We start from the raw sequence: 144179 nt of genomic DNA, 5'->3' as shown, positions 1-144179 counted from the left end.
TCTCCAAAATCGACCTCGTCCGTGGTTACCATCAGGTGCCGGTGCACCCTCAGGATGTCGAAAAGACAGCGGTAATTACCCCCTTTGGACTCTTTGAATTCCTGCGAATGCCCTTTGGGCTTAAGAACGCGGCACAGGCGTTTCAGCGCCTCATGGATTCAGTCCTGTGGGACCTTGACTTTCTGTTTGTTTATTTGGACGATATTCTGGTTGCCAGCACCTCCAAGGAGGAACACCTCGAGCACCTTCGGGTCCTTTTCAGACAGCTTCAGCAGCACGGCCTCATCGTTAACTCGGACAAATGCCGTTTCGGCCTATCGCAACTGGATTTCCTGGGCCACCGCATAACCCCCACGGGGGCAACGCCACTTCGGGTCAAGGTTAAAGCAATTGCGGCGTTCCCGAAACCGAAATCCGTGAAAGCTTTACAGGAGTTCCTGGGGATGGTTAACTTCTATCATCGTTTCATCCCCAGGGCTGCACAGCTCATGCGTCCTCTATATGAGGCCCTCAGAGACTCGACGGGAAAGGGCCCTGTGGTATGGTCACAGGACATGGATCGTGCTTTCGAGGAGACGAAAGCCGCACTCGCCAATGCGACCATGTTAGCACACCCCCTGCCGGGAGCCACCATCGCTCTCACGACGGACGCGTCAGACTACGCGGTGGGGGCCATCCAGGAGCAGTGGGTTGATGGCGCGTGGCAACCCCTGGCCTTTTCTAGCCGCCAGCTACAACAGCATGAACGCCGGTACAGTACTTTCGATCGGGAGCTGTTGGCTTTGTTTTTGGCCATCTGCCATTTCCGTTTCCTCCTCGAAGGACGACGCTTCATCGCGTTTGTCGACCACAAGCCATTGCTGTTTGCAATGGCCAAGTCTGCGGAACCATGGTCGGCTCGGCAGCAACGGCAGCTGACGTACATATCGGAGTTCACCACCGACATCCGACATGTGGCCAGTAAGGACAACGTCGTCGCCGATTGCCTATCCCGCGCCGCCGTCCAGGCCGTCCAATTGGGCATTGACTACGCACAGATGGCGGTTGACCAAGCGGACGACCCGGAGACCCAGGGTTTTCGTTCGGTTCCAAACAGCCTCCAGCCGAGGGATGTGCCTTTCCATTCCGCAGGTACCACTCTGCTCTGCGACGTTTCACTGGGTGCACCCCTTCCGATCGTCCCGTCTAAATGGCGTCGTACGATTTTCGATGCCTTACACGGCCTATCGCACCCTGGAGTGCGGGCATCGCAAAAACTGCTGGTCTCCAAATTCGTATGGAGGGGAATACGCAAAGAGGTCAGGGACTGGGCAAACACTTGTGTTGTTTGTCAACGGTCCAAGGTGCAGCGCCATGTCAGAGACCCGCTCGCCACCTTCGAGGTCCCGGAACGGCGATTTGATCATATTCACATTGACTTAGTGGGACCACTCCCACCTTCCCGGGGCTTTACGTACCTTTTGACGATGGTGGATCGCACCACGAGGTGGCCGGAGGCAGTTCCCCTGACGTCCACCACATCTGCGGACGTTGCTCGAGCTTTCGTTTCATCCTGGGTAGCCCGTTTTGGTGTCCCTGCAGATATTTCGTCGGATCGGGGGCCACAATTTTCGTCCGAACTGTGGAACGAGGTGATTTCTGTGTTGGGCGTTAAACTCCACCGCACTACGGGCTATCACCCACAAGCGAACGGCTTGTGCGAGCGGTTCCACCGCTCCTTGAAGGCGTCGCTCAGGGCCAGCCTGCTGGATGCATCCTGGGTCGACAAACTACCGTGGGTGATGTTAGGACTCCGCACGGCGCCGAAGGAAGATCTCCAGTCGTCGGCGGCGGAGATGGTTTACGGGCAACCACTTCGAGTCCCAGGTGAATTCCTGCCGTTACCTACGTGACCATGGTCCGCGGCCACACAAAAAGAGACCCTCCAGGATGCGGCCCGCTGTTTCCGCCCAGTTCTGACCTCACGGCACGGTTTGCTTTCGTCCAACGTCCCGGGGGAGTTGTCGAAAGCCAAGTTCGTGTTTGTGCGCCAGGACGGCCATCGTACCCCGCTCGCACCGCTGTATGCCGGACCCTTCAAGGTTTTGCAGGCAGGGGACAAGAGTTTCATGATTGACGTCGGGGGCAAACCGGATCACATCTCTGTCGATCGCCTCAAGCCTGCGCACCTGGACCTCGAACGACCGATCGAGCTGGCGCAGCCTCCGCGCCGCGGCCGGCCGCCGGCCGCTACCACACCTGACAACGCCGTGCTGCCTACCAGTTCGCTGCCTGCTCAGCGTTTTCCCCTCCGGGAATTTCGGAGTCGGTCCAACAGACTTGTCCGACCTCCTCAGCGATTGACTCTTTTCGTTAAAGACAATTCTGGGGGGGCGTATGTGGCAAAACCACTAAGAGACTCTTACAGTGACTTACATAATTGTCTGTAACCAATGTTATTACCTCTAGCATTAATTGTCTGTAACCAATGTTATTACCTTTCAAGTTGGCTCTGGTTAAACAGAGCTAGATCGACAACATCGCGATCTGACGCGATGACGTCATCACGTGGGTCATGTGACGTCCCCTTCGGCGGGAAACGTGATGACGTCATGACGTCAGAGGTAGGGGGCGGGGCCAGCCAGTCCTCGTGTGGATTGAAAGAGAAAAGACCTGTTTTGAGCTTCTCCTGTAGTTTCTTGTTTTGTAAAGTTCTTAGACAATAAATTCAGTTTGTTAACTTCCAGTAAGTTATAGATTCTTTGTTCGGAGTGCAGAGACTCCTACAATATAATGATTGTGCATTATTGTAAAAAGCAATAAAATTGTTGAAATTTTTAATGAGAGGACCACATTCCGCTTAAAAAAAGACTCAAACAATGATTATGATTTAAAAATGCAATTTTCAATAGCCAACCCAGGAGGAAATTGCATGGCTTCATTTTTTTAAGAGTTTCCGAGATTAGGCATTTTTATTGAGAAAAAAATCCTTCGCCAAATGCGCCAACTATTTGCATAATACAGCGCCGATGGACAGGTATTGATGGCGGAGTATATTTTCTTTCTCTACGCCCTTCCGATCGTTAATTGGCAGCGCGTAAAATATAGTGGCATTGACAGAATTTTAATCTGAATAAAAAAAACAAATTGGCCTAGTCTCTTTCGTTTTTTTAAGAGTTTCCCAGAATCGGTATTTTTATTGAGAAAAAATGTCTTCACCAAATGCGCCAACTATTTGCATAATACAACGCTGATGGACAGGTATTGATGGCGGAGTATATTTTCTTTCTCTACACCCTTCCCATCATTACTTGGCAGCGCGTAAAATATAGTGGCTTTGACGGAATTTTAATCTAAATAAAAATACCAAATTCGGTATAATCTGTATACATTTTTTTTTTGATTTTGCAAGCGTGTATCATTGCATAATTGAGGTGGATTAATGTTGCGCATTAACATGATAACAGCATTTTCTTTAAGTTTCAGTTTGTGTGTTGGAAGGCAGGGGTGCTATATTTTGTTCGGGTTTTACAGTTACCTGTTTTCCTTCCCTAATGATGGCATTATTGGAGAGCCCGTTGATATACAACATTTTCTGTTTTTCCTGAGGGTGTTAAAAGAAACAGATTCCTTGATGCACCAACTCTTGAACATGCGACGTACAACTGGCCATGTGAAAAACAGGGCGTGAGTAAGTTGATGCCAGCAACCTTCAAAGTCTGCCCCTGTGCCTTGTTGATTGACATTGCAAAAGAAATTGTTACAGGAAACTGTCGCCTTTTAAATTGAAATGGCAAGTCATTTGGTATCATTGGAATTCGAGGAATGAGAACATCCTCACCTCTGGTGCAGCCTGATATGATGGTAGCCTCAATGAGATTTGGCATGAGCTTTTTGACTGCCAGTCTGGTTCCATTGCACAACTTTAGTGGGTCAATGTTTCTTAAGAGCATGATGGGGGTGCCCTCCTTCAGTACGAGTTTGTGAGGAGGTGTTCCTGAAGGCTGCAATGAGTTGAGGAACTCAGTGGGGTAGTGTACCCCATCAGCACTGTCACAAACAGTATCAACACTTTTATAAATTCGCTCTTGCCAGGGAGTTTTTGAAAAAGCAGCATGTTGATGTTGTTGACAATATCATTCTTGGGTGCAAGTATTGACCGTTCACACAGCCACTTGGGATCTTTGAAGTGATTGAGGAGGTCTGGATACACCTTTGAGATCAACTCATCAACTGTTCTGACTTGACTGCCACAGCCTGGAGGAATTGTGATTTGACCACTGCTGTCAATTGGCAACTTTCCATCTCCCAAATTTAGCAACAGTCGGGTAAAGGATCCTGCCATTTCGTCACCATGCATATAAACACGCATGTTTGTGGTAAAATGGACTGTTTGCACAGCTGGCCACAGATGCGATGCCTTGAGACATGCATTGAGTTCATCTGCTGGTGTTCCTCTGGGGACAACTGGCAGGATTTGGCGGAAATCACCTGCCAGCAACAGGGTGATGCCACCCATCAGCCTATTGTTGCCTCTCAGATCTTGAAGAGTTCTGTTGAGTGCTTCAAGTGCCCTCTTGTGGGCCATTGTACACTCATCCCACACAATGAGTCTACACTTTTGAAGCAACTCAGCAGCACCAGTTCCTTTGCTAATGTTACACACTGGGTGTTCTTGTCTTGTCAGATCCAGAGGGAGAGCAAAGGTTGAGTGGGCAGTGCGACCTCCTTGGAGAAGAGTTGCAGCGATTCCTGATGAGGCAACAGCCAGTGCAATGCATCCCTTAGAGCGAACCATGGCCAGTAAAAGATTGATCAGGAATGTCTTTCCTGTTCCACCAGGTGCATCGAGGAAGATAATGCCACCAGCATTGTTTTCCACCATATCCACAACCAACCTGTATGTCTGTTTATGGTCTGGAACCAATTTAGGTTCAGTGACGGTGACAAAGGAGGTTAGTTCCTCAACATTGTAGGTGGTTTCCCTGAGTACCTTTCTGCTGAGACCTGGAGAAGTATTCCTACAGGGAGATGGAAGGTTCAACTCAGTCAGAGACTTGCCAGCCAATGCCAAAGTCTTCTCCTCCAAAAGGATCAATACCTGATTGTACATTGCATCAGTGAAGTTCAACTCCACTGCGGGGTTGGCTCTCCTGAGTTGGTGTAAGATGTCTTCTGTCAGGCTGTCTTTGTGATCTTCCCACAACTGCATTGGGTTGGAAGGGCTGCAGAGGGCAATTATAATGGCAAAGAGATTTCGTAGCCTATTGGGGGAGTAAGACAGAGCAGCTTCTGTCATCGTTGCATGCCAATGAATGTAATCCTCAATGAGTCCTCTCCTGTGGCAAGCTTCTTGAAAGGAGGCACAGAGATGGCCATTGAAATTCTTGAGATCATTAAATGATGTTGGGCCAGCAACCTCATGGAGGAGTAGACGAAGGTGAAAGCACTCTGTGTTGTTTGGATGGACCGTGCAGACTCTGCCAAGTGCATCTGATGAGTACACCCCTGTATGACCAGGAACTTCCTTCTGACCTGGTCCAGGGCACCGAGCCCGCCATGTCTTGTTTGGCTGCCAGGTGTAGTACTTGGGCACCTGATGATACAAAAGTGTCTTGGCAAAGTCAATTGTTTGGCACAACTCAAAGAATGCTGTCAGTTTTGTCTTTGGAGGTTCCTCGGCACGTTGCCTGGCATTTACTGGTCAGAAGAAAACCCTTTGTCCATTTTGCAAGTGCACATCCAATTTAGTGACAGTGGGGTAATGCTTGTTGATGTCAAAACCAAAAATTCGCCAGGCTGCCTCATTGCTGCAGATGTAACGGCCCATCAGATGTGTGGTGATCTCATCATTTTGATTTTGCTGTCCAACCCGTTGAAGATCAAAGACAGCTTGGTCACTGCCCATACGGATGTACTTGCACACATATTTGATAGACTTAACTGAGTGGCAGTACTCCACATTGATGTGACATTTGAAGAGCCTGGATAGGAGTGGACAATAAGGAACAATCCAACGGTTATCAACTTCCAATGGCTGTCCTTGCTGTCTTGTCTGATTTGACTGACCAGGTTGACCTGACTCACCAGAATGCTGATTTTGCATTCTTATTTCAGTGCTGAAACCTCCACTCTCTTTGCCCCTTCTCCTGTACAAAGGATAGCCATCATCCCCATGCTGAGTTTGTTCGCGGAGTGGCTTTGGGTACCCTTTTGTACATTCATTGTTTTTCATGCAGGGAGAAGAAGGGTTGTGTCGCCCACAAGGACCTTGAATCATATTTTTTACAACAACATCAAAGAGGATTGGATCCTTGTCCTTATCGGGTAGCTCTGCAGAGATGAAGGGATCAACTTGATTGGGGTGAATCTTTGCCTGAAGCCAGAGTAAAAGATGAACATGAGGAAGTCCTCTCTTCTGCCACTCAATGCTGTACATGTAGCAATGGGGTGCACCAAAAATTTTGTCTACAGTCAGGAATTTTACCAGTTTTTTAACTTTGAGGTTGAAGACCCGTGCTATGAGGTCATGCCTTTCAGTACCAGCTTTGGGTGGGAACTCCTGCCATTGGGGATTGCAAGTCATGGTGATAAAGAGGTCAGGTCTGTCATAGTTTCTGACATAGGTCATGGCATCCTGTGTGTGCTCATGCATGTACCTAGGACCTCCAACAAAGTTGGATGGTAGGATGACCATTTGACTAATGTCCTCAGTGTTGCCATCATTGGCCACAGCATCTCGCAAGTGTATATAGTCTGTGACTCTCAACTGATTTTGGTTATTCCGGAACCAATTAAGCCGCTCTCCTTCCATTTTTGCATACATGTCAGTGAGGAATTGGTGGAGAAGTCCTGCAACTGAAGCAGGTGGTTTGAAGCAGTTTGCCGTTCCATCAGCCTATATGCATAGAATTCCATGGCAGAAACCATCTTTTGTCTTTGGGCTGTAGGTGGCACACCAGTTTTGGGGTCAACATGTGGGATCTTGTTATAGGCATTGTATCCATCTTCCCCATGGCAAAACAAAAGCGGGTATTGCATAGGATCATATGACCTGTGAAGCTCAGAAATTCTTTTGAGTGGACCACCTCTCATATGCAAGACAATGTCCCGTTATTCAAATTCTTGGCCCACAATGACAATGGCTACTTCATTGGTGGTAGGAGCATTGAAGCGTCACTCATGTTCACCTGCAGGTGTCTTGTCAGCTTTGATGACAACTTTGAGGTCATCATTTGTTGTTTGTTCGATGGCTGTTTTGAAACTCTTTATATATGGGTTTTGCTGATGAAGCATCTCCTGTAACCCAAGCAAAGTTTGAAGCTTGATTTGGTGTTGTTGTGCGGGGTGAACAGCAGCTTCCCTGCGGCGATTGGCTTGCTCCTCGTCTTCACCCAAGAAGTAGATTTGGAGAAACTAAGGTCTTTCGTTTGGTAGAGGAAGTAGGGAGCCAGCTGTATGGTACACCTGTCCATGAACTTTAAAAGTTGGGCAAAATCCTGATTCATGCACTCTGTTTGCACCAAAAGAGGTCATTGCGAAACAGTTGTACTTCCTGATATGAGTGAGTAATTGTCTTGAAGCTGGAGTTCTGCCCAACAGAAGTGAGTGTAGGGGTTCAGGTGGAGCTGGTAGTGGTGGAAGTTTCACCTTTCCTCCATTGCAGCATATCCCATCAATTTCCCTTTCCCACTTCAGTGTAATTATAAAGTATGTGTCTATACTTAATGCAATAATGACGAGACAGCTTGGAAGATTCAACGTAGGTCTTTACTTAATACCAACAGGCGGGAAACTGAGGGGAGATCAGTCCCCACAGTACTATTTATACCCCTATAGCCAGGAGTGGTACTACGGTATCACTACGCCCTACAAAGTAGTGCTGCCCTGGCCATAGGTTTAAAGTAACATACCTATTACATACACAACATTCCTCCCCTTTTATTTAAAATGTACCCGTGCAATTAAGTCAATAGATGCCCCATAACTAGGGCTAATAACATTTGGTAACACAATATACATAACATATTTACATCAAGAGTTGTCTACTTATATATATATAAACAGAAACATGTTATAGATTCAGTCTCTGAGGAGGCCTCCTGTCTCGACTAGGATAACGTCGGTCTCGGTGTAGGCGGCGGTACTTCCGTCACCCCTTCATCGCTGGACTCGTCGGTGTCTGATGGCACATCCTGTGCCGTGGAGATCACTGGAGTGCTGAACTCCTCGCAATCCTGAGACCTCTGTAGCGACGAGCTGGGCCGTGATTCCGCTGTAACAATGTGCTGAGACGTTTGAGGTAGTGAATCAGTTGGGTTTCTGGACTCCACAAGTTGATCAGCATGTCGTCTGACTATGTCTTCCCCTGTCTCAACTGTGTACATCAAGGGTCCCTGGCGGGCCTTTATCGTACCAGGCCGCCACTTTTCATTCCTATAATCACGGGCCAACACTTGCTGCCCCACCTCGAAGCTGCGTGTCTGTCTGTCAGGAGCCCTACGAAATACTCGGTTTTCCACCTCTCTCCGAATGGTTGGTCTGAGCAATTCAAGGCGAGACCTTAACCTTCTATTAAAGAACATGACGGCGGGGGCCTGGTTGGTCACCATATGTGCAGCATTACGGTATGCGAATAGGGAGTTGTCCGCCTTGTGTTGTAGTGGCAACCTTTCCTCCCCCATCGCCTTGATGGCCTTTTTAAAAGTCTGCACAAATCGCTCTGCCAGCCCATTTGTAGCCGGATGATATGGTGCGGACGTATAATGTCGCACTCCATTCCTTTTTAGGAATGCTTGAAATTCTTCTGCCACAAATTGTGGCCCATTGTCCGAACAGACTTGCTCGGGCACCCCGTTTCGGGCAAAAATGGTCCTTAAGACTGCGACCGTCTTTTCGGCTGTCGTTGATGACATCTTTATGACCTCCAGCCATTTTGAATGGGCGTCCACTACAATAAGGAACATCGCATCCAGGAAGGGGCCAGCGAAGTCCACGTGGATCCTTTGCCACGGCGTTGAGGGCCACTCCCACGGATGTAGTGGGGCTTGTGGTGGTACGTTCTGTACCATCTGGCACCCTTGGCACGCTTTTGCTACTTCCTCAATGTCCCTGTCAATGCCGGGCCACCAGACGTAGGCTCTGGTGAGGCTTTTCATTTTGACACCCCCCAGATGACCTTCGTGTAAGTCCTGCAACACTTTATGTTGTAATTTTTGAGGGACCACCACCCTGGCTCCGCACATCAATGTGCCCCGGCAGACGGACAACTGGTCCTTCCTTGCTGAAAACGCTGGCAATGATGCGTCACCCTGCGCCGGCCAGCCTTTCACGGTTAATTCGTAAACCCTTGCCAATGTCGGGTCGATCCGTGTTTCCCGCTCGATACATTGGCTGGTGATGGGCAAGTGTTCCATAACAGCCGTATGATATATTTCCACGGGGTCCTGTACTATCTCTTCGATCTCGGCAGGCAAGGGTAGCCGCGACAGGCCATCCGCATTGCCATGCTGTTTGGTACCCTTATATTCGATAAGGTACTGGTGTGCTCCTAAGAACAGTGACCATCTCTGTAGCCTTTGGGCCGTCATCAGGGGCACCCCTTTTGTTGGATTAAATATCGACACCAACGGTTGATGATCCGTCAGTAGTGTGAAACGTTGCCCATGCAGGTAGTGGTGGAATTTTTTTACACCCCACACCAGACTGAGGGCCTCCCTGTCGATTTGCGCATAGTTTCTTTCGGCTGTAGTTAACGACCTTGAGGCAAATGCTATTGGCCTCTCCATCCCGTTGGGAAATTTGTGTGACAACACTGCCCCTATACCGTACGGGGAGGCGTCACATGCCAACCTCATTGGCATTTTTGGGTCAAAGTGTGCGAGCACTTCCTTTGATGTAATGAGTTGTTTACCCTTTTTAAAAGCAGCCTCACATGCTTTGTCCCAATTCCAGGAGACTCCCTTTTGCAGCAATGAATTTAGTGGATGTAAAATGGACGATAAGTTGGGGAGGAACTTATGGTAATAGTTTATAAGGCCTAAGAATGATCGTAACTGAGATACATTCTCAGGGGGCGGGGCCTTCACTACTGCCTCGATCTTTTCCGGGGACTTATGCAGGCCTTCCTTATCTATAATGTGACCACAGTATGAGATACGTTCCTGGAAAAACTCACATTTCTGCTTGTTCGCCCTGAGTCCGTATTGTTGTAACCGCAGAAGTACTCGCTCCAGGTTAGCGAGGTGGTCGTTATCCATTTGTCCTGTCACCAGGATGTCATCCAGGTAGCATTGCATTCCTGGAATGCCCTGTAGGACCTGTTCCATGGTCCTCTGCCATATTGCCGGGGCGGACGCCACACCAAATACCAGGCAATTGTACTGATACAATCCCTTGTGTGTGTTAATCGTTAGGAGCTTTTTCGAGTCCTGCTCCACCTCCATCTGTAAATAAGCTTGACAAAGGTCAATCTTCGTAAAGTGTCTACCCCCAGCTAACGATGCGAATATGTCCTCTATCCGCGGCAGCGGATACTGTACCGTGTGCAGGACTGGGTTAATAGTTATCTTAAAATCCCCGCAAATGCGAACCTTCTTTGGTTCCCCCGGTGTGTTATTTGCAGATTTCTTTATAACTGGGACGATGGGCGTGGCCCACTCGCTCCACTCAATCTTTGTAAGGACACCTGCACTCTCTAAGGCATCCAGTTCTGCTTCCACCGCTGGCCGAATGGCATAAGGCACCGGTCTGGCCTTACAAAACTTGGGGTTTGCGTCTTGAGCAATAGTTATTTTTGCTCTAATGTCCTTTAAGGTCCCCAGCCCTTGTTGGAACACCTCTGGCGTTTTTGCCAATAGTTTCGACAGCCTGCTTGTAATGGTTGTATCATCCGTGGTGGTCTCTACTTTTAACTCGTGTATCGACTTCCAGTCGAAATGGATTTTTCTTATCCATTCCCTACCCAAAAGTGGTGGTCCGCCGTTTGGTAGGACGTATAAATAAAGTCCTGGCACTTTTCTGCTGTTGTATTTAACTGTTACTTGCATTTTTCCCTTCGGGTAAACTTTTTGTCCCGTATATGTTTTTAATTTATTTTCCGTATCCTTTAAGGGAATGCATTTGAACAGCCTGTTATAATCTTGTTCATTAATTACTGATAGGGCTGAACCTGTGTCCAGCTCCATATTAACTTCGACGCCTGCTACCTTCATTTTAACCCACATTGTGCTGTGGTCCTCCGTTTTGTCTACACCATATAACTTGAGACATCCCAGATCTTTAGGCTCTGCTTTTGTGCCTTCCTGTGACTCGTCTGAGCTACTGTCAGACATCTTATGTATTTTTGTCCTTGCCTTGGTACTGCTCGGATTGCCCCCACGATTGGGTTTCGTACCAGACGGACAAACTTTCGCTATATGCCCCTTTTTCCCACACTGCCGGCATATTTTATCATGAAACCAACAATTACTTTGGTCGTGGGTGGTTTTGCCACAACGGTAGCATTTACCTTTGTGAAATGTCACATCATGGGTGTCATAGCCGGTTGTGTTTTGTCGTATTTGAGCAGCACCCTATGCTGCTGCTTCGTGGTCCGATGCTATTTCAATCGCCTGATCTAGGCTGAGCTGTTTCTTGGCTAGCAACCGTTTACGTGTATTCTCATTTAACATGCCACAGACAGATCTGTCTCTGATCGCGTCCGCCAATATGGCTCCAAACTGGCAATGTTTGGACAACCTTCTGAGCTCAGCTAAATAGGCTGCCTGCGACTCATCATTCCTTTGGTCGCGTCTGTAGAAGCGGTACCTTTCCGCTATAAATGGTGGCTTAGGGTTTAAATGTTCCCTTAACGTATCAACAATTTGGGTGTACGTTTTGTCTGCTGACTTTTCTGGAGTAAGAAGATTCCTCAGCAGACCATATGTTTTTGCCCCCATAAAATTTAATAAGGTTGCTACCTTTTGGTCATCTTCCACCTTGTTTACTATGCAATAAAGTTCATGCCTTTCGATATAGGCATCCCACTCTTCTGTGTCCTCAACAAATGCTGACAACCAACCTTCTTTAGCCATTTTAAACTTTTGAAGAGAAAAAAAAACTTTTCCCGCTTTCTCCACTAGATGGCGTTTTTCCCGCCTTTTCTCCCTCTGCTGTCAACGACCTCTCTCCAGCGTCGTTATTTTTGGCCCTTGCAGCTCCCGTTATTGCCACCGCCGCTATTAACAACGACCTTCCCCTCTCGTGGCCCGCTAGTCCTTGTGGCTCCGTTTGTTCCCCAGATCGCCTGCCCGTTCTGGCCCTTGCAGCTCCCGTTCCCCGGGAAGAATTTCAGTTTACCTGGCCCTGGGTGGACTTTTGCCCCGTGGCTGGAGCGCCCATTCAGCCTCTTCTCTCAGCTGCCGCAGCCTCCGCTGGAAACCTCTCTCTCTCGCTCCGTTGCTGCCGCTCCTCCCGAACCCGGAGTGCTGGGCGGCCTCCTTCGGTCGACGCTGGACTCTGCAGGCTGGCTGGTAAGAAGCCTCTCTCCTTCTCTCTCCGTACTGCTACCGTTCCTTTGTTGCACCGTGTACTGGTGAGTTCGAACCTTACTCGTCGCCAGTATAAAGTATGTGTCTATACTTAATGCAATAATGACGAGACAGCTTGGAAGATTCAACGTAGGTCTTTACTTAATACCAACAGGCAGGAAACTGAGGGGAGATCAGTACCCACAGTACTATTTATACCCCTATGGCCAGGAGTGGTACTACGGTATCACTACGCCCTACAAAGTAGTGCTGCCCTGGCCATAGGTTTAAAGTAACATACCTATTACATACACAACAGTAATTAGTTATTATTTAGTTGTTAAATGAATGTTATGTACTGTTTATCTAAAAGGGGAGGAATTGTTGTGTATGTACCTTTAAGGGAATAACTGGTCTCAGACTGCAGTACTGGCAGTGACCCCCCCTGTATAAAAGGCCCTAGCAGGCTTCTGTAGTTTCAGTTTCCAGGTTGTCTCCATTCAGTAAAGACTTATTATAATCAACTCCTGCAGTCCGTGTCTCAATTATACACGGACATAATAGCCGGTGTACTGGAGTGCCTGTCCGGGGACACCTAACCGGGCATTCCTGAACGGGGATCAGCTGGCCCACTGGCTCCGTTGCCTGGTGGCAAACAGCTTGCCACAGGTCTGGGCCAAGGCGGGAGTCTGGTTCAACCCCAAGAATCCCCTGACCACCGAACTTACGGTGATCAGACAGTTGACCCTAGCCTATAAGAATGGTAGGGAAACCGATGCACACCCACCTAAGGGGAAGGTGCATGAGGTAAAACCCGGACAGGGTAGGAAGGAGTGGCATCAGGAAGGGAATAACCCTTCTAGCAATAAGCTCAATTGCTACAGGTGTGGGAAGGATGGCCACTGGAGGAAGGAGTGCAAAAACCCTTGGAAAGATAGCAAGGGAAAGAAATCCACAGCCCCAGCACAAAAGTCAGAGACAGGAATCACTCCCGCCGTGGTCGAGTCATTTTTGGACACCATGAGGTCCCTATTGACTGGCCAGGGGAGAGTAGCCGCCACTACCGGTGCTCTGACCCCGTCATCCCCATCCAACCCACAGCCATGACTAGAGCCAGTGCAGCCTGTTTACCTGTGTTCCCTGCGATACGATGTATGGAAGAGACCCCTTGTGGAGATGGAGGTAGAAAAGATGAAGGGAACCTATCTGTTGGATACGGGGGCATCATGCACCGTGGTCCATTCAGCTAACCCACCACCTCGCCTCTATCTAGCAGGGTCCCATACAGTCTGGCAGGATTCACAGGCAGAGAACAGGCCGGCTCGTTTTCCATCCCGCTCGCCATTCGTTCAGGTACGCTCCGATCTAAGTGGACCTGTATCCTAATGAAGTGGGAACAGGAGGGTGGGAAAGGGATCCTGGGAGCCGACTTTATTGTAGGCCATGGGATCCTGCTGGATTTAAGAAATCATTGCCTATGGGGGGCAAGTACAGGAAAGGATGGCGAGGTAGTAGTCATCCCAGGGAAGAAGGGAAGGGGACCCTGTGCACCACGAAGCCCAAAGAGGGTTATAACCTCGAACTCATGGTCAGTAACACCCCAAAAGTGTTCCAGGCATTTGTGCGCGCCCACCTAGCCACATTTGCCACATACAAACACGACTGCAGGAGGGTCAACGGGTTTGAGGTCAGCATAGACGGGGACCGCATGGCCCGACCACAGAAACAGTACAACTTCCCCAGGGAAGCAGAGCCAGACATGAAAGCAGCCATGTCTTCCTTAGTGCAGCAGGGAGTCCTGAGACCGATAGCCACCCACGTAAACTCTCCACTGTGGCCGGTTAGAAAGCCGGACAATTCCTGGAGGGCCACGGTGGACTATCGAGTGCTCAACAGCAACACCCCAGCCTGTGCACCCACGATAACAACAGTTGCCGACCTGATAGGAAGTATCCCAGCATCCGCGACCACTTTCACGGTGCTGGATATTTCCAACGGGTTTTGGTCCATCCCTTTAAGGAGGGAGGATCAGTACAAGTTTGCCTTTACTTTTAAAGGGCAACAGTACACCTGGAACTGTTTGCCTCAGGACTTCCACAATAGCCCCAGCATTTTCCACCAGTGCATGGTATTACGTCCGTGAATGATTGAGACACGGACAGCAGGAGTGGAACAAAATAAATCTTTACTGATAGAAGTCAATAGTGAAACTGAAACAACAGAGGCTCACTAGCGCCTTTTATACAGGGGTGGTCACTGCCGGTACTGCAGTCTGAGACCAGTTATTCTCTTAAAGGTACATACACAACAATTGGCAAACAGTTTAAAGGGCTTCAGCCAGCCCAGACAGTTGGTACAGTATGTGGATGACCTGCTCCTGTTCACGGATTCAAGAGAGGAGCATGGCCCACTACTGGCCGAACTGCTGGAGCGGCTCAGGCAGGAGGGTTTTAAAGTAAACCCGAAGAAAGCGCAGATCGGCCAGCAGGAGGTGAAATTCCTGGGCCTGACCGTACGCGCTGGGGAAAGGGCCATAGATAAGGCTAGGAGGGAAGCGGTATAGGAGTTACCAGTCCCCAACACAGTCACGGGTGTGAGGTTGTTTCTAGGGCTAACCGGGTACTGCAGAGACTTTATTGAGGACTATGCAGCCACAGCAGCCCCTCTGCTCCGACTCCTACACAAGGGAGTGGAGTGGGCTTGGGATGAGGGTTGCCAGGCAGCATTTGTCAGGCTCAAGGAGGATCTGCAGACCGCACCAGCGCTAGGGGCCATAGATGGGGGGAAAGAGTTCTTCCTGGAGGTAGCAGCCAGCGGGGCTAGCCTGAGTGCTGTGCTGCTCCAAGAGCGGCATGGCCGGCTGAGGCCGGTGGTCTACTCCTCCAGTATACTCACGGAGGTGGAGAGGAGCTACTCCAACTGTGAGAGGCACCTCTTGGCCACACATTGGGCTGTGAAAAGATCACTGATCTTCACAGGCACCTCTCCCTTCACCCTCCTCACCCATCACACACCCACCCAACTGCTCCTGGATGGGAGGATCAAGGATGGGACCGTAAGCAGTGCCTGCATTGCTCGCTGGACCCTGCTCCTCTCACAGCTGGACCTAAAGGTGAAGGGTCTCTGCGAGCCAAAGCTCGCAGCCAACCTGATATATCCTGGAACAGCCCACCGGTGTTCCATTGAAGGGGTTTGGGAAGTGGACATAGGTTTACTGGCCGGGATACATCCCACGGGCCGCGAGATCTATGTGGACGGCTCCAGCACGGTATCTGCCGGCGAGCGACTCACGGGGTGTGCAGTTTATGACCCAGCAGCAAACATTGCCCTGGCAATTAAGATCCCCAGCACCATGAGCGCCCAGCAGGCTGAACTGTCCCCGGTAGTGTACGTCGTTACATACCCCGAAATCTTCCCCACCCCATACACGATTTGCTCGCACAGCATGTTTACGTGCAATTCATGTATGGAGTACCTGGCCATCTGGTCCTGCCGCGGATAAACCTCCGCCGACGGGAGACCCCTCACAGTGAAACCCCTGCTGGAGAAGATCTTAGCAGCAGTGGGGGAGGAAGGGGAGATTTTCATCCATAAGGCGAAAGCCCATTCCTCCACAGAACCCCGTAGTCAGGGCAACCAGCAGGCTGACATGCTAGCTAAGGAGGGTGCCCGCACCGGCACTTTCTGGGACCCATATGGATCCAGACCCATAGCAGTGGTCAGGGGTACGGATGGGATACAAGGGAGTGCAGGGGTAGCGTTAGCCCCGGACCTCAAGACGGTCCAAACCCAAGACCCTGTCCTCAAGGCAGTCCTCAGTGCAGTGACCGAGGGCTGCCCTCTCCGTGAAAGAAGGCATGCTGTTTAGGGGAGAACAATGGGTTGTACCGCAGCAGCACCAGAGGGAATTCCTTCAACTGGCCCATGAGGGTCCAGGAGCAGGGCATCCCGGGCCTGAGACCACCTGGCAGCGGGTGGAACAGGCGGGATGGTGGCCAGGACTCAGGGAAGATGCCCGTGAGTTCTGCGCCGGCTGTCTGGTGTGCGCTGCTAATAACCCTGACCCCCATAAAAGGAAGGTACCTATGGGACACATCAGGAGGGTAGAGGGACCATGGCAGTCGATACAGGTCGACTACATCGGGCCCCTACCCACCGCCCAGGGAGGCTATAAGTACTGCCTAGCCCTGGTAGATGTGTTCACGAAATGGGTAGAAGCCTTCCCCTGCAGAACAGCCACAGCTCTGGGTACAGCCAGGATCCTGGTCCGGGAAGTGTTCTCGCGATGGGGGCTACCACAGTATGTGGAGTCCGACCAATGGAGTCACTTCACCGGACAGGTGATGCAGAATACCCTTGTGCTGCTCGGCATTGAGGGGAAGTGGCATGTTGCCCACAACCCACAGTCATCAGAGATTGTGGGGAGGATGAACAGGACCTTAAAGCAAAGGTCATATTTATGCTAATATATATGTACAAATGTATGTTGAAATGTTTAAGTGTCCTAATCCAAATTGTACACTCTCGGGAGCCGCAAGCCTACATTTCGTTGTACTGCACTTGTGCACTAACAATGACAATAAAAGTTGATTTGATTTGATTTGATTTGATTTGGCTGAGGAAAGAGACGGTGGACTCGCCTCGAAAATGGGCAGAGGTCCTACCGTTGGTCCTGATGGGGATCCAGGCCAGCCAGTCGAAAAGCACGGGGTACTCCCCGCATGAGCTGATGACTGGCAGGGTTATGCAGACCCCCACCCATGTACTAGCCCCAGTGTTCACGGAGGGTCAGCTCAGGGAGGTAAACCGCGACAGGTTCGCCCAAAACCTCTTCGAGCACCTTAAGCAGGTCCACGGGCAGTCGGCTGGGAACATGGGAAAGCAGCATCGGAGTAACCTATTGCTGTTAGAACCCCGAAAACACCACGAGTGGGAGGTAGGGGATCAGGTTATGGTGAGGAATTATGCTCGGGTCGGAAGTCTAGAACCGCTATACATGGGGCCCTACAGCATTGTAGACAAGGCCAGCCCCATGGTATACGCCATTAAGAAGCCTCGGCACACCAAATGGTTCCATATTAATCAGTGTAAACTGTTTAAGCCCGAGAAGAGAGAACAGTCAGTTGGGGTAAGGTCTGAGGATAGAGATCCTCAGCCTGCAGCGGGAACAAGTTCACAGACTGCACAGGCAGGCGCTGTGGCTTGTTTAAGGGGAGGGGCCATCCTGCCCACCAATTGGGACACTCCCCCACTCTTCTGGATCCAGAAGAGGAGGGACCTGAGGGCGAAGACCCCGCCCCTGACCCAGGTTTAGAGGAGCAGGGACCTGGGGGCGGAGACACCCAGCCTGCAGCACCAGGCTGCGAAGAGTTACCTGCCCCTCGACCAGGTTCAGGAGAGGTAAAGCCTGAGGAGGAAGATCCCCAGCCAGTGGTAGTGGTAAGTATTATGTCCGTGTGTAATTGAGACACGGACTGCAGGAGTAGGTTACAACAGGTGTTTACTGAGTGGAGACAAAACTGGAACTACTATGCAAAGTTAATGCACAGGCTTATATACAGGGGTGGTCACTACTGGTACTGCAGTATACAGGGGCTGCAGAATATAGTTCCTTCTGCAAAGTACATACACTACAATTCCTCCCCTTTTAGCTAAACAGTACATAACATTCGATTAATAATTAAATAACATATTTACAATTACAGTTGCTAGATACATTAGCTGAAGTTAAGCAATTATAAGTTCAGTCTTTGAGGAGGCTTCCTGATTCTGTCTGGATAACGCCTCTTTGGGGTATCAGGTTCTTCTGTCAAAGTTGATTCGGGATCAACGTCGTTGTTTGGTTCGTCTGCTTCCAATATCATCGATTCTGGGGTAGATGCAATTGGTACTTCGGTTTCATCACCAGGTGTATCGGATCGTGGTGTGGAATTGATGTTTTCCAGTGACTCTAGAATCTGGTCAGCATGGCGTCTTACAATGCTCTCCCCAACGTCCACGGTATACATTAGAGGTCCTTGCCGTGTGCAGATCGTTCCTGGCTGCCATTTCTCTGTGCGGTAGTCCCGGGCCAAAACTGGTTGACCTATCTTAAAACTCCTGGTCGGCCTTTCATTCATATTCTGAAACTGCCTGTTCTCCACATCTCTTCTGATGTTTGGCTTAACCAAATCCAAGCGGCATCGTAGTCTTCGATTGAAGAACATCATGGCTGGAGTTTGGTTGGTAACCGCATGTGTCGCATTCCGGTAGGCAAACAAGAAGTTATCCACCTTGTGTTGTAGGGGTATGTCTTCATTACACATTGCCTTGATAGCCTTCTTGAATGTTTGAACGAACCTCTCAGCCAATCCATTGGTGGCTGGATGATATGGGGCGGATGTGTAATGCTTAACACCATTGTTCTTTAAGAACCTCCGGAACTCTTCAGACACAAACTGTGGTCCATTGTCGGAGCAAATCTGTTCAGGCAGCCCATTTCTGGCGAATATGGTTCGTAAGACTGTGATAGTTTTTTCTGTGGTGGTTGAGGACATTTTTATTACCTCTGGCCACTTTGAATGTGCATCCACCGCAATTAGAAACATCGAGTCCATAAATGGACCAGCAAAATCAATGTGTACCCTTTGCCATGGAGATGAGGGCCACTCCCATGGATGTAGAGGGGCTTGTGGTGGGGCGTTTTGGACCTTCTGGCATCCTGTACAGCTCTTGGTCATCTCTTCGATTTCTCTATCGATTCCCGGCCACCACACAAACGCTCTGGCTAAGTTCTTCATTTTTACTCCTCCCAGATGACCCTCATGAAGCTCATTGAGCACTCTATCCTTCAATTTGGGTGGAATTACTACTCTGGATCCACACATCAAGGTTCCTCTGCACACTGACAGCTGTTCTCTTCTTGGCGAGAATGCTGGCAACAGTGGTTCGCCATGTGCTGGCCATCCCTTCACCATTAAATCATAGACCCTGGAGAGTGTCGGGTCATTCCGTGTTTCCTTTTCTATGTTTGCATTCGTCACAGGTAGACATTCGACTATGGTCGAGCGGAATATCTCCACAGGATCCACTGCAGGTGTTTCTTCCACCGTCGGCAACGGTAGGCACGACAATCCATCAGCATTCCCATGCTGTTTAGTTCCTTTGTACTCGATGTCTTATTGGTGTGCCCCTAGGAAAAGGGACCACCTCTGTAGCCGTTGTGCTGTCATTATCGGGACGCCCTTCTGAGGGTTGAAAATGGAGACAAGAGGTTGATGATCAGTTAGTAGAGTAAATTTCTGACCGTGCAGGTAGTGATTGAACTTCTTCACCCCCCACACCAGGCTGAGGGCCTCTCTGTCAATCTGGGTGTAGTTACGCTCGGCTGAAGTTAACGAGCGTGACGCAAAAGCTATCGGCCTCTCTGAACCATCAAGGAATTTATGTGACAGTACCGCTCCAATGCCGTAGGGAGACGCATCACACGCCAGTCTTATCGGTAGTGATGGGTTGTAGTGAGTCAATACTTCTCTTGAAGTGATTAGGTCTTTACTCTTCTGAAAGGCCCGCTTACATTCATCGCTCCATTTCCATGCTATTCCAATTTGTAGTAGGGCATTCAGTGGGTGCAGAATTGTGGACAAATTCGGCAAAAACTTATGGTAGTAATTCACCAATCCGAGGAATGACCTCAGTTGTGACACATTTTCAGGCGCTGGAGCCTTAACTACCGCTTCAATTTTGTCAGGGGACTTATGTAACCCCTCTTCATCAATCACGTGGCCACAATACGATATCTGTTTCTTAAAAAACTCGCACTTGGGGCGATTGGCTCGTAGCCCATGTTCTCTCAGCCTAGTGAGCACCTGCTCTAGGTTGGCAAGGTGTTCACTGTCATCTTCACCTGTCACTAGGATGTCATCCAAGTAACACTGAGTCCCTGGAATCCCTTGCAGGACTTGTTGCATCGCTCTTTGCCATATCGCCGGAGCTGATGCTACTCCGAATACCAGTCGATTATACTGGTAAAGACCTTTGTGAGTGTTTATCGTGAGATACTTCCTAGAGGATTCTTCAACCTCCATCTGCAAATATGCTTGTGCTAGGTCAATTTTTGTAAAACGCTTCCCTCCAGATAGTGAGGTGAAAATATCTTCTATCCTCGGGAGAGGATACTGCACTGTGTGAAGGACTGGGTTCACCGTCACCTTGAAGTCCCCACAGATGCGGACCTTCCTTGGCTCCTCAGGCTTATTATTTAACGTTTTCTTCATGACAGGAATGATGGGTGTCGCCCACTCGCTCCAGTCTACCTTAGATAACGCGCCTGCATTCTCCAGATTCTCCAGCTCTGCCTCGACGGCTGGGTGAATTGCATATGGTACCGGCCTTGCTTTGAAAAACTTGGGAATTGCATTCTCCTCTATTTTTATCGAGGCGGTTACGCCTTTAAGAGTGCCCAGTTCTTGTTGAAATACCTCTTTGGCGTTAGCTAAGATTTTTGCCAATCGTCCAGGTGTGATGTCGTCATCCTTTTTACCAGCCACAGTCAGTGCCTGAATGGAGTGCCAGTCTAAACTTATCTTTCTGATCCACTCACGTCCCAATAACGGTGCTCCACCATCTTGCAGTATGTACAGATACAATTTCTGTATTTCCTTGCCATTGTATTCAACTGGCACCCTTATTTTTCCTCTGGGGTATACTTTCTGCCCCATATACGTCTTCAAGACAATGGATGTCTCTTTCAAGGGTATGTGTGAGAATAGCCGCTCATAGTCTCGTCGATTCATGACGGTCAGAGCTGATCCTGTATCCAATTCCATTTTGACTTGGGACCCTGCTATCGTGAGGGTGACCCAAATGGTTCGGTGATCCTCTTTTGCAATTACGTTGTGAAATTTGAGACAGCTTAGTCTCTTGTTCCCGGATTCACTATCGCTCTTCTGGTCTTCGGAACTACTGTCCGTCATCTTTTGTACTGTCCTGTACTGTTCCTTAGTAGCCTTTTTGTTGTCGTTAGTCTTCTTTCCAGACCTGCAAACTCGTGCAATGTGTCCCATCTTTCCACATTGCCTACATATTTTGTCCTTGGACCAGCAGTCCTTCTAGTAATGGGTTGTTCTGCTGTAGCGATAACATTTTTCAAAGCCCCGTGTCATTTCATGGGTGCCGTATTCTTGTGGCTTTTGCTGTATTTCCGCAGCTCCCCTTGCTGCTGCTTCGTATGATACTGCCACGCTGAAAGCCTTATCTAGCGTCAGCTCTTTCTCTGAGAGTAACCTCTTCTGGGTTCCTTCACTCAGGAGTCCACAGACAAATTTGTCCCGTAGGGTATCTGCCAGTCCTGCTCCAAACTGGCAGTGCTTTGATAGCTTGCGTAGTTCCGTAAGGTAATCAGCATTGCTCTCCTCTTTATGCTGATTTCTCTTGTGGAATTTAAATCTTTCTGCTATCAGCAGCGGTGTAGGATTTAGGTGTTCCTGTAGGATATCAACAATTTCATTAAAACTCTTCGCCATCGGTTTGGCTGGAGTGATCAGGTTCCGCAATAGGCCGTACGTTCTTGCGCCCATTAAGTTTAGTAGTACCGATGCCTTTTTCTCATCGGCTACTTCGTTTGCCTTGCAATATACTTCGACTCTTTCCACATACGTGGTCCAGTCTTCTATTGCATCATCGAAGGCAGTGATATTGCCAGTCTTCGGCATCTTGGAAATCTAAGATGGCGCCTCCCGCGCTTTGCCTTCTTCCCCGATTGAACAAAATGGCGCCTCCTGCGCTTTGCCTTCTTCCCCGCTGGATTAAGATGGCGCCTCCCACGCTTTCTGTCTTCTCCGCTGCTGCTAGCGCTGTTACTGGCGTTTTTATGCCTTGATGGCGACGCCCTATGGTCTTCGCGCACTTCCCCCCCCGCGCTGCTGCTAACTCCGCTCTCCGCAGTCCCCGTGGCAAACTGCAGCTCCTTGCGGCTTTCTGCGCTTCTAATTTCTTTTATTTTCCCGTCGTCAGAGCAAACCCTGCGGGACACTTTCCTCCCTCTTCTCGGGTCTGTACGCTGCCCGGCTTCGTAGCACCAGCCGCGCCCTGTGTGCTCCACCCTCTCTCTCTGTCTCCTCTTCCCAACAACGCTGCTCGGCCCCGTTGAAAAGCCACCCGATCGAGCTCTAGCCCGCCGCAGCCCAGGCAGGATCAGTGTACTACCTGCCACCAGCCCGATTAGCTGGAACACCATAGACAGGATAACCAAGCCCCGCTCTCGACAGCCTCTCCTGCAAATCTTCAACTCCGATGAATCAGAGGCGGTTGTCCACGGTCGACGCCCGTTTCTTCTGTTTGTTTTTTTTTTCTTTCTTCTTTCTGGCCTCGACCTCCAACAACTTCGCTTCAGGAATGGATCCCTATGAGGTGGTGCAGAACTGTAGGTAAGTTCGGATCTGCTCGTCGCCAATATTATGTCCATGTGTAATTGAGACATGGACTGCAGGAGTAGGTTACAACAGGTGTTTACTGAGTGGAGACAAAACTGGAACTACTATGCAAAGTTACTACACAGGCTTATATACAGGGGTGGTCACTACTGGTACTGCAGTATACGGGGCTGCAGAACATAGTTCCTTCTGCAAAGTACATACACTACAGTAAGTGCACAGACCGCACAGGAAGGGGCAGTGGCTCGGGTTAAAGAACCATCAGCCAGGAAAACCCCACCCGCCAAAGTCCCCAGAGGGTCCCCACGGACGCCCCAGCCAAGGAAACCGTGGTCACTGGCTCCCCATTTAAAAAGGGCAGCCTCTTGAGTCAGGGATCGGTCTAAGGACGGAGGTCCCCAGCCAGCAGCCACAGGCTGTGAGGAAGCAAAATTACAGTACAGTGCGGCCACACCGAAGGGAGCGGTGTGCCGCAGCCCGAACAGGAATTAGGCTGGCTGCCCGGAGACGAGCGGCGGATGTACATAGTTTATGTAATTTAAGTGTGATATTGTTATGTTTGGGTGTTTAGTTTAAGATTAAACGAGGTGATGGGTAGTTTTAAATAAGTAGTATTGTTAAGAGTGTCTATATTGAGTCGAGGTCGCAAAACTCGACTATGCTTCACCCAAGCCAGAGAATCTCCTCGGGACCTGGCTATATGTTCTTGTATCTCTTTGCAGGAAAGGATTTCAAGATGAAGGGGGGTGTACTCCTACTCGCCCTGATAGGAATGAGCATTGGAAAGTGAGGTGACGTGGAGGACTCCCACATCTATGGGTGCTCAGGAGAGAGAGCACTGATAGTTACCGATGGAAGTGGTGAACGGGATGTGGAGGAGCTCGCCGTTTACTTCCATGAGGGAAGGTGGCCAAGGTGGCTGGGGTCCAATTCGACTCAGTACTCCAGCCAGACCGGGTTCACGTACGGGGAGGCCTCCCTCCTGTGCCCCAGGGTACAGGTCATCGCTACAAGGGTCAGCGTCACCGTAGGAAAACGTGTATGTTTAACATGCAAGGGACAGATTCCTTTGGATAGGTGGTGGTGGCTCAGAAAACTGAGCAAGGATATGGGAAACCCCGCAGCCAGGTGGTAACGATTGGGGAACAATACCCATCGGACGATTACAGGGACTCACGGGGGATTGTGTGTGCTAGGACAAGTGGTGGAAACCGGATCAGGGGATTTATGTCCGTATGTGCACTTTGGCAGAAAAAATCAAAGAGCAAGTTATTATCTAAATGGAGAGAAACTGCAAATTGCTACAGTACAAAGGGATCTGGGGGTCCTGGTGCATGAAACACAAAAAGTTAGTATGCAGGTGCAGCAGGTGATCAGGAAGGCCAATGGAATCTTGGCTTTTATTGCAAGGGGGATGGAGTATAAAAACAGGGAAGTCTTGCTGCAGTTATACAGGGTATTGGTGAGGCCACACCTGGAATACTGCGTGCAGTTTTGGTTTCCATATTTAAGAAAAGATATACTTGCTCTCGAGGCGGTTCAGAGAAGGTTCACTCGGTTGATTCCGGAGATGAGGGGGTTGACGTATGAGGAAAGGTTGAGTAGGTTGGGCCTCTACTCATTGGAGTTCAGAAGAATGAGAGGCGATCTTATCGAAACATATAAGATTGTGAGGGGGCTTGATCGGGTGCATGCAGGGAGGATGTTTCCACTGATGGGTGAGACTAGAACTAGGGGGCATAATCTAAGAATAAGGGGCTGCCCTTTCAAAACTGAGATGAGGAGAAACTTCTTCACTCAGAGGGTAGTAAATCTATGGAATTTGCTACCCCAGAGAGCTGTGGAAGCTGCAACATTAAATAAATTTAAAATGGAGATAGACAGTTTCCTAGCAGATAAGGGAATTAGGGGTTACAGGGAGAGGGCAGGGAAGTGGACGTGAGTCTAGATTCAGATCAGCCATGATCCTATTGAATGGCGGAGCAGGCCCGAGGGGCCGTATGGCCTACTCCTGCTCCTACTTCTTATGTGGGGGTCAGAGAAGGTCTGCCCCACAGGCATATCCATCATTTTCCACTGGCAATGGCAAGATGCCGGGGAGGGGGTGAAGTGGGATTGCAGCCTGAAGGCGTGCGTGGTCCCATACTCCCCGATCCCAGTGAATGCCACTGAACTTGTGACCCGCCCCCGAAAGCCCCTGCCCACGAATCAGGCAGCAAGGACACACAGGGAGGGCTGCCCCACCACCACCAAGGGACCAGGGAATGGGCTGGTACTAGTGCCGACGGATCAGGTGCTATACCAGGGGTACACTACGCGGTAGCCTCCGTAATTTTGAACCTCACCAAGGTACACTTACCGGAGTGGTGCCCCAAAGAGACAGAACAGCTATACCAGGCCCTGTTAAAAGAGATGTTTAGGAAATTTTACGAGTTCGATTTTGCCAATGTCGACAAAATAGAACTGTACACCACATACCATGAGTTTTTTGGTAACACGGGGAGGCAAAGAAGGGGAGCATGGAATGATGTTTTTACTGCGTTTAACACAGGGTCCTCTGTCATCAACAGTTTGGATGACATAGAATTGCAGACACAGATAAACAGTCTAAAAACACAATTGAGGAAAATCTTGATGTATGAAAATAAGGTAGTAGGCTCAGAGTTATACGAGGGCCAGGCTATGATGGTCCATTTAAAAGAGATCATTGCTGAGCTGGAGAAGCAAGCAAAGACCGTAAATGCCCTTATAAGAGAGGACAGAAATGCTGCAGATCAGGCTGCACAGAACGAGGTGTGTGTACTGTATGGGGCATGGTTGCTGGGCGAGGGCCGCAGTAATCTGGAGGATTTAAAACAGGGTTTAGTCCCCTCCTGGATCAGCAACAGGCACCTCGCAGCCCTCCATCCATTTGAGAATGCATTAAGCCCGTGTCAACTCCGGCTAGCTTCTGAAGCCTACCCAGTCCCAGTAGATTGTGAACGTTCAAACCATACGATTATGGGTATAGTAGTAAGGATGCCGCTCATGGGTGGGACAGCCCGACCCGCACCGGTATACAGGGTAGAGAACATTGGAGTAATTCAAGGGAGTGCACACATCCGTTTCATAGCGGTCCCACCTTATGTCATAAAGTGGGAGCACGCTATGACAGGTACTGACCTCTCAGGGTGCCGGAGCCGGGGAGCACACATAATCCTGTGTCCCCAGCACTTGAACGCCTATTCAAAACCACAGTGTGGGTTTAAAGCTGCTGGCGCAAAACCTATAAACTATACCATGGAGGTAATGGGACAAGACCATGTTCCCCCACAGGTAGCATATATAGGAGGTGGGACATATTGTGTCACCACAGGTGTGCCCCACTACCAGCATGGACAGCATAGCTGGTGTCCGGTAAGTGACAGCAGTTTCTGCTTTAAACCCGAGCAGAAGTTCAAGTGGCCCAGGAACGAATTGTTCCCATTCCTGAACCCTCCACTGTTCACCTCACTGTAAAAGAGAATTTGACCAACCTACAAAAGTATGTAGCACATTTTGGATACGAAATCCCCCCTCTCCCAGAACATCTTACCAAAATACTCAAAGCAGTAATAGTCTCACAGAAAAATTTCTACACTCTGGAGCAGAAGACAGTAGAGGTAGGGGCCAAAATATTGGACATTGTAGTTCCACCCTGGTGGGACATTTTTGAAAATATAGAGGTCCCTTCATGGATTAGACTGGCTTCCCACATTCTTGTGGTTTGCCAGCTGGGGATAGTATTGTACCTAGTGTGCACGCAGTGCAAGGGAAAAGGTCAAATACTCGAATTCCAAAACCAAAAGGCCTGGAAGGAACATTATGTTAAGGTGGAGGGAGATACACCTGTTTGAATTTTTGGCATGTTTCTGAATAAAGATTGTTTTTTTGTGTTCTTTTTGTTATTTTAATAAAGATTTTCGACGTGTTGTTTTAATAAAGATGTATGTGTACCAAATGGTGCAGGGGTGTTGGACCCCTCCATGCTTGGATGTGTGTAAACGCCTGTATTTCTGTCTATGTATGCTTATGTACACTACATTTTTACAGAATGGGAAATGCATGTGTCGTGGGATCGTAGATAGGTAATTACAGGGAAGGTTGACTATGGAGGGTCGGAAATTTTGCTCACCTTGTCAGGATGATACTTAAAGCGAGTTTAGTATCAACAAGGGGGAGTGTAGGGTTCTCAAAATTCCCACATTCCCCAAAGTTATGGATAAAGGGACCCTGTATGGACAAGTTATTAAAAAGGGTACACAAAATGGCTTCTGAAACCTCGTGACCAAAACCGACTGGATTTTAAAAGCAAGGCCCTGCAAAAGGCAGGACCTGAAATGAAACTTAACATGCATGAATCTGTGAAAGACTTTGTGAAGCCAGACAGCTAGGCAAACACAGAATATGCATTCTTCACCTTGGAACAGATCAAGTCAGAATGGGCCTAATCTTGAGGCCATCAACTTTTGCATACATAATCGGTAACAGATCAACGTGGCCACCGAGCCAGGGGGGGCACACATCCGTTTCACAGCGGTCCCACCTTATGTCATAAAGTGGGAGCATGCTATAACAGGTACTGACCTCTCGGGGTGCTGGAGCCAGGGAGCACACATAATACTGTGTCCCCAGCACTTGAACGCCTATTCAAAACCACAGTGCGGATTTAAAGCTGCTGGCGCAAAACCTATAAATTGTACCATGGAGGTAATGGCACAAGACCATGTTCCCCCACAGGCAGCATATATAGGAGGTGGGACATATTGTGTCACCACAGGTGCGCCCCACTACCAGCATGGACAGCATAGCTGGTGTCCGGTAAGTGACAGCAGTTTCTGCTTTAAACCCGAGGCAGAAGTTCAAGTGGCCCAGGAACAAATTGTCCCCATTCCTGAACCCTCCACTGTTCACCTCACTGTAAAAGAGAATTTGACCAACCTACAAAAGTATGTAGTGCATTTCGGCTATGAAATACCCCCTCTCCTGGAACATCTTACCAAAATACTCAAAGCAGTAATAGTCTCACAGAAACATTTCTACACTCTGGAGCAGAAAACAGTAGAGATAGGGGCCAAGATATTGGATATTGTGGTTCCACCCTGGTGGGACATTTTTGAAAACATAGAGGTCCCTTCATGGATTAGACTGGCTTCCCACATTCTCGTGGTTTGCCAGCTGGGAATAGTATTGTACCTAGTGTGCACTCAGTGCAAGGGAAAAGGTCAGATACTAGAATTCCGAAACCAAAAGACCTGGAAGGAACATTATGTTAAGGTGGAGGGAGATACACCTGTTTGAATTTTGTTTGTATTCCTGTTTTTTCTGTTCTTTTTGTTATTTTTAATAAAGATTTTCGACGTGTGGTTTTAATAAAGATGTGTACCAAGCGGTGCAGGGGTGTTGGACCCCTCCATGCTTGGATGTGTGTAAACGCCTGTAATTATTCTATATTTGCTTATGTACACTACATTTTTACAGAATGGGAAATGCATGTGTCGTGGGATCGTAGATAGGTAATTACAGGGAAGGTTGACTATGGAGGGTCGGAAATTTTGCTCACCTTGTCAGGATGATACTTAAAGTGAGTTTAGTATCAACAGAGGGGAGTGTAGGGTTCTCAAAATTCCCACATTCCCCAAAGTTATGGATAAAGGGACCCTGTATGGACAAGTTATTAAAAAGGGTACCCAAAATGGCTTCTGAAACCTTGTGACCAAAACGTGCAGGATTTTAAAAGCAAGGCCCTGCAAAAGGCAGGCACTTTCAAAACCTGAAACAAAACCTAACATGCATGAATCTGTGAAAGACTTTGTGAAGCCAGACAGCTAGGCAAACACAGAATATTCATTCTTCACCTTGGAACAGATCAAGTCAGGATGGGCCTAATCTTGAGGCCATTAAGTTTCTGCATACTTAATCGGTAACAGATCAACGTGGCCACCGAGCCAGGAAAACCCGATTAAACTTCATAAATAACAAACAGCCAGGATATCGAAACCATTAAACCAGGAGACAACCGCCCCAGAAGTCGTTAAAGTAAATGACTGTAATCATTTTAAACGAGCCCGCCAAAAGTTTGACAAAGAACTGACTTGAATTGGCGCGCAGATAAAGGGTGAAGAACCGAGTATAATTGTAGGCCCACCGGCAGCCAAGGTCTCTCTTCTCTCTTGCCTCTTGCTCGGCCCCTTGCTCGCTCCCTTGCCTCTTGCCGAGGACGGCCATTACAACACCGGGGGCCAAACGGGGAAAAGGAACGAAACCGAATCGAGCACGCGCAGGACACACAGGGCCACAAACGGGTAGACAAGATGAGATGAGACGAGACGAGATGAGAAAAACGGTAAAACCGGTAAAGGCAGAGAAGGGCAGCGGAAAGACGCATTGGGGGACAAACGGCCTAGTTATAAGCTGCCGTTTGATGAATAGGTTGGCGTTTGAAGCATGGATAATCAAGCCAATTAAGAATAAGCTGGCGTTTGAAGCTTGGGTAGAAAAATCAGAGTAACGGTAAAAACCGTCAACCAGGCCCCAACCGCAGTAAAACTGTCGGCGACAAAACTGCCACCAGAAGAAGAAGACCCATCGCTGCAAAGTACCCAACGAAGACGTTAACGGAGGAAAAGGAGGGTGCTTCGCACAAACAAGTCCATTGCCGTGCCCTGTGACCACGTGGCAACGGCGCACCCCAAAGGACAGCAAGAGTGAACCCCAAAACTCACAACCAGTTAAGATCAACAGGTTTCGAAATTGGTGAGCATGAATTCCTGGCCCCTCGTAGCTTAATCTAGTTAGGTATTGGGGGTGGGATAAGGATAAGGGGATTTTTAATGTATTTGTTTCCCTCGATGTGCCGTGTGTTCCCCATTCCCATATAAGTGTAATTGTATGCCTGTAATTATTTCAGTGATTCTCAGTAAGATTGTGATTTTATTTTGCCTTTAATAAAAATTACAGTTTTCTTGCACCAAACCAATTGTCTACTTGATTTTCTGTATCGCCGTCTGTACCTAAGTCCAGTGTCTAGAACCCAGGGGTGTGGGAACGATTCGAACTGCTCAGGGACAGTCAGGGGCAGAGCTGACTGGGCACACGCCAACCCCCTACAAATGGAATCCTCCTTTCTAATTGGAGGACCGGGCCCACGTGATCCTACCGACGCTTCCGAACCGCCTGCGTCGCTGGGATCAGTGGGCCTTTACGCAGGCGTTGTCTGGAGGCCCAAAACCCGAACTCGCCGTAGCTTTGCAGCCCGGAGTTAATTTCGTAGATGTTTCGTGGGTCGGAGGTGTACTCCGGAGGTTCACCCCCGACTGCAAATCCAGGGCCAATATTTACCCAAATGTTTTCCTTTTGCAGAACTAACTGTTATCGTTGCACCCATTACCAGTGATTACAATCTCCCTGAAACTTAGGAGCCAGTATGCAATGGTATGTTTCCAATTAAATTCTCTCATTAAGCAGGTGGTTACTACATATTAAAACCAGGTGGTGTTGTAGGGTCAGTCTCAGTTCAATAGTTCAGCGGTCGCTACTTTAGAATTGAATCATACTTCCCTAAATAACAAACAAAGGCTAAAAGCTAACATTAATACAATATAAAGAAAAATCAATAGCAGCAATTACATTCGCACACTTCAAGTCAGTCTGATTAACCCTTTACTTACGTCTTCCTATTGGTGAGTCACACCTTCAGCACACAGAAAAGAAGACTTACAGAGAGGGAAAAGAAAGAGTGGGAACAAAAGATTTGGACACGAATAAAAACATGTCGCAACAACAATAAGAGAAAATGTGCAAGAGGCAGAGAGAGAAGAGAGAGCGAAATAGGCCAGGAAAAAGAGTTGAAGACGAGCAGAAAGACAGAGTATCAGGAAGTGCAAGACAAGTAAAACACAATTAAAGGAAGAATCGGAAATTACAGGTCTCAAAGTACAGGTACATTCAGTCCATATGCATGTGCTGATGCTATCTACACTGCTGGAGCTATCTACTCTAATATATGACAAAACCACTGACTACAGCCGAGATCTGTTTTTTCTACTCATGACTGATGTTATGTTACGACTTTTGAAATGCGACTAAATGTCTTGTGCACCCTCTCAAATTTGGAGGAGGTGATGATTTGTCTTACAGCTCCGAACTTCCAATTGCTCGTTTTCTTAATACACCCTGGGACTTAAAATTAAATTCTCAGCAAAGGACAAATATTGACATGGGCACAAACTGTAAAGGCAACAGGGTCTGCACATCCCAGCTCCTCAATAATCAATGGCGGGGATGCGTTGCAAAATTACAGCGCACTATTTGCATTCCATTGAGGCTCATATTCACTATTTCACACTAGCATACTTAGGGAAATCTTTCCACCAAACTTCCCATTGAGTATGGTCTGTGATTTGTTCTATAAGTGGCCAGTGGTTTCTATTCTATTGCTCCCACTGGTATTGCACACTGACATCAAACTGCACAAACTGTAAAAAACATTTTCCTCACATATGGCAACTCTTTATCCATCACAATTTATTATAAGCCATATAATAAAAATGATTCATTTTGTAGCAATGGAAAAGCATAGCTTTCTGTTTTTTGTGTTAGAACCCACTCTCAGCCTTCAAATCAATAGTTTACAGCCGCTGACCTCAACTGCTGTCAATATTCGTATAATGTGTATCGTATTTCCTATTTATGTTTTTGGGCAGTCAATCTGCTTTACATCATGAGCTAGAGTTGAGATACCGAGCAGTTATTGAGATATAATAAAGCATTGGTACTTACATTGGAAGATGCAACTTACAGAATGCGGGATAAAAGTTCTGTTATGATTGAGAAACCTAGGTGCATGGCTATGCCCCACATTGCAGGACAGACTGACATAGTAAGAGAGAAGACAAGGTGAATGAAGAAGTGATTTCAGTGGATTTTAAAATGCTCAAGATTGGAGAAGCAAGAAAAGTTTATGCAGAAGTAAATATTATTGGAGTAATGAATTATCTTCCATTGAGCTGACCAATTTATGTCTACAAGCAGGGCAGATGGTTTCTTTCAGATAAATAGATAGTGTATTTATATTGCAATAAAGCTTCTGCATGCTGTTTTTACTGACAGCACGAAATAGAAGTAAAAATAAAAAATGAACATGCGATTTACTTTTACAGTTTATAAATCCCCCATGTATTATGATTATAAATGTAACCATAGATTTATCCAAATGATTATGTATGCTATACCACGCACTGAAAATAATATACATCATGGTGTTTACCATTTAGTTAATGCACTTTTCAAATTTCTCTTTTAATAATGATCTTGCATTGTTAGGGTAAACTTCAATGCTTTATTATTTACTGGTTGGGTGTAATAGTGATAGTGCTTAATATTTGACTGTACTACTTTCTTGTAGATACATTTTTCATCTCATACACAATGTTGCCTTTAATTTTTTGGGGGGAGCACAGTGCCTTTAAGGGGCTGCACAGCCCATTCAAAATACTGCGTACGTGCGGCTTTTCCCATTGAAAAGCCGGTGAGCCGGCTGCGCGGGAGGCCCAGAGTGATGTGTGGCTGCACAGCTTAAAGGGAATATATATATATAGAGAGAGAGAGAGAAAAGAGAACCACAGATTTAGTCAGGTTAAATATTAATGTATATTATCTGTATATATTTTTTAAATTTTAGATAAGGAAAGTGTCATGAATCTTACCATTCATATAGAAATGACTCATGAGATAACACTGGGCAGCCAGCTGGTGGTGCCGTCCAAGGAAAGTATAAATACTCGAGCGTGGGCCCAGCTTGCTCAGAACGTTTTTGTAATCAGGAACTAGTGATGTAACTAGAAACTCATGGTTGTGAAACAGTTGATTAAGGCCTTGTTTTATACTCAAACCAACTGCTTAGTAGTTTTCTTACGTCAATTTAATCAACTGTGTATCGCTCTGAGTGATTTCGGGAACAGCCAGCTACGACTTCAACTGTAGAAGGGAACTCCGACGTAGTAATCAATCCATCATGGACAAACTACTCAGACCCGCCCATCTTGACCTGGACCCGAATTCACCTACAACTGCTAATGTATGGAAACACTGGTATCGTACCTTCAGCAACTTCCTCAGGGTGTGTGGTGAAAATGTTCCTGATAAATTAGAGATACTTGCCAATTATGTATCTCCTCATGTGTTTGACTATATCGAAGACTGTGTAGACTATGACTCCACTATCCTAATATTACAGCGACTATATGTTAAGGCCCCAAATGAAATTTTTGCTTGGCATCTACTGGCCACAACTCGACAACAACCCAGGGAATCACTTGACGAATTCCTTCAAAAGCTTTGCAGGCTCAGCAAGGATTGTAATTGTAAAGCTGTCACAGCTGAGCAGTACCAGGAGGAGTTAATTCGTGATTCTTTTATCAACGGAATTGTGTCTCCCTTCATACGCCAGTGTCTGTTGGAGAATAAAACCCTCGAGTTACAGGCTGCCTATGACCAGGCATGTTCTCTAGACTTAGCAAAGAGGAATGCAGGTACCTATCTTTTACCACGTGCATGGGCTGCTGCTATCACTTTTAGTGACTCCTTCGATAGGCCTCGGGCGGAAGCCCTCACTGATGATGACTCTAACCTAGCTGATGACAACCCTACCCTAGAAGCCTTCACTGATGACGACCCTGCCCTAGCGGCATCTTGGCAATCTGGAAGGAAGTGTTTCTTCTGTGGAGGTGCATTCCACTATAGAAAATGTTGTCCTGCTCGTAACGCAACCTGCAATCATTGCAGTAAGAAAGTCCACTTTTCTAAGGTATGCCAGTCAAGAGCCTCTGTTAGTAAGAAAGGCCACTTTTCTAAGGTATACCGGTTGAGAGCCCCTGTTAGTTTTGCAGCTACTATCTATAAAACTGCTCCTCCCCCAAGAGCCACTACTAAGGTTACAGCTGCAATCTATAAAACTGCTCCTCCCCCAAGAAACACTACTAAGGTTACAGCTGTCAAGGGTAAAACTGCCCCTCCTCCCATCACAGCTGTTTTTCCCATAGTCTGTCCCATGCAGCCACGAAGGTGTCGATAAATGGACACATTTTGAGTGCACTAATCGACTCATGCAACTCTGACAGCTTCATGAGTGAGCGGGCTGTCAGTAAGTTAAAACTGCGTATTTACCCCTCAGACAGGGAAATTGCAATGGCTCTGATGACACTGACCACCAACTCTTCCGGCTTTTGTCTTGTCGACCTTATTCTCAATGGCCGCACTTATTTCTCCACCCGGCTCGGGGTGCTCAAAAACCTATGCAGTGATGTGCTCCTGGGGCAGGATTTCCAGAAACAACACAAAAGACTCACTTTCGAGTTTGGAGGGTCAAAGCCGGAGCTTACTATTTCCAAAGTACCGTTTTGTGCGCTTTCGGCGGCTTCACTCGACGAGCCCTCCTTGTTTACCAATCTTTCCCCCCGATGCAAGCCCATAGTCACTAAATCACGACATGATGATTTATCGTTTATCGAGGCAGAGATCTCTCGCCTTCTAGCTGACGGTATCATTGAGCCATGTTCATCTCCCTGGCGGGCTCAAGTCGTCGTAGTTAAAAATCCTCTGAAGCAACACAAGAAACGTCTTTGCATCGATTACTTGCAAACTATTAACCAATATACCGACCTGGATGCCTACCCACTACCATGCATCGATGACATGGTCAATAACCTTGCCAACTACAAGGTATTTTCAACTTTTGACTTAAAGAGCGCGTACCATCAAGTACCGTTAAAAGACTCTGACAAAAAGTATATGGCCTTTGAGGCCAATGGTCGGCTTTACCAGTTTTGTTGCCTTCCATTTGGGGTCACCAATGGGGTGGCCGTCTTTCAACGGGCAATGGATAGCCTAGTCAAACAAGAGAACTTAATGGACACTTTTCCATATCTGGATAATATCACCATTGCTGGTCATGACCAGAAGGAGCATGATGCCAACCTCCAGAAATTTTTTGACGTTCTCCGTCATCGCAACTTAACCTTAAATGAGTCCAAATCTGTGAAATCAGTACCATCAGTCAACATCCTTGGCTACTGGGTGGGCAATGGTGTCATCAAACCGGATCCGGAGCGACTTCGTCCACTTTAGGAGCTCCCTCCCCCTACGAATCTCAGCTCTCTTTGTCGGGCACTCGGCATGTTCGCCTATTATGCGAAGTGGATACCCCACTTCTCCGACAAGGTCCAGCCCCTGCTTCACACAAAGTCATTTCCGTTGGTGGCAATTTCAGCTTTCAACCTCCTCAAGCGACAACTGGAAAAAGCCACACTTCGTTCCATCGATGAAAATCTCCCTTTCGTGGTCGAGTGCGATGCATCGGAGGTGGCGATCTCGGCTACCTTGAATCAAGGTGGTCGACCCGTTGCATTTCTGTCCAGAACTTTGCAGGGTAGCGAGCTCCATTATCCTCCTGTCGAGAAGGAGGCTACAGCTATCATCGAAGCAGTATGTAAATGGAGTCATTTTCTCGCTCGTCGCCATTTCATGCTTATAACCGGTTAGCGCTCCGTGGCCTTTATGCTGGATAACCGGAAACGCACTAAGATCAAGAATAACAAAATACAGCTCTGGAGGATGGAATTGGCCACCTTTGGCTACACCATACATTATTGACCCGGCAAAGAGAATGTGGCCCCGGATACCCTCACGCGTGCATTCTACTCTTCTATGTCAATTTTGATTCTTGCGGATCTTCATACTGACTTATGCCATCCTGGCGTTACCCATATGTTGCACTTTGTGCGATCTAAAAATCTCCCATTTTCTACGGAAGACGGGAAAAGAACATGTTCCACTTGTAGAATTTGCGCGGAATTAAAACCGCAATTCTTCCGTCCGTCGGATGGCTCGCTCATACACGCGATACAGCCTATGCAGCGACTCAGCATTGACTTTAAAGGGCCACTGCCTTCCTCAATGTGAAACACCTACTTGCTTACTATGGTGGACGAATATTCACGCTTTCCCTTTGCTTTCCCCTGTCCCAATATGCTTACTTCCACAGTGCCTCGATCAAGTCTTTTCCCTTTGCGGTACGGCCAATTTCATCCACTCTGACCGGGGTCCCTCCTTCATGTCAAGCGAACTCAAAAGTTATCTTTCCCAACGGGGAATCGCCACAAGCAAAATGACACCGTATCATCCCATCGGTAACGGACAGGTTGAGAGATACAATGCTATCATTTGGAACACTGTTCATCTTGCACTGGGGTCATGCAACCTACCAGACCAGCAGTGGGAAACTGTGCTCCCTGATGTGTTGCAATTCCATCAGGTCTCTTCTTTCTACATCCACCAACGTTACTCCTCACGAACGATTCTTCGGGTTCCAGCATCACTCCACTCATGGGACGTCCCTACCATCATGGTTGGCAGCTCCTGGCCCCATGCTGCTCCGAAGATTCATTCGATCTTCCAAGAATGATCTCATCAACGAGGTGGAACTAACAGACGTTAATCCCACATACACGCACGTGCAGTACCCTGATGGTCGGGAGTCCACCGTTTCACTCCGAGATCTGGCTCCCTGTCCAACCGGTCCCACGGACCCCACCGATAGAGGGATCCATAGTAATGATGCCGACACTCTGCGCTCCTTTGAGGGTGATGCCCTACCCGGGACATCAACAGATCTGCTGGCTACTCCGCCGAATCAACTCGGGGAGCAGAGCACTCCCCACCGGATGGCCACCCAAAGCCAGAACGCCAGACAATCACCAGCTACCAAGCAAGATGAAGCCAGCTCTGCGCCTGTGGGGACCCGCACCCGGAGTCACGATCTCCCCAGTCCCCCTCAGATCGATCAAGGTGACACAGGCCCTGTCAACCTACCTGTATGAACCAAGCGGCCAAGACACGGTCCGAGGAGACGTGCCTTCCGGCCACAAACAGAAATCGAAACGACTGCGGCTCTTCGTGGTCCGTTATATCCGCTAGAAGGAAGTCGTCGGACTTCCAAATCTATCAGGCGGGAAGAATGTCATGAATCTTACCATTCATGTAGAAATAACTCATGAGATTACACTGGGCGGCCAGCTGGTGGCACCGTCCAAGGAAAGTATAAATACTTGGGCGTGGGCCCAGCTTGCTCAGGATGTTTTTGTAACCAGGAACTAGTGATGTAACTAGAAACCCATGGTTGTGAAACAGTTGATTAAAGCCTTGTTTTATACTCAAACCAAGTGCTTAGTAGTTTTCTTACGTCAGAAAGTCCAATATTTCATTACTTTGAGGTGTATCATTCTTTTCTTGCCATATGTGGATGTTAACGTTAAACCTACACAACATATTTCTTCATTTCAACAAATCATTCTATGAGAATTAATACAATCTTTTCAGGATGCCAGTGGTGCTCCTGTTCTAAAAAAAGACTAACTTCTTAACTTTTTCAATTTATTGTTGCAGTGTACAAAGCAAAAGGCAAAGGTAAATAAATATTCATGCTGCAACAACGAACCTCGAGCTAATTAAACTATGAATGCTATTGACTGTCACTTTATATTTTGAGCTATTTTAGGTTCCCTCATTCCAACATAAAGCCACAGATACTACACTCCAATCTTTTAAAATGGTTGGACTGTCAATTCTATGAGCAGATGCATGATAGGTCTTTTTTTCCAGGGATTAGAACTCATTTTGCCAGTCAGACCTAAAGAGATTATTGCAATCCATCTGGTCCACACCAAACAGTGAGAAACACTATACACTACTGTTATTTTAGTTAGCAATAATATTTCACAGAACTCCTGACATACTTTGGAGAAGGATACGACACAGAGGCCTAGAAATTGAGTGCCCTTAGCGCCGATTTTGCGGCGCTAGAGGGCCTAGCGCTGCATTTGGCGCCGGCGCCGAAATTGCCTGGGGCCCTTACGCCGCGGTAGACCGGTAGCGCTGCGCCGGCACCGATGACGTCATCGGTGTGCGCAGCGTCCCGGTTGCCATGCCGACGGGCCCCAGTGCCGAAATTCAGTTGCGGCCGCCTCGCCCGTGACAGCCACAACTAAGACTCTGGCAACAGAGTCTTACGAGTCTTTGCGCCGGCGCATTAAAGGCCCCGCGGCGGCCGGCCGCTTTCCCGCCGGCCGCCTGGCCGCAGCTCCCTCCCCGGACTTCCCCCCCCCCCCCCCCGGAACAGAAGCAAGCCCGGCACTTGTCCGAGGTGCCGGGCTCATTTTTTAAAAGATTTTCGCGGGCCGCGATCGGGTGCAGGCAGCTCCTCCTTAAGGGAAGGAGGAGGCCTGCACTTCCCGAGCCTGCCGCACCGCATCGGGTGCCGCAGCGCCGGAATTGCGGCGCGAAACGGCAGTTAGCGCCGATTTACCGCCGCAAAGACCCTTCAGTAGCGCCGGCAGCCGTTTGGGCGCGGCCCTGCTGAATTTTTGGCACGCGCAGGGGGACTTAGCGCCGGCACTAACTTCCGGCGCTAAAGCCCTGGCTAAGCCAAAACTCAATTTCTAGGCCATATAGTTTATTGTTCCTTTACTGATCGACAATCCATTTGAAACATCTCATTTACACCACTTCTCCCTCTATAATTATGTAAAGGATTATTAAACAAAGACTAACCAAAACTCTACCTCCTAAAATGATTTTTTTAATGCTCCACTGTTCTGTAAATTCAATCTGATGAAACTGTCTTACTGGAAATGCATACGTATATTTGAAATGTGTAGAGATCATGAAAGAAGCCATATGCTCAATCTGATATGTTCTGATCACACTTTCAACAACCAGTGGGTTAAACCTAGCTGGAAATAGCCTTTGTCATGGTAACAGAGACAGGTCTCAGATTCACACCTGAAATTCCCTACACACTGATTTCTTGATCACAATCAGAGCTACTTCATGAGGTGCCAAATGGAGAGGAGAAAAATGAAACACTGTGTTAACTTGTAACACTTGTGCACTGGTTACAGTGCAGAAGCAAAGGGGACTGGGAGTAGACATTGTTGCCCACTTGAAAATAAGTGACATTTTATTCTAAAGCATAATGTTTAACAGCATTCACGAGAAGGAGTAGCCTACCTTAGAATTGTTGAAACTCCCCACACACTTGGGTGGTAAATTTGAAACTTCACATCACAGCTCTTTTTTTCCAAATGCACATTGACTTTTTTTAAATGTACAATTGCATCAAAACCTGAAGCATTCAAATGGGGGGAAAATGCAGGCATTTGTCAAGTTAATTGGCCCAGCTAGGCTCACAATTTAATTCACTGCTCAACTCTACTGGTTACAAGTTTCAGGTAAACATTTTGGGACTGATAATGCAGTAGATCAGATCATTTACATATTTTCTAGGCATTCCATCACATAGTGCATGACACACTGGCAGTGCCACAGAGGTTGGGGTAGAATGACTGGCACCAATAGCAACAGAGGGTCTGCTCGCTGCCCAAAACCTGCAAAAGGACATAGACAGGCTAAGTGAGTGGGCAGAAATTTGGCAGATGGAATATAATGTTGGAAAGTGTGAGGTTATGCACTTTGGCAGAAAAAATCAAAGAGCAAATTATTATCTAAATGGAGAGAAACTGCAAAGTGCTACAGTACAAAGGGATCTTGGGGCCCTGGTGCATGAAACACAGAAGGTTAGTATGCAGGTACAGCAGGTGATCAGGAAGGCCAATGGAATCTTGGCTTTTATTGCAAGGGGGATGGAGTATAAAAGCAGGGAAGTCTTGCTTCAGTTATACAGGGTACTGGTGAGGCCACACCTGGAATACTGTGTACAGTTTTGGTTTCCATATTTAAGAAAAGATATACTTGCTCTTGAGGCAGTTCAGAGAAGGTTCACTCAGTTGATTCTGGAGATGAGGGGGTTGACTTATGAGGAAAGTTTGAGTAGGTTGGGCCTCTACTCATTGGAATTCAGAAGAATGAGAGGCGATCTTATCGAAACATAAGATTGTGAGGGGGCTTGATCGGGTGGATGCGGTGAGGATGTTTCTACTGATGGGTGAGACTAGAACTAGGGGGCATAATCTAAGAATAAGGGGCTGCCCTTTCAAAACTGAGATGAGGAGAAACTTCTTCACTCAGAGGGTAGTAAATCTATGGAATTTACTACCTCAGAGAGCTGTGGAAGCTGCGACATTAAATAAATTTAAAACGGCGATAGACAGTTTCCTAGCTGATAAGGGAATTAGGGGTTACGGGGAGCGGGCAGGGAAGTGGACGTGAGTCTAGGTTCGGATCAGCCATGATCGAATGAATGGCGAAGCAGGCCCGAGGGGCCGTATGGCCTACTCCTGCACCTACTTCTTATGTTCTTATGTTCTTGCTGCCTCTTTTTTTATGCCTGCAGCCACTGGGGATTTAAGTCTCTTTACAAACATTGGCCAATGAAGGCCAAAAATCATACAGGAGCAATCATCATACAGGAGCAATCAGCTGGATCAACATTTTTCTTCTGCCCCAGCAGTGTGGCCCACCTGATGGATGCTCAGTGACTGCTGCATTATTCAAGCACTCAAGTGCAGTATAGGAGGCTCCATAATTTAAATATTCTCTAAGCCCATAATGAGCCTTGCTGGTCAGCACCTCAGGTATGTTGCAGGCCTTAGGCTTTTGGGCCTGATAATAATAAGGAGCTGAAGCACATTAGCATTATGAGCAATTGAGTTCCTTTTAAATTCTTGCACAGCATATGTCGTGACATTCAATAAAGAGAAGACATTTATATTATCCTATGCTGGGTTAAGCAACACAAATAGATTTTTATTGTATGATCTCTCTCACACATATAAGCTTAGCCTTCAATGCGGGAAGTCTATTGAAAACAAATTTAGGTGCTAATTCGGTCTGCCTAAACAGAAAAAAAACCTTTCATGACCTCAGGATGTCCTAAAATGCTTCACAGCCAATGAAGTACCTCTGAAGTGTAGTCACTGTCGTAATATAGAAAATGCGGCAGCTAATTTTGCAAACAGCAAACTCCCACAAACAGCAATGTGATAATGACCAGATAATCTGCTTTTTGCGGTGCTGGTTGTGGGATAAATATTGGCCAAGACAACAGGAGAACTCTCCTGCTCTTCTTTGAAATAGTGCCAAGGAATCTTTTACATCCACCTGAGAGGGCAGGTGAGGCCTCGGTTTAACATCTCATCCGAAAGACAACATTTCCGACAGTGCAGCACTCCCTCGGTACTGCACTGGAGTGCCAGCCTAGATTTTGTTTTCAAGTCTCTGGAGTGGGGCTTGAACCCACAATCTTCTGACTCAGTGGCGAGAGTGCTACCAACTGATTGTCAGTATTGTGAGTAAGTAACTGGGGTTCAAGTACATTATACAGGCAATGTATCATCATTAAACTTATTGCCACTGGCGTATCTTTAAATTAGTTCAGAAAATTCAGCATATCCTTCTAAACAATTAATGTGCAATGCAGCATATTTACATATTTGTTTTTAAAAAATCCTACTTTTTGGTTGGAAGAGGAGAAGGTATGTGCTTATACTATATTGCCAGTTATATGTGCATCTGTTACACTCTGCTGCTCATGCATAACACTAAACACAGAAAATATATGTCTGCAGCAGTCAGTCACAAGACCAGCACTGACAGATCTGGCTTTACAACTAAATGATGTGAACTGAATGGATGCAAAGCTCATATTCCACCAAGATGTGGTCAGCTCTTTACTATTGTATTTATTAAAAACTGCACCAGAATTTTGGCACTATATTAAAAACAATAGCACATTCAGACGAGCACACTTTCAGTACTAGCAGTGAGAAGAGACGAATCTTCTGTTCCAGCCAGGTTGCCCACCTTCAGAAATTACAAATAATTCAGAGGTCCGCACTCACCCACACAAAGTCACACATGCCCATTAACAGTGAATTGCCAAGCTCTACAATCTTCGTGTGCCCCTGAGGAATGAGTTCAAAATCATCATCCCTTTCTTCAAATTCCTCCAAGACCTTGCCCACCGTACCTCAGTCTCCTCCACTCATGCATTCCTGCAGGCAGCCTCCATTCTTCCAAAGACAGGGTTATCCTTGTTCCTCACTCCCTCTGTTCCACCATCAATGGCTCCTGTTTCAGCCCATTTGCCCCATTGACCCTGGACTTTGGAACTCTCTCCCTAGAACCACTTCCTTCCTGTTTTCAAAAACCTCCTAAAAGCCCTCCTCTTGGATTGCGCCTTCAGTTTTCCAAGCTTTTTCCATTTCCCCTTATGTTTGTTTTTCTCTCTCTGAAAAATACTTTGAGATACTGTCACAAATGTGACCCGGCCTTGTTTGTTTTTTGCCACGCTTCCGGGCTCCCCCACATCCTCCCTGCCTCCTCATTAATATTGAGGCCTTCATTCCTCTCCTGTGTCTGAACATTTTTATTTCCAGGTTTCTGAACAATTCATTCTACTTCTCAGTGTGCCTTGTTATCGTTGTGATTCTGAACTCCCTCTTACTCTCCTTTCCTCTTTCTCTCCCCGTGTGCGTCTGAATTTCTCAGTCATGTAGTTACGAGGAGAGATAAAAAGAAGTCATGAAGGGTTTTGATAGGGTGAAAAGGAAGGAAAGACCATTTCCTCTGATCAGGGGATTCAGTGATGAGGGTTCAGAGGGTACAATTTTTCAGTTTAAAATTCTAACTAAGATAGTGAGGGACAAGGTTAGGAGAAGTTTCTTTTCACAGAGTTGTTGGAGCAGGAAATGTTTTGCCATGGGGAGTTGAGGCAGAGACCACTGCATTTTTTAAGGAAAAATGGATACACATTTGAAGCAGAGGACTATGGGGACCTAGCAGGACAGTGGGATTAGTTTTGGATTGTTCTGGCAAAAAGTGGGCACAGTCACAATGGGCTGAGCGGCCTCCTTCTGTGCTGTACATTTCCACGGTTTTATGTGTCAGCACTGCAATTTCTCTCCCTGTGTGCAGAACTTTTCTATCTCTCCCAATTTCCTGACATCTGTCACTCCATGCATTTGTCTCTCTTATGTGTCTGAACTTCTCTCTCCGTCTGAAATTCTCTCTTGCTCCTCACATGCTCGCACACTTCTCCCCATCTCCACTCATTGTTCCCCCATACCTTCTATACCCTCCCACTATTTCCCTCTCCTCAACCTTCCCCGCACTGTTGCCTTGCCTCGCTCACCACTTCCCCTTTCTATCCCTCTCCCCTCATTGTTTACCTTGTAGGAATTGACAAATTCCTAACTAATAACTGAGGCCGACTCAGGAGATCAATCAAACAGGTCTTTAATGTAAGACTAAACGAGTTCAAACAGTTTGATGAGATCGATACAGGAGAGCCACAAAAACAGGTCTTAACAAGATGGAGATTCCACGAGGACAGCCTGGGCAGTCACGTGGTTTGCGACGTGACGTCATCGCGTTTGCCCGCGTTTTCCTGAGTTCTTAAAGGGGCCACGCCCCATGCATACAAACACTATATACAAAACAAAGTAATGTCTAACACAATGGTACCGGCTTAGGCTGGTGTTAGAACCTCGTTAAAGGGAATTATGTACAGTTGCCAAGAGTCATTCAGTGGCTCCGCCACATGCGCCCCCTCAGAATTCGCTTTAACGGACAAAGTCAAACGGTGAGGGGGTCTGATGAGCCTGTCGGAACAACTCCTGTACTCCTGAGGCGGAGGCTGTTGGGTGGCTGGCGGTCTGGCGGGCGGTTGCGCTTGGTCTGCCGTAATGGCGATGGGTGGCCGACCTCGTCTCGGCGGTTGTGCTGTCTCGATGGGGAGGTCGAGGTCCAGATGTGCCGGCTTTAATCGATCGACTGAAATGTGGTCCGGTTTACCACCGACATCTACCTTGAAGGTTTTGTCCCCTGCCTCCAACACGCGGAAGGGACCAGTATATGGGGCCTTGAGTGGATCCCTATGAGCATCGTGGCGAATAAAGACGTATTCTGCCTTGTGAAGCTCCGTTGGAATGTGCAAACTCTGCAGCCCGTGGTGCGAAGTGGGCACCGGCGCGAAACATCTGGCCGCCTCTTGGTGACTGGTAAGTTGGTCAGACGCGGACCAAGGCTTCGTCGATTCTGGTAGGAAATCCCCTGGGACTCGCAGCGGTTGACCGTACACCAGCTCCGCGGATGAAGAGTGAAGGTCTTCTTTGGGGGCCGTGTGAAGGCCCAACAGGACCCACGGTAGCTTGTCTGCCCATCCAGCGTCCTGGAGGCTGGCCCTCAGGGCGGCTTTCAGTGACCAGTGGAAACGTTCACAGAGACCATTCGCCTGTGGGTGGTAGGCTGTGGTGCAGTGTAATTTGACACTGAATCCTTGGGCCACTGCATTCCAGAGTTCAGAGGAAAACTGTGGTCCCCTGTCTGAAGAAATATCAGCGGGCACTCCGAAACGGGCGACCCAGGTGGAAATGAACGCCCTGGCCACGTCCGCCGAAGTAGTGGATGATAGGGGAACCGCCTCTGGCCATCTGGTGGTGCGGTCAACCATGGTCATGTGAAAAACCATGGGAGGGTGGGAGTGGACCCACCAGGTCCACATTGACATGGTCAAACCGTCGCTCCGGAACTGTGAAGGTGGCCAACGGAGCTTTGATGTGACGCTGTACTTTGGCTTTTTGGCAGACCACACAGGTGTTGGTCCAGTCACGGACATCCTTGTGCATGCCGTGCCATACGAATTTCGCTGACATCAGCATCTGAATGGCCTTCATTCCTGGGTGTGACAACCCATGTATGGCATCAAACACTTTGCGGCGCCAGACGGCCGGTACGACAGGGCGAGGGTCCCGTACGGAGACATCACACAAGAGCGTGGTACCTGCTGCATGGAACTTGACGTCGGCCAACTGGAGGCCAGTGACAGTGGTTCTGTAGGCCTGGGCTTCTGGGTCCGAGGCTTGATCCGCGTAATCGATGCCTAAATGAACCGTATTGACGGTCGCGCGGGAGAGGCAGTCGGCCACCAAGTTGTCCTTACCGGCCACGTGCTGTATATCCGTGGTGAACTCGGATATGTAGGTCAGTTGACGTTGCTGTCGGGATGACCACGGTTCGGCGGTCTTGGCCATGGCGAAGGTGAGCGGCTTATGGTCCACGAAGTCAGTGAAGGGACGTCCTTCCAGGAGGAAGCGAAAATGGCAGATGGCCAGAAAAAGAGCGAGCAACTCCCAGTCAAATGTGCTATACGCTCTCTCGTTCCGCCGTAGTTGGCGGCTGAAGAATGCCAACGGCTGCCACGTCCCGTTCACCCACTGCTCTTGCACGGCGCTGATTGCGTAGTCTGACGCGTCGGTGGTGAGGGCGATGGTGGCTCCTGGCAGCGGGTGCGCCAGCATAGTCGCATTGGCCAAGGCGCTTTTGGTGTCGGCGAACGCCCGGGCCATGTCAACCATCCAGTCTACCGTATCTTTGCCAATCTTGCCCTTGAGGGCCTCGTACAGGGGCTGCATGAGTAGTGCTGCCTTAGGCATGAAACGGTGGTAAAATTTTGCCATGCCTAGGAATTCCTGCAGGGCCTTAATGGTTTGCGGGCGTGGAAAGGACGTCACCGCCTCTACCTTCGCTTGTAAAGGAACCGCTCCCTCTGAAGTGATGCGATGCCCCAGGAAATCAATTTGTTGCAGGCCAAACTGACGCTTGGCCGGGCTGATAATCAGGCCGTGTTGGCTGAGACGTCGAAAAAGGGTGTGAAGGTGACAGATGTGTTCTTCTTTAGTGGGACTGGCAATGAGAATATCGCCCAGGTAGACGAAGAGGAACTTGAGGTCCCGCAGCACGGAGTCCATCAGGCGTTGGAAAGTCTGGGCGGCGTTCTTTAACCCAAACGACATTGTTAAAAACTCGAAAAGGCCGAATGGGGTGATGACTGCAGTCTTCTGGACATCTTGGGGATGAACGGGGACCTGGTGGTAGCCCCGGATGAGGTTGACTTTCGAGAAGGCAGTGTTCCCTGCCAAATGGGCGGAGAAATCCTGGATGTGGGGGATCGGGTACCGATCAGGAGTGGTGGCGTCGTTTAGGCGTCGATAGTCGCCGCATGGCCGCCACCCGCCACTAGGCTTCAGGACGATGTGGAGGGGTGAAGACCAGGGACTATTCGACCGGCGAATAATCCCTAACCGTTCCATGGTCGCGAACTCCGCTTTTGCGACCGGCAGCTTGCCAGGTTCCAGGAGCCGGGCCCGCGCGTAGACCGGGGAGCCGTTGGTGGCGATGTGGTGTTCCACACCATGTTTCGTGGCTGTGGAGGAGAACGTGGGTCTTGTCAGGTCGGGGAATTCGCCAAGCAGGCGAGTGAACTCATCCGGAGCTGGAAAAGCACAGGCGACGGTGCGCGACGTAGTGTTACTGCGGTAACGTGGGATAGAATGAAAAGTTGCCACGTTGATCAACCGCCGGTTCCTCACTTCAACCAGGAGGCTGTTGGCGCACAGGAAATCCGCGCCAAGAATGGGTTGCGAAACCTTGGCCATCACAAACTCCCAGTAAAAACGTTGGCCCCCGAAACACAACTGCACCCACCGTCTGCCGAAGGTCCGAATCGCTCTGCCATTGGCCGCTTCAAGGGCGAGGCCGTGAATCCCGGTCTGCACGTTGAGGGCGGACGCGGGTAATATGCTGCACTGCGCCCCGGTGTCGCATAGAAAATGACGACCGGAGAGAGTATCGGTGATAAACAGCAACTTGCCCGCCATCGCGGCTGCGGGGCGCCCGTTAGACCCGTTCCTCGGTGGTCATAGTTGTTTTTATGTTTGGCGGAAGCTGCAAGGAGGGTGGCAACATCTCACTTTCGCGCCAAACTGCGCGTGGTAGAAACACAGCCCAGCAGGCTGACGAGCTGGGGCGGCATCTGTGGGGGATGGGCGCCTCATGGCGGTGCAGTGCTGCTGAGTAACCGCAAAAATTTTGTCCGCCTCTGCCGCGAGTGCTGCGCAGTTCTCAACTTCGGATCTGGCCAGGGCGGCTTGCACCTGTTCTGGTAGCTGGCTGAGGAATATTTCACGGAATAGGAAGCATTCCGGTTCGGAGCCAAGGAGTGTGAGCATTTGGCTCATTAACTCCGAAGGCTTGGAGTCCCCGAGCCCGGGCATAGCGAGCAATCGACGGGCGCGCTCTGCTTTAGTGAGCCCAAAAACTTGCAGCAACTGCGCCTTGAGGGTTTCATACTTGCGCTCCGCTGGAAGGTTCTCGAGGAGGCTGACGATCCGCGAGGCGGTAGAGCTATCGAGTGCAGAGACCACATAGAGATATTTGGTCTGATCCGCAGCTATGTCCCTCAGGACGAATTGGGCCTCAACCTGAATGAACCACGAGGTCGCTTACTGCTCCCAGAACTGCGGTAGCTTCAGCGAAACGGCGTTGGCCTCCATGCTGTGTCCTTTTTGTGAAAAACGTTCACAAAAAACGGGGTCACCAATGTAGGAATTGACGAAGTCCTAACTAATAACTGAGGTCGACTCAGGAGATCAATCAAACAGGTCTTTAATTTAAGACTAAACGAGTTCAAACAGTTTGATGAGATCGATACAGGAGAGCCACAAAAACAGGTCTTAACAAGATGGAGATTCGACGAGGGCAGCCTGGGCAGTCACATGGTTTGTGACGTGACGTCATCGCATTTGCCCGCGTTTTCCCGCGCTCTTAAAGGGGCCACACCCCGTGCATACAAACACTATATACAAAACAAAGTAATGTCTAACACAATGGTACAGGCTTAGGCTGGTGTTAGAACATCGTTAAAGGGAATTATTTACAGTTGCCCAGAGTCATTCAGTGGCTCCGCCACAACCTCACTGTTTCCCCTTTCCTGAGAGCAGTCACAGAGGATGCCATTTGTTACTTTGGACAGGGCAGTCTTGGTACTGTGAACAGGGTGGAAGTCAGACTGAAGTGATTCTAATAGGGTGTTTTGAGAGAGTGTTTTGTCACAGAGCGCAGTGGCAACAACATAACCAAGTGCTTGAGAGAGGAAACTGAGGATAGGAATAGCCCTACCATCCGGAAAACTCCCCTAAAGCGCTTCACCTCTGCACTTCTCGCTCCACCGTTAAAAATCAACCAAACTTGCCGACACCTCTCCTAACTCTCCCTCCATTGCTCAGTGTCTGTTCCTTTGTCTATGTTATCTTTTGCTATTCCTCCCCTGCCTCTGAAGTGCCTTGGGATGTTTTCTAAAAAGAATACGTGTTGTTGTTGGTTTATGTAGGTCAATGCCGGAGGGAATTTTTTTTTAATTCATTCCTCAGGATGTGGGCGTCACTGGCAAGGCCACCATTTCTGTCCATCCCTTGTAGCACTTGAGAAGGTTGTGGTGAGCCTTTTTCTTGAACCGCTGCAGTCCGTGTGGTGAAGATACTCCCACAGTGCTGTTAGGTAGAGAGCTCCAGGATTTTGATCCAGCGATGATGAAGGAACGATATATTTCCAAGTCAGGATGGTGTGTGACTTGGAGGGGAACTTGGAGGTGGTGGTGTTCCCATGCACCTGCTGCCCTTGTCCTTCTAGGTGGAAGAGGTCTACATTTTAGGTGGAAGAGGCCTACATTTCGTTGTACTGCACTTGTGCACTAACAATGACAATAAAAGTTGATTTGATTTGATTTGATTTTGATTTGAGTTTGGGAGGTGCTGCCGAAGAAGCCTTGGCGAGTTTCCGCAGTGCACCCTGTAGATGGTACACGCTGTAGCCACAGTGAGCCGGTGGTGGTGGAGGGCATGGATGTTTAAGGTGTTACGTATAAACCCTAGACATTGGTAAAATTCCTAATTCAGTTCTTTCAATATAATTATCGGTGTCATCCAGGATTTGCTAGCCCATTCTTTCTGTATGACATTAATTTATAATATTGACACTAGATGGAAGTCCTCATACTATATCACTATGAAAATTACTGTTTGCCTTTTACTAGGTCATTTTCAGTATTTTAGTCATTAAAGCTTTTATTATGAACCACTGTGGATAACCATTTTATTACCCTATGACACTACATTTAAATAACCACATTAAGATATTAGATGAATTTATGAGAGCTTTTCAAATTGTGTTATAAATTATAACATTGCTATCTCATCAGCAACTAAAATATTTCAATAAAAAAAAATATATTTTCTCTTCGGGCTGTGTGGTATTGCACAATAGATGCAGGGAAAAAATGCTTCAAAACAAAGCATCATGACACCATGCCCCCATCACCACCAACATTCACAGTCAATGTGGGAAAGCGAAGCTCAATCATACAGGATCATAGAATGAATCATAGAAGGAGGCCATTCGGCCCATCACACATGTGCCAGCTCTTTGAAAGAGCTATCCAATTAGTTCCCCTCCCCTACTCTTTCCCTAAAACCCTGTGATTTTTTTTCCCTTCAAGTAGTTATACAATTCCCTTTTGGAAGTTACTATTGAATCTGCTTCCGCCACCCTTTCAGGCAGTGCATTCCAGAACACAACTCGCTGCATAAAAAAAAAATTCCTCATGTCGCCTCTGGTTCTTCTTCCTATCACCTTAAATCTGTGTCCTCTGGTTACCGACCCTTCCGCCACTGGAAACAGTTTCTCCTTCTTTACTCTATCAAAACCGTTCATGATTTTGAACACCTCTATCAAATCTCCCCTTAACCTTCTCTGCTCTAAGGAGAACAACCCCAGCTTCTCTAGTCTCTCCACATAACTGAAGTCTTTCATCTCTGGTACCATTCTGCACCCTCTCTAAGGCCTTGACATCCTTCCTAAAGTGCGGTGCCCAGAATTGAACACAATACTCCAGCTGAGGCCTAACCAGTGTTTTATAAAGGTTTAGCATAATTTCCTTACTTTTGTATTCTGCCTCTATTAATAAAGCCAACGATCCCATATGCTTTTTTTAACAGCCTTTCTCAACTTGTCCTATCACCTTCAAAGATTAGTGTACATACACCCCCGGATCTCACTGTTTTGGCACCCTCTTTCAAATTGTACCATTTAGTTGATATTGCCTCTCCACATTCTTCCTACCAAAATGTATCACTTCACATGTCTCTGCATTAAATTTCATCTGCCCCATTTTGGCAGTCCGTCTATGTCCTCCTGAAGTCTGTTACCATCCTCCTCATTGTTTACTACATATGTAAACGTTCTGTTTAAAACTATTCACTGCTAGCCTTCTGAGCTCTCAGTCCTCCAGCAGATGGCCACCATTTTGCCCAACAGCACTGACCCATTTATGTTTACCTCTGCAGTGTTTTGCTCCTGTGGCCCCCTGGAAATGCAACTTATGAGTTGAGTCCCAAGTGTCAGCCTCGGCTCAGTGGTAGCACTCACATCCTGTGCCACAAGGTCCATGTGGGTTCAAACTTCAATGAAGAGGCTTGAGCACATCATCTAAATTGAGACTTCAGTGCAGTATTGAGGGGCTACAATGACAGAGGTGGAGTCTTTTGGATGAAGCATTAAACCAAGAGTCTGCCCTAGCAGATGAACATAAAAGCACTTTTTGAAGAGCAGGGGAGTTCTCCCTAGTGTCCTGGCCAACATGTATCCTTCTAAAACAAATTATTTGGTTATTTATCTCATTGTTGTTTGTGGGACCCTTCCTGTGGACAAATTGGCTGCTGCACTTCCCCACATGACAACAATGACTACACTTCAGATTGTTTGTGAAGTGCTTTGGACGTCCAGCGATTGTGAAAGCTGCTATATAATTGCAAGTTCCTTCCTTCTTTCAATCATGTTTTGAGAACATAAATGGACAAAATAATAGTTATCCAGTCACTCATTTATCAAGGATCAGTAGCTACTACAGTGAGCTATTTATCTTGCTGCAGCATACAAACAATGAATTTCCACACCCTGCAATTTTTTATGTACTTGATCCTAAGAACATCTCAAGGAAGAAAAGAGGCAAAGGCAGGAAAAAAATGCCATTGCAGCAAAGGTACATTGCCCAGCTGATGCAAGTCCAAACAGCAAAATTTATTGAATAATCACACAGCTGTCAAGATGACAGAGCATAGGTTACCTCTGGATATAGCACTTCCAAGGAAGCTCAAACCCCAGAATGGTGCATTAGTGTAAAATGCACTTGTTAAGCTTTTGTTTGGACAGGTACCTTATTTGTATGATATTTTGGCAGATTTTACTGCACTGAATTTTCCTTATACTTCAGGTTTGCCAAGAGAAAAATTAAAAGAAGATGGACTGCAACACGTAATGCTCTGACTATCCTGAGTAATTGCTAGCAGTTAGCACAAAAATAACCTTCCAATCTGTGTTTGATATACAAACAATGCAAGCGATTTACTCGCACTTTATGCTTAATTGACGACTGCTAAGAAGGATTCTTTCCAAACACTACACTTTAAATTACGGGTAATCATTGCTGATGTTGAACAAAAAGTTTTCCCAGATTGGCTTCAGCCCTCACTGAGGAATCAGCTTTAGTTAAAAAGCAGAAACAATAAATTGTCACTAATAAACTATGTCTCAGAAAATGAATTCACGGCTAAGTACAGTGTACGCTGGCAAATTAACATTTCAGGCATAATCAGACAAATAATTTCAGGTAGGATCAAACAACCAGAACAACTGGAAAAGTGAACAGTACTTAAAGTTCACAGCGGAACTTGAGCGGGAGCGGCAGCAGCAGAGGCAGCTGCATAAAGGGAGCACCAGAGAAGACCCAGGACACAGCGCAGACATGAGCGGAGGAGGCAGCAGCATAAAGGGAGCACCGGAGAAGACCCAGGACACAGCGCAGACATGAGCGGAGGAGGCAGCATAAAGGGAGCACCAGAGAAGACCCAGGACACAGCGCAGACATGAGCGGAGGAGGCAGCAGCATAAAGGGAGCACCGGAGAAGACCCAGGACACAGCGCAGACATGAGCGGAGGAGGCAGCATAAAGGGAGCACCAGAGAAGACCCAGGACACAGCGCAGACATGAGCGGAGGAGGCAGCAGCATAAAGGGAGCACCGGAGAAGACCCAGGACACAGCGCAGACATGAGTGGAGGAGGCAGCAGCATAAAGGGGGCACCGGAGAAGACCCAGGACACAGCGCAGACATGAGCGGAGGAGGCAGCATAAAGGGAGCATCAGAGAAGACCCAGGACACAGCGCAAACATGAGCGGAGGAGGCAGCAGCATAAAGGGAGCACCGGAGAAGACCCAGGACACAGCGCAGACATGAGCGGAGGAGGCAGCGGCGTAAAGGGAGCACCGGAGAAGACCCAGGACACAACGCAGACATGAGCGGAGGAGGCAGCAGCATAAAGGGAGCACCGGAGAAGACCCAGGACACAGCGCAGACATGAGCGGAGGAGGCAGCATAAAGGGAGCACCAGAGAAGACCCAGGACACAGCGCAGACATGAGCGGAGGAGGCAGCAGCATAAAGGGAGCACCGGAGAAGACCCAGGACACAGCGCAGACATGAGCGGAGGAGGCAGCAGCATAAAGGGAGCACCGGAGAAGACCCAGGACACAGCGCAGATATGAGCGGAGGAGGCAGCAGCATAAAGGGAGCACCGGAGAAGACCCAGGACACAGCGCAGACATGAGCGGAGGAGGCAGCGGCATAAAGGGAGCACCGGAGAAGACCCAGGACACAGCGCAGACATGAGCGGAGGAGGCAGCATAAAGGGAGCACCGGAGAAGACCCAGGACACAGTGCAGACATGAGTGGAGGAGGCAGCATAAAGGGAGCACCGGAGAAGACCCAGGACACAGCGCAGACATGAGCGGAGGAGGCAGCATAAAGGGAGCACCGGAGAAGACCCAGGACACAGCGTAGACATGAGCGGAGGAGGCAGCATAAAGGGAGCACCGGAGAAGACCCAGGACACAGCGCAGACATGAGCGGAGGAGGCAGCATAAAGGGAGCACCAGAGAAGACCCAGGACACAGCGCAGACATGAGCGGATGAGGCAGCATAAAGGGAGCACCAGAGAAGACCCAGGACACAGCGCAGACATGAGCGGAGGAGGCAGCATAAAGGGAGCACCAGAGAAGACCCAGGACACAGCGCAGACATGAGCGGAGGAGGCAGCATAATGGGAGCACCGGAGAAGACCCAGGACACAGCACAGACATGAGCAGAGGAGGCAGCATAAAGGGAGCACCAGAGAAGACCCAGGACACAGTGCAGACATGAGCGGAGGGGGCAGCATAAAGGGAGCACCGGAGAAGACCCAGGACACAGCACAGACATGAGCGGAGGAGGCAGCATAAAGGGAGCACCAGAGAAGACCCAGGACACAGCGCAGACATGAGTGGAGGAGGCAGCATAAAGGGAGCACCAGAGAAGACCCAGGACACAGCGCAGACATGAGCGGAGGAGGCAGCATAAAGGGAGCACCAGAGAAGACCCAGGACACAGCGCAGACATGAGTGGAGGAGGCAGCATAATGGGAGCTGAGCGGCAATTTGAAAACAAAAAAAGCATGGAGTGACGTCACAGGACAGCAGGTAGGTGATTGGTTGGTGAGTATTACAGCTCTTTTGCTCTCTAGGTTAGGTAAGTGGATTAAATTCAGAACTGGGAGAGTATTAACTACTATAATTTTATTAAATTAATAAATTAAACTAAAGTAACTAATTAAAACTGAAAATAACCATTTGTATAAAAACTGTAACTAACTATATAAATAAAATAAGGTTGAAAGAGATGGCAGTGCAGGTGGTGTGTCGTAACTGCAGCATGTGGGATTTGGTGGAGACCAATGAGATCCCGAGCAACCACAGCTGCGGTAAATGTCTGCAGCTCGAGGAACTTCGGCTCAGAGTTGTTGAGCTGGATTCCGAGCTGCAGACATTGCGATGCATCAGAGAAGGTAGAGGTACCTGGACACTTTGTTCCAGGAAGCAGTCTGGGTTAAGTAGTACTTTAGAGTTAGTCAATGGTCAGGGACAGGAGGGTGTGACTGTGAGTCAGGAAGGTATGGGGACCCAGGATGTAGTGATGGAGGAGCCTCAGCCCTTGATCTTGTCCAACAGTTATGAGGTACTTGCTGCCTGTATGGATGAGAACAAGGACTCCAGAGAGGATGGGCAAACTGACCACGGCACCGTGGTACAGGAGGCCATTCAAGTGGGGGGGGTAAAATGGAATGTGGTAGTGGTAGGTGACAGTATAGTCAGGGGGATAGATACTGTTCCCTGCAGCTGCGACAGGGAGCACCGAAGGCTGTGTTGCCTGCCAGGGTTAAGGATATCTCCTCGTGGCTGGAGAAGAACTTGGAGTGGGAGGGGGAGGATCCAGTTGTCGTGGTCCACGTAGGAACCAACGACATCGGTAGAACCAGAAATGAGGTTTTGCTGAGGGAGTTTGAGGAGCTAGGATCCAAATTAATAAGCAGAACCTCAAATGGTAATAATCTCTGGATTGTTACCAGAGACTTGTGCAAATTGGCTTAGCGAGATTTAAATGCGTGGTTCAAAGAGTGGTCTGGGAGGAAGGGGTTTCAATTCATTGGGCACTGGCACCAGTACTGGGGAAAGAAGGAGCTGTTCCGTTGGGATGGGCTCCACTTCAACTGGGCTGGGTCCAGTGTCCTGGTGAATCGAATAACTAGGGCTGTAGATAGGGCTTTAAACTAAAAAGGTTTAAAAGAAGAGGCTTATAATGTTGCGAAGAATAGTAGTAAGACTGATGATTAGGAGGGCTTTAGAAACCAGCAAAGGATGACCAAAAAATTGATAAAAAGGGAGAAAATGGAATATGAGTAAATTAGCACGAAATATAAGAATAAATTGTAAGAACTTCTACAAGCATGTAAAAATAAAGAGAGTGGTAAAAGCAAGCGTTGGTCCCGTAGAGGCTGAGACAGGAGAACTTATATTGGGGAACAAGGAAATGACAGTGAACTTAAATAAATATTTTGTATCTGTCTTCACAGTAGAAGACACAAAGGAGGAAAAATTCGGTATCGCCCCATTTGGGGTGCCATTATTGGCGGTGCGCAAAGTTTAGCGCCTGGCGCTAATTATCGCCTCCGACAGCAAACTTGGCTTTTATTGCCCCTGGAGGTGATTGGAGCGCTAAATCAGGCGCTTCACACCTGTCTTAAGGCACAAAGGCCGAGGAGCGATCCACTACCTCTGAGTGCTGGCGAAGTAAGGAAGGGAAAATCAAAATAAACCTGCAAAGTGCTGCTCAGTACTCAAAACTCCTTCACACAGTGTTGACTCTCTCCAGAAGTCTCTCTCTTTCTCTCAGAATGCGTGGTGCAAAAATGTCACCGACAAAAAAAGGCAGGAAGCGGTCGCCGTTAGATAGCGCTCCCCTAGTCCCTTTCTGACAGCATAACGCTTCCCTCAACCTGTTGTTGCTAGCGGCAGGCGGTAAGGCAGGGGGCGCCACTCAATATCCAGTCCGGGGCACTAATGGGGCGTTGCCACTCGACTGACGTCATAACCTGCCGGTGCAGGAGACCGTGGCAGGAGTGTTTAGCGTCGCCGCAAAATGTCTAGTTAATTTCGCGAGCGACACAAACATCGGCGTGCCCGGCCTCTAGTTGCTTTGAGCCCCAATTGGCACCCTCTTAAGGCGCTAACGGGAAGCGCAAACAACTGAATTTTTCCCCCAAAATGTATACCAAAAATAGTGGGGAACCAAGAGGATAATGAGAGTGAGGAACTTAAAGTAATTAATATCAGTCGAGAAAAAGTACTTGGAAAGCTAATGGGACTAAAAGCCAACAAATCCCCTGGGCCTGGTGGACTACATCTTAGGGTTCTAAAAGAGGTGGCTGCAGAGATAGTGGTTGAATTGGTTGTGATCTTCCAAAATTCCCTCAATTCTGGAAAGGTCCCAATGGATTGGAAGGTATCTAATGTAACCTCACTATTCAGGAGAGGAGGGAGAGAGAACACAGTCATCAGGAAGATGCTGGAATCCATTATTAAGGAAGTGGTAACAGGGCACTTAGAAAATCATAATATGATTAGGCAGAGTCAACATGGTTTTATGAAAGGGAAATTGTGTTTGACAAATTTATTAGAGTTTTTTGAGGATGTAACTAGCAGGGTATATAAAGGGGAACAAGTGGATGTAGTATATTTGGATTTCCAAAAGGCATTCGATAAGGTGCCACATAAAAGGTTGTTGCACAAGATAAGGGCTCATGGGATTGGAGGTAATGTATTAGCATGGCTAGAGGATTGGATAATAGACAGAAAGCAGAGAGTTGGGATAAATGGGTCATTTTCAGATTGGCAGGCTGTAACTAGTAGGGTGCCGCAAGGATCAGTGCTTGGGCCTCAGCTATTTACAATCTATATCAATGACTTAGATGAAGGGACAGAATGTAATGTATCCAAGTTTGCTGATGATACAAAGCTAGGTGGGAAAGTAAGCTGTGAGGAGGACACAAAGAGCCTGCAAAGGGATATAGACAGGTTAAGTGACTGGGCAATAAGTTGGCAGATGGAGTTTAATGTGGGGAAATGTGAGGTTATTGACTTTGGTAGGAAGAATAGAAAAACAGAATATTTTTTAAATGGTGAGAAACTATTAAATGTTGTTGTTCAGAGAGATTTAGGTGTCCTTGTACAGGAAAAGAAAGAAAGACTTGCATTTATATAGCACCTTTCACGACCACCAGACGTCTCAAAGTGCTTTACAGCCAATGAAGTACTTTTGGAGTGTAGTCGCTTTTGCAATGTGGGAAACACGGCAGCCAATTTGCGCACAGCAAGCTCTCACAAACAGCAATATGATAATGGCCAGATAATCTGTTTTGTTATGTTGATGAGGGATAAATATTGGCAAGGACACTGGGGATAGCTCCCCTACTCTTCTTCGAAATAATGCCATGGGATCTTTTACGTCCACTTGAGAGAGCAGACAGGGCCTCAGTTAACATCTCATCTGAAACACGGAGGCCTAGAAATTCAGTTGGGCGCGCCAGCCGTTAGCGCCTTAGGAGGAGTAGATCTCGAGCGCTAGGCGCTTAGCGCCCAGGCGCAGCGCGATCTGCGCCTCGCCCCAACTTCAGTACACATTTAGCGCCGGCGCAAAGCCTTAGCGCGTGCCCTGCTGCGCGCGCAGATCATGACGTCATTTACTAGTGCAACGCCCTTTGTGCGCCCCGAACCGGAACTTCACTCGCGCCGGGCCATTGTGCGCCGGGCGGCCCTAACGACTGTGAAGTGGAACGGTACACAGCCGAGGTGGGCCGCGGGGAGCGCTAATTAAAGGGCACTTACCCTGCACTATAAAGGGCAGCCATTTTGCAGCATTCACTCTTGTGCAACGGTTTTTTGGAGAGAGACCAAGGAGGAGAGCTTACTGGTTTGGACCAACACTAGGACAGGTATTTTTGGCTCAGGCCAGAGCTTAGCAATTATCTTTGCCTTCATTGAGAGCTCAGTGTTTGCCAGCATATAATGAGGGCTGCATTGGGTGCCAACGCTGACTTTCAGCCTTATGCCAGAAGGGCTTACAGACGCCGTGAGAGAGTGGCAGCCCTGGCTAGACGCAGAGGGGGCAACAGGCGTCGCCAACTGAGGCCTTACCCACCCAGGGTATACCGCCAGCAGTCCTCCTATCTGACCATGTCTGCCGCGATGTGTGTAAGGAGGCTGCGATTCAGAAGGGAGGTGGTTGCAGACATCTGCCAACTGCTTCAGAGAGATCTGCAGACACAGCTGATGCACAGGACGTCTCTGTCGGTGGCAGTGAAGGTGACGGTGGCTCTCAACTTCTATGCCACCGGCTCCTTCCAATCCGCTGCTGGGGACATCGCTAACATCTCCCAGTTCGCCGTGCATTGCTGCATCCGCCAGGTGACTGAAGCCCTTTTCAGAAGGAGACATCAATTCATCTCCTTCCCCATGACCCTGGACAAGCAGCAGCAGCGTGCAGTGGGATTTGCAAGAATAGCGGGCTTCCCCATGGTGCAGGGCGCCATTGACTGCACGCATGTGGCTTTGCGGGCACCTCTGGAGCATGCCGAGGATTACCGCAACAGGAAGGGCTACCATTCCCTCAACGTACAGCTGGTGTGTGACCACAGGCAGCGCATCCTAGCTGTCAATGCCCGCTTTCCAGGCAGCAGCCACGATGCCTTTATCCTGCGACAGACAACTGTGGCTGACATGTTCCAGGCACAGCCTCCTCCAAGAGGATGGCTTATTGGGGACAAAGGCTATCCTTTGTGTACCTGGCTCATGACCCCGCTCCGCGCGCCCACGACCCCTGCTGAAGAGGCATACAACGAGAGCCATCAAGCGACTAGGAATATCATAGAACAAACAATCGGCGTCCTCAAGCAACGGTTCCACTGTCTCGATCGCTCCGGGGGAGCCCTCCAGTATTCGCAGGAGCGAGTCTCCCAATTCGTCGTCGTTTGCTGCATGCTGCACAACCTGGCTATCCGCAGGACTCAGGCACTGCCACCTCACGTTGGACCCCCACCTCAGGAGGAGGAGCAGGAGGAGCATGAGGAGGAGGAGGACGAGGAGTACCAGCCCAGGAGGGAGGCACAAGGTCCAAGGGCCGCCCGTCGACGGCTTATTGAACGTTACTTCGAGACCCCCTGTCAGGGAATGGCTTGTGCCAATGAAAGAACATGATTGCAGCCGCTCCGCAAGCCCTCAGCCGGTTAAGGCAACAAACACTTCAAAGATCAAACATGGACAATGTGAATAAATAAAATGCTTTATTGTACAAACTCTGGGCCCTTCCCACATGAAAACCAAAAACAGACGAAACCCCCAAAAAACACTCAAACACATTACTCGCTCCCACAACCTGGAGATGATTAACAAAACAGTGCAACTAAAATGGCCGTCATCCTCGGCCTTCGTCAAAAACAAACATCCAATTCTCGGCCTCAAAAAACAAACATCCAACTGGCCACACATTCGACTTTTTGGCCCGCTAGGGCGATGCCTTGGCCATCTTTGTGTGGCCCCTGCCCGCCCTGCTGCTCCTCCTCAAAGTAAGGCCATTGGCTGCTGCAAGGCTGGGGGCAGGCTCCAGAGGGGCACATGTCGTGACGGCAGATGCCCTTGGGGGTCGGCCTAGTCGAGGTCTGGCCGTCGAGCGGGCGGCTGTTGAATGCTGCAGCTGTGGCTGGCCAGCATCAGTCGCTGCAGCAGCTCCTGGCAGCTCCACTGGGGGAGTGGCAGTGGCGGCTGGAGGAATGGGGGCAAGCTGGCGGATGGCAGGCGCTCGCTGGTCGCCTGAGACACTGGCACTCGCCCGGGCCAGCACTGCAGCATGCGCACCAATCTGCCGAGGGACAGACCGCTGTGCTGCTGCAGCGCGCCGGGTGCCCTGGCGATGCCTGGCTGACACAGCGAGTGTGGCAGCAGTGAGTTCCCGTGTTGACCTGTTCAGTGACCTCATCAGAGCACCCAGTGACTGCACGGCACCACTGATCAGCTGCCCACTCGCTGCCTGAGCTGCCCCGAATGCCGCCCGACTCGCTGCCTGATCTGCCCCGAATGCCGCCCGACTCGCTGCCTGCTCTGCCCCGAATTCCGCCAAACTGATGGCCTGTGAGGCCCCGACGTCGGTGACACTCCGAGAGAGGGACTCGATGGCCTCAGGCAACCGTGCCAATACCCCCATGAGCTCTGTGTGCCAGCGCTCCGAGTCCGCGGACAAGTCCTCGAGGCATTCCATCTCCTCGGCGAAGACCATCTCCGGACTGGAGGCCGGACTCTCCCTCTGGGGAGAAGGCCGCCGAGCTGGCCGACCCTTCCTGCGTTGCTGGACGCCGCTGGGCCCAGCAATTGGACTCCCCTCCGACCCTTCCCCCCTCTGGGGAGAAGGCCGCCGAGCTGGCACCCCCCTCCCGCATTTCTGCAGGCCGCAGGTCCCATGAGCTCCCCTCCCCTCCGACACTTCCGCCACGCTCCCCTCCAGGGAAGACGTGTCCCCTACATTCGCATGGGTTGCCACAGCTGAGGGTTCCCCTGATGGGCCGCCTTCCTGTTGCTCCTCCTCCTCCTCCTCTTCTGAGGGGCTGTCACTGGCAAGTTCAGGGACCTCCTCCTCACCATCTGAAAGCAGGAAGGCACAAGAGTAGCTTTAGAGTGAGGAGAGGGCGTCAGCAAGGGATGCATGAGTGGTGGCATTCAGCGCATTGGTCGGACAGTGGCAAAGGATGTAGATCTGATGCGCAAGTGGGACGAGAGAGGTCCAAACGTTGATGTCCTTACCATTGGTGCCCAGAACAGGGTCGGCATCTCCACATGCAACGGGGCCAATCACCCGGCCACCCATGATGCGCTCCACGCAATGTTGCAGCTCGGTGAGCGGCTGGATCTGGGGTCGGCCTCCCCCGGTCGTAGTCCGGCTCTTCCTATTATTGGCCAGCTTGGCCTGCAAGAGAAAGGACGGCCTCTAAGTACAGTGTGTCGCCCTGATCTTGTGTGCACTGCCTCCCATGGTGGAATAGCCTGGCCAGTGTGTCGCCCTGATCTTGTGTGCACTGCCTCCCATGGTGGAATAGCCTGGCCAGTGTGTCACCCTGATCTTGTGTGCACTGCCTCCCATGGTGGAATAGCCTGGCCAGTGTGTCGCCCTGATCTTGTGTGCACTGCCTTCCATGGTGGAATAGCCTGGCCAGTGTGTCGCCCTGATCTTGTGTGCACTGCCTCCCATGGTGGAATAGCTTGGCCAGTGTGTTAAGTGCAGAATGTGCAATTGATGTTCATGCCTGTCCCATAGCTGCTGGATGAGGGCTGGCCATTAGGGCTTTCAGGTCCCTTTGCCCATAATGTGAGGTGCACATGCAAGGATGAGGAGGTCACTGGAAAGGGTACTCACCCTGACAATCCGTGTGAGGTCATTAAACTTTTTGCGGCATTGGACACCGGTCCTGGGGACCTCGCTGTTGGCTGACACCTTGCTGGTGACATGCCTCCAGGCTCTCCGGTAGGCGCGGACCGGCGCCTTCCTGCCATTGTCCGGGTACAAAATATGGCGCCTCTTCTCCACACCACCAACCAGCACCCTCAGATCACGCTCTGAGAAGCGCTGCGCTCGTTCACGGGCCTTCTGCATGGCTTCAGGCGCTATTTGGGTCCAGCAGCAGTGTTCAGGCCTAGCTGGAGGGCTCCACTACCCAGGGCGTGGCAGCAGACAAAGTCGACCCTTCCCCCTTAAGAGCTGGCCGGCGCCAGGGTGTCTGCTGTCAATCACGAGATGGCCGCACCTGCGCTGCGCCCGGCCTCGGCGCTCTCGCTCAGCACCTCCGGCTTAGCGCCTAAAGAGAGGCGTCCAGCGCCAGTTTTAGCACTCGAGCAAACTCTTAGGGCGAAGCTAATGAATATCGGAGAAGTGGCCTCGAGTTGGCGGCGGGCGCAAACTTTAGCGGCCGCCCGACTTTACCGCCCCAAAAGTGGCTACAATGAATTTCTAGGCCGGAGAATTAGCATGCAGGTACATCAAGCAATTAGGAAGGCAAATGGCATGTTGGCCTTTATTATTAGGGGGTTAGAGTACAAGAGTAAAGAAGTCTTGCTACAATTGTACAGGGCTTTGGTGAGACCACACCTAGAGTACTGTGTACAGTTTTGGTCTCCTTTTCTAAGGAAGGATATACTTGCCTTAGTGGCAGTTCAACAAAGGTTCACTGGACTAACCCCTGGGATGAGAGGGTTGTCCTATGAGGAAAGATTGAGTAGATTAAGCCTATACTCTTTGGAATTTAGAAGAATGAGAGGCGGTCTCATTGAAACATATAAGATTCTGAGGGGGATTGTCAGGATAGATGCTGAGAGGCTGTTTCCCCTGGCTGGAGAGTCTAGGACTAGGGGGCATAGTCTCAGGATAAGTGGTCGGCCTTTTAAGTCTGAGACGAGGAGGAACTTCTTCACTCAGAGGGGTGTGAATCTTTGGAATTCTCTGCCCCAAAGGATGCTCAGTCATTGAGTATTTCAAGGTTGAGATAAATAGATTTTTGGACTTGAGGGGAATCAGGGGATAAGGCGATCGGGTGGGAAAGTGGTGTTGAAGCTGTAGATCAGCCATGATGTTATTGAATGGTGGAGCAGGCTTGAGGGGTCGTATGGCCTACTCCTGCTCCTAATTCTTATGTTCTTTTGTTCTTATGTTCCTATCTAGACTGAAACAAAGGGCTCGATTTTTATTGCCGAGGCGGGTTGGAGTCGGGTTGCGTGGTGGGCGGGTTCCGGAGCCGCTTCCAGCGGGATCAGCTGCTGATGTCTGATTTTAATTAAATCAGCTTGTTGACTTCATTAGGGCATGCTGGCTGGTCCAATGAGTACGATCGGGTCAGCTGGCTGCCTCTGATGACGTCATCATAGCAGCTGGTTTTAAAGCTCCCATTCAGCCTCACCCTTTCTCTTTTGCATTCTGATAGTTAGTGATATTGCTCCAACCACAATAAGTTCCCGCCTCCAAACCTGCCTCCTCAGGGCTATTAAAATCGAGCCAACATTTCTATAGCACCTTTCACAACCTCAGGACGCTTTACAGCCAATGAAATACTTTTGAAGTGTAGTCACTGTTGTAATAAGAACATAAGAAATAGGAGCAGGAGTAGGCCATTTGGCCCTTTGAGCCTGCTCCGCCATTCAATGAGATCATGGCTGATCTTCTGCCTCAACTCCATTCACCGGCCCTATCGCCATATCCCTTGATGCCCTTACTAGTCAGAAATCTATCGACTTCTGTTTTGAATATACCCAATGACTGAGCCTCCACAGCCCTCTGGGGTAGAGAATTCCAAAGATTCGCCACCATCTGTGTGAAGAAATTTCTTCTCATCTCAGTCCTGAATGGCCGACCCTTTATCCTGAGGCTGTGGCCCCTGGTTCTAGACTCCCCAGCCAAGGGAAACATTCTCCCAGCATCCACCCTATCAAGCCCTGTAATAATTTTGTATGCTTCAATGAGATCCCCTCTCATCCTTCTGAATTCAAGAGCATACAGGCCTAGTTTGCTCAATCTCGTTTTATACGACAGTCCCGCCATCCCAGGAATCAATCTCGTGAACCTTCGTTGCACTCCCTCTATCGCAAGTATATCCTTCCTTAGGTAAGGAGACCAAAATTGTAGACAGTACTCCATATGTACGCTGACAACACACAGCTCTATCTCACCACCACCACTCTCGATCCCTCCACTGTCTCTGATTTGTCATACTGCTTGTCCGACATCTAGTATTGGATGACTAAAAATTTCCTCCAACTAAATATTGGGATGACTGAAGCCATTGTCTTTGGTCCCCGCCACAAACTCCATTCCCGGACCACAGTTTCCATCCCTCTCCCTGGCAACTGTTTGAAGCTGAGCCAGATCGTTTGCAACCTTGGTGTTGTGTTTGACCCCAAGATGAGCTTCCAACCACATATTTGTTCCATCACCAAAACGACCTACTTCCACCTCTGTAACACCGCCCGACTCTGACCCTGCCTCAGCTCATCTGCTGCTGAAACCCTTTGTTACCTCTAGACTTGACTATTCCAATGCTCTCCTGGCCAGCCTCCCATCTTCCACCCTACATAAACTTGAGGTCATCCAAAACGCTGCTGCCGTATCTTAACTCGGACCAAGTCTCATTCACCCATCACCCCTGTGCTTGCTGACCTACACTGGCTCCCGGTCTGACAATGCCTTAATTTTAAAATCCTCATTCTTGTTTTCAAATCCCTCCATGGCGCCACCCCTCCCTATCTCTGTAACCTCCTCCAGCCCTACAAGCCTTCGAGATCTCTGCGCTCCTCCAATTCTGGCATCTTGCGCATCCCTGATGTTAATCGCTCCAACATTGGTGGCCATGCCTTCAGCTGCCAAGGCCTGATGCTCTGGAATTCCCTCCCTAAACCTCTCTGCCTCTCTACCTCTCTCTCCTCCTTTAAGATGCTCCTTAAAACCTACCTCTTCGACCAAGCTTTTGGTCATCATTATTGTTTGTGGGATTTCTTTCCCTAAATGACATTAGTGAAGCAGCTGGATTTTCATAACAATCTGATAGCTTCACGGCCATCATTACGCATCCACGTTTCCCACATTACAACAGTGACTCCACTTCAAAAGTATTTTATTGACTGTAAAGCGCTTTGAGATGTCTGGTGGTCATTAAAGGCGCTTTATAAATGCAAATCTTTTTTTCTTTCTTCTATCTATCCTGATATCTCCTTCTGTGGCTTGGTGTCAAATTTTTTTATTGATAACGCTCTTGTTAAGTGCCTTGGAATGTTTTGCTAGGTTAAAGTTGCTATATAAATGCAAGCTTTTGTTATCTTTTATACCTGTGGGGTACGGTAACATAGTGCTTATGTTACTGGACTATTACTCCAGAGGCCCGGGCTAATGATCCGACGATATGAGTTCAAATCCCACCACGACAGGTGGAGAATTTAAATTCAGTTAATTAAATAAATCTGGAATAAAAAGCTAGTATCAGTAATGGTGATCGTGAAACTATCAGATTGTTGTAAAAATCCAACTGGTTCACTAATGTCCTTTAGGGAAGGAAATCTGCTGTTCTTACCCAGATCTCTTTATATGTGACTTCAGACCCGCAGCAATGTGGTTGACTCTTAAATGCCCCCTATGGTTCAAGAAGGTTCACCAGTGCCTTCTCAAGGGCAACTAGGGATGGACAATAAATGCTGGCCTTGCCAGCGACACCCACATCCTGAGAACGAATAAACAAAATCCTGCCAGTCTGTAGAATTGATAGCTCGCTCTTTTAGTGTCTCTAGTTCCATTGTGAAGGAAACAAAGTTATACAATGGTGAGCTGCTATCTGACTAATGTGGCAAAGGTTCAGCTGCAATGAAATTCATGGCAGTAGTGAGTTTGACTGGTACAGACAATGCCATTCTCCTGGTGGACGTAGATAGCAGGTCTTCAGTCAATCATTGGCACCTCTCCGCAATAATCCTGGGAGCGAGCACAGCCTTTGAGACACTGATGTGTAGAGAAATCTAAGACTTTCTTGTTCTGTCAGCCCCAGTGAGTGGGTATATGCATGTAGAGAACCAACATCTTTTATGATGCCTCATCCTAAGTGCTTCCAATCTAGATTCTTACATATATTCAACCTCCTTCTTTTCAAAACAAAGGAATAGAATGATTCCCATTGAGAAATCCATGTCCCCAATCCATAATCTGTATTTTCTGAAGAGCTGACTAAATATGGCAGTAATGGTCTCAAAAGAACCTTCAGAGCACCAAACAGCTAAAATTGATATGCAGATCTAGACAAAACTTCAGCTCCAGTAGACAAAAGGGTCTCCTTGATGCGACATCTGCCTCAGCGATACTGTTGCACTGCTCAAACCACCATGTTTATAGTGACAGTAATAATTAGGATCGGATTTGTAGCAGAGGTTGGGGAAAGTTGAATGTGGCAGGGCAGGCTTTTAAGAGAAATTGCATTTTTACTTGCGGGCAATGAAAATTTTACTGGCGGAGTTGTGGTGTTAGGCATTACCACCTCCCTTTACCTAGCTTAGTGCCCAAAGTAATGTCTGAAAACGAGCAGTCAATCGAAGGAAAATCCAGCCCCGTTATTGTGGGTCACCATTCCTTTTGCAGTGGTTATTCAGACCCATATGATTTGGTGAATGGGATACCTGGAAAATTCGTAACAGGCTACTTTTAAAAATTGAATAAAATCAGTGTCTAACTGAGAGTTGGGGGGTATTCTTATGAAGTTTCAGTAAAATGCTTTTAACTTACAGGTGACAGACACATCACTTCAGATGGGTAGAAAAATAAGAAAAACTTAGTGAACTTTGTAATTTGCTGCATAATATATCCACTTTGAATGTGAATTACATAAAATATTCCATGGGGCAAAGGTACAGAAAAAAGGTCTCTGCCCATTTTATTTTTCCCTAGGATTCCCAGAATTCTGCCTGATGCCCAAACCCACTGTTCATATTTTAATCAGATGGGAAGGGGAGTTAATGACCTCTAGTTCCTTTCATTGCAGACCAGAATTGCCCAGACGCAGGGGTACTCCAAGAAGCTGGTGATGGGTTTGAGCCAAGACCCCACTCAGATCTAAGGGTGTGAGGGGAAGCACTGTAGCAAACCAAAGAGGACCCAAACTTTTGACAACTCACCTACCAGATGTTCGGCCTCCCCAGCAGCAGCCAGAAGGTCCTCAGGTTGGCTGCCTGGAATGTAGTGTCACCTCTCTTTTATTCTATTTGCTTGTGTGAGACTTTACCAGGTGGAACAAGGGCACATTGCACCTGTCCATTGCCTGTGTGGTGGCAGGGGTGGTGGTAGGGGAGGTGGTGGTGGTGGTGATGGTGGTGCGGCGGGGGGGGGGGAACGGTGGGGGGGTGGTATGGTGGAGCCTGGTAGATTGACCCTATTGGGTTTTATTTCATTCTGTGCATTGAGGAGAATAGCTTTTTCTTAGAATCCCCTTTAACAAAATAAGTAAAAATTGTAGAATAGTGGAAATTAAATGGTAAGATATACAATCAACCCATCTGCTCTGATATGAAGTACCTCCTTAAGTTTTACACTGGAAAAAACTATTGACATTTTGTTAGCTTTTGTTACAAAGGGATTAGAGTGTAAGAGTAAAGAAGTCTTACTACAATTATACAGGGCATTGGTGAGGCCACACCTTGAGTACTGTGTACAGTTCTGGTCTCCTTACCTAAGGAAAGATGTACTTGCCTTAGAGGGAGTGCAATGAAGGTTCACTAAACTGGTTCCTGGGATGAAGGGATTGCCCTATGAGGAGAGATTGAGTAGACTAGGCCTATATTCCCTAGAGTTTAGAAGAATGAGAGGTGATCTAATTGAAACATATAAGATTCTTAAGCGGCTTGAAATGGTTAATGCTTAGAAAATGTTTCCCCTGGCTGTGGAAACTAGAACATGGGGCCAGCCTCAGAATAAGAGGTCGGCCATTTTGGACTGAGATGAGGAGAAATTTCTTCACTCAAAGGGCTGTGAATCTTTGGAATTCTCTACCCCAGAGGTCTGTTGAGTATATTCAAGATACAGGTCGATAAATTTTTGGGAATGAAGGGATATGGGGATAGTGCGGGAAGGTGGAGTTGAGGTAAAAGATCAACCATGATCTTGTTGAATGGCGGAGCAGGCTTGAAGGGCCAAATGGCCTACTCCTGCTCCTATTTCTTATGTTCTTATGTAAATGTGACTTTATGTGCATAAAAGGAAAATAGTTTGCTCATGTTCGAGTCCAATTCAGGCACAATAGCAACCAGCTTTACATTTGATATTGCACCTGTGCCTCAAAAAGAAAGATTGCGTCATGTAGTCTTTGTAATCTGTAACCAAGAAGCCAACTGGAAAATGTATTCAACAAAAGGACTTATACCTGGACATGGATCAGGTTTTATTGAAAGTTACATTCACTAATTGCAGACCAATCTATGTTAAATATATAAAGGGTATATATACTGTGCTGTTATTGGTGTACATCTGGCGTGAGATGCCTATAATTCAAGGCTCCCTGCCAGGTTACTCAAAATTGGAAGTGATGCCATAGAGATCAATAGATGCATGTGTGACCTCCTGACCCCCAAGAAGGTATCCTTATCAACAGGGCTCTCATATTGGAGCAGCAAGGTGCCTGATTGTAGTAGTTAAAAAGTTCAGGAGATAAAATCCTAACCAGTGTATCCGGTTTCCTGTCTAATAGTCTTTCTGCACTGCCACCATACGAACATGCAAAATTAACAGGCAGGAAAAGACCAGCTGGTCCATCAAGCCTGCCCCACACCATGATGTCCGGAGAATCATGGCTAAATCATTATCAACACCAGAGTTATGGCGGGAGCGTGTCAGAAGGTCTGCGGATTTAATGCCCCAAACTTTTTATTTTATAGTAATATTTGATTGTCTCTATGTATTTATCAGGCTTGGTTTCTTTTTCACTGATTCCGAACATTCTCTAGCAGAATCCATTATAACTTTTCAAAACAAAGTAGATTAAAATATTTTAAATGGTTTGGGGAAAAGGCAGGAAGAGTCAACACAGGCATGATGAGCCAAATGGCCTCCTTCTCTGCTGTAAAATTCTTTAAATCTATGATTTGGGTAGATTAGATTAGACCGTGTCAGCAATAGGCTCTGGCTACCCCAAAAATAGCCTTCCAATCTGTGTTTGATATACAAACAATGCAAGCGGTTTACTCAAACGTTGTGACCAAATTTCTGACCAAATGGCCTATTGTAGGATTCGCAGAATTGGACTTTGTATTAATAAGGGTCAAATGGCAGAAGAGGCCATGATTTTAAAGACTGTTTTAAAAGAAGCCCAGAAAAAGGGGCATACAAAATGGCTGCCATACCATGTGACCGGTTTATTGGGACATTTTAAAATGGTTCCTGCAAATCCTCAGACAGCTTTGTGGATTCAACCCACAGTACGTTCTGGAAGCCGTTTCTGAGAGAACGAAACCAGACCCACACATATGCATATGGATTAGATGCAGATCCAGTCAAGATCGGCCTGGAGACAGAGGCCATCTAAATGTTGACCCAGACAAAAGGGGACAATTTCATATTCATGAGAACAGCACCCAGGACTAGATAACGAGATCAGCAGGACATTAAAAACAATGAAGGTCATTCCAGACCAGAGATGGGCCTTTACCGGCCATCGAAAACATTAAAAAATATAATAACTACCCCGCTGTGCTCCCAGCCCGCCAAAAGTTAAACAAAGACTAACCTGATTTTGGCGGGAGACGGAAGCTTCTGGAAGAAAGGTATATCTGGAAGACTTTTCGGCAGTTGGGGCAAGCTTGGAGACAGTTGCAGCTTGAACACAGACACGGCTTCAGAGAGAGAACCGGTGGGTGAAGAGGAGTCGCTTCGGGAGAAGATCAGCAAACTCCTCTCCACCATCGGAGGAGGAAGAAGAACCAAGCCAACATTAAGAAGGCCGTTTCGAAGCCGGCGTCCCGCCCCAGGGAAACACATCGGGAGATCATCGACCATCCCCGGGCCGTTGCCGGAACGAGATGCCATCGACCCAACTTGGGAGAAGAAACAAAAAAAATAAAGCCCCAAGAGAAGAAACCTTCCAGCCACCCCGGCTTGGGAGAAGAAATAAAAACAAACTGAAGAAGCGATGGGAGCCAGCCCAAGGCTCCTCTGACCAGGGACGAGCCGATGATCCTCGACCCCGCCGACATCCAGGTCCGCCGGTGTCCAGCCGCCCTAACCCTCACCTCAGGAGAGAGGTGTGGCGCAGCTCGCAGGGGCTCCATGATCCACGAGGAGACGGAGCGGCTGAAGGGATCAAACACAGACTTGACTTCAAAACCTTGCACTTCCTAGTGGGATTGGTGAGCATGTTTCTGGCCCTTCACAATCAGATCTAGATAGGTTTAATAAGGGGGTGGATTTAAGGGTACAATTAACATGAGTTGTTGTCCCTCGATATTCCGTGTGTTTCCTTATTTCATGATGATCTTTGTAGAGTATAAGATGTCTGTATTTGCCTTAGTTAGTGCTGTGTCGTTATGATTTGTTTTGTGTTTTTCCCTCCCATGTACTCTCTTATCTGCTTGCATTTGATTTGATATTTTTTCCTTATGCAATAAAGTTTCATTTTGTTTCATCAAACTTGGTCTACAAGAGTTTTCTCTATATTGTAGTTCCTGCCCCAAAGTCCAGTGTATAGAATCTAAGGGGCGAGTGGGTCGAACCACTCAAGGTTTTACTGTGCAAGAGAGAGAGGCCTCTAGAGAGAGAAACCTCAGAGACATCTCTCAAGGAAAACCCCTTACAGAAATTGGCGACCACGGCAGGACTCTGGCAGCAGGATTGCAATGTAGTAGATCCAAGTTTGAATGGTCGAAATGCAATGGATGAGAGGATAGCGGATTATGTCTTTGGCAAGGTAAATCTCACTAAACAGTGGATTTCCGACCTCTTGCTGGATGGGCGTCCGGTGGACGCAGCCATCAGGTGGACAGAGAGCAAAGAGCATAAGATGTCAGTCGAGAAGGCAGTGTGGCTGATGTGTTACACAAAGCAGGTCCAGATCTTGGACCGGGTCGTTGCAGCACAGGCAGCCAAGATCACAACCCAGGCAGCAGAGATAGAGGAAAAGGCCATGGGTAGGGGAAAACTCATCACAGCGCTTCACGCGCTGAATCAGGAACGCCAAGTGGTAGCTAGTCAACATCAGACCAGGATAGAGTACCTGGAGTGCCAGGTTACTGAGGCAAAGATCAATGAAACGAGGATACGGGAAAAAAACGCCCGCCTCGCACAACAGCTAAGAGCGCAGGAGGAGAGAGTAGTGAAGGTTAAGGCAGCTTACAAGCTAGCCCTTGAGCACGGGTTTGAGAGCACAGACCGCGGCCCCTGCCAAAAGACAATAGAGGACCTAAGAACAGCCCTGGTTAAGGCAAAAGGCATGGTGTGTCTTGTCAGCCCGAAAGCCAGTCACATGGACTTTTTAAAGGAATCAAAACAGCTGATTCCAGCTGAGGTAATTGTGGTACCAGCCACCGAGCTCTCAGCACCACCGAGCTATAGTGAGACTTGGCCGGAAAAGGAGGGGGTAGTGAAAGAGGAGGTAGCCGAGGTGGAGTGTGAGGAAGAACCACTGGTAGCAAAGTCGGGAGCGGCACCAATGTGTCCCGCTCGGCACCAGAGGTTCGGTCCCAATGCTGCCGATGGCAGTATCGGACCCCACCAGAACCAGCTCGTGGTGCCCTATGCTGGCTCGCAATTAAGGTCCATGGTGAGCCACCTCGCACGGCTCACAGTAAAGGGAGATCCCTCGCTTCATTTCAGGGAGATAGAGGAAAAGGCAGCCATTAATGACTGTGATGATCAAGAACAGGTGAAACTGTTGCTTTTCTCCCTGGATTGCACAATCCTTCAGTGCCTCTCAGAGGATAGTAAGAGGGGACGGAAAGGGTATGCGGATCTCAGGGAGGAAGTTTTAGAAGTAATGGGAGTGGACGACGGTAGTCCGTTCGACCGCGTGGAAGGGACAGTGCAGCTATCTGGAGAATCCCCACGGGTTTTCGCAGAAAGGCTGTGGCCAGTGTATCGACGCAGCTGTCCGGGTATGCCTGAATGGGCTGTAATGAGCGACGAACAGCGGGTTCATTGGTTCCGTTGCTTGGTTACCAACAGCTTGCTAGAGATACGGGCCCTAGCCAGATCTTGGTTTGATCCCCAAGGTCCCGGCGTCACGGAGAAGACGGTACTCCGTCAGCTAAATGTGGCGTACAAGAATTGTAGAGGTCAGGAAACACCTCCCCAGAAGGGAAAGGTGCATGAGGCAAAACCCGCAGCCCCAAGCAAGAAGGAGTGGCGTCAGGAGGGGAATCGCCCTGTCCAAGCCAAGCTCAATTGCTACGGGTGTGGGAAGGATGGACATTGGCGCATGGACTGTAGAAATCCGTGGAAGGATAGTAAAGGGAGATTTCCCGCAGCCCAAGCCCAAGCCCAGACAGCCGCCCCAGCACCAGCCCAAACCCAAGCCGTAGCTCCTGCCCCAGCACAAGGAGCTGGTGCAGTTATGGATCTCGCTGCGATTGAATCAATCATAGAGACAATGTGGTCTCTGATGATTTCGCAAGGGAAAATAGCCGTCGCCACTGGTCTTGTCGCTCCCGAGACTCCAACCGTTGTACCCAAGTGACTACAGTCGGCGCAGCCCGTCTACCTGTGTGCGCTGCGATATGATGTATGGAGACGACCCCTCGTGGAGATGGAGGTGGAGGAGGTGAAGGGAATCTATCTGTTGGATACGGGAGCATCGTGCACCGTAATCCACGCAGATAACCCCACCACCTTGCCTCTGTCCACCGGGGTCCCATACCTTCTGTCGGGCTTCACGGGCGAAGAACAGGCTGGCGCGCATTCCCTTCCCCTCTCCATTCGTTTAGGACCACTCCGCACCACGTGGAAGTGTACCCTAATGAAGTGGGAGGTGGGAGGTGGAACGGGAGCCTTGGGGTATGATTTCTTGGTGGCCCACGGGATCCACGTGGACCTGAGAAATCATTGTCTCTGGGGAGCGGGTACGAGTGTGAAGGAGATAGAGAGTGTTAAGGAAAACCCTACGAAGGCACGGGTTGGCTGGTGAGAAGTAAAATTCTTGGGTCTAACCCTATGCGCTGGCGAGAAAACCGTAGACCAGGAAGATGGGCCAGAATCGGTGCAAAATCCGCCGGTCTACGCCACTCGTGCAGTGGAGGTGTCCCGACGCAACATGTGGTTTCGCATGAAGCAGTGCAAACTGTTTAAGCCGGGTGCAAGAGCATCAGCAACCGAAGCCAGGTCTGAGGGTAAAGATCCTCAGCCTGAGGCGCGCGATGAGTCACAGACCACACAAGCTGGCGTTGTAGCCTGCTTGGAAGGCGAAGCAGTCCCGCCCACCTGGGGGGAGCTTTCCCCGATGGCCTGGGACTCGGACGAGGAGGGGCCCGAACAACAAGATCCCGCCCTCGACACAATTCTGGAGGAGGTGGAGTCGGAGGACGGAGGTCCCGCCCTTGACTCAAGCGTGGGGGAGGTAGAAATTGGGGGCAGAGATTCTCCACCTGTAGGGACAGATGAGGAGAAGCCGTCTGCCACAGGCCCAATTCCCGAAGGGGCGGAGCCTGAGGGGAGGGAGCTGAAGCCCACAGTCGTGGAAGAGCCACGGGCTGTGAGACCTAAAGTCCCACCCGAAGGTCCACTCGCCAAGGGAGCCTGCCCAAATCCCAAAGGGGCGGAGCCTGAATGAAGGGAGCTGAAGCCCACAGTCGTGGAAGAGCCACGGGCTGTGAGAGCTAAGGTCCCACCCGAAGGTCCACTCGCTAAGGGAGCCACGCCCAAAGCACCTTTTCGCAGGTCGACTCGTATGCCTCAGCCAGTAAAACCTTAACCCGAGTCCCCCGTTCTCAGTAAACGGCGACTTCACAAATCCATGAAAAAACACAGTCCCCGATTAACAGCAAAAGGCTGCGGGGAACCCAAGCCACAGGTCACTGCAGCCCCGCCACAGGGAGCGGCGAGCTGCAGTCCAATCAGGGATTAGGCAAGCCGTCCGGGGACGGGCGGCGCTGTACATAAGTTAAGTTTATGTTTAAGTTTAAGGTGTGTAAATATTAAGGGGATTAGAGTTTAAGTAGTTTTAAATCTGCCCAATATGTGTGTGTGTTTTTGGGATCGAGGTCGAAAGACTCGAGCCGTCACCTAAGCCAGATTCCCTTGGGAGCCTGGCTATATTGTGTGATTTATTGCAGGAACCAGGAGAAAGATGAGAGGGATCCTCGTCGCGTTCGTGACGATCGGGTGGAGCTGGGCCTATCGGGGCCGCACTAAGGACTCTACCATCTATGGGTGCTCTGGCAACAGAGGCCCCATCGCAACTGACGGAACCGGCTTATGGGACGCTGAAGAGACTGCTGCCTACTTCCATGAAGGAAGATGGCCAGGCTGGCTGGGGTCGAACTCGACTGAATACTCCAGCCAGACAGGGTTTGCATACAGAGAAACGTCTCTGATGTGCCCCAGGGTGTGGATCATTGCACCCAGGATCAGCGTCACCGTGGGCAAGAAGTTTTGCCTTGTTTGCCACGGACATGTACCTTTGGACCGTTGGTGGTGGCTGCGCAAGTTGAGCAGCACCATGAAGAATTCCACTGTGGAATGGGAGAGATTGGGTAATGACACCCATCGGACAATTACTGGAACTCACGGGGGGTTGAGTGTCTGTTGGGACAAATGGTGGGAACCAGATGAGGGGATCTACATCTGTATGTGGGGTTCAGAACGCGCTTGCCCCACAGGCGTCTCCATCTTTTTCCAAAGACAGTGGCAGGATGCTGGACAAGGAATGAGGTGGGACGTCAGCACACGGGCGTGCGGAGTCCCATACTCTCAGATCCCAGTAAATGCCACGGAGCTCATCACCCGACCCCGCAAGCCCCTGCCCACAATTCCAGTAGCTAAAGCCCTCAAGGAAGGGTGCCCCACCATGACAAAGGGACCCGGGAACGGATTGGTATTGGTACCCACAGGTCAGGTGCTGTACCAAGGGGTGCACTACGCGGCGGCTTCGGTGATTGCCAGAGTGGTGCCTCAAGGAAACGGAGCAATTATACCAGGTCCTGTTAACAAACATGTTTAAACAGTTTTACGAATTCGACTTTGCCGATGTCGACAGAGCTGAATTGTACACCACACCACATGAGGTCTTGGACAGAGTAGGGAGACAAAGAAGGGGTGCAGTAAATGATATTTTCACAGCTTTTAATACAGTAACTTCCGTCATCAACACACTGGATGATGTGGAGCTGCAAACCCAAATTAATGGTTTAAAAACACAGCTAAGAAAGATACTGACTGATGAGAATAAGGTAGTGGGTTCTGAGTTACATGAGGACCAGGCCATGACACTACACTTAAAAGAGATAATAGCTGAGCTGGAGAAACACGCCAGAACGGTAAATGCTCTCATCAGGGAGGATCGGAATGCGTCCGATCAGGCTGCGCCGAACGAAGCTTGTGTGCTATACGGGGCGTGGTTACTGGGCGAGGGCCGCAGTAATCTGGAGGATTTAAAGCAAGGTTTAGTCCCCTCCTGGATCAGCAACAAGCACCTCGCAGCCCTCCACCCTTTTGAGAATACATTGAGTCCATGCCAGCTCAGACTAGCTTCAGCGGCCTACCCAGTCCCAGTGGACTGTGGACGGTCTAATCACACCATTATGGGTATAGTGGTAAGAATGCTGGTGATGGGAAAGACAGCAAAACCCACCCCGGTATACAGGGTGGAGAACATTGGAGTCATTCAGGGGGGTGCGCACATTCGCTACACAGGGGTCCCACCTTACGTCATTCGATGGGAGCATGCAATGACAGGTACCGACCTCTCGGGGTGCTGGAGCCGGGGAGCACACATCATCCTGTGTCCCCAGCACTTGAATGCCCATTCAAAACCACAGTGCGGGTTCAGAACTACTGGCGCGAAGCCTATAAATTGCACCCTGGAGGCAATGGCACAAGGCCATGTGCCCCCGCAGGTGGCATATATAGGAGGTGGGACATACTGTGTCACCACTGCAGCACCCCACTACCAGCATGGACAGCACGGTTGGTGTCCGGTTAGTGACAGCAGCTTCTGTTTCAAGCCCAGGGCAGATGTTCAAGTGGCCCAAGAGCGAATTATCCCCATTCCTGAACTTTCCACTGTTCACATCACTGTGAAAGAGAATTTCACCGATCTGCAGCGATTCATTGCACATTTTGGATATATCATTCCCCCTCTCCCTGAACACCTCACCAAGATATTAAAAGCCGTTGTTGTTTCACAGAAACACTTCTACACACTGGAGCAGAAAACTTTAGAGATAGGGGCAGACATATTGGACATAGTGACCCCACCGTGGTGGGACCTGTTCACTAATATAGAAGTTCCTTCCTGGATTAGGATAGCCTCCCACATTCTTGTAGTGTGCCAGGTTGTCATTGTAGTTTATTTACTGTTTGTACACTGTAAAAGGGTCAAACATTCGCAAAAGTACGAGAATAGAGGGGAATGGAGGGAGCATTATGTGCAGGTAGAAGAAGAGACACCCGTTTAGATTTTGCTGCTTTGTTTAAAGTTAAAGTTTTCCCTCCCTCCTCTGTATTATTTTGATATGTATTCATGTGCATTTTTGATTTTTTGCGTGTATTTTATTTTATTATTGAAGTTTTATTAGATGTGATGTTATTATTGGAAGGTAATGTGTATGCACTAGGTGATGTAGGGGTATAAGGACCCCCTCCACGCCTGGAAGTAAGTTGTTAGATTTTAACTCCAAGGTATTGCCATCTATAGATGCTTAATGTATACTAGATTTTTCTGAAATGGGAAATGCATGTGTCGTGGGGTCATAGATAGGTAAATACTGGGGATGGTTAGATTGTGGAAAGTCAGAAAATTTTGCTCACCCAGAATTATGATACTTCAAGCAAGTTACAGTATCATCAGGGGGGAGTGTAGGATTCGCAAAATTGGACTTTGTATTAATAAGGGTCAAATGGCAGAAGAGGCCATGATTTTAAAGACTGTTTTAAAAGAAGCCCAGAAAAAGGGGCATACAAAATGGCTGCCATACCATGTGACCGGCTTATTGGGACATTTTAAAATGGTTCCTGCGAATCCTCAGACAGCTTTGTGGATTCAACCCACAGTAAGTTCTGGAAGCCGTTTCTGAGAGAACGAAACCAGACCCACACATATGCATATGGATTAGATGCAGATCTAATCAAGATCAGCCTGGAGACAGAGGCCATCTAAATGTTGACCCAGACAAAAGGGGACAATTTCATATTCATGAGAACAGCACCCAGGACTAGATAACGAGATCAGCAGGACATTAAAAACAATGAAGGTCATTCCAGACCAGAGATGGGCCTTTACCGGCCATCGAAAACATTAAAAAATATAATAACTACCCTGCTGTGCTCCCAGCCCATCAAAAGTTAAACAAAGACTAACCTGATTTGGGCGGGAGACGGAAGCTTCTGGAAGAAAGGTGTATCTGGAAGACTTTTCGGCAGTTGGGGCAAGCTTGGAGACAGTTGCAGCTTGAACACAGACACGGCTTCGGAGAGAGAACCGGTGGGTGAAGAGGAGTCGCTTCGGGAGAAGATCAGCAAACTCCTCTCCACCATCGGAGGAGGAAGAAGAACCAAGCCAACATCAAGAAGGCTGTTTCGAAGCCGGCGTCCCGCCCCGGGGAAACACATCGGGAGACCATCGACCATCCCCGGGCCATTGCCGGAACGAGAGGCCATCGACCCAACTTGGGAGAAAAAACAAAAAAAATAAAGCCCCAAGAGAAGAAACCTTCCAGCCACCCCGGCTTGGGAGAAGAAATAAAAACAAACTGAAGAAGCAATGGGAGCCAGCCCAAGGCTCCTCTGACCAGGGTCGAGCCGATGATCCTCGACCCCGCCGACATCTAGGCCCGCCGGTGTCCAGCCGCCCTGACCCCCACCTCAGGAGAGAGGTGTGGCGCAGCTCGCAGGGGCTCCATGATCCACGAGGAGACGGAGCGGCTGAAGGGATTTAACTTCAAAACCTTGCACTTACTAGTGGGATTGGTGAGCATGTTTCTGGCCCTTCACAATCAGATCTAGATAGGTTTAATAAGGGGGTGGATTTAAGGGTACAATTAACATGAGTTGTTGTCCCTCGATATTCCGTGTGTTTCCTTATTTCATGATGATCTTTGTAGAGTATAAGATGTCTGTATTTGTCTTAGTTAGTGCTGTGTCGTTATGATTTGTTTTGTGTTTTACCCTCCCATGTACTCGCTTATCTGCTTGCATTTTGATTTAATATTTTTTCCTTATGCAATAAAGTTTCATTTTGTTTCATCAAACTTGGTCTACAAGAGTTTTCTCTACATTGTAGTTCCTGCCCCAAAGTCCAGAGTATAGAATCTAAGGGGCAAGTGGGTCGAACCACTCAAGGTTTTACTGTGCAAGAGAGAGAGGCCTCTAGAGAGAGAAACCTCAGAGACATCTCTCAAGGCAAACCCCTTACACTATTCCTGCTCCTATTTCTTCTGTTCTTATGTTCTTATGTGGAACCTGATGTGTTTTCGGATTATGTTGCCGAGGGACAGCATAGAAAGGGGCCAAGGACAGGTCCTTAGGGCACTTCAGATGTAAGGATGCGGGACTGGGAAGAGAAGCCATTGCAGGTGACTCTCTGGCCACGATTCGATAGATAAGAAGGAAACCAGGCAAGGGCAGTCCCACCCAGCTGGACGACAGAGGAGAGGCATTAGAGGAGGATGGTGCGGTCAACTGTGTCGAAGGCTGCAGATACGTCGAGAAGGATAAGGAGAGATAGTTTACCACGGTCACAGTCTCATAGAAGCTCATTTGTGGCTTTGGTAAGGGCCTTTTCAGTGCTGTGGCAGGGGCGGAAACTTGATTGGGGGATTCAAACATGGAATTGCGGGAAAGATGGGCACGGATTTGGGAGGCGACAACATGTTCAAGGACTGTGGAGAGGAAAGGGAGGTTGGAGATGGGGCGGTAGTTTGAAAGGTCAGAGGGGTAAAGGGTGGGTTTTTTGAGGAGGGGGTGATGACCAACGTTCCTGTTATGTTGCATGGCCGAGCAGCTGCACAGTTCTCCAGGGAACCCGCGCAGCCAGCCTTTCAATGTAAAAACCACGCATAAAGAGAGGGGGGAGGACCTCCATTCTCACAGCATGAGAAGGGTGCACAGGAAAAAGAGGACTTGGAACAAGAGAGCCAGCAGCCGGAGACAGGCGGGCACAGCTGATAGCCTAGAGCTTTCAACCAATGCACATTTTCACTTCAATTTAAGTCATTTCCCACCTGCCTGTTTCCCCCTCCTCAACCCTCACAAAGTCCCTCGTTGTCAAAGAGTTCTACATGTTTCCTTTATGACACAGACATCAATATTTCCCCTGCCGTCATCCAACTCCAAAAAGTTGCAAACATACACAGAAATGAAGTCAGAGCTCTTTGCTGTGAATTCCTGTGTACTTTACAGAACAACATTCACCAGAAGGTGTCAAAAGCTATTCGCCCTATTTCTGAACACTATGGAGGAAAAATTTGGCGTCGACCAGTTTGGGGTGCTAACATCGCCTGGACGCTAATTAGCGCCAGCGACCGCAAAATTGAGTTTTAGTGCCCCGAGGGAAGTGGAGCGCTAAATCAAGCGCAACACTCTTCTCTTAGGGCGCTAACGTCGGAGAGCGGGGCGTTACCTTCAGAGCGCTAATCAAGTTCAGGCGCTGTCAATTAGAAAGTCATGGTGTGGAGATGCCGGAGTTGGACTGGGGTGGACAAATGTAAGAAGTCACACAACACCAGGTTATAGTCCAACAGCTTTATTTGAAATCACAAGCTTTCGGAGTGCTGCTCCTTCTTCAGGTGAAGTGGAGAAATGCATAAAGACACAGCTTATATAGTCAGAGAATCATGTCAGATGTTTACAGGTAACCTTTCCAACTGCCATTTATCGCACCTCGGCAGAGAGATAATCACAGCAGTCAAAGGTGTGAATGGTGTCCAAACAGGTCAGTCAGGGAAACATTACATCAAAGAACAATGAGGTGGGGTCACAAGGGGTCAAATATTGCAGATGCTGGGGTCTGTATGAAAAACAAAAAAAGACAAAAAACATTTTTTTTGGCTGGAAATCACAGCAGGTCCGGCCGCATCTGTGTAGAGAGAACAAGCCAATGTCGACTCGAGTCTGGATGACCCTGCATCAGGTGGGGTTACATGTAGCGTGACATGAACCCAAGATCTCGGTTGAGGCCGTCCTCATGAGTGCGGAACTTGGCTATCAGTTTCTGCTCGACGATTTTGCGTTGTCGTGTGTCTCGAAGGCCACCTTGGAGAATGCTTACCCGAAGATCGGAGGCTGAATGTCCTTGACTGCTGAAGTGTTCCCCGACTGGGAGGGAACACTCCTGCCTGGTGATTGTTGCGCGGTGTCCGTTCATCCGTTGTCGCAGTGTCTGCATGGTCTCGCCGATGTACCATGCTCCGGGGCATCCTTTCCTGCAACGTATGAGGTAGACAACGTTGGCCGAGTCAGATGAGTATGTACCATGTACCTGGTGGGTGGTGTCCTCACATGTGATGATGGTATCTGTGTTGATGATCTGGCATGTCTTGCAGAGGTTGCTGTGGCAGGGTTGTGTGGTGTCGTGGTCGTTGTTCTCCTGAAAGCTGGGTAATTTGCTGCGAACGATGGTCTGTTTGAGGTTAGGCGGCTGTTTGAAAGCGAGTAGTGGAGGCGTGGGGATGGCCTTAGCGAGGTGTTCGTCATCATCGATGACATGTTGAAGGCTGCGAAGAACATGGCGTAGTTTCTCCGCTCCGGGGAAGTACTGGACGACGAAGGGTACTCTGTTGGTTGTGTCCCGTGTTTGTCTTCTGAGGAGGTCTATGCGATTTTTTGCTGTGGCCCGTCGGAACTGTCGATCGACGAGTCGAGCATCATATCCCATTCTTACAAGGGCGTCTTTCAGTGTCTGTAGGTGTCCATCGCGTTCCTCCTCGTCTGAGCAGATCCTGTGTATTCGCAGGGCTTGTCCATAGGGGATGGCTTCTTTAACGTGGTTAGGGTGGAAGCTGGAGAAGTGAAGCATCGTGAGGTTGTCCGTGGGCTTGCGGTAGAGTGAAGTGCTGAGGTGTCCGTCTTTGATGGAGGTTCGTGTGTCCAGGAATGAGACTGATTCTGAGGAGTAGTCCATGGTGAGTTTGATGGTGGGATGGAACTTGTTGATGTTATCGTGTAGTCTTTTCAGTGATTCTTCGATGTGGGTCCATAGGAAGAAAATGTCGTCGATGTATCTGGTGTATAGCGTTGGTTGGAGATCCTGTGCAGCGAAGAAGTCTTGCTCGAACTTGTGCATGAAGATGTTTGCGTATTGGGGTGCGAATTTGGTCCCCATGGCTGTTCCGTGTGTTTGGGTAAAGAACTGGTTGTCGAAGGTGAAGACATTGTGGTCAAGGATGAAGCGGATGAGTTGTAGGATGGCATCTGGAGATTGGCTGTTGTTGGTGTTGAGTACTGAGGCTGTCGCAGCGATGCCGTCATCGTGGGGGATACTGGTGTAGAGTGCCGAGACGTCCATCGTGGCGAGGAGTGTTCCTGGTTCAACTGGTCCGTGGGTGCTGAGCTTCTGTAAGAAGTCTGTAGTGTCGCGACAGAAGCTGGGGGTTCCCTGTACGATGGGTTTCAGGATGCCCTCGACATATCCAGAGAGGTTCTCACACAGGGTTCCGCTGCCTGATGCGATAGGACGTCCAGGTGTGTTGGCTTTGTGTATCTTTGGGAGGCAGTAGAAGTCTCCCACGCGGGGAGTACGTGGGATGAGAGCATGTAGGATGCTTTGAAGGTCTGGATCGAAGGTTTTGATCAGTCTGTTGAGTTGGTGGGTGTGTTCTTTGGTCGGATCTGCGGGTAACTGTCTGTAGTGTTCCTGGTTGTCCAGTTGTCGGTATACTTCTTTGCAATAGTCCGTTCTGTTCTGTATGACGATGGCACCTCCTTTGTCTGCTGGTTTGATGACGATGTTGCGGTTGGTCTTGAGAGCGTGGATGGCGTTGCGTTGTGCTTGGGTGACATTCTGGACTGTCTTGTGAGTGCGGCTGATGAATCTGGCGTTGATGCATCTCCTGACAGCTTGAGCATACATGTCAAGCTTAGGGCAGCGACCCTCCGGAGGGGTCCAATTTGACTCTTTCTTCTTCGGTTGCTGCACTGCGGATCCCTCTGTCTGCTGTTCTGGATCATTGATTGTCTCATTGGGTTCGCTGCTGACATCTTGGGATTTGTGGAAGAATTCCCGGAGCCTCATTCTCCTGATGAATTCCTCTGTGTCTGCCGCGAGACCGATGGGGTCCATTTTGGTGGTGGGGCAGAAATTGAGCCCTCGGCTGAGAACTTCAATTTCGTCTGGTTGAAGGGTGTGGTCGGACAGGTTGACGATGGATTTCCCTGTGGTTTCAACCGTGGTACCGGGGGAGGCTTGGTTGCTGCTGCTGGTGATGCCAAGTTTCTCAAGCTTCCTGTTCTTGGTGTGCATGTAGGTAGCGTAGTTCCGTTGCCTTGTTTGTTTGGCGGTGTCTCGTAGCTGGTCTGCTGCGTCCTGAGCACAGGCTGAGAACATGGACTCCATCTTGGTTTCGAGGTTGCGGCGTCTGCTGCAGAGCTGGTGTACGAGATGGTTGAGGAGTGTGCGAGAGGTACGATGGCAGAGTCTCTCAGCGTAGTCTGTGTTGTAGGTCGACTTGAGTGGGTTAGTGATCTGTAGTCCTTTCAGGATCTTGTCTGCTTTCTTGCATCTCTGTAGAAACTTGATGTCTGTGTCGATATGCGCGATCTTCTTGGAGATCCTCTCCACTTTGAGCCGGCAGTTTGTGGTGTCGATAGTAACCATGGTGTGGAGATGCCGGAGTTGGACTGGGGTGGACAAATGTAAGAAGTCACACAACACCAGGTTATAGTCCAACAGCTTTATTTGAAATCACAAGCTTTCGGAGCGCTGCTCCTTCTTCAGGTGAAGTGGAGAAATGCATAAAGACACAGCTTATATAGTCAGAGAATCATGTCAGATGTTTACAGGTAACCTTTCCAACTGCCATTTATCGCACCTCGGCAGAGAGATAATCACAGCAGTCAAAGGTGTGAATGGTGTCCAAACAGGTCAGTCAGGGAAACATTACATCAAAGAACAATGAGGTGGGGTCACAAGGGGTCAAATATTGCAGATGCTGGGGTCTGTATGAAAAACAAAAAAAGACAAAAAACATTTTTTTTGGCTGGAAATCACAGCAGGTCCGGCCGCATCTGTGTAGAGAGAACAAGCCAATGTCGACTCGAGTCTGGATGACCCTGCATCAGGTGGGGTTACATGTAGCGTGACATGAACCCAAGATCTCGGTTGAGGCCGTCCTCATGAGTGCGGAACTTGGCTATCAGTTGCTGCTCGACGATTTTGCGTTGTCGTGTGTCTCGAAGGCCACCTTGGAGAATGCTTACCCGAAGATCGGAGGCTGAATGTCCTTGACTGCTGAAGTGTTCCCCGACTGGGAGGGAACACTCCTGCCTGGTGATTGTTGCGCGGTGTCCGTTCATCTGTTGTCGCAGTGTCTGCATGGTCTCGCCGATGTACCATGCTCCGGGGCATCCTTTCCTGCAATGTATGAGGTAGACAACGTTGGCCGAGTCACATGAGTATGTACCATGTACCTGGTGGGTGGTGTCCTCACATGTGATGATGGTATCTGTGTTGATGATCTGGCATGTCTTGCAGAGGTTGCTGTGGCAGGGTTGTGTGGTGTCGTGGTCGCTGTTCTCCTGAAAGCTGGGTAATTTGCTGCGAACGATGGTCTGTTTGAGGTTAGGCGGCTGTTTGAAAGCGAGTAGTAGAGGCGTGGGGATGGCCTTAGCGAGGTGTTCGTCGTCATCGATGACATGTTGAAGGCTGCGAAGAACATGGCGTAGTTTCTCCGCTCCGGGGAAGTACTGGACGACGAAGGGTACTCTGTTGGTTGTGTCCCATGTTTGTCTTCTGAGGAGGTCTATGCGATTTTTTGCTGTGGCCCGTCGGAACTGTCGATCGACGAGTCGAGCGTCATATCCCATTCTTACAAGGGCGTCTTTCAGTGTCTGTCGGTGTCCATCACGTTAGAAAGTCGTCAGACAAACTGACGTCTTCCAGTTATTAAAGGGGAGGTTTAATCATGCTGCACAGCCTCACTTAGATCATTGCTGCTTGTGAACTGGGCCTGCAAGGAGCTGCAAGACTTCACTCAAAGAAGTAATGGCTGATCAGAGAGCTCTCTCGCCGGTTCAGCAACCACGCTTTGGAAGTTCTGCTCGCGGCCGTGGAACGCCGACAGGCAGTGCTCTTCCCGGACACTGGCAGGAGGCCATTGCCACAGGCCTTTAGGAGGATGTGGAGGGAGACCACCCAGGATGTGTAGGGCAGCAGCATGGTCCACAGAACTCTCACCCAGTACCGGAAGAAATTCAACGACCTGACTCGGGTGATCAGGGTGAGTACAGGCTTCAAAAACCTCTACATGCCACCATCTCAACCTCACTCTGTGCACACACTGTATAAACCACCACATCCCCAACACTCACCCATCAACTATGCCCACCTACTAAAAGTTGCATCCACATCTCACACCTTGCATATATTAGCAGCAATTCAACTATGGTAGGCACATCTGCCAAACACATAGCTGCACACTCACTCAAAAGCTTTCCCTTTTCTTGGAGGCCAAGCTTACTCACAACAGGAGGGAGCAGCTATGAACGGGAGGAGGTGAGGTGGTCCTGCACCCACTTACAGACCTGGAGGAGCAAGTGGTGCGCATCATTGGGGCCCAGGTCATGGGCACTGTGGCCGTCGGAGACATCGACTCCCTTGGGTACAACAATGGTATGTTCATCATCTCTCCTTCTTCTCTCACACCACTTCCCCCTCAAACCACAAGCCTTTCGCACTTTCCATCTAAATTTACTGCCTTTATTCCTTGCTCCCTTCCTGACCCCCTCCACTGACCTTAACCCCACTCTTGTGCCTTTATGCTTTCAGATAATCAGTCACCAGCTGACCAGCCTGTCCCTCAGCCTCCCAGTGGCAGCGACGTGGGAGAGGAAGAGGAAGAACAAGCCAGAGCCTCACTGCCTGTGTCTCCCGAAGGCACTAGGCCCGATAATGGGGCGACGCGGTCGCTGGAGGGGAGCCTAGTAATGGGTCTGATGTATGTGAAACTCCAGGACCCAGTGGGCTGCAGCAACACCAAGGGGAAGGGAAGCTCGGGGGCCATCTATCCAGAGGATAAGTGTGTGCGCAAGTTCTGCTGCATTGGACTCAGATGAGGACGTCGATGTGGAGGCGTTGACCAGACAGGCGATGGTCATGCACACCGAGCTCATGGGTGCAATGGCAAGGGTGCCCGAGAGCATGGATGTACTGGCAAGGAGCGTGGAGGAGTCCGCCTCCAACATTGCACTCACGTCTGCTCACATCATCGAGCCCATCCTTGGCATTTTGTCAAGGATGGTCGACTTGCAGAGACCGTGGGGACCCAGACCTCATGCTGCGAGTCATGGGTGAGGTGGCAGCAGTTATTGCAGCAAAGGCCGAAGCAACGCAACGGCTTAGTGCTGTAATGGAGTCAGTGGTTGCTGGCATCCAGTCTCAGACTGCTCTCATGCCGTCTCAGATTGATGCCTCGCAAGCGTTGACTGCTGCTATCGTTGCTTGGGTCGCACACAGTCCACCGGGGATCTCACGGTGCCGTAGCAGGCCAGCAATCTGTGCTCGAACAGATTGCTCTGGATGCTGTGGTTCTGCCCCGGGGGAGTGGCAGTGTGTTGGTCGAGCAGGAAGGTGCTGTCCTCTCTCAGGATGACAGCATTCCTGCTCCCACCGCTGTCATTGCACTTGCTGCAGCCTGTAACCCAGCCAGCCCAGACTGCTGCTGCCCATGCTGAGGTGGTGCAGTCTGCAGCCGGGCCTTCCAGGCCCAGAGCTGGTCGAGGGCATCCTGCAAGGCCATCTGCAGTCTCTGGCTCCCAGACTCAGCAGCCTGCCACCAGCCTTGCTGCAGCCACTGGGGCCACATTACGGAGGAGCAGTAGGGTTGGGAGGGGGAACACAAAAGGGGAGGGAAATCATTGAAGAAGGGGGAGTAAAGAATACTTTAGTAGCAAATGGGGGTATTGTGTGTTAATAAGTTGATGTGTTTGTAAATATATTGGGGTCGATTTTATCTCAGGTGCGGGGAATTGGCGGTTTCCCCGAATTTAGTGATTCCGACACGATTGTAAATGGGTCTGTGAGATTGATGCAAATTTAACACAATTGGCCAATTGATTTCCAGTGTGTGGGAAGCCTTGGCAATTGAGTATTTCCAGTCAGAAAGTCGCAGAATATGACGTCATCATTGCTGCTGCTTTTAAGGTCCACAGCAAGCCTTGCTTCCTCTGCAGGCTTCTAACCTTCAACATTAAGATAGCACAGGATCCTGCAGGAGGAACGGCCAGCAGGAGGGCCAGATCTGCCCCCAAATTTGATGAGGCTTCACTACAGGCATTACTGGATGGTGCTAGGGGCCACAGGAGGTCCTCTTCCCTTCTTCAGGGAGGAAGAGGCTTCCCAGCCAAACCAAGGCTGTGTGGCTAGAGGTGGCAGGTCAAGTCAACTGCTTGGGGCTCACACGAAGAACGTGGTTGCAGTGCAGGAAAAGATTCCATGACCTTCTTCGCACTGGAAAAAGTAAGTACTGTATGATGTTTCCATCACCCTCAATCTGATCCCCATTGCCTTTCCTCACCAGCACTCAGCTTTAGCAATCTCTTCCTGCACATCCCACTAGACACTCACATCCATGCACCCTTACCCATTCCCTCTCTCTCTATGCTCACATTCACAGAACTATGCCACCATGCAGCCCTCACACTCCCTTTCACTCTGATGCTTTGAGCACAACTGACAACACACAGGGAGGGCCCTTGGTCTTGCAACCTCACTCCATCTTTGTCTCCTTCTAAGTATCTATGCTATGCAATCTCTGCACTCGCGCCTTCATTCTCACTCAGCCTCCACTTGTCTCCCTCATTGCAGGAAAAGAGAGCTCACAACAGGAGAGAGTGAGCCAGGACAGGAGGAGGGCTGCCCTCATTAGCCCAGCTCACCCCCTGGGAGGAAGGTGTCCTGGAGATTGCCGGGGCTTGTATTGATTTCTTTGTGGGTTCAATGAGGAGACATTTATGAAAGAGAATGACTTTTAAACTAAAGCTTGTTCAACTCTTTTATACAGCTTTTACAGGAGACACAATGCTAGTGTTGCATCTAGAACGAAACTGAAACTAAATCAAACTGCCTTGCTTGTCTCGGTCACATGCCCTCTGCTGATCAGGCACAAGCAATCAATACATGCAAACATGCTATTAAGGCATCATAATCGAACAGGCAAATACCATCTCTATTTGCTGATATCATTACATCTCCTTTTCTTAAAACAAAAGTATTTTACTTTTAACTAACAACATGTTTTCTTTGTATTAATCTGCATTTTAACTGTAACACTTAATGAACTTACATTATCATTATCATGATCAAGGTTTTTTAACCTTGCTTTGTGTGTTCACATGAAATATGTAAATACACTAGAACTTGAAGAAAGAATAAGATAACATTACTTCCTTCTATAACAATAGTCCTTAAATTTGCTCAATGAGTCTCTCAGGAGGCTTCACGTGTCTTGAGGATTTTCTGATTGATTGTCCTTGAATCTGAGTTGTTGCCTCAGATGATTGGTTCTCAGCTGTGTGATCAGGTTGTTCAACAGTATCAGTCTCTTGACCTGCTGTGGCTGGTCCCATGAGAAGATCTCGACGATTTCTTCTCAGAACAGCACCCTCATCTGTCTGAATGGTGTATGATCTTGGTTGAACTTCACTCAGGACAGTTCCCTTCTGAGTCCATGTGTTTGTTTTGTCTTTGAACCTTACTTGGTCACCAGTGTGGAGTTCAGGTAGGTTTTGTGTTCCTCTGTCATAGTAATACTTTTGCTTTTCTTTCTGTTGTTCTTTGAACTTCCTCACTTTCTCCCCCCCTTTTGTTTTCAGGAGGTTCTCCGGGATGGGTAGGTTTGACCTTAGCCGACGTCCCATCAGGAGTTGGGCTGGTGACTTACCACACTCGAGCGGCGTTGTGCAGTATACAAGCATGCTCTGGTAGAAGTCAGTTCCACTGTCTTTTGCCTTGTACTTCAGTCTTTTCACTGTGTTTGTGGGCTCTCCTGGGTCAACAGCTCTGGACAACGTGTCTGCTGTATACATCAGCTTACCCGGTGTGTACGCAACATTCAGTTCATCATAGACTGTCTCTCCTTCGCTTTCCACAACGAGGACTCTCTTAACCAGGTTCAGTCTCTCACAGGCTTTTAAACCTAGTATGGCTTGCACATCCTTTGGCACCACGATTAATGCTAGCGTGTGCTCTCTGTCCTTGTGTGTTACTTTGACAATGCATCTTCCTTTCACTGGTATATCAGTACCTGAGTATCCTGTCACTTTCACTTTTATTCCATGTATCTTTGGTCTGGGTCTAATTTTCTTAAAATCAGTCTCTGATATCACATTAACTTGTGCTCCAGTATCCAATTTAAATGGAATGTGTATGTCATTCACTTTTAGTGTCAACATCCAGTCTCTTTCTTCTTTTTTGTTTCCAGACACAACATCTACATAGAACTCCTCTATGTTGCTTTCATCTACTGCATGGACCTTGCTTTGTTGCACTTGGTTCTTGCAGCAACGGGCATAATGGTTGTTTTTGTTGCAACTATTGCATGTTTTACCATATGCTGAACACTTTTTTGGTGGATGCTGTGTACCGCATCGACTACATGTCTTTCGATTGTCCCTTTCATTTTTGTTCGCTGGCCACGCCTCTTTTTTCACATTGGCACTCTTTTTGTTAAACGGTTTATGTCCGTTCATTCTCACTGCATCCACATTGCAGCTATTGTCACTGAACAGCTCCTTTGCCTGCAACTTCACAGTCTCTGTAGTCCTACACAGTGCTATGGCTTTTCCCAGGTCTAGATCTTGCTCTCTTAGCAGTCTTTCCCTTAGACCATTATCTGGAATACCACACACCAGTCTGTCTTTTATCAGCGAGTCTGTCAGTCCCCCAAATTCACACGATTTGCTTCTGTTTCTCAGTTCAGTCACATACTGATCAATAGTCTCACCCGTTTTCTGAACACGTGAAAAATCTGTGCCTCTCAAATGTCACATTACGTTTAGGTATGCAGTAGGCCTCAAACTGTTCCATTATTTTATCTAGCTTCATTTTGTCTCCATTAGCAGTGAATGTGAAGTTATTATACACCTCCAGCGCTTCACCACCCACGACATGTAAGAACAGTGACGATTCCCTTTTATTACTTTTCTCGTCAGCTCCGATTGCTGATAAATACAACCCCACATGTTGTTTGAATCTCCTCCAATTTTCAGCCACATTACCTGTCAACTGAAGCGTCGCCGGTGGGAGTAAACCTTCCATTTTTCACTTCGTTAGCTATTCTCTAATGGTAAGTAACGATGTTCTCTTTTGGCTTGCTAATCTGTGGAGAGCTGATTTAACTTCAGATTTTTTCTCTTCATCTCTTTCAATCACTTCTGACACCATGTATTGATTTCTTTGTGGGTTCAATGACGAGGCATTTATGAAAGAGAATGACTTTTAATCTAAAGCTTGTTCAACTCTTTTATACAGCTTTTACAGGAGACACGATGCTTGTGTTGCATCTAGAACGAAACTGAAACTAAACCAAACTGCCTTGCTTGTCTCGGTCACATGCCCTCTGCTGATCAGGCACAAGCAATCAATACATGCAAACATGCTATTAAGGCATCATAATCGAACAGGCAAATACCATCTCTATTTGCTGATATCATTACAGGGCTGACCGAGATGTGGACGTTGGGGAAGGACAGGCAGGAGCATCCCCGCAAGCTGGTGACAGAATAGCTTTCCATCTCTCTCATTGGCATTGCATGAGTCACTGATAATGATTCTGAAGCTACATCATATGGACTTATGATCATCTGCAAAATGCAATGTGCATGTAACCTTGGCATCACATCTCTAACATTTTCCTTGACTCCCCCACAGGACCATCAAGAGCCCCTGTCCCCACTGTGCAGGGAGAAGAGCCTGAGCAGCCGGACTCCTCAGAGGAATCTGCAACCTCTGAGGGCGCAGCGTCATCAGAAATAAGCGCACCCAGCACCAGCGCAGACACTCACACCTCGGTGGGACCTTCGGGACATAGAGTAGAGTTGCCACCTGGTGTATCACAGCTCACAAGTGAGCATCAGTAGATTGTGGAGACAGGGACAGCAGTGGAGAGTCCTCATCGGAGGGCGCAGGACTCTGCCAGCTCGGCTCAGCTGCATGTCAACCCTCTGCCTCTGGGTCCATCCGTAAGATCAGAGGCGATGGAACTCCAGGCACAGATGCAGGAGTCTCTGTGAGGTTTTGTTTCTAGGGTCGCTGCGAGTGTGGAGCGAATGGAGGAGTCCATAGCGAACATGAGCAGAGCCTTTGTGGAGTCATTGGTGCATGAATGCATCAACACGGAAAGGATGGCTACCTACGTGGAAATGATTGCTGCCTCCATGGTAGGGCTGGCTACGGTAGAGGAAAGGAGGGCTACGGCCATGGAGGAGGTTAGTTGCCAGGGTATGGAAAACATGGTGAGTGTTCAGAATAGAATGACATCTCTTGAGGAGCGATGGGCATCTATTGAACAGAGAAACCAGACCTTTGTGGAAGTCCTTCTGAGTAGGACTGCCATTGCAGATACAGGTCCCCATGGCCACCCTGATGTGCAGCAAGCTGCTCTCAAGCTACTTGCAGGCACTGAGGGGGACCTGACCCATGAGAGGGAGGTTGGTGGCAGACCTCAAGGAAGTGGGGGCTCCTCTCCAAGCGTTCACACTTCCATGCCACTGCAGAGCCCTCAGTCAGAGCCCCGCCGGAGTACACACCCAACGGAGATAGAGGTCTCAACCCCTGCACAGCCGCAGGAGCAGCAGACTGCTCACAGGCTCGCCATCCCAGAGGACGCCCGCCAAAGGTGTCGAGACAGGAGCAGCAGGAAAGTGAGCAAGGGGCCTCCACATCTGCTGAAGCCACAGGGGAACCACTATGTAGGAGCACGCGTAAGAGGAAAATAAAGCACAATTCTTGGTGGCAATGGCTGGGCCCTCAGAATGGCCAGGTTGTGCAGCACGCAGCACACAACAATGAAAAGGGAGACTCGATCAGGGGAGTACTGCAGGGCTCCTCCAGCGCAGTCAAGGCAGCAGAACCATTGCGTTAGCATGCTGATAGTCTGTTCAATCAGGTTCCTGGTGGTGCTATGGCTCTCATTGTATGCGTGCTGAGCAGGAGTGTTGGGGTTGCGGAGGGGTGTCATCAGCCAGATGGCGAGTGGATAACCCTTGTCTCCGAGCAGCAGCCATGAGCTTCATGTGGTGGGTGGAACGGTGCTGGGACACCGGTCTGTCACAGGATGAATGCATCGTGGATGCTGCCAGGATAGCAGGCATTGACGGCAAGGATGTGCTGTCTGTGGTCGCACACCAATTGAACATTCAGAGCGTGGTAGCCTTTGCAGTTATGGAACACCTCTGCATTGTGAGGAGGTGCCCGCAATGCCACGTGGGTGCAGTCAATGGCGCCCTGAACCATGGGGAAGCCCGCTATCCTTGCAAAGCCACATGAGCGTTCGTCCTGCTTCTCTCTGGTGACGAGGAATGTGATGTACTCCCTTCTCCTTCTGTAGAGAGCATCTGTTACCTCCTCGATGCAGCAATGGACGGCGAACTGCAAAATGTTTGCAATATCTCACGTTGAAGTCTGGAAGGAGCTGCTGGCATAGAAATTGAGAGCGACTGTGACCTTCACTGCCACTGAGAGACATCCTGGTCCTGAGCTGAGGCTGGAGGTCTGGCTGCAGGAGGTGGCAGAGCTCTGTGACCACCTCCTTGCTGAAGTGGAGCCTTCTAAAGGTACTGCTCCTCAGAGATGAATGTAGGTGAAGTGCTCCCAGAAAACCCTGGGAGGGTAAGGTCTCCTGTTGTGAGGTCTGTCAGCCCTCCTACCTCTGGCCACATTTGTCAATCTCTGTCGCTGCATCCACTGCCTCTGACATTGTTGTCGGAGGGCAAGGTGGAGTGTCAGTACAGCCCCCAAAAATGAGAGAAAAGAGTTAGAAATGTTCCGAGCAATACAAGTGAAGAAACTGTTACAGCAGCAACAAAGCAAAATTGGAGAAAATTTTGGAGAAAAATTGGAGAAAACGCTATCTGACAAGCCAGCAATGAATCTGACCTCCCAATGAACTGGTAAGTGATTCCTTTAAATAGCGCCCCGGGAGCAGCAATCCCAGGTATCAATGCCTGCTATTTCTGTTGTTCTGAGCGCCAGGTGGCAAGTCAGGGGAAGCGACTGAATTTCACATCCGGGACACTAATGGGGCGTTGCAGACTCATTGACATCACAGTCTGAGCGGCGCTAGGGGGCCAGGCGCCGGCGCTAAATGCCGACTCAATTTTGCGGGTAGTGTTGGAATCGCCGTGCCCAGGCGATAAGCCCTTAGCGCCCCGTTAGCGCCCCGCCCGGGCGTCAGCAGCAGGCGCCAAGGTACCGAATTTCTAGCCCAACGTCTTTGTACCAGCTAACTTACTTGCTGTAGATTCTAGTTTGCTACATCTATGAGATGCTCCCTGAGTGAGTCGAGGTCGAGTGATGGGTGGTTGAAATGGTTCTCCTGGACCTTAGATGCCTGAATTGACTCTCTTCTGTCAAGCAGCTGTCCTACACAAACCAGCTTCTGGTAGCTTTTCTCTTACAGTGTTAAGGAATGCCAGGCCCATGTCCTTCCTGTGCATTCATTAAAAGGGAACTTTAAAGAAGCAGACTCATTAACATTCCCTGGAAAGACAGCAACATCTATGACCACTCTTTGCTACTGGTTAGTATCATTACAGATCGAATAGTCCCAATCAGGCCCTGTGCAAGTGTGCCATTCTGTCTCACTCGCAAGGTATCTTTGAAGTATTGGTAGCTGCCACTGCAGAAGCCACCACCACCACCCTTACTACCTTCTCCTGGTGCCTTGGTCCTGCAGAAACCTGCTGGACTGTCACCCTCTCCAGGGTGTTCTGCAGGTCATGAGACACTCCCTGCAATTGGTTGCAGATGTGGGTAGTGGACTCCTCCAAACTTCTTCATCATTTCAACCGTATGCATGGGAACCTTCTCCACTGCCTCCACATGAGATCGATGGTGCTGAATCATTGTTCTTTTGAAAATTGGGACCCTGAGATCTGGTTCTCTAGACACCTCAGTAGAGAGAATTGATTCTCCACTCTCCGTGGAGAAAGGACACTCTACCCCCTTCCACTTCCAGGTTCTCATGCTCACCATTACTCCATTCTTCGCCTAGTGAAAACCCTTCAGAGTCACTAACTATTCACTCCCGAGTAGGTGTATTTGGGCTGGTGCTGGAATAGGTGTGATGCCACAACGAAGTTGGTGAGAAAGTGGAAGGACTTTGGATCTGGTGGTCATCAGATTGGCTGGCCCTTTTCTCCCCTATGATGTGAAAAGCTCGTTTAGCTGTGCACACAGTGACTGACACAAAAAAACTACTAGGCACTTAGTCTGAGTATTAAACAAGGCTTTAATCAACTGTTTTTCAACATGGAGATCTAGTTGTGTCCTTCACTAGTTCCTGTTAAAGAATGTCCTGAGCAAGCTGGGCCCATGCCCGAGTATTTATACTCTCCCCGGACAGCGCCACCAGCAGGCCGCTCAGTATTATTTCATAAGTCATTTCCACATGAATGACAAGATTCATGTCAGTAACATTTGCCCTTGAAGAAATAGCAGCTGAGTATAAGGTAGTGCAGTACGTTGAGAAAGCATATGAAGCTGGCTTTACGCATGAAGAGCCTTGCTTGGTAGACTTTCATTCCCTGTTTCTGGATGAAAACCCGTTCTAAATGGTGTTCCTGCACATTGGAATATCAGAGCCATGATAATGACCTGAAGCTGCAAATATGGGGAAGGGTTCACCTCTCATCTGGTGGAGCCCATTGCGAGTGTCCTCTATCCAACTTGTGCCTCGCTGGGTTGGGGAGAGGGAGGGAAGATCAACCTCCACATCTCTAAATATTTTATCCCTAAATATTAACTTGTCATCTAAATAACTCGGGGATATTAAACTCCATAGACTTTCTCTTATCAGACTTTGTTCAATTCGGTATTATTCGAGGTGGAAACCTTACTTGAGTGTGTAGTGGGGTTGCAGAAGAGGAATCATAATGGGACAACAATCCAAATATTACTGCATCCTACCACTGGAGTCAGCCATTGCTCTGATGACCATGCCATTCTACAGTTAGCTGTCAACTCAGCCTATCTCCTGTAGCATAGGAGGATACCAAGGATAAAGGAGCGTAGCTTCCCAGGATCGCAAATGCATATTTTGTGCTAGTCGTTCCCTCTCCACAAAAGGGAAACCAAACCGGATAGGTTACTTGGCACATTAAACCCACTCTGTCCACTGACCATGTAGAATCCAGTCTTTCATAGGCTTTCCCCCATTGAGGCAAAATTTGCATTAATACTCCCCGATCCTCAAAGGCAATCAAGCAAAACTCTGGAATATTTATCCATTCCCATATATAAAACTTCACTATTCATCTCCAGCCTGCTGACCTTTATAGACAACCCAATAACCATGAATAATGAGAGATACCTTGACCCTAGATTTAATTTTAATTTCTCTGCCCATCTTTGACTAATCATTTTTTTTAGTTCTGTGCCAATTAATTGATTACAAATTTGAAACCAACATAAAGTTGAATAATTAATCAGCTTGCCACTGAGTCAGCAAGTGCTGTCGAAACATTTGAACATTCAAACCGTTCACAGAAGACTGATGACACTGCCCTGATAACAAAGCAAAAACTGAATCATAGCTTGATCTTTAGTTTAATAGCCAAGCAACTGACATATATATTGGCTGAAAAGTGTCATATGAACAAATTAGGTTTAATTCAGTGTGATATTAATACATTACACTCCCCTCCTTTAGCAGTGCAGATTCCTTTATATATGAATGATGATCGTTTGGGGTTGCAAGAGAACAGAAAGTAAAACCTTCAAAGTTTTAAAACAGTTAATAGTGACTGAGTGATGATGTCTTTATTATCAAACAGGTTACTCAAAGGGCTGGATTTTGCCAGCCCTGGGGAGGCGGGTCTGGAGGCGGGACTGCCGGGAAAATGGCAGAATCTGGGGGTGGGTGCCCATCCCACCCCCAACCCGCCTCCATGCCATCTTCCCAGGAGGTGGGTAGCCGACTCATCAAACAACAGAGAATGTCAGTGTTTGACAGCTTCACAGAGCTTCACAGAGCTGTCAAACGATGACAATTCATCCGTCAAAAATTTTTGACAGATGAAACGTCATTCTCTGTAACCGGCTTCCCCTTAATTGGCCTGCTAAGCCCGCTGGGCGGGCTTAACAAGGCCAATCAAGGGAAAATAGCATGGGCTGGCCACAAGTCGATGGAGGCGGGACTGAAACCCGACAAGCAGTGCCCCCATTGGCAAAATCATCCCCAAAGAAATTTGTCGAGATTTGTGAATGTTCAGCAAAATCTGGAATCTGACTAAAAACCAGATTTGGAGGATGAATTTCAATGTATACCAACAGGAACATGGCTCCTTTAAGCCTCCAAAACATGGTCACAGATGCAACCAAAAACAACCAGGAATGGCATGCACAACAATTATACACATAACACCCTCCCTGGAGACCAGCAAGACAGGTACAGACCATTTACTTCACCATAGATCTCACAGACACCTTCCTCCTCTTTCGATGCTTTTCAGTTGCTGTATGTACAAGAATATTCAGGTGGCATTCAATAATAATCCAATCATCTGGGAAGGTTGGGGTAGTGTTATGGCTGACATTGGGGATAGGTACTCGATTGCCTTGGCCTGAGCACATGAAGTTTGATAGTGCTGTTATCGTTATATCATGTCTGACATTGGATATAGGTATTCGATTGCTTTTTATCGCTGATGCAACCACACTCTTACAGGCAAAAGCAATCGAATACCTATATCCAATGTCAGACATGATATAACGATAACAGCACTGCCTCAGCCAAAACCTCACCAGTCCCCACCTTGGCTTGCTCCTCCCCAGTCCCCACCTCGGCCTGCTCTTCACCAGTCCGCACCTCGGCCTGTTCGTACACGTTCTCGCCCTGGCCACCTACAGGACTTTGTCACTACATTTCATGTTTGAAATTCTGTGAGGGGGGAGGAAATGTTATGTCTGACATTGGGGATAGGTACTCGATTGCCTTGGCCTGAGCACATAAAGTTTGATAGTGCTGTTATTGTTATATCATGTCTGACATTGGATATAGGTATTCGATTGCTTTTGCCTGTAAGAGTGTGGTTGCATCAGCGATAAAAAGCGACATGAGTTGAGTTCTACATACGGCCCCTGGATTATCTTTGCAAACGCAACAGGTAGATCCAACCCAACCTCTGTAGTGTATGTACCTTGAAGAAGGAACTATATTCTGCAGCCCCTGTATACTGCAGTACCAGTAGTGACCACCCCTGTATATAAGCCTGTGCAGTAACTTTGTATAGTAGTTCCAGTTTTGTCTCCATTCAGTAAACACCTGTTATAACTAACTTCTGCAGTCCGTGTCTCAATTACACATGGATATTACATTGGCGACGAACAGATCTGAACTTACATACAGTTCTGCACCACCTCACGGGGATCCATCCCTGAAACGAAGTTATTAGAGGTCGAAGCCAGAAGGAAGAAATCCAAAAAGAAAAAACAAACAGAAGAAACGGGCGTCGACCGTGGGCAACCGCCCTCTGATTCATCGAATTTGAAGATTTGCAGGAGAGGCTGTCGAGAGCTGGGCTTGGTTCTCCAGCCTATGGTGTTCCAGCTAATCGGGCTGGTGGCAGGTAGTACACGGATCCTTCCTGGGCTGCGGCGGGCTAGAGCTCGATCGGGTGGCTTTTCAACGGGGCCGAGCAGCGTTGTCAGGAAGAGGAGAGAGAGAGAGAGAGAGGGTGGAGCACACAGGGCGGGGCCGGTGCTACGAAGCCGGGCAGCGTACAGACCTAAGAGGGAGGAAAGTGTCCCATAGGGTCTGCTCTGACAACGGGAACAGTAATTAAAATAAAAGAAAAAGAAATTAGAAGCGCAGAAAGCCGCGAGGAGCTGCAGTTTGCCACGGGGACCGTGGAGAGCGGCGTTGGCAGCAGCGCGGGGGGGAAGGGCGCGAAGACCATAGGGCATCGCCATCAAGGCATAAAAACGCCAGCAACAGCGTTGGCAGCAGCGGAAAAGACAGAAAGCGCGGGAGGCGCCATCTTAATCTAGCGGGGAAGAAGGAAAAGCGCGGGAAGCGCCATTTTGTTCAATCGGGGAAGAAGGCAAAGCGCGGGAGGTGCCATTTTGTTCAATCGGGGAAGAAGGCAAAGCGCGGGAGGTGCCATTTTGTTCAATCGGGGAAGAAGGCAAAGCGCGGGAGGCGCCATCTTAGATCTCCAAGATGCCGAAGACTGGCAATATCACTGCCTTCGATAATGAAATAGAAGACTGGACCACGTATGTGGAAAGATTCGAAGTATATTGCAAGGCAAATGAAGCAGCCGATGAGAAAAAGGCATCGGTACTACTAAACTTAATGGGCGCAAGAACGTACGGCCTATTGCGGAACCTGATCACTCCAGTCAAACCGATGGAGAAGAGTTTTAACGAAATTGTTGATATCCTACAGGAACACCTAAATCCTACACCGCTGCTGATAGCAGAAAGATTTAAATTCCACAAGAGAAATCAGCATAAAGATGAGAGCAATGCTGATTACCTTACGGAACTATGCAAGCTATCAAAGCACTGCCAGTTTGGAGCAGGACTGGCAGATACCCTACGGGACAAATTTGTCTGTGGACTCCTGAGTGAAGGAACCCAGAAGAGGTTACTCTCGGAGAAAGAGCTGACGCTAGATAAAGCTTTCAGCGTGGCAGTATCATATGAAGCAGCAGCAAGGGGAGCTGCGGAAATACAGCAAAAGCCACAGGAATACGGCACCCATGAAATGACACGGGGATTTGAAAAATGTTATCGCTGTGGCAGAACAACCCATGACCAGAAGGACTGCTGGTTCAAGGACAAAACATGCAGGCAATGCGGAAAGATGGGACACATTGCACGAGTTTGCAGGTCCGGGAAGAAGACTAACAACAACAAAAAGACTACTAAGGAAAAGTACAGGAAAGTACAAAAGATGACGGACAGTAGTTCCGAAGACCAGAAGAGCGATAGTGAATCTGGGAACAAGAGACTAAGCTGTCTCAAACTACACAACATAATCGCAAAAGAGGATCACCGAACCATTTGGGTCACCCTCACGATAGCAGGGTCCCAAGTCAAAATGGAATTGGATACAGGATCAGCCCTGACCGTCATGAATCGACGAGACTATGAGCGGCTATTCTCACACATACCCTTGAAAGACACATCTATTGTCTTGAAGACATATACGGGGCAGAAAGTATACCCCAGAGGGAAAATAAGGGTGCCTGTCGAATACAACGGCAAGGAAAAACAGAAATTGTATCTGTACATACTGCAAGATGGTGGACCACCATTATTGGGACGTGAATGGATCAGAAAGATAAGTTTAGACTGGCACTCCATTCAGGCACTGACTGTGGCTGGTAAAAAGGATGACGACGTCACACCTGGACGATTGTCAAAAATCTTAGCTAACGCTAAAGAGGTATTTCAACAAGGACTGGGAACTCTTAAAGGCGTAACCGCCTCGATAAAAATATAAGAGAATGCAATTCCCAAGTTTTTCAAAGCAAGACCGGTACCGTATGCAATTCGCCCAGCCGTCGAGGCAGAGCTGGAGAATCTGGAGAATGCAGGCGTGTTATCTAAGGTAGACTGGAGCGAGTGGGCGACACCCATCGTTCCTGTCATGAAGAAAACGTTAAACAATAAGTCTGAGGAGCCAAGGAAGGTTCGCATCTGTGGGGACTTCAAGGTGACTGTGAACCCAGTCCTTCACACAGTACAGTATCCTCTTCCGAGGATAGAAGATATTTTCACCTCACTATCTGGAAGGAAACGTTTTACAAAAATTGACCTAGCGCAAGCATATTTGCAGATGGAGGTTGAAGAATCCTCTAGGAAATATCTCACGATAAACACTCACAAAGGTCTTTACCAGTATAATCGACTGGTATTCGGAGTAGCATCAGCTCCGGCTATATGGCAAAGAGCGATGGAACAAGTCCTGCAAGGGATTCCGGGGACTCAGTGTTACTTGGACGACATCCTAGTGACAGGTGAAAATGACAGTGAACACCTTGCCAACCTAGAGCAGGTGCTCACTAGACTAAGAGAACATGGGCTATGAGCCAATCGCCCCAAGTGCGAGTTTTTTCAGAAACAAATATCGTATTGTGGCCACGTGATTGATGAAGAGGGGTTACATAAGTCCCCTGACAAAATTGAAGCAGTAGTTAAGGCTCCAATGGCTGAAAATGTGTCACAACTGAGGTCATTCCTTGGATTGGTGAATTACTACCATAAGTTTTTGCCGAATTTGTCCACAATTCTGCACCAACTGAACGCCCTGCTACAAACTGGAGTAGCATGGAACTGGAGCGAATAATGTAAGCGGGCCTTTCAGAAGTGTAAAGGCCTGATCACTTCAAGAGAAGTATTGGCTCACTACAACCCATCACTACCGATAAGACTGGCGTGTGATGCGTCTCCCTACGGCGTTGGAGCGGTACTGCCACATAAATTCCTTGATGGTTCAGAGAGGCCGATAGCTTTTGCTTCACGCTCGTTAACTGCAGCCGAGCGTAACTTCGCCCAGATTGACAGAGAGGCCCTCAGCCGGGTGTGGGGGGTGAAGAAGTTCAATCACTACCTGCACGGACAGAAATTTACTCTACTAACTAATCATCAACCTCTTGTCTCCATTTTCAACCCTAAGAAGGGCGTCCCGATAATGACAGCACAACGGCTACAGAGGTGGTCCCTTTTCCAAGGGGCACACCAAAATGACATCGAGTACAAAGGAACTAAACAGCATGGGAATGCTGATGGATTGTCGCGCCTACCGTTGCCGATGGTGGAAGAAGCACCTGCAGTGGATCCTGTGGAGATATTCCACTCGACCATAGTCGAATGTCTACCTGTGACGAATGCAAACATAGAAAAGGAAACACGAAATGACCCGACACTCTCCAGGGTCTATGATTTAATGGTGAAGGGATGGCCAGCACATGGTGAACCACTGTTGCCAGCATTCTCGCCGAGAAGAGAACAGCTGTCAGTGTGCCGAAGTACCTTGATGTGTGGATCCAGAGTAGTAATTCCACCCAAATTGAAGGATAGAGTGCTCAATGAGCTTCATGAGGGTCATCTGGGAGGGGTAAAAATGAAGAACTTAGCCAGAGCGTTTGTGTGGTGGCCGGGAATCGATAGAGAAATCGAAGAGATGACCAAGAGCTGTACAGGATGCCAGAAGGTCCAAAACGCCCCACCTCAAGCCCCTCTACATCCATGGGAGTGGCCCTCATCTCCATGGCAAAGGGTACACATTGATTTTGCTGGTCCATTTATGGACTCGATGTTTCTAATTGCGGTGGATGCACATTCAAAGTGGCCAGAGGTAATAAAAATGCCCTCAACCACCACAGAAAAAGCTATCACAGTTTTACGAACCATATTCACCAGAAATGGGCTGCCTGAACAGATTTGCTCTGATAATGGACCACAGTTTGTGTCTGAAGAGTTCCGGAGGTTCTTAAAGAACAATGGTGTTAAGCATTACACATCCGCCCCATATCATCCAGCCACCAATGGATTGGCTGAGAGGTTTGTTCAAACATTCAAGAAGGCAGCACGGTGGCATAATGGTTAGCACTGTTGCCTCACAGCGCCAGGGACCCGGGTTCGAATCCAGCCTCGGGCGACTGTCTGTGTGGAGTTTGCACATTCTCACCGTGTTTGCGTGGGTTTCCTCCGGGTGCTCCGGTTTCCTCCCACAGTCCAAAGATGTGCGGGTTAGGTTGATTGACTATGATAAATTGACCCTTAGTGTTAGGGGGATTAAATACGTGGGATTACGGGGATATGTGTTGGTGTAGGGGTTACGGGGATCGGGTGGGATATGTGTCGGTGCAGGCTCGATGGGCCGAAATGGCCTCTATCTGCATTGTGGGGATTCTGTGTGTGATTCTGTGAAGGCTATCAAGGCAATGTGTAATGAAGGCATACCCCTACAACACAAGGTGGATAACTTCTTGTTTGCCTACCGGAATGCGACACATGCGGTTACCAACCAAACTCCAGCCATGATGTTCTTCAATCGAAGACGAAGATGCCGCTTGGATTTGGTTAAGCCAGACATCAGAAGAGATGTGGAGAACAGGCAGTTTCAGAATATGAATGAAAGGCCAACCAGGAGTTTCAAGATAGGTCAACCAGTTTTGGTCCGGGACTACCGCACAGAGAAATGGCAGCCAGGAATGATCTGCACACGGCAAGGACCTCTAATGTATACCGTGGACGTTGGAGAGAGCATTGTAAGACGCCATGCTGACCAGATTCTAGAGTCACTGGAAAACGTCAAATCTACACCACGATCCTATACACCTGGTGATGAAACCGAAGTACCAATTGCATCTACCTCAGAATCGGTGATATTGGAAGCAGACGAACCAAACAACGACATTGATCCCGAATCAACTTTGCCAGAAGAACCTGATACCCCAAAGAGGCGTTATCCGGACAGAATCAGGAAGCCTCCTCAAAGACTGAATTTATAATTGATTAACTTCAGCTAACGTATATAGCAACTGTAATTGTAAATATGTTATTTAATTATTAATCGAATGTTATGTACTGTTTAGCTAAAAGGGGAGGAATTGTAGTGTATGTACCTTGAAGAAGGAACTATATTCTGCAGCCCCTGTATACTGCAGTACCAGTAGTGACCACCCCTGTATAAAAGCCTGTGAAGTAACTTTGTATAGTAGTTCCAGTTTTGTCTCCATTCAGTAAACACCTGTTATAACCAACTTCTGCAGTCCGTGTCTCAATTACACACGGACATTACAACCTCCACAAGTGGGAATCCGTGTTGGAATCTGCTGTTGTAGACAGCAAGCCACATTCAATGGATGGCACACATACTCTAACAATAGAGAAAAGCAGCATTTTCCCCAGAGTGTGCCACATAAATTCCTCTCTCTCAGCTGCTCTTGTAGTGTTTAAAATCTATAGTGGTGGGATCTCTGGTGAATGTTTCAGAATGCAGACATTGCACGTGGGTCATTTGATAGAATTGGGATCAGCAGGTGGGAAGAACAACATTAATTCAGTTCACTTTTTAACACCAGGGCCTAGAAATTCAGTTTGGGGCGCCCAGCTCACCTGGGCGCCGGAATTACCGCGGCGCGCGGAGCCACTTGCGCCAGCGGGATATTCAGTTTCAGCGCCCCAAGTGGAAGCCGGCCGCTAAACAAGGGTTTCGGCGCCACGCTTGGGGCGCTGAAACTGAAAATCGGCGTGCAAAGGCCTTCCTCTCACTCTTAAGGGGGAGGTGCCTGCAACAGCGCGATCCCCGCTCGCGAGTGCCGGCAAATGAGCCCGGCACCAAGGAGAAGTGCCGGGCTCTCGGGAAACAGCCGGCAATGCCGCAGGGGGGGCGTGTAGGAGGCCGGGGACGGAGGTGCGGGCAGGCGGCCGCCGAAAAAGCGCCCGGCCGCACCTCCACCTTAACTCGCCCCACTACCGGCACAGGTAGGCCCCTGTGTACCGGTCGCTGTTGCGGCCGGCGCGGAGGAGGCGGCAGCGACCAAATATGGCCAGCGGGGCGATAGCGGGGCGCTGCGCACACCGATGACGTCATCGGTGGCGGCGCAGCGCTACAGGCTAACGCCGCCATTAGCGCCCCGCTAAATATCGCGGTAGGCTTGGACAGTGGCGCAAAAGCCCTCTTTGGGCGCAAACTGGTGGCGCAGGCCACTGAATTTCTAGGCCCAGGTTTCTCATGTGACAGAAACATTCATTCAGGCTGCATTGACTGATTTTGGTGTTTGAATATTACAGCCCAAAATTTGATTGTGTCATACAATGGGGGCGCAGAGGGCAGGGTACCTGCCTCTTCACATGGTCGCGGGAACTACTGGTGCCACCAGGTCATTTTAATTAATCAGGCGTGCAGCCTGCGCCATCTGTGCGATTCATTGGCTGCGTACCTGTTTGGGGAACGGAGGGTGGGAAGTTGGGCTTCACTGACGCCACTTACAGGCAGCCATGTAGCACCTCTATAAGGGGGAGGTGCACTGTGGTAGCAGACAGCAGGGAACACTTCTGAAGAAAGAAATGACTGCAAGACCTGCAGATCGTGCTCCCAGGTTTTCCAATGCCGATTTGGAGGACCTGGTCCAGGCGGTGGACAGGAGGAGGGAAACCCTGTTGCCCGTAGTGGACAGAAAGCCCTCCAGGCACCACCTCTACTGCCAGTGAGAAGTTGTTGTAGAGGAAGTTAGCTCCCAGGGCATAGCTGCAATGCAGGAAAATGTTCAATAATCTCACTCACGTCGTCAAGGTAAGAATCCTAACTCTCAGCTCTCTTACTCTGTTCACACATCCACCACCTACAGCTTCACTACTCGCAATGCTTTCCTCCCCACTCCCCTTCACTCCCTTACAATCACTGCACCACACTTCACTCCACCTCCTCCGACACTCACATTCTGCACTTCCTACTCTCACCACTATTGCAACCCTCACTTCTGCACACCTCACATCTTACACACAACGTGCGAACGGTTCTACTTTGACAGGCACATTCTCAGAAGGATATCACGAACGCACACTTTTCTTGCAGGAGTAGGTCACGTGTAACATGCAGCTGAAGGCTGCGATCGGAGGAAGTCACACCCATGTAGTGTCCGCGCCTTAATAATACATGGACTGCAGGAGAACAATAATAACAGGTATTTACTTGAACAGAGGGTACTCTTTTATTTGGACCCAAAAAAAAACAATTCGACTGTAAATAAACAAAAGTTCAACTAAAGCTTAACAAATCAAATTAAAATTTGGTTTTCCGTGTTGATGATGCACTCCAGTCCCCGCAGCGCCCACCGGTCGCGGAAATACTCAAGCGCACCGGCGGACACCGCGTGCTCCATCTCCAGGGCCACCCGGGCGCGAACATGGCCGCGGAAGAGATGCAGGCAATCCGGCTGGACGACCCCCTTGACCGCCCGCTGCCTGGACCAATTGATGGCTCTTTTAGCCAGGCCCAGGAGCAGGCCCACAAGGAGGTCCTCCAACCTGTCTGCTCCCCTCCGCACCGGGTGACCATAGATCAAGAGCGTGGGACTGAAGTGCAACCAAAAATCGAGGAGCAGCCCCTTCAAGTAGTGAAAGAGGGGCTGCAACCTCTCACAATCCATATAAACGTGAAACACGGACTCCTCCAGGCCGCAAAAAATGCAGGCGGCCTGGGAGTCCGTGAACCTACTTAAAACCTTATTGCACGGGACCGCTCCGTGCAACACCCTCCAGGCCAAGTCCCCGATGGAACAAGGGAGGACTCCCGCATAGAGAGCCCTCCATTGGGGACCTCCGCTACCGCCGGTCGGCAAAACGCCACGCCAAGGCGTGTCTGGACGGTAGACGAAGATGGCAAAGTGGAGAGTGTGCAGGAGCAGCCCGTACAGGAAACCCCTCCGCGCGGAATGAAAAGGCACGGAGGGTATTTCCTCGAGACGGCTCAAGTTGTGAGGCGCCGGTTCCCGAGGGGAGTTTCGGGGCCGGGCGCTGATGAGGAATTCCGTCCGAACGGAGGTAAGCTCGGACGGGATCGCCCCACGTGCTTGAGCCGCCTCGATACACCTAGTGGAGTCGGGGCCCAGTGCCGCTTTTACCGATTCGATGGTTTCGACCGCGAGCTGGACGTTGGCCCAGGACAGGTGCCGCGCCAGCTCCTCCGGCGCCATCCAGCCCGCTCCTCCGCCTTCGAGCAGGTCCCCGACTCTGGTCACCTTGCCAGCCACAGCCCTACCCTCCGCCAGCCGCCCGAACCCGTGTTCGTGGAGGTGCGGATTCCTGAGCAGCGGCTCCCGAAGGAGAGCCGCCGCTCCTGACGGGGGAGAGCTCCGCCTGGAAGCGACGTAGTTCCAAACCCATAGTAGTTCCTGGTAGAAGACAGGCAGCTCCCGCAGGCCGGCACGCCTGCTGCCCACTTTCGCAAACAGGAGCTGCGTGTCGTAATTGAGGCCATGCAGCTGGCGGAAGAAAAACGTCGCCAGCGCACACCATCTCGGAGGATTCTCGACGTACAGGTATCTCTGCAGCGTCTGAAGACGGAAAGTCGCAGCCTGGGTGCGAAGGCACACCAGCGCCTGACCGCCCTCCCTAAGCGGGAGACACAGAACCGCGGCAGAGACCCAGTGCTTCCTTTTGTCCCAGAAGAAGTCGATGAGCTTCTTCTGAATCTTGGCGACAAACGCAGGGGGAGGGATCAAAGTGACCAACCGGTACCACAACATGGCGGCCACCAGCTGGTTTATGACCAGCGCTCGACCCCTGTAGGACAACACTCGGAGCAGTCCTGTCCAGCGTCCTAGGCAAGCGGTGACTTTGGCCTCCAGCTCTTGCCAGTTCGCCGGCCAGGCGTCCTCGGCAGGGCTAAGGTAGACTCCCAAATAGAGGAGGTGCGTGGTGCTCCAGGCGAAAGGCCTGAACTCCTCCGGCAGGGAGTCCACCCGCCACTGACCCAACAGGAGTCCGGAACATTTCTCCCAGTTGATCTTGGCGGAGGATGCGTCCGAGTAAATCTGCTGGCATTCCCGCATCCTCCGCAAGTCAGCGGGATCCGTGACCATGAGGAGCACGTCATCGGCGTAAGCCGAGAGGACCACCTCCACGCCCGGCCCTTGCAGAGTCAGTCCCATCAACCTCTTCCGCAAGAGGCGCAGGAAAGGCTCCACGCAAATGGCATATAACTGACCGGACATGGGGCATCCCTGACGCACCCCCCTCCCGAAGCGAAGGGGCGCCGTCAAGGACCCGTTAACTTTAATCAGACACTCCGCGGCGGCGTACAGAAGTCGGATCCGGGCGACGAAATGCGTCCCGAACCCGAATGCGCGCAGAGTCCCGCAGAGATACTCGTGATCCACCCTGTCGAACGCCTTCTCCTGATCCAGGGAAAGGAAGGCGACCGACAGACCAGCCCTCTGGGAGTGGTGGACCAGGTCCCGGACCAGATGGATGTTATCGTGGATGGTCCGGCCCGGGACCGCGTAGGACTGGTCGGGGTGGATCATGTGGGCCAGCACGGTGCCAAGGCGAGCAGACATGGCCCTGGCAAAGATTTTATAGTCCGTGCTGAGGAGGGAGACCGGGCGCCAGTTCTTAAGGAGGCGGAGATCGCCCTTCTTAGGCAGCAGGACAATGACCGCCCTGCGCCAAGAGAGGGGCATCTCCCCGGTCGCCAAACATTCCCCCAGGACCCGCGCGTAGTCGCCCCCCAAGACGTCCCAGAACGCCCTGTGGAACTCCACGGTCAGCCCGTCCAGCCCCGGGGACTTTCCCCTAGAGAGCTGGCGGAGGGCGCCGGTCAGCTCCGCCAGACTTAGCGGAGCGTCCAATTTTTCGGCGCCCTCCGGGCCAACCTTCGTCAGGTCCTCCCACAAAACTCTGCACGCATCCTCGCTGGACGGATCCGGAGAGAACAGAGCCCCATAATAGGCGCGGGTCTCCGCGCTGATTCCCTCCGGATCCGAGACCAGAGATCCGTCATCGGCCAGCAGCCCCAAGAGCTGCTTACGGACCCCCCGTCTTTTTTCCAGCGAGTAGAAGAAGGGGGAGCCGCGGTCCAGGTCCCGCAGGAGCTGGATCCGCGACCTCACGTACGCGCCTCGGGACCCAACGAGCTGCAGGTCCTTCAGCGCGCCCTTCTTCTCTTTGTACACCTTCCGCAGGGCCGGGTCCTCGATGACCTGACCGAGACGGGACTCCAGGTCGAGCACCTCCTTCTCCAACCGCCCGACCCGGGCCTCCCGCCTCTTGGTCGACCCCTTCGCGTACTCCTGACAGAAGAGACAGATGTGAGCCTTGCCCACATCCCACCATAGCCTCAAGGAGGGGAAGCCCCCCTGCTTCCTTCTCCAGTCGGCCCAGAATCGACGAAACGAATCCCGGAACCGTGCGTCCTCCAGCAGCAGGTTGTTAAAATGCCAGTACACGGACCCCCCCCCGCGCGCGCAGCGGAGCGAGCTCCGCCCACACCAGGTGGTGGTCCGTGCACGGCACCGGCCGCATGGAAGCTGCCGGAACGCAGGAGACGTACGCCCGGGAAATGTAGAGGCGGTCGATTCTGGACCTTCCTCCCCCAGACCTCACGCTAGTGAAGGCGCTGGAGTCGGGGTGGAGATTTCGCCAGACGTCCACCAAGTCGAAGGACCCAACCAGGTCCCTCAACTTCTCCATCGCCGCCGGGCTTCGCGGGGGACCCGAACGGTCCCTCGCCTCGAGGGTGCAGTTAAAATCCCCCCCGAGGATGACGCACTCGCCCACGTCGATGGAGCCCAAGAGAGCGGACACTTCTTCGAAGAAGCGCACTTGCTGCGCACTGGTCTGAGGGGCGTACACGTTCACGAGATGGAGCGGCACGCCCCCCAGGCGAACAGTGACCTGGAGCAAGCGGCCCGGCACGTGCTCCTTGACCCCCAAGATCTCCGGCTGAAAATGCGGGGCCAGCAAGATAGCCACCCCGCTGGAATTGTTGGAGAGGTGACTCATGCTGACCCCTCCTTGCCACTCCAGGAGCCACGTGGCTTCGTCTCCCGGAACGGTGTGGGTTTCTTGCAGGAAGCACACCGCATACTTCCAGTCCCGAAGGACCGAGAAGTTATTGAATCTGCGGCGCGCCTCCCTGCTGCCGTTGATGTTGAGGCTGGCTATGGTTATCTTCATGTCAGAAGCATAGTGCAACCTCTACTACACCTAACGGGGGGAGGAAGCGCAGCCGCTGGTCCGCCGCCACTTCCTCAGCAGCCCAATGAGAAACGTTGTGAGCCGACGCAGCTCGAGCGGGTTCACACCCTCGTCCGCGCCCAAGATCTTAACGGCGGCGCGGACGGAATCGATGAGCAGCGCCAGCTCCGACCACCTGTCGAGGGCCAGCCGGACCTTATTGCGCTGACCCAGGCACGTGGCCATAAAATCCCGGAGTTCCCTTACGGAAATGAGGGGAGACTCGGCAAGGGGCACGAGGTCATCCATCGCCACGTCGGCGCTGGAGTCCGAATCGTCCTCCGTGCCCATCACCGAGTCCCCATCCTCCTCCAGGGGGTCGTCACCAGCGGCCGACCCGTCCGCCGCGCAGTGCGAAGCGAACGACTCGGCCGCGCCAGCCAGCCCCGCCTCCGCCCGGATCCCACCCCCAGGATCGGCGGCAGAGGATTTCTCCCTGGGCTCCTCTAGGGGTGCCAGGCCAGAAGACGGTGGCGGTTCAGAGCTCCCCTCCGCCTCAGACGCCGGAACGACCGGAGAAACCGGGGAGAGAACAATTTCCAGCTCCTCCAGTGCGTCCGGCAACAGAGACGCAGCCAAGGGGCCATCCTCCTCCCCGCCACCAACCTCCGACCCAGCGGACGGGGGGTTTTGAATTAAAAGCTCGACCAGGACGAGCATCCCCTGGGAGACGTCCGGGTCGCATTGGGCGAGCTCATTATCCTCGAGCTCGCCCGACCCAGCCCCCAGGCTGCCCGACCCGGCGAGGGGTAACGACACCGATAAAAGGTCAACTTCAATTACTGCCACGGGTTGTTCCGCAACCCCCCCCACGGGCAGGGTCTCATCCCCATCCCCGGGAGGCACGTGCTGGACAGACACATCTGCCTCAGCCTCCCGAGGGACAGGCGACCCCTGCCGATCACTGGTGATGACGACAGCGCTGGCGGGGGGGGGGGCGCAGTACCCGCGGCGGGCGACGACTCCCCCTGCTCGGAGGGACCTTCCTCCTCCCGGTCCTCCTCCTCATCCAGGGGGTCGCGCCTTCTTTTTAGCACGGAGGGAGCGAGGGAGACCTCCATGTCTGCAAAGGCCTCCTCCTCGACTCCCTCCGGCGGAGCAGGTTTGTCGGGTTCCTCGGGCCCGAGCCCGGCCGCAGGTATTGGCATTACCGCTGCGGCGGTTGCGGCCACAGGCTCGGGCACGGGGCCCCTCCCGCTCACATCTGCCCTGATCAACTCCGCGAGGAGCGCGGGTGTAAGGGGCTCAAGGGGCAAGGGCTCACCATCCACGGGGGGACCTGCCCTAAGGTGCTTCTTTTTTCCCCGTGCCTTCTTTCCGGCCGGACACGCTCCCTCCCCCCCGCCGGAGGCCTTGGTGGCATCGGGCCCCGACGTCAACCGCGCATCAGACGTACTTGACGCGCAGGCAGATCCGGGGGGAAGGGCGGCGGCGGCGGCGCCAGCCTCGGCCGCACGAGATGAACCGGCGGCCTTGGAGGCAGGGCAGTTCCTCCTGATGTGCCCCACCTCCCTGCAGGCATGGCACCTCACACCGTCCGATGTCCAAAAGGCGCGGTCGGCGGTCCCCTCGTGGAGGACGACGAACGCCCCTTCAGTGTCCTCCTCCCGCGCCAGCTGGATAAACAGCTGGCGCCGGAAGGAGAAGACGTGGCGAAGGCTGGCCTCCCGGAAGCCGAGCGGGATGGGCGTGATCCCCGACCTCACCTCCCCAAGTTGTCGCAAATGGGGAAGGAGGAGCTCACCAGGAACATAGGGCGGGACGTTGGAAATAATGATCCTCTGCGCGGTGGCCTCGAGAGGATCCACCGGCAGGAAGGTCCCGCCCACGGTGAGCCCCTTGACGACAGCCAGGGACACCGCCCGCTCCGACCCCAGGAAGAACACAGCCTTCCCATACATTTTCGAGGCCGCGACGATGGCTGAGGGGCCGACAACCCCAGCCATGGCCTTGACGCAGGCCTCGATGGTCATAGTGGGGTGAGTGTCGCTCTTCACCCCAAGCTTTTTTGTTATTAATCGAAAAGGTGACAGGGCAGCAGGAACAGCGGGAGCAGCTGTGGCTGTGGCTACCACTCTCGCATAGGTCCCGGCTGGCCCCGCCACCGGCGAAGACGCAGTCGCCATTCTGGGGTGCTTTTTTTAAGGGCTACACTCACCCCAAGTCACAGGCCTGAAGGTGTTAATGGCCTCGGTGTATATATATATTTTTTTGTCCTCTATTGAGCAGAGGGAGCTGATTAAAATGAGGACACACCTCTCTCCTTATTGATTTAAATTGGGAGAGGAGCCCTCTTCCCTCTGCTCAATTGGCAATTAATAAAATAGATGAAACTAAGGTGCCTTAGAAAGACAGGCAGAGAGAGACAAAGAGAGAGAGAGGTGGTGGTGGGGGGGGTGGGAAGGAGGGAGGCCGCAAAGGGCAGTGTTGCCACTCAGGATGGTGGGTGGGTGTTGGCAGGGTTGCACTCTCCGATGGAAAAAGTCTTTGGCGATGGTGGTCTTCTGGCAGGGGGAGAAGACGTCTTCACCTGGAAAAGCTGGAGAAGCCCAGGCTTAGTCCTGCAACAGGTCTTAACGATGTAATTAAATTAAATTAAGGACTTCACCTTGGGCAGCTCCAAGCTCTCCCAGGGCAGGCAATAGAAGGGATGCTAATTAGTGGTGTGTGTGGCCCAGCTTTTAACAAGAGCACACACACTACACCCCTTGATGATCCGGCCTTGCTTCTTCTTTTCTCCCCCCACCTAAAATACAAAGTCTTGGGAGAGTGCCCCAAATAACACCCACCTGTAGATGTTCCGGATGAAGTTTTCTTCCCTCCTTTCAAGCAGTTGGTTTCTCTCCCCTCTCTCCCTCTCCTGAAGTGGAGGCCAATTTGGGGAGGCAGTGATAGAAAGGCCTCTCCCCTGGTTGATGTTGATGTAGGCCTCCTTTCTCCTTCTCCTCCTCTGTCCTCTCTCTCCAGGCACCTCAGTTGATGTAATGATGGTGGAGTTGGTGGTGGTGGTGGTGGTCCAACGTTCTCCTCCTCTTCCTGGTCAGGGGACCACCACTTTAATCCACTCTCCAAAGTCTGGCTGCTCCCTCTGCTCGTGCTTGCAGCTGAACAGAGGGTAACTTAAGACTGACGTACAGAAGCCTGCTATGGCTTTATATACAGGGGTGGTCACTGCCGGTACTGCAGTATAGAATCAGTTCTTCTCTTAAAGGTACATACACAACATTTCCTCCCCATTTAGATAAACAGTACATAACATTCATTTAACAACTAAATAATAACTAATTACAATTACAATTTTCTCTGTACTATATACATCAACTGAAATAATCATTTATAAGTTCAGTCTTTGAGGAGGCTTCCTGATCCTGACTGGATAGCGCCTTTCTCGAGTATCCTGTTCTTGCGGCGGAGTTGATTCTGGCTCATTGTCATTGGTTGGTTCGTCAGCTTCCAATACCACTGCTTCTGAGGTAGACGCAATCTGAACTTTGGGTTGATTACCAGGTGCACCTGCTCGTGGTATGGGTTTGGCTTGTTCCTGTGACTCTAGAATCTGGTCAGCATGGCGTCTCACGATGCTCTCTCCAACGTCCACTGTGTACATTAGTGGTCCCTGCTGTGTGCATATCGTTCCTGGCTGCCATTTTTCTGTTCGGTAGTCGCGGGCCAAGACTGGTTGCCCTATCTTGAAGCTCCTGGTTGGCTTCTCATTTATGTGCTGGAATTGCTTATCCTCAACATCTCGTCTTATGTTTGGTTTGAGCAAATCCAGGCGACATCTTAGCCTTCGGTTGAAGAACATTACGGCTGGAGCTTGGTTGGTGACTGCATGTGTCGCATTCCGGTAAGCAAACAAGAAATTATCCACCTTGTGTTGGAGCGGTATGTCGTCATTATACATTGCCTTTATGACCTTTTTAGAGGTCTGAACAAACCTCTCAGCCAATCCATTTGTGGCTGGATGATATGGGGCAGATGTGTAATGTTTCACCCCATTATTCCTCAGAAACCTCCGGAATTCCTTGGACACAAACTGTGGCCCATTGTCGGAGCAAATCTGTTCTGGCAAGCCATTCCTGGCGAAGATGGTCCGTAGGACTGCAATAGTTTTCTCCATGGTGGTGGAGGACATTTTGATGACCTCTTGCCATTTCGAATGGGCATCCACAGCGATTAGGAACATTGAGTCCATAAATGGACCAGCAAAATCAATGTGTACCCGTTGCCATGGAGATGAGGGCCACTCCCATGGATGTAGCGGGGCCTGTGGTGGAGCGTTTTGGACCTTCTGGCATCCTGTGCATCTCTTGGTCATATCCTCAATTTCTTGATCGATTCCCGGCCACCACACAAACGCCCTGGCTGGGCTCTTCCTTTTTACCCCTCCCAGATGACCCTCATGAAGCTCATTGAGCACTCTATCTCTCAACTTGGGTGGAATTACCACTCGGGATCCACACATCGAGGTCCCCCGGCACACTGACAGCTGTTCTCTCCTTGGCGAGATTGCTGGCAACAGTGAGTCGCCATGTGCTGGCCATCCCTTCACCGTCAAATCATAGACCCGAGAGAGTGTCGGGTAATTTCGGGTTTCCTTCTCTATACTTGAGTTTGTAACAGGTAGACATTCGACTATGGTCGCATGGAATATCTCAACAGGGTCCACTGCAGGTGCTTCCTCTACCGTAGGCAACGGTAGGCGCGACAGCCCATCAGCGTTTCCATGCTGTTTCGTAACCTTGTACTCTGTGTCGTACTGATGAGCCCCTAGAAAAAGTGACCATCTTTGCAGCCGTTGCGCCGTCATCACCGGAACGCCCTTCTTTGGTTAAAAATGGAGACCAGGGGCTGATGATCAGTCAGTAGGGTGAATTTCTGCCCATGCAGATAGTGATTGAACTTCTTCACCCCCCACACCAGGCTGAGGGCCTCCCTGTCAATCCGGGCGTAGTTACGCTCGGCTGAGGTTAACGAGCGTGACGCAAAGGCTATTGGCCTCTCTGAACCGTCAAGGAATTTGTGTGACAGCACCGCTCCGATGCCATTGGGAGACGCATCACATGCTAACCGAATTGGTAGTTTTGGATTGTAGTGGGCCAATACTTCTTTGGAAGTGATTAGGCATTTACATTTCTGAAAGGCACGCTTACACTCATCACTCCATTTCCATGTTACTCCAGTTTGCAGTAGGGCATTCAGTGGGTGCAGAATTGTAGATAAATTCGGCAAGAACTTATGGTAGTAGTTCACCAACCCGAGGAACGACCTCAGTTGCGACACATTTTCCGGTGCTGTAGCCTTGACTACAGCCTCAATCTTGACCGGCGATTATGCAACCCTTCGTCATCAATCATGTGGCCACAATACGAGATTTGTCTCCTGTAGAACTCGCATTTGGGGCGGTTGGCTCGTAGCCCATATTCCTGTAATCTCGTGAGCACCTGCTCCAGGTTGGCAAGGTGTTCACTGTCATTTTCACCCGTAACCAGGATGTCGTCCAAACAACACTGCGTTCCCGGGATCCCTCGCAGGACTTGTTCCATCGCCCTCTGCCAAATAGCCGGGGCTGATGCTACCCCGAATACCAGTCGATTGTACTGGTAAAGGCCTTTGCGAGTGTTTATCGTGAGGTATTTCCTAGATGCTTCTTCCACCTCCATTTGTAGATACGCTTGGGCCAGATCAATCTTTGTAAAGCGTTTCCCTCCAGATAGTGAGGCGAAAATATCTTCTATCTGTGGAAGTGGATATTGTACTGTGTGCAGGACTGGGTTCACAGTTACTTTGAAGTCCCCACAGATGCGAACCTTCTTCGGTTCCCCAGGCATGCTGCTCAATGATTTCTTCATTGCAGGAATGATGGGTGTGGCCCAGTCACTCCAGTCCACCTTGGACAGCACACCTGAACGCTCCAGACTCTCCAGCTCTGATTCAACAGCTGGGCGGATCGCGTAAGGTACCGGTCTGGCATTAAAAAATTTTGGGTTTGCGTTATCTTCGATTTTTATCGTTGCCGTTACTCCTTTTAGAGTCCCAAGTCCTTGTTGGAACACCTCGTTTGCGTCAGTTAGAATCTTTGACAGTCGTCCAGGTGTGACGTCATCATCCTTTTTATCAGTCACAGTTAGCGCCTGAATGGAATGCCAATCCAATTGTATTTTTCGGATCCATTCACATCCCAATAATGGTGGTCCTCCATCTGGTAGTATATATAGGTACAGTTTCTGTGTTTCCTTGCCGTTGTATTCAACTGGCACCCTTATTTTTCCTCTGGGGTAGACGTTTTGCCCCATGTATGTCTTCAATACAATGGACGTGTCCTTCAAGGGTATGTGTGAGAATAGCCGCTCATAGTCTCGTCGATTCATGACAGTTAGGGCTGATCCTGTGTCCAATTCCATCTTTATTGGGGACCCTGCTATCATGAGGGTGACCCAAATGGTTCGGTGATCCTCCTTTGCGATCACGTTGTGTAACTTTAGACAACTTAGTCTCCTGCTCCCGGAGTCCTTATCACTCTCCTGATCTTCCGAACTACTGTCTGTCAATTTCTTTACTTTCTTGTACTTTTCCTTAGCAGTTCTTGTAGTGTTGGTTTTCTTTCCCGACCTGCAGACTCTTGCTATGTGTCCCATTTTCCCACATTGCCTACATACTTTGTCCTTAAACCAGCAGTCCTTCTGATCATGGGTTGTTCTGCCACAGCGATAGCACTTTTCTGCTCCATACGTCATTTCGTTAGCGCTGTATTCCTATGGTTTCTGTTGTATTTCTGCAGCTCCCCGTGCTGTTGCTTCGTAGGATACTGCCACGCTGAAAGCCTGTTCTAGCGTCAGGTCCTTTTCCGAAAGTAGTCGTTTCTGGGTTCCTTCACTCTGGAGCCCGCAGACAAACTTATCCCGCAAGGTGTCTGCCAGTCCTGCTCCGAACTGGCAGTACTTCGATAACTTGTGTAGTTCCGTAAGATAGTCAGCATTGCTCTCATCTTTGTGCTGGTTTCTTTTATGGAACTTGATTCTTTCTGCTATCAGCAGCGGTGTAGGGTTTAGGTGTTCCTGTAAGATATTAACAATCTCCTCAAAACTTTTCTCCATTGGTTTAGCTGGGGTAATTAGCTTCCGCAATAGGCCGTATGTTCTCGCGCCCATTAAATTTAATAATACCGACGCCTTCTTTCCATCGGCCACCTCATTTGCCTCGCAGTACACTTCAATTCTTTCCATATACGTGGTCCAGTCTTCTACCTCGTTGTCAAAAGCAGTGATACTGCCACTTTTCGGCATCTTGGGTGATTTAAAATGGCGCCTCCTGCGCTTTTTCTTCTTCACCAATGAATTAAAATGGTGCCTCCTGCGCTTTTCCTTTTTCCCCAATGGAATAAAATGGCGCCTCCTGCGCTTTTCCTTCTTCCCCTTGCTGCCATGCTGCTCCTAGCATTCTGCAGGGTAATGGCGGCGACCCGCGGCTTCGGCGCGTCTCACTTTTCCTTCCCCTTGTTTTATTTTCGCTACGCTTCCCGGTTCTTGAGCACCGACGCGCCCTGTGCGCTCCACCCTCTCGCTCTCTTTTCCTCCTGACGACGCTGCACGGCCCCTTTGCAGAGCCGCTCGATCGAGCTCGAGCCCGCCGCAGTCTGGAAGGATCAGCGCACTACCTGCTACCAGCACGATTTGCTGGAACACCTTGACTGGGGAGCCAAGCCCAGCTCTCCACAGCCTCTCCTGCAACACCACGAACTCCGATGGATCCTTGGGCGGTTGCCCGCGGTCGACGCCCGTTGTTCTGACTTCGACCTCCAAGAAGCTTCTTCTCAGGGAAAGATCCCCGTGAGGTGATGCAGTACTGCAGGTGAGTTCGAACCTGCTCGTCGCCACTGTAGTGTCCGCGCCTTAATAATACATGGACTGCAGGAGAACAATAATAACAGGTATTTACTTGCACAGAGGGTAACTTAAGACTGACGTACAGAAGCCTGCTATGGCTTTATATACAGGGGTGGTCACTGCCGTTACTGCAGTATAGAATCAGTTCTTCTCTTAAAGGTACATACACAACAACCCACATGCACGTCCTATTCATTTCACACTAAAATCTAACGCTGGTCCTCTTTATTTCATGTGCTGAAAATATTGACGCCCTAGCGCCACTTCAGGAAGTGGAGGCTTGCCATCCTGACGATGCAGCATCACTCATTCATACCAAGCACCAGTTCAGAGACTGGCACCACGGGTACTTTAAAGTGTAAGCTAAGGGAGGGGGCCTTCACAAGGGGAATCACCGCCCACAAGTGTGCAGGAGCTAAGGCGGGGGATAGGAGATCACAGGTGCCAGTTCACTGGAGGACAAGATCACAGACTAGTTCTACTGCAGAGGACTCAGATTCAGACTTCAAGGGCCCAGGCTACCGAAGAAGGTTGATGGGCATACACCAGAAAATGCTAGGTGCACTGGGTAGCAATGTTTCCTTTAATATCTCTTTTGGATGCATGGCCCCTTTAAGGGGTTGCACAGCCCATTCAAAATACAGCGCATGCGCGTTTTTTCCTATTTAAAAGCCGGTGAGCCAGCTGTGTGGGAGCTGCAGAGCACTGCGAGGCCACGCAGCTTAAAGGGAACATTACTGGGCAGCCTGCCAGCGAGCTTGCGTTCAATGGTTCAGCGCATTAAGAAGTCCAGCTCCAACTTGTGTCGGGGCTTCGTAAAGAGCACAGAGATCATTGTGTCCAACACTGAGCAAGTGGCCAGCTCCATGAACACAACAGTGGCGCCCACCATGATGCAGCCTCTGCTGACAGCTTCCATGGTTGCCGTGGAAGATCAGATGCCTGCCATCTTGACTCTGGAGACCAGTGTTGACGCAGCTGTAATGCAAAGCACCTCCCGAACAGTCCAGGCAGCAGAAGCATTGCTTGAGCACGCCAACTGTCTTCTCAATGATGTTTCTGGTAGTGGCATGGCTCTCGTATGCCAGCTCTGCAGCTGTGCCCGGGTTCCTGACAGGAGTCATGAGCCATGTCTAAAGGGGATATCCCATGTCACCCAATAGCCAGCCCATTATCTGACGGCCTGGTTGGAATAAAGGAGGCACAGAGGGCTGGCGCAGGATGAATGAATAATGACTGTTGCCAGGAAGCTGGGCACAGACTTGCATGATGGGCTGCCTGTGGTCGCAAACAAGCTGGATGTTGAGGGAGTAAAATCCCTTTCTATTCAAAAAAATGGCAGGATGGTGATGGGGAACATGCAAGGTAATGTGGGTGTAGTTTATGGCACCTTGTCCCCTGAGAAAGCCTGCAATGTGGGCCAAACCTTGTGCTCTCTCCTTCTGTTTAGCTCTGTGCATAGTGAAAGTAATATATCTGTTCCTTGTGGCAGAGAGAGCCTCAGTCACCTCCCTGATACAACGGTGAAAAGTAAACTGGGATCTGTCACTGATGTCACCTGCTGCTGCCTGAAAACAACCTGTGGCATAACAGATAAAGGCCACAGTGACCTTTGTTGTGTATGTACCTTTAAGAGAAGAACTGATTCTATACTGCAGTACCGGCAGTGACCACCCCTGTATATAAAGCCATAGCAGGCTTCTGTACTTCAGTCTTGAATTACTCTCTGTTCAGTAAATACCTGTTTTATTGTTCTCCTGCAGTCTGAGAATTATTGATCCTCGGACACTACACTGGTGACGGGCAGGTTTGAACTCACCTGCAGTACTGCATCACCTCACGGGGATCTTTTCCCTGAAGAGAAGCTTCTTGGAGGTCGAAGTCAGAACGGCGGGCGTCGACCGCGGGCAACTGCCCAGGGATCCATCGGAGAGTTGCAGGGGAGGCTGTGGAGAGCTGGGCCTGGCTCCCCAGTCGAGGTGTTCCAGCAAGTCGCTGCTGATAGCAGAAAGATTCAAGTTCCATAAAAGAAACCAGCACAAAGATGAGAGCAATGCTGACTATCTTACGGAACTACGCAAGTTATTGAAGCACTGCCAGTTTGGAGCAGGACTGGCAGACACCTTGCGGGATAAGTTTGTCTGCGGGCTCCAGAGTGAAGGAACCCAGAAACGACTACTTTCGGAAAAGGACCTGATGCTAGAACAGGCTTTCAGCGTGGCAGTATCCTACGAAGCAGCAGCATGGGGAGCTGCGGAAATACAACAGAAACCACAAGAATACAGCGCTAACGAAATGGCGCATGGAGCAGAAAAGTGCTATCGCTGCGGCAGAACAACCCATGATCAGAAGGACTGCTGGTTTAAGGACAAAGTATGCAGGCAATGCGGGAAAATGGGACATATAGCAAGAGTCTGCAGGTCGGGAAAGAAAACCAACACTACAAGAACTACTAAGGAAAAGTACAAGAAAGTAAAAAAAATGACAGGCAGTAGTTCGGAAGATCAGGAGAGTGATAATGATTCTGGGAGCAGGAGACTAAGTTGTCCAAAGTTACACAATGTGATCGCAAAGGAGGATCACCGAACCATTTTGGTCACCCTCATGATAGCAGGGTCCCAAGTAAAGATGGAATTGGATACAGGATCAGCCCTAACTGTCATGAATCGACGAGACTATGAGCGGCTATTCTCACACATACCCTTGAAGGACACGTCCATTGTATTGAAGACATACACGGGGCAAAAAGTCTACCCCAGAGGAAAGATAAGGGTGCCAGTTGAATACAACGGCAAGGAAACACAGAAACTGTATCTATATATACTACCGGATGGAGGACCATCACTATTGGGACCTGAATGGATCCGAAAAATACAATTGGATTGGCATTCCATTCAGGCGCTAACTATGACTGATAAAAAGGATGATGATGTCACACCTGGACGACTGTCAAAGATTCTAACTGACGCAAAAGAGGTGTTCCAACAAGGACTTGGGACTCTAAAAGGAGTAACGGCAACGATAAAAATCAAAGATAACGCAAACCCAAAATTTTTTAAGGCCAGACCGGTATCTTACGCGATCCGCCCAGCTGTTGAATCAGAGCTGGAGAGTCTGGAGCGTTCGGGTGTGCTGTCCAAGGTGGACTGGAGCGAGTGGGCCACACCCATCGTTCCTGTAATGAAGAAATCATTGAGCAGCATGCCTGGGGAACCGAAGAAGGTTCGCATCTGTGGGGACTTCAAGGCAACTGTGAACCCAGTCCTGCACACAGTTCAATATCCACTTCCACGGATAGAAGATATTTTTACCTCACTATCTGGAGGGAAACGCTTTACAAAGATTGATCTGGCCCAAGCGTATCTACAAATGGAGATGGAAGAAGTATCTAGGAAATACCTCATGATAAACACTCACAAAGGACTTTACCAGTACAATCGACTGGTATTCGGGGTAGCATCAGCCCCGGCTATTTGGCAGAGGGCGATGGAACAAGTCCTGCAAGGGATCCCGGGGACCCAGTGTTATTTGGACGACATCCTGGTTACGGGCGAAAATGACAGTGAACACCTTGCCAACCTGGAGCAGGTGCTCACGAGATTACAGGAATATGGGCTACGAGCCAACCACCCCAAATGCGAGTTCTTCAGGAGACAAATCTCGTATTGTGGCCACATGATTGATGAGGAAGGGTTGCATAAGTCGCCGGACAAGATTGAGGCTGTAGTCAAGGCTCCAGCACCGGAAAATGTGTCGTAACTGAGGTCGTTCCTCGGGTTGGTGAACTACTACCATAAGTTCTTGCCGAATTTATCTACAATTCTGCACCCACTGAACGCCCTACTGCAAACTGGAGTAACATGGAGATGGAGTGATGAGTGTAAGCGTGCCTTTCAGAAATGTAAATGCCTAATCACTTCAAAAGAAGTATTGGCCCACTACAATCCAACACTACCGATTCAGTTAGCATGTGATGCGTCTCCCTACGGCATCGGAGCGGTGCTGTCACACAAATTCCTTGACGGTTCAGAGAGGCCAATAGCCTTTGCGTCGCGCTCGTTAACTTCAGCCGAGCGTAACTACGCCCAGATTGACAGGGAGGCCCTCAGCCTGGTGTGGGGGTGAAGAAGTTCAATCACTATCTGCACGGGCAGAAATTCACCCTACTGACTGATCATCAGCCCCTGGTCTCCATTTTTAACCCAAAGAAGGGCGTTCCGGTGATGACGGCGCAACGGCTGCAAAGATGGTCACTTTTTCTAGGGGCACATCAGTATGACACAGAGTACAAGGGTATGAAACAGCATGGAAACGCTGATGGGCTGTCGCGCCTACCGTTGCCTACGGTAGAGGAAACACCTGCAGTGGGCCCTGTTGAGATATTCCATGCGACCATAGTCGAATGTCTACCTGTTACAAACTCAAGTATAGAGAAGGAAACCCGAAATGTCCCAACACTCTCTCGGGTCTATGATTTGACGGTGAAGGGATGGCCAGCACATGGCGACTCACTGTTGCCAGCATTCTCGCCAAGGAGAGAACAGCTGTCAGTGTGCCGGGGGACCTTGATGTGTGGACCCCGAGTGGTAATTCCACCCAAGTTGAGAGATAGAGCGCTCAATGAGCTTCATGAGGGTCATCTGGGAGGGGTAAAAATGAAAAGCCTAGCCAGGGCATTTGTGTGGTGGCCGGGAATCGATAAAGAAATCGAGGATATGACCAAGAGATGCACAAGATGCCAGAAGGTCCAAAACGCTCCACCACAGGCCCCGCTACATCCATGGGAGTGGCCCTCATCTCCATGGCAACTGGTACACATTGATTTTGCTGGTCCATTTATGGACTCAATGTTCCTAATCGCTGTGGACGCCCATTCAAAATGGCCAGAGGTCATCAAAATGTCCTCCACCACCATGGAGAAAACTATTGCAGCCCTACGGAGCATCTTCGCCAGGAATGGCTTGCCAGAATAGATATGCTCCGACAATGGGCCACAGTTTGTGTCCAAGGATTTCCGGAGGTTTCTGAGGAATAATGGGGTGAAACATTACACATCTGCCCCATATCATCCAGCCACAAATGGATTGGCTGAGAGGTTTGTTCAGACCTTTAAAAAGGCAATAAAGGCAATGCATAATGACGACATACCACTACAACACAAGATGGATAATTTCTTGTTTGCTTACCGGAATGCGACACATGCAGCCACCAACCAAACTCCAGCCATAATGTTCTTCAACCGAAGGCTAAGATGTCGCCTGGATTTGCTCAAACCAAACATAAGACGAGATGTTGAGGATAAGCAATTCCAGCACATAAATGAGAAGCCAACCAGGAGCTTCAAGATAGGGCAACCAGTCTTGGCCCGCGACTACCGAACAGAAAAATGGCAGCAAGGAACGATATGCACACAGCAGGGACCACTAATGTACACAGTGGACGTTGGAGAGAGCATCGTGAGATGCCATGCTGACCAGATTCTAGAGGCACAGGAACAAGCCAAACCCATACCACGAGCAGGTGCACCTGGTAATCAACCCGAAGTACAGATTGCGTCTACCTCAGAAGCAGTGGTATTGGAAGCTGACGAACCAACCAATGACAATGAGCCAGAATCAATTCCGCCACAAGAACAGGATACTCGAGAAAGGCGTTATCCAGTCAGGATCAGGAAGCCTCCTCAAAGACTGAACTTATAAATGATTATTTCAGTTGATGTATATAGTACAGAGAAAATTGTAATTGTAATTAGTTATTATTTAGTTGTTAAATGAATGTTATGTACTGTTTATCTAAAAGGGGAGGAATTGTTGTGTATGTACCTTTAAGAGAAGAACTGATTCTATACTGCAGTACCGGCAGTGACCACCCCTGTATATAAAGCCATAGCAGGCTTCTGTACTTCAGTCTTGAATTACTCTCTGTTCAGTAAATACCTGTTTTATTGTTCTCCTGCAGTCTGAGCATTATTGATCCTCGGACACTACAACCTTGACAGCCACAGGCAGTGTTGTCCATGCCCTGCTTTGAGGCTCGAGTTGTGGCTGCAGCAGGTGACATACCTTGGTGATGGCCTCCTTGATGAAACAAAGGTGCCTGAAGACCTGCAGTGGATATGGCCTCCTTTGCAGTGCCCTCTTCCTCCCTCTTCTCCCAGCTGCTCCTGTTCTGTCCTGTCTTCTTACCTATCCTCCTCATCCTCCAGCCCCAAAGGCAAACCTACCAGACCACCCATGTGTGCTTTGAAGGCAGACAAAAGCACTCCAGCACCAGTAAGAAGGAGTTAGAAGTCAATTGTACAAGGCAGAAAATAGGCAAAAAAATGTCCCAAAGTTAACCAGCAACCTAAAATGACAAACCAGCAACTAACCTGTATGGAGTGGATGAGCCCTTTAAATAACGCTGTTAAAAGATCTTTCTGCCTGTTTGTGCCACGAGTTGCTGAGCGAGTTTATCACATGGCGATTCAGGTGCTGGAGCAGACCAAATTCACAAAAAGGTCCTACAGGAACTCTTGTTTAAATATTATAAGGAGCATTTTTAATAATTTTGACTTGCGCCCTGGGCACCTATGGTGGAGCAAATACAAAATGGCGGGCGGTGTATTGCCAGCACGGACTGAGCACATGCACACTGCCTGCCAAAAAGCAGAGAGTCGGGATAAATGGGTCATTTTCTGGTTGGCAACCAGTAACTAGTTGGGTGCCACAAGGATCGGTGCTGGGGCCCCAACTATTTACAATCTACATTAATGACTTGGATGAAGGGATTGAGTGTAATGTAGCCAAGTTTGCAGATGATACAAAGATGGGTGGAAAAGCAAGTTGTGCAGAGGACTCAAAGAATCTGCAAAGGGATATAGATAGGCTAGGTGAATGGGCAAATATTTGGCAGATGGAGTATAATGTGGGAAAGTGCGAGGTTATCCACTTTGGCAGGAAAAGTAAAAAAGCAAATATTATTTAAATGGAGAGATTACAAAATGCTACAATTCAGAGGGACCTGGGGGTCCTTGTGCATGAAACACAAAAAGTTAGCATGCAGGTACAGCAAGTAATCAAAAAGGCAAATGGAATGTTGGCCTTTATTTCAAGGGGGTTGGAGTATAAAAGCAGGGCAGTGCTGCTACAACTGTACAAGGTATTGGTGAGACCACACCTTGAGTACTGCGTACAGTTTTGGTCTCCTTATTTAAGGAAGGATATTGGAGGCAGTTCAGGGACGATTCACTAGGTTAATTCCAGAGATGACGGGTTTGACTTATGAGGAAAGGTTGAGCAGGCTGGGCCTATACTCATTGGAATTTAGAAGAATGAGAGGTGATCTTATCAAAACATATAAGATACTGAGGGGGCTCGACAAGGTAGATGCAGAGAGGATGTTTCCCCTCATGGGGAAATCTAGAACTCGGGGGCACAATCTCAGAATAAAGAGTCGCCCTTTTAGAACTGAGATGAGGAGGAATTTCTTCTCTCAGAGGGTCATAAATTTGTGGAATTCTCTGCCCCAGAGAGCCGTGGAGGCTGGGTCATTAAATACATTTAAAGTGGAGATAGACAAATTTTTGCAAGATAAGGGAGTGAAGGGTTATGGGGAGCGGGCTGGGAAGTGGCTTTGAGCTCAAGATCAGCCATGATCTTATTGAATGGCGGAGCAGGCGCGAGGGGCCAAGTGGCCTAATCCTGCTCCTATTTCTTATGTTCTTATGTTCAAATATGCCTGTAAAACGGGTGCAGCGCGATCAAATTTCTCAGCCTACGTACATTAATAAAATGATAAATCAAGTGTCCAGGTACATAAAACCATTATAAAAATAACACTGATTCTTGGTTAAGTAGGCATTCTGTAACTGGCACTGTAATGCACTCGTATCACACTGAATTAAAACCAGCTTGTTCATATGTTATTTTTCAGTTGGTACATATGTCAATTGCTTAGTTATTAAATTAAAGATTGAGCTACATTTCAGTTTTTGCTTTGTTATCAGGACAGTGTCATCAGTCTTCTGTGAACGGACTGAACATTCAAACGTTTCGACAGCACTTGCTGACTCAATGGCAAGCTGATTAATTATTTAAATTCATGTTGGTTTCAAATTTGTAATCAATTAATTGCCAGCGAGCGAAAACATTGCCAAAAACCGGCAAAGGAATTAAAAATAAATCCAGGGTCAAGGTATCTCGTATTATTCTTGGTTATTGCATTCAGCACAGATAAAGGAAGAATTGTTTATTACGTACGGTATATTCTGGCTATGTCCTGATTGAAGCAAGGACGCAGACAATCTGACCACTGGGCCATGTGAAAAAGCACAAACAGCGGAGGAAATGAAAAGCACCAGGAGCAGCAGATGATGCAGGTGGGTAGCTTTCTCCACTCCCCAGGCAGGGGAGGAAAACTTAAACATTAGCTACTGAACCATGTGCATATTAACACCAATAGCTCCTCACCATCTGTTCAGCAAGGCGACCCTATGGACTCCACAGACTAAAATGACGTCAATCCAAACATGACTAATCAATCTCTGGTTGACATACATTCAACAAAGAAAAAAATGAAACACTGATACCTCCATATTCCACTCAATTGTTCTCGTTATTATGAAGCTGGAAGATTCATCCGGTTGAGCAAATCAGCCGACAACACGACTGCCATCTTTCAACAGCGTGAAAACATTTTTTTTTAAAAGAGCAATAAATGTAGGGAGTCTACAAAATTAGAACGAGCTTCATTTTAAGCAATGTTTGTGCATTCGTAGAACTGTAAAGCCTGATTGGAGTATGCTACCAAATATTTGGTGTCTTACATAGCCATATATGACCTTAAAACTCACTGCAAACTGGGATTCTAACAGCTGCAGCTGCCTCTCCTGTTATGATTTCACGATGAAGGAAATAAATATAGACAGGACAAATAATTTTGTCACACTTGGTCATGAGCACTAATAGAAACTGACTATTTTTACAGAACAGAAAAAAAACATTGAAGGACAGATAAACAAAGAAAATACATATAACTTGCATTAAACAGTGTCTGGAGTGTGTCAACATTGTCTAATACAAATTCCTGTATCACACTTAATACCAGAGCCAGAATATCTGCAGCTTCTAAATTAACCTTCACATGAACAAAACCATGGAGCTGATCTACAGCTGTTGCAAGGTCCAATATTTGTTTCAGGAATACAGAGCAATTACACTCTGTAGGTGTAACTGGATCAACATCAATATTGTAGAAGTAGGATAATGCATTATCCTTTATATTTCTACCTTTATAAAGCATTCCTAACTTACAAAGAACAGCCCCACTGGAGATTTGCATATTATATATATAAAATGTAATGGCATTGGCAGGGCATTGCACACAGCAGGTGTCTGAGCGCCAGGTCCTGCCAGTGGTGTGGGTCCTCAGAGTTCCACCCGCTGTGTCCTGTGCACGTCCATCACACAGCAGAATCACACTTTTTAGCGGATGCAAAACAATCTTTAAAAAAGAGAAACAAAGCCACTTATTGACAGAGCCTGAAACTTTCAGCGGCTTTCCAATCTGCACAATTGCCTGACCAACCAACAAATACATTCTGATTGGCCTTAGCCTGTACTTACTTAGCAGCAAGACGTTATGGCTGTAAAGGGGCACAACTCCATTTTAGTGGCAGATTAATACATTGTGCATCACTTGGTGTAACACTCCTGTCCTTGAAGAACAACATGTGATCTGACTTGCCGCAAATAATGCCACTGGAGCTCCACTAGTATGTGGTTAGAAACTCAAAAAAGAGCCAACGGTGAAAGACAGAGGCAAGGTGGACTGACAACAGTGACAGGAAGTGTAGAAGAAGACAACAGCAGAGGGAGCAAGGGATTTACAAAAAGGGTTTAAGGAAAAGTGAGAGATGGACACAAAATAACGATGCCATCTTATTATCAATGATTTCAAGACTAATGTTAAAAGTATATCAACATTTCTTTCTAGTAGCTGCAATAATTGCCTGAGTTATTAGCCGGTTTATTGTTTACCATGTTGCTCACTGTATAGTTGTGCCGTCACACAGCATTTCAATCAAATTTGTATGTATGCTGTCAGTATTTCCCAAATTATTTAGGGCCAAACCCAAGGTACTTGTGATGAATTCCTTTAATGTAAAATCAAAAATATTAGTATAGAATTGTCCACTTCATGCACACTCTGTCAGTCGTAGACCAGAGGAGATGCTTTCTGTGAAGACATATGTCTTGGCCTCCTGCTGAATGCTTGCCATTTTTCAAGCTACTTACTGAGTTGCCAGATTAATATGTAGACTAACATGAACTGACATTGTCTGCACTGTGCATAACAACTGACTGTATGTACAGTTACTGTACTGAATATTTTACTGCAAAATAGCATGGTTTATAGATACAGTACATAGAATCACAAGATTGCCAGGACAATGATAAATACCTTGAAGTTTAAAAAAAGAATTGTGCAATCCAAAAATCACCAAAGGGCAGTGAAATATGCTTATACTGTGTCTGAAAAAAGGGTTTTTCTGGACTTCCTTTGGAACAATAAATGATCTTTATTTCTCAGTGATTGTAACATTTTTCATAAGCACAATTTCTTGCCCAAGAGAAATTTAATGCAGACACAAAACCAAGTCCCTGAATGCTCCACCAAAGCAGTTGGTAACATCAGGTGGTAGTTAAAAGAAAATCTCAACAGTAACATCAGAAAGAACTGAAGTAAATAGAAAGCAACAATTGTTAAAAATCCAAAATAAGACCAGAAAATGATGGAAATGGATAACAAGTGGCTTTTGCATCTGAAGGAGAAAAATAAACAAACATTTCAGGGGAGAAATTTGGCATGTTAGCACCTCCCGTTAGTGCCTGGGGGGGCTGATGGGGCGTTAATGGGTTTGCGACGGAGTGCGGCGAATCCAATACCACACGCGACATTCACCCGGGATTTAGCGCTGGCACTAACAGTTATCGCCAAGGCCTTTAGCGGCTGCCAGATTATGATGTAATTGTGTTCGGAACGCCCCTTTAACAGCCCAGATGCAAACTTAACTGTCGCCCCCTGCCTTAGCGCCGGGCGTGAACAATGGCAGGAAGAGGAGGTGGTATGCATTCGGATGGCCGCTGTAGGAGCGGTATTTAAAGGATCAACATCCGGTTTATTCTTAGTGGCCAATCAAAGCCGCCTTCTCAGTTTCACATCGTGAAACAGCCGTTTTCAGTGAGTTAAATGTTTCTTACTGTCAGGAGTGTTCTGCCTGCTAAAAATTTGTCAGTTGCATTCTGCTAAGGTTTCCAAGTCCTACACTTGGTTACATTAATGGGGGCTGTACTGGCACTCGACCTCACCCTCCAGCATCAACGTCGAAGGCAGCGGAGACAGAGACAAAGATTGGAAAATGTGGCCAGAGGGAGGAGGGCCAACAGGGCTCTCAACGGGAGGCCTTACCCTTCAAGGGTATTCTGGGAGCACGTCTCCTACATAAATTTAACTGAGGAGCAGTGTCTTAGAAGGCTCCGTTTCACCAAGGATGTGGTCACAGAGCTCTGCCACCTCCTACGGCCAGACTTCGAGCCTCAGATCAGGACCACCACGGCTCTCTCAGTGGCTGTCAAGGTCACCGTCGAGTTTAAATTTCTACGCCAGCAGATCCTTCCCGTCTGCAGCAGGAGACATATCTAACATATCGTAGTTTGCCATCCATTACTGCATCTGGGAGGTCATGGAAGCTCTCTACAGAAGGAGAAGGGACTACATTTCCTTCCCCATCACCAAAGAGAAGCAGGATGAGCATGCATGTGGCTTTGCCAGGATAGCGGGCTTCCCCATGGTGCAGGGCGCCATTGACAGCACCCACGTCACTTTGCGGGCACCCCATAACAATCCTGAGATGTTCCATAACTGCAAAGGCTACACTCACTTAATGTGCCATTGGTGTGTGACCACAGAGAGCAAATCCTCACCATCAATGCCCGCTATCCTGGCAGCAGCCACAATGCCTTCATCCTGTGCCAGACCGGTGTGCCAGCACTCTTCCAGCCATCACATCAAGCTCGCGGCTGGCTGGTCGGAGACAAGGGCTATCCGCTCTCCACTTGGCTCATGACTCCCCTCCACAACCCCAACACTGCTGCCCAGCACTCATATAATGAGAGCCATGCCACCATCAGGAACATCATCGAGCAGACCATCGGGGTGCTCAAGCAATGGTTCCGCTACCTTGAGTGCTCGGGAGGAGCCCGCCAGTACTCGGCTGAGCGGGTGTTCCTTTTCACCATAGTGTTCTGTGTGCTGCACAACTTGATATTTGAGACCATCCTTAACTTCTTCAGTTATCCACGGATGGCTCATCCTTCTCTTAGAGTCTTTCTTTCTCACTGGAATATATCTTTGCTGAGAGTTATGAACTATCTCCTTAAATGTCTGCCACTACTTATCTACTGTCTTACCCTTTAATCTATTTTCCCAGTCCACTTTAGCCAAATCTGTCTTCATAACTTTGTAATTGCCTTTATTTAAGTTCAGGACACTAGTTTGAGACCCAAGTTTCTCATCCTCAAACTGAATTTGAAATTATAACATGCTATGATCACACTTCCCTAGAAATCCTTTACTATGAGATCATTAATTAATCCTATATCATTACACAATACCAGATCTAAAATAGCCTGCTCCCCGGTTGGTTCCACAATGTATTGTTCTAAGAAAACATCCCGAGTATACTCTATGAACTCATCCTCAAATCTACCTTTGCCAATTTGATTTGTCCAATCAATATGAAGATCCATTATTTCTTGATTTATACTCTGTCCTACAGTGTAGCTACTGTTAGGGGGCCTATAGATTACTCCCACCAGTGACTTCTTTCCCTTATTATTTCTTATCTCCACCCAAACTGATTCTACGTCTTGATCTTCTGAGCCAATATCATTTCTCACTACTGCACTGATCTCATCCTTTATTAACAGAGCTACCCCACCTCCTTTTCCTTTCTGCCTATCCTTCCGAAATATCAAATACCCCTGAATGTTCAGTTCCCAGCCTTGGTCACCTTGCAACCACGTCTCTGTAATGGCTATCAGATCATACCCAGTTATTTCTATTTGTGCCGACAACTCATCTATCTTGTTATGAATGCTGTGTTCAGATAAAGAGCTTTTAATTTTGTCTTTTCACCATTTTTCCCTACTCTGACTCTACTTTCTGGTGCACTCTTATGTTTATACGCTCAGTCCCTTCCTGTCACGCTCTGGTTATCATTACCCCTATCGTTACCCTGCACTATTGCCCTCTTCTTTCTCTTTGACTTTTTTAATTTCCTCTGACCTGAACCCTCCCCCCCCCCCCCCCCACTATTTAGTTTAAAGCCCTATCTATTCAATTCACCAGGACACTGGTCCCAGCATGATTCAAGTGAAGCCCATCCCAACAGAACAACTCCCTCTTTCCCCAGTACTGGTGCCAGTGCCTCATGAATCAAAACCCATTTCTCCCACACCAATCTCTGAGCCACGCGTTCATCTCTCTGATCTTATTTGCCCTATGCCAATTTGCTCGTGGTTCAGGTAGTAATCCAGGGATTATTACCTTTGTGTTTCTGCTTTTTAATTTAGCACCTAGCTGCTCATGCTCCCTCAGCAGAATCACTTTCTTAGTCCTACCTATGTCATTGGTACCTACGTGGACCACGACAACTGGATCTTTCCCCTCCCACTCCAAGTGCTTCTCCAGCCCAGAGGAGATGTCCTTAACCCTGGCACCGGGCAGGCAACACAGCTTTCGGGACTCACACTCTTGGCTGCAGAGAACAGTATCTATCTCCCTAACTATACTGTCCCCTACCACTACTACATTTCTTTTTACTCCCCCAGCTTGAATGGCCCCCTGTACCAGGGTGCTGTGGTCAGTTTGTTCATCCTCCCTGCAGTCTCTGCTCTCGTCCACACAGGGAGCAAGAAACTCGTACCAATGCTCCTCCAATTCTACCTTCTGGATCCCCATACCTGCCTCACTCATAGTCACACCCTCCTGTCCCTGACCATGGACCAAATCTGAAGTATTTAACCTAAGGGGTGTGACTGCCTCCTGGAACACAGCATCCAGGTAATTTTCCCCCTCCCTGATGCATCGCAGTGTCCCAAGCTCGGACTCTAGCTCATCAACTCTGAGCCGAAGTTCCTCGAGCTGCAGACACTTACTGCAGATGTGGTCACTGTGGATCACACTGGGGTCTACCAGCTCCCACATGCTACAGCTGCAACACATCACCTGCCCTGCCATCTCCATTGTATTTTATTTAACTAATTAGCTTTTCAAGTTTTGAAATACTACCCATTATACATCCTACCCATTATACATCCTGCCCATTATATACCCAGCCCATTATACACCCTGCCAATTATACACCCTGCCCATTATACATCCTGCCCATTATACACCCTGCCCATTATACATCCTGCCCATTATACGCCCTGCCCATTATACACCCTGCCCATTATATACCCTACCCATTATACATCCTACCCATTATACATCCTGCCCATTATACACCCTGCCCATTATACATCCTGCCCATTATACACCCTACCCATTATACATCCTGCCCATTATACATCCCGCCCATTATACATCCTGCCCATTATACACCCTGCCCATTATACACCCTGCCCATTATACATCCTGCCCTTTATACATCCTGCCCATTATACACCCTGCCCATTATACACCCTGCCCATTATACAACCTGCCCATTATACACCCCGGCCAATTTTCCTTTTTATCAATAGAAAGGAAAATTGGGCAGGGTGTATAATGGCTGGCCAATCTGCCACCGGCTGCTTTACAAACCCACCGAAGTTGAATTTTACCACTTACTGGGGAGAAGAGGGGTGGGGACTTTCAGGCTGGGCATCAAATGGGCATGATATTGCCCATACAGCCATGATGCCCGCTCAAGGCGGCAGTCGGGCGGCCCAAACCATTTTTCGATTCGAGCCTCATAAAAGTTTTCTCACTGAGCTACAGGTGCCAAGTGATCTATTAAGTATGCATTTGCAACGTAACACCTGTAATAATAACAGGTTGCAGTCCTAGTAAACATAGAAACATAGAAACATGGAAGATAGTAGCAGGAGTAGGCCATTCGGCCCCTCGAGCCTGCTCCGCCATTCAATGAGATCATGGCTGATCGTCCAAATTCAGTACCCTGTTCCTGCCTTCTCTCCATATCCCTTGATCCCCCTAACCTTAAGAAATATATCCAACTCCTTCTTGAATATATTTAATGAATTGGCCTCTACTGCCTTCTGTGGTAGAGAATTCCACAGGTTCACCACTCTCTGGGTGAAGAAATTTCTCCTCATCTCTGTCCTAAATGGCTTACCCCTTATCCTTAGACTGTGACCCCTGATTCTGGACTCCCCGAGTACCTTCTCCTTAGGGAACTGCAAAGCATGAGGGCATGGTAGTACCATTAAAGAGCCGGTAAGTAGATTTAGAACTAACTAGCTCCATCTGTGAACTGCAGCATTTCATTTCTGAAGTTACCGAGGAGACTCTGGTAACATAAATACAAAAGCAAAATACTGCGGATGCTGGAAATCAGAAATAACAACAGAAAATGCTGCAAACGCTCAGCAGGTCAGGCAGCATCGTGGAGAGAGAAACAGAGTTAACGTTTCAGGTCGATGACCCTTCATCAGAACTGGAAAAGGTTAGAGAAGTAACAGATTTTTAAGCAAGTGTGGGGCAGGGAAAGGGAGGAGGGGAGGAAAGAACAAAGGGAAGGTTTGTGATAGGCTGGATGGCAGGAGAGATTAAAAGACAAAAGGGATGATGGTGCAAGGCAAAGAAGATGGTAATGGAACAAGTTAAGAAACAAAAGATGACTCGGGATGAGGTGTAAATGGCAATGGCAGAATCATCAACAGCTGCCATGTGAGAGATGTCTTCCTTTTTCCTCAACCGAATATTCCCCTCTACTGTGGTTGACATGACCCTCGACCATGTCCGTTCCATTTCCCGCACTTCTGCTCTCACCCGTTTTCCTCCCTCCCAGAACCATGATAGGGTTCCCCTTGTCCTCATCTTTCACCCCACCAGCCTCCACATTCAATGGATCATCCTCCGCCATTTCTGCCACCTCCAGCGTGATCCCACCACCAAATATATCTTCCCCTCCCCCCCTTCAGCATTCCGAAGGGACTGCTCCCTCCACGACACTCTGGTCCACTCCTCTGTCACCCCCAACACCCCCTCCTCTTCCCACAGCACCTTCCTGTGCAAGTGCAGGAGATACAACACATGCCCTTTTACCTCCTCCCTTCCCACTGTCCAGGGCCCCAAACACTCCTTCCAGGTGAAACAGCGATTTACTTGTACTTCTTGCAATTTAGTATATGGTACTCGCTGTTCACGATGCGGTCTCCTCTACATTGGGGAGACCAAATGCAGATTGGGTGACTGCTTTGTGGAACACTTCCGTTCAGTCAGTAAGCGAGGTCCCAAGCTTCCGGTCGCCTATCACTTTAATTCTCCGCTCCACTCCCACTCTGATCTCTCCGTCTCGGCCTCTTACACTCTTCCAATGAAGCTCAACGTAAGCTCGAGGAACAGCACCTCATCTCTCGATTAGGCATTTTACAGTCTTCTGGATTCAACATCGAGTTCAACAATTTCAGACTATAACTTCGGCACCTATATATTTTTTTCTTTTTCCCCCTTTTTTTCTCTCACATGGCAGCTGTTGATGATTCTGCCATTGCCATTTACACCTCATCTTGAGTCATCTTTTATTTCTTAACTTGTCCCATTAAATCAAATCAAAATCAAATCAAATCAAATCCACTTTTATTGTCATTGTTAGTGCACAAGTGCAGTACAACGAAATGTAGGCTTACGGCTCCCGAGAGTGTACATTTGGATTAAGACATTTAAACATTCAACATACATTTGGCTTGCAGTATATTAACATAAACATAACCATAATAAAGTGCATTGGCAGATGTGCAGGCTTTAGAGTTTATTTGCAGAGTTCAGTAGGATGACAGCCCTGGGAAAGAAGCTGTTCCTAAATCTGGTCGTACGGGTGCAAATGCATCTGTAGCGTTTCCCAGATGGCAGGAGGGCGAACAGACTGTGGCTGGGGTGGGTAAGGTCTTTGATGATGGACCGTGACCTCCGTAGACAGCGTTTCTGGTATATGTGCTCTATGGTCGGTAGCCGGGTGCCGGTAATGCGTTGGGCAGTTTTGACTACCCGCTGCAGGGCTTTCCGGTCATAGTAGCTACAGCTGCCATACCATACTGTGATACGGTTTGTCAGGATGCTCTCTATAGTGCATGGTAAAAGTTAGAGAGGATCGGGGTGACAGGTTACATCCCTTCAGCCTCCTTAGGAAATATAGGCGCTGCTGGGCCTTCTTCACCAGAGAGGAGGTGTTGAGGGACCAGGAGAGGTCTTCCGTGATGTGGACTCCGAGGAACTTAAAGCTGTCCACCCTTTCCACCACAGCCCCATTGATGTGGATGGGGGGGTGACTTCCGCCTTTGGACTTCCTGAAGTCCACAATGATTTCTTTGGTTTTCTTGATGTTAAGGGCCAGGTTGTTATCGGCGCACCACTTCACAAGATGCTGGACCTCCTCCCTGTAGGCTGACTCATCGTTGTTGGTGATCTGGTCTACTACCGTGGTGTCATCCGCAAACTTGATGATGGTGTTGGAACCATTAACAACCACACAGTCGTGGGTGAAGAGGGAGTAGAGGAGGGGGCTCAGCACACATCCTTGTGGGGCCCCCGTGTTCAGGGTCGGGGGGGGGAGGCGTGGTTACCTAATTTGACAGACTGGGGTCTGTTTGTTCGGAAGTCCAGGGTCCAGTTGCAGAGGGAAGTGTTCAGGCCAAGAGTTTGGAGTTTGGTGGCCAGCTTGTTGGGGACAACAGTGTTGAATGCTGAGCTGTAGTCTATGAACAGCATTCTGATGTAGGTCTCCTTACCATCTAGGTGATTCAGTGCCGAGTGTAGAGCAGTTGTGATTGCATCCTCCGTTGATCTGTTTGCATGATAGGCAAACTGGTGTTGGTCAAGAGAGGCAGGAACACTGGCTTTGATGTGGGCTAAGACCAGTCTCTCGAAACACTTCATTATGATGGGTGTGAGTGCGACAGGTCGACAGTCGTTCAGGCACGTCACAGCCGTTTGTTTTGGCACAGGAATAATGGTAGCGGTCTTGAAGCATGTAGGGACTACTGCCTGGGCCAATGACAGATTGAAGATGGCGGTGAAGACATCAGCCAGCTGATCAGCACATTCCTTGAGTACCCGTCCAGGGATGCTATCCGGTCCAGCAGCCTTTCGTGTGTTCACTCCGCGTAGAACACCCCTTACGTCGGAGGTCGACAGAGTGAGCACCTGGTCTTCCGGGGGTGGCAAGGCTTTGGTAGCCAGCTCCCTGTTGTCCCTGTCGAAGCGAGCGTAGAAGTTGTTAAGCTCCTCCGGAAGAGAGGCATCGCTAACCGGGGGGCTGGTGTTTTTGTCCTTGTAGTCAGTGATGGACTGGATGCCTTGCCACATGTGCCGGGGGTCCGAGTTGTTGCGGAAGTGATCCTCTATCCGCAGTGTCTGTTTCCTTTTGGCAGTCCTGATACCCTTTTTTAGGTTGGTCCTAGCTGCACTGTAAGCCGCCGCGTCGCCAGATTTAAATGCTGCGTCGCGTGCTTTCAACAGTGAGCGGACCTCTCCATTCATCCAGGGTTTCTGGTTGGGGTATGTCCTGATATTTTTATGGGTCTCCTTTTGCCTTACACCACCATCCCTTTTGTCTTTCAATCTCTCCTGCCTTCCAGCCTATCACAGACTTTCCCTTTGTTCTTTCCTCCCCTCCTCCCTGTCCCTGCCCCACACTTGCTTAAAAATCTGTTACTTCTCTAACCTTTTCCAGTTCTGACGAAGGGTCATCGACCCAAAAGGTTAACGCTGTTTCTCTCTCCACAGATGCTGCCTGACCTGCTGAGTATTTCCAACATTTTCTGTTGTTATTTCTGGTAACATAAAAATTAACAATTCTCAATTCTTTTAGCAGTTTGATTTTGCTGAGTTGTTTCGTGCGGTGTTGCAGGGTGGAATGGACACGTGCGAGTTGAGTTGTCAGTCACTGGATTAGCCTCCTGAGTGCGCAATGTCATAATTCTATGCTTGGGAATGGTTCAGCTTCCTGTGGGGTGTGGAAGTGAACAGCCGCTGCACTGGCGGCACATCAGAGTCAGTCAGCTTTGCGCTGTCAGCCCACCAGAGCAGAGCAAGCTTGAAAACACTTACCTGCCTCTTTTTGTTATTATTATTTACATGCTTCAGTCAACAATGTTGAAGTGGTTGATATTTGTTTCTTCATGCTAAGACACTACGGGCAGGATTTTAACACAGGTGTGGGATGGTGTCGTATTATCCGCATTTCATGTTATCCACCCGAATCTAAATGGATGTGGGAGATTGATGCAATTTTAACTTAATTGTCCAATTGATTTCCAACGTGTGGGAACCCTTGGCAAATGGGTTTTTCATGACTGAAAGTTGCCTCGGATGACGTCATCATTGCTGCTGCATTTAAGGTCTCCAGCAAGCCTTGCTTCTTCTGCAGGCTGCCAAGCTTTCTCCATTTGGTGTGCGAGGGACCTGCAGGAAACATGACAAGCGGGAGGCCCAGATCAGCTCCTCTCTTCGACAAGGTGGCCCTGCAGGCATTGGTGGATGGGGCTAGGGCCAACAGGGAGGCGCTCTTCCCTTCCTCAGGGAGGAAGAGGCCTCCCAAGCAGACTAAGGTAGTGTGGTTGCAGATGGCTGAGGAGGTCAACTCCTTGGGAGTCACACGACAAACCTGGATTCAGTGCCGGAAAAGATTTCATGTCCTTCAGCGCACTGGAAAAGTGAGTATGAATTTCCCATCACCCTCAATCTGGTCCCCATTGCCTTTCCTCACCAGCACTCAGCTTTAGCAATCTCTTCCTCCACATCCCACTTGACACTGATAGCCATGCACCCTTACCCATTCCCTCTCTCTCTATGCTCACATTCACATAGCTATTTGACTAAGCAGCCCTCACACTCCCTATCACTGTGATGCTATGAAAACAACTGACAACACACAGGGAGGGCCCTTGGTCTTGCCACCTCACTCCATCTTTGTCTCCTTCTAAGTATCTATGCTATGCAATCTCTACACTCACTCCTTCATTCTCACTCAACCTCCACTTGTCTCCCTCATTGCAGGAAAAGAGAGCTCACATCAAAAGAGAGTGAGCGAGGACAGGAGGAGGGACAGCCTGAATAGTCCACCTGACCCTCTGGGAGGAGGCAGTACTTGAAATAGTGGGAATCGAGGATGATGCGCACATCGGGGACGGACAGACGGGTGCAACACAGCAAGCTGGTGACAGAAAAGTTTCCCATCTCTCTCTTTGACATTGCATGAGTCGCTGATAATGATTGTGGAACTCTAACAGATGGACTTATGAGCATCTGCAAAAAGCAATGTGCATGTAGCCTTGGCATCACATCTCTGACTCTTTCCTTTACTTCCCCACAGGACCATCACAAGCATCCGTACCCCCTAGCCAGGAAGAAGAGGCTGAGCAGCCAGGCTCCTCAGAAGAAGCTGCAACCTCTGAGGGTGCAGCGTCACCAGAAATCTGCGCACCCAGCACTAGCGCAGACACTCACATCTCGGTGGGACTTTCGGGACAAAGAGTAGTGTTGTCACCTGGTATATCACAGCTCACAAGTGAGCATGAGCAGATTGTGGAGACAGGGACAGCAGTGGAGAGTCCTAGTCGGAGGGCGCAGGACTCTGCCAGCTCGGCTCAGCAGCATGTCGACCCTCTGCCTCTGGGTCCATCCATGAGATCAGTGGTAATGGAACTCCAGGCACAGATGCAGGAGCCTCTGGCAGGTTTTGTCTCTAGGGTCACTGCGAGTGTGGAGCAAATGGAGGAGTCCATAACGAACATGAGCAGAGCCTTTATGGAGTCATTGGCGCATGAACGCATCGACATGGAAAGGATGGCTACCTCCGTGGAAAGGATGGCTACCGTAGAGGAGAGGATGGGTATGGTAGAGGAGAGGATGGCTACGGCCACGGAGGAGCTTAGTCGCCAGGGTATGGAAAACATGGTCATTGTTCAGAATAGAATGACATCTCTTGATGAGCGATGGGCATCTATTGAACAGAGAAACCAGACCTTCATGGAAGTCCTTCTGAGTAGGACTGCCATTGCAGATACAGGTCCCCATGGCCCCCCTGATGTGCAGCAAGGTGCTCTCCAGCCACTTGCAGGCGCTGAGGGGGACCTGACCCATGAGAGGGAGGTTGATGGCAGACCTCAAGGAAGTGGGGGCTCCTCTCCAAACGCTCACACTTCCATGCCACTGCAGAGCCCTCAGTCAGAGCCCCACCGGAATCCACACCCAAGTGAGATAGGCGTCTCAACCCCTGCACAGCCGCAGGAGCAGCAGACTGTTGACGAGCCCTCATTGGCTCGCAACCCCAGAGGACGCCCGCCAAAGGTGTCGAGACAGGAGCAGCAGCAAAGTGAGCAAGGGGCCTCCACATCTGCTGAAGCCGCAGGGGAGACACCACGTAGGAGCACGTGTAAGAGGAAAATAAAGCACAAAATAGTCACAAGGGTAGTCACTTGGGTGCAATTTTGTGTTTACTGTAAAAATGCCATCACTTCGTTATCGTACATAAAAATTCTGATGGAAAATGTTGCAGTAGTGGCGTCTGTCATTTCGCTATTGGGACTTCCACATTGAGGGCTTAGGAATACTAGCAACTGTCAGTATGGTGGTCAGATTGATAGGAATCCTCTGGTTCTTGGCCATTGTCAATGCACTAGCAAGAAGCTGCGAGGCAAAAGTGTTTGATTGACTAGGCTAAGCAAATCTTGCCAGGATGAGTGCGTTCCTTGCATCCTGGGCAGCAATGTTCTCGCGTAATGCTGCCGCTGGTTGATGGGCCTCTGCAGGATGTTCGTTTTCGCACTCCTCCTCCTCCTCCTCATCTGAGGAGGATATGTGAGGAGCCACTTGGTCCTCAGGAATCTGCAAGCCACGATGCTCTCCCATGTTGTGAAGTGCACAGCAAACCACAACGATTTTGGAGACCCTGGCTGCTGAGTACTGCAGGGCTCCACCTGATCTATCCAGGCATCTGAAGCGCATCTTCAGCAAACCGATGGTTTTCTCGATTATGGCTCTGGTGGATATCACTGAACGGCTGCAGGGCATTCTGAAGGGGGAGGGTGAACAGTCAGAGGTTGTGGCTCACATTGGGACCAATGACATGGGTAGGAAGAGGGATGAGGTCCTGCAGCAAGAATTTAGGGAGCTAGGTAGCAGATTAAAGAGTAGGACCTCAAAGGTTGTAATCTCTGGTGCCACGTGCTAGTGAGTATAGGAATAGGAGGATAGAGCAGATGAATGCGTGGCTAAAGAGTTGGTGCAGGAGGGAGGGCTTTAGTTTCCTGGATCACTGGGCCTGCTTCTGGGGAAGGTGGGACTTGTACAAGTCGGACGGGTTGCACCTGAACCAGAATGGGACAAATATCCTTGCGGGGAGGTTTGCTAGCACTGTTCGGGGGGGTTTAAACTAACTTGGCAGGGGGATGGGATACAGAGTAGAGCTGTAATAGGGGGTGATGTACAGCCAAATATAGAGGAAAAAATAAGTCAGACTGGAAGGCAGAGCAAATATGTAATGGCACAAGGGAGTAGGGCAAGGCTAAATGGCATTTATTTTAATGTAAGGAGTCTTACGAATAAGGTGGATGAACTGAAGTTGTTGATGAACACATGGGAGTATGATATTGTTGCTATCACGGAGACATGGTTGAGGGAGGGGCAAGACTGGCAGCTCAATATTCCGGGGTATAGAATCTTCAGGAGAGGCAGAGGGTGGGGTAAAAGAGGAGGGGGTGTCGCAATATTAATTAAGGAAACAATTACTACTGTAAGGAGGGATGATATATTAACAGGTTCCTCTAATGAGGCCGTACGTGTTGAACTTAAAAACAAAAAGGGGGCTAGCACTTTGCTGGGAGTGTACTATAGGCCCCCAAACAGCCAGGGGGAGATAGAGGAACAGATATGTAGGCAAATCTCAGAGAAGTGTGCAAATAATAGGGTAATTATAGTGGGGGATTTCAACTTCCACAATATTAACTGGGATAGTCAGAGTGTGAAAGGCTTAGAGGGTGCAGAATTCTTAAAGTGCATCCAGGAGAGCTTTTTGAGCCAGCATGTAGAAAGTCCTACAAGAGAGGGGGCGGTACTGGACCTAATTCTAGGGAATGTGGCCGGGCAAGTGGTAGAAGTGTTAGTAGGTGAGCACTTTGGTGACAGTGACCATAATTCGGTGAGATTTAAGGTAGTCATGGAAAAGGACAAGGATGGGCCGGAAATAAAGGTTCTAAATTGGGGGAAGGCCGATTTTAATATGATAAGGCAGGATCTGGCCGATGTGGACTGGGATCAGCTACTTGAAGGAAAATCCACATCGGAGCAATGGGAGTCTTTCAGAAAGGAAATCGAGAGAGTACAATGGCAACATGTTCCCGTAAAGGTCAAGGGTGGGACCAACAAACCCAGGGAACCTTGGATGTCAAGGGATATAGGAGAATGGATTAGGAAAAAAAGGGGGGCTTTTGGCAGATACAAAGGACTAAAGACAGAGGAAGCCGTAGAGGAGTATAAAAAGTGCAGGGGGATACTTAAAAAAGAAATTAGGAGAGCGAGGAGGGGCTATGAAATAACACTGGCGAGCAAAATAAAGGAAAATCCTAAGGTGTTTTATAAGTATATTAAGGGCAAGAGGATAATTAGGGAAAGAGTAGGGCCCATTGGGGACCAAAGTGGCAAGCTGTGTGTAGAGCCAGAGGATGTAGGTGGGGTTTTAAATGAATTTTTTGCATCTGTGTTCACTATGGAGAAGGACGATGTGGACATAGAAATCGGGCAGGGGGACTGTGATATACTTGAACATATTAGCATCGAGAGGGAGGAGGTACTAGCGGCTTTAGCAGGCTTAAAAGTGGATAAATCCCCAGGCCAGGACGAGATGTATCCCAAGCTACTATGTGAGGCAAAGGAGGAGATTGCAGGGGCTCTGACACAAATTTTCAGAACCTCTCTGGCCACAGGGGATGTGCCAGAGGACTGGAGAACAGCTAACGTAGTAGCATTATTCAAGAAGGGTAGTAGGGATAAACCAGGGAATTACAGGCCAGTGAGCCTAACATCAGTGGTAGGGAAATTATTGGAAAAAATTCTGAGGGACAGAATTAGTCTCCACTTGGAGAGGCATGGATTAATTAGGGATAGCCAGCATGGCTTTGTCAAGGCAAGATCAGGTCTGACCAATTTGATTGAATTTTTCGAGGGCGTGACTAGGTGTGTGGATGAGGGTAGTGCAGTGGATGTGGTTTACATGGATTTCAGTAATGCTTTTGATAAAGTCCCACATAAGAGACTGGTCAGGAAGGTAAGAGCCCATGGGATCCAGGGTGCCTTGGCACATTGGATCCAAAACTAGCTTAGTGGCAGAAGGCAGAGGGTGATGGTGGAAGGTTGTTTTTGTGACTGGAAGCCTGTGTCCAGTGGGGTACCACAGGGATCGGTGCTGGGTCCCTTGCTGTTTGTGGTCTACATTAATGATTTGGATGTGAATGTAAAAGGTATGATCAGTAAGTTCGCAGATGACACGAAAATTGGTGGGGTGGTAAATAGCGAGGAGGGAAGCCTCAGGCTACAGGACAATATAGATGGGTTGGTCAGATGGGCGGAACAGTGGCAAATGGAATTTAACCCTGAAAAGTGTGAGGTGATGCATTTTGGACGGACTAACAAGGCAAGGGAATACACAATGAATGGTAAGACCCTAGGAAAGACAGAGGATCAGAGGGACCTTAGTGTGCATGTACATAGATCCCTGAAGGCAGCAGAACAGGTGGATAAGGTGGTTAAAAAGGCATATGGGATACTTGCCTTCATTAGCCGAGGCATAGAATATAAGAGCAGGGAGGTTATGATGGAGCTGTACAAAACGCTGGTAAGGCCACAGCTGGAGCACTGTGTGCAGTTCTGGTCGCCACACTATAGGAAGGATGTGATTGCTTCGGAGAGGGTGCAGAGGAGATTTACCAGGATGTTACCTGGGCTGGAGCGCTTCAGCTATGAAGAAAGACTGGACAGGCTGGGGTTGTTTTCCTTGGAGCAGAGAAGGCTGAGGGGGGACCTAATTGAGGTATACAAAATTATGAGGGGCATAGATAGGGTAGATAGAAAGGAACTTTTCCCCTAAGTAGAGGGGTCAATAACAAGGGAGAACAGATTCAAGGTAAGGGGCAGGAGGTTTAGAGGGGATTTGAGGAAAAACTTTTTCACCCAGAGGGTGGTTGGAATCTGGAACTCACTGCCTGAAAGGGTGGTAGAGGCAGGAACCCTCACAACATTCAAGAAGCATTTGGATGAGCACTTGAAATGCCATAGCATACAAGGCTACGGACCAAATGCTGGAAAATGGGATTAGATTAGACAAGGCTTGATGGCCAGTGCGGACGCAATGGGCTGAAGGGCCTCTTTCTGTGCTGTATAACTCTATGACTCTATGACTCTATGACATGTGGCTGGAGTTGTAGCTCTCCTCAGCTTCGTTGGATGGTCTCCTCAATTGCGTCATTAGCCACGTCCTCAGGGGATAGCCCTTGTCTCCAAGTAGCCATCCGTTAAGTTGGTCTGGCGGACTGAAGAGCGGAGGCACACTAGACTGGCGCAGTATGAAGGAGTCATGGCAACTGCCAGGGTACTTGGCACAAACATGCAAAATTACCTTCTTGTGGTCACACACCAGCTGAACGTTAAGGGAGTGGAAGCCCTTGTGGTTGACAAAAATACCTGGATTGCGATGGGGTGCCTTAAGCGCCACATGTGTGCAGTCAACGATGCCCTGCACCCTTGGAAAGTCTGTCAGATGAGCTAATCCAATCGCTCACGCCGTGACACTTGCTCGATCCTTGGTGAAATGGATGTGATTGTGCGCAAGGGCAAAGAGGGCATCGGTTACCTGCATGATGCAAGTATGTGCGGCCGCCTGGGAGATGCCACTGATGTCTGCTGCTGATCCCTGGAATGAGCCTGAGGCAAAAAAGTTGAGTGCGGTGGTGACTTTGATGGCCACTGGTAATGCTTGTCCACCTGGTCCTCTGGGCAGCAGGTCTTGCTGTAGCATTGCGCAGATGTCAGTCACTACCTCTCGCGAAAGTCGGAGCCGCCTTTGGCACTGCTGCTCAGACATGCTGAGATAGCTGACCCTGTGCCTGTAGACCCTGTATGGGGGGTATCTCCTGCGCCGACGGGCTTCCAAGCGCTGGCCCCTTCTGGCCTGTGCAGCTTCAGGTGGGTGGGCAGCAGCCTGGCACTCCTGCTGCTGCTGCTGTTGTTGGTCCTGCTGTTGTTCCTGGTTCTGCTGGTGCCGCGGCTGGTGCTCAAGCTCCTCTAATGCCCAGATGGGAAAGAAATAGATGGCTCCCATGCTTCTGGTATATGCCTCAGTTGAGGAAGCGCTGAGTGAAGGTGGCAAGAGGGGTTTCCCAGGACGTCACACTGGAGATGGGTGTCAGGCTCCAACCTTCCACAGGTGTGGTTAAGCCTTCTAAAAGTTGCCCCAGACCTGAGACCAATAAGTTCTGCCACCTGCAAATGATGGCTGATGAAATCTCCTCTTTAATGGTTGACCTGCAGTTGATAGTCAGCAATCCAATAGTGCTCCCGCCAGGTTTCACCATCGTGTTTCCCACCAGGTGGGTTTCACGTGGGATAAGGGTTAAAATCACAAGGGCCTTTTAAAATAGGGTTATAGAGGCCATTTAGTGCTTGTTAAGGGCCTTAACGACCAGTCCCGCCTGTTGGAGGCGGGACGGAGTCGGGACCATCAGACACGCCTGAGTTAAAATTGCTTGGAGTCGGGAACCAGGCGGTGGCGGGGGCGGGGGGCGGTCCTGCACGCCAGTTTTTGCGATTTTAACCCCCCACACGCCTCCAATGCCGCCTCCATGGCTCAATGCAAATCCTGCCCTACGTGTGGAAGATGCACAACAGGGCTCAGAAAATTATGAAAAAGAAAATAAATCACAAAGTGGCATCAGACATTTCTGAGACCAAAGAGTGAGTTATGCAAATCAGATTCACTTGGTAATTTATTTTTCCTTGAACCGCAAATCACTTTTTGCTTCTGTTACAGTTTGGCAGGATTTCCAAATTGTTGAAGTATTTTTTTCTAACAATTTTCCACCGAAGGTGTTGACTTATATTGGGGGTAAGGCTCCATGAGTGTTGGGAGCCCTCCCAAGGATCTCACCCAAGTGGTCTGTTTCCATATGTGAACCAAGACAGTGGGGGGTTGATTTTAAGTCCCACTTGCAAGTGGCAGGCCTGTCCGGGACCAGCGGCGGGGAGGCTCAGACGATTTTAATAGCCAGGTCTCATTAGCATGCTGCTAGCCAACGTCCTGACCAAAACGGCCGGTAAGTCAGCAAAAGTGATTACCCAGCATTAAAATCAGGCAGCAGGACACCACCTCTAGGAATCAGAGGGAACGGTCCCTAGAACCAAGGCAAGCCTTCAGGAGGTGGGGGTGTCCAACAGGGACCGTAGTCGAGGAAGTGGGGGGTGGGAGCGGGGCTTCATCCTCCTGGTCCACAAGGAAACAATTTTTTTTTAACTTGCCTTTCTGGGTTTCTTCCAGTCCTGGATCCACTTCCCAACAGCTTTGGCCAGGCAGGGAAGGCATCACTGCTCCCTCGCTCATTCCTCAGGCCTTAGGTTAATTTTGTCAGGCCCGTGAGTTGGATTTTTTTCCTCACCCTTTAGCTTAAAAATATTTTGCACCGCTAATTGCTGAAAGTGCGAATTAATAACGGCGTGGCGAGAACAAAGGGGTATCTGTGACCTTGGTGAAAACTGGACCAACAGTCTATCTTCTTAACTAACTAAAGTTAAGGTTAGAAAAAGAAACAGAGGAATGACAGAGAAGGAAATGGGGTTATTTAGAGTCAAACTAGATACAGAAAGAGAAATAAAGAGAGGGAAAGAAAGATTGAATTAAGAGAGAAAAAGAAAGAAAAAGTAAGAAAAACCATAAAAATGTTAAGTTTTAAAAACCTCTAGGAACAATTTACTATCTGCAGGAGCGAGACTGCAGGGTTACGATTGTTCCCTTTCTGGGCCGGAGAGTTTGAGTGCCATTGCAGGAATATTATCATTAAAAGGGTCCTTACGTTGTTAAAAACCAGCCCTAACTTTGTATGACGAGTTTAATTAGTATTGATGCAGCAATTTCTTGACAGTCACGGGGAGGTTGACAGTGAGCTCCAGGTTTTGCGAGGCTAATGGCGGAGCAATGCAAATCGTCCAACAATTTGTGGCGATTCGCAACTCACGTCATATCTCTCCCTCACCACAAGCTGCTGGGTTATTTACACATGAACAACAGCGTGGGCATTAAACTGGCTGTTATTTGCCCAGCTAATTCTGGGCCAATATGATGTGCTTGTTCTGTGAGCATTTAGCAAGGCAGGGGTGCTGCATGCTTTGTGATACAGGGCTCTTGTCCTGTAATGTGGTCACAGGTCAGCTGGATAGTTCAGTGTGAAGGTTAAGCTGGCATTATGGACAGTTAGAAAATAATGGATTTTTTTTTTTAATTATCAAGAAATAGACATCGTAGTAAGTATTAAGTAACAGTAACTGACAGAAAACACCAGAATGAAGGAGAATAGCTTGGATGGTTGCGGTCACTAGGGGTATATATATATATATCACATTTTGCTTCATCCAATTTTAGCAATTAAAGTGCCTAGTTCAGAAATAATCTACTGCAAATAAGCTACTGATATTCAATCCAGCAGCAACACTTTGTCACTGTAAATTGGTACCCTCTCTCCAGCTGGGTGCTGTTAATATGAATCGGTAATGCACTTGCTGTGCAAGAGTGAATGTGGTATGCTTCCAATAATCCAAATGACTCCAGGGACAAATTACAAGACCAAGCCAATGAGGGATCCTGTAAATGTCTGCAATCCTTCCCTTGCCAATTAGTGCTGAATTATGTACTGTTTTTATGCTGTAAACTTGTTGGAAGTGAGCTGAGGTGCTGCAAAATAATTTCA

The sequence above is a fragment of the Somniosus microcephalus genome, chromosome 4 (genome assembly GCF_052327205.1).
Source record: "Somniosus microcephalus isolate GS21.2 chromosome 4, FLI_Smic_1.0, whole genome shotgun sequence".
NCBI classification, from domain to species: Eukaryota; Metazoa; Chordata; class Chondrichthyes; order Squaliformes; family Somniosidae; genus Somniosus; species Somniosus microcephalus.
The sequence above is the reverse complement of the archived record's forward strand: the minus strand, read 5'-3'. Positions refer to the sequence as shown.